We start from the raw sequence: 144,179 nt of genomic DNA, 5'->3' as shown, positions 1-144,179 counted from the left end.
AGAGCGGCCTGGAATAAATCCAGTTTGGTCGGAGTGAATAATCTTAGAGACAACGTTATTCACCCTACGGGCCAAAACCTTTGCCATAATTTTGACGTCAGCATTGATCAGGGATATAGGCCTATAAGACTCGCAGTACATCGGGTCCTTACCTGGCTTGGGTATCAACACTATCAGGGCCTCCCGAAGGGACGATGGTAGCTTCCCAGTCTCAAAAGCTTCAGCATAAACCTTGGATAGTCGGGGGACTAGAGTCCCCGAGTAGGCTCTGTACCACTCAATTGGAAACCCGTCCATCCCCGGTGTCTTATTAGCCGCAAAAGAGGAAATCGCAGCCGCGATCTCCTCAGCAGTAATAGGGCCCTCAAGCGACGCACTATCCTCCACCTCAAGCGTCTCCATCGGGATGTCCCGTAGGTAGGAGTCCAGTTCCTCCTGAGAGTAGGAGGCTCTTGAGGAGTACAAAGACTTAAAAAAATCCAGAAAGGCTCCCACTATCTCCGTGCCCTCCGTGCACCGCCGATGCTGGGCATCGTAAACACTGGCAATAGCCGTGACCGGGTGCTCAGAACGAGAGAGATACGCCAGAATCTTACTATTCTTATCGCCATATTCAAACACCCGCTGCTTTTGATAGAGTAATTTTTTCTGAGTCTTTTCCACTAAAATGAGATCCAGCTGCCGAGCACTGTCCCGCCACACAGAATAGTTCACAGATGAAGGGTTCTTAATATATTCCAATTCAGCCTCAGTCGCCTCCGACTGGAGAGACTCCACCCTCCAGGCCCTATCCTCCCTGAGTTGCTTAATCACCCCGGACACTGAGCCCCGCATGGTAGCCTTGAAGGCATCCCACACCATAGCGCCAGAGGCCGTCTCCTGATTGACCAGCCAGAAATGAGCCATCTCCTTCTCAGTAATCCAGGTACTTAGTCTGCTTGTCTTCAGCAAACTGACTGGGTGAGCACTGGACAGGCTGACCGCCCACCCCTTCAACCTCTGCAGCAATGCTGGCAGCACTCATACATCTATTTCCCAAAGACAATGTCTGGATATGACTCTGAACATGTGCACTCAACTTCTTTGGTCGACCATGGCGAGGCCTTTTCTGAGTGGAACCTGTCCTGTTAAACCGCTGTATGGTCTTGGCCACCATGCTGCAGCTCAGTTTCAGGGTCTTGGCAATCTTCTTATAGCCTAGGCCATCTTCATGTAGAGCAACATTTCTTTTTTTCAGATCTTTAGAGCGTTCTTTGCCATGAGGTGCTATGTTGAACTTCCAGTGACCAGTATAAGCCCCAGTTCACACTTATGCGAGTGCGGGGGTTCGCATGTAATGTCGGAGCGCACTGCTCCTTCATTACATGCGATCGGCTGTGCGGTGCGAGTTCAGCCATACACTTTGTATGGCTAAATTCGCACCGCAGCCGCAGCAAACACGCACAGGACCCTTTTTGGAAGCCGCATCAGGATCGGATCGCACAGCGGTTCACACTTGTGCGATCCGATCCTGTGCGAACTGCACTATCGCACTGCGATATGCGATCAAACTGGGGGTGTCGTTAAGATTACATTGACACCCCCAGCGTATCGCATATGGCAGTGTGAACTGCCGGGGGTGCGTGTGCGATGCGGGAACAGGCTGCGGATTCGCAGCCTTCCCGCATCGCATAAGTGTGAACCGGACCTAAAGGTTGAGAGTGATAACACCAAATTTAACACACCTGCTCCCCATTCACACCTGAGACCTTGTAACACTAACTATTCACATGACACCGGGGAGGGAAAATGGCTAATTGGGCCCAATTTGGGCATTTTCACTTAAGGGTGTACTCACTTTTGTTGCCAGCATTTTAGATAATAATGGCTGTGTGTTGAGTTATTTTGAGGGGACAGCAAATTTACACTGTTATACAAGCTGTACACTCACTACTTTACAATGTAGGAAAAGTGTAATTTCTTCAGTGTCGTCACATGAAAAGATATAATAAAATATTTACAAAAATTTGAGGGGTGTACTCACTTTTGTGAGATACTGTATGTATGTATATATATATGTATATATATATATATATATATATATAATCTGCAGGATCAGGGATGCAAGTGGTTAATGCAAGGAATGCATTCAAGTGTTTGTTACCCCAACATTTCATATTCCTGGTATGTGCCTGCTATACAATGTACTTGAAAACATTAAAACGTATCCTTTTCTCTTTGTATTTCTTCCTTTTTGTGAAATCCCTGGTGTTCCTACCGGTTCCTCTGCTTTCCTACTAAAAATTGAACACACCAAGCAGGAGAACACACTGTGGACAGTTCTCTAGCTGTGCTGGGAACTCAATCTGCTCTTCTCCAATCAGTGCTGTATCTTGGCCTAGGCCAACAAGGCCCAGGCCTAGGGCGGCACTTTTCAGGGGGGGAGCAAAAAAGCTAAACCCCGCAGGAAAAAAAAACAGCCTCCTCCCGGCTCCCGCATGAAAAGGGTCCCCGCCGGCTTGCACTACACTTTTAGTGTAGTGCCAGTCTTATGGGGCGAATTGGGCCAGAGGGCAGGGTTCAGGTGGCAAATCAGTCTGGCACCCCCATAAAGCGGTCACACTGCTACCTGCTTGTATGATAATACCGGTCAGGACATTCAGACAGACCGCAGGCCGCCGACCACACTTAATACAACTGACCCGATGGCCGCCAATGCTAATAAGTGTGGCACTGCAGCCTAATGTTCCACCTACCCTCCTCCGCCCCCAGGTATGGCAGGCATCATGTCAATAATATAATTTCATTTCTTTAAACATCCTTGTCCTTAAATGAGCATACTGAATTGCATCATATACAATTAGGACTTTTAATTGTATACAATTTCAATAATATTTTGGACTTGCTCACCTCATATGTGCTATCGCTATATGTCAATAGGTTTGTAAGATTACTCCAATCTTATAAGATATTTGGACTTGTGTTTGCTGCCACTGATTATTTCACGTATAATGTATAATTGTATAATTGTATAATGACTATGGACTTCCTAGTGACATAATCCTATAATTACAATCAGTGGCAGCAAACACAAGTCCAAATATCTTGAAAGAAAGAAGTAATCTTACTAATCCAGTGACATAAGGCTGCACTGATGGGCACTGATATGCTGCACTGATGGGCGCTAATAGGCTGCACTGATGGGCACTAATATGCTCCTCTGATGGGCACTGATGAGGCGGCAATGGTGGGTACTGATAAACTGCACTGATGGGTACTAATGAGGCTGCGCTGATAAAGCAGCACTGATATGCTGCACTGATGGGAACTCATGAGGCTGCACTGATGGGCACTGATGGACTGTGGTTGTGGTCTGTGGTTTACAGATGACAGGGCGGGTCATAAACCGGAAGGGGTGTGGCCTTTACAGGAAGGGGTTGGTCATATTTAAATTAGGGGGTACACAAGTTTAGTCAGGCCTAGGGCAGCAAAAAACCTAAATACAACACTGCCTCCAACGATTAGACTTGTCCTGACACGAGCACAGCCAATCACTGGGAAACTCAGTGGAGTGTTGCTTCTCCTCCCCCCAGCTCTTTTGCAGCTGAGAACAGAGGAAATAGAGGGAATGTGATTTCTAATTGTATTTTATATCTGCAGTATACTCAAATGTTTTGCCTTTCATTTCCATTTTAAACTGAATTTTAGGTGATCGTTTAGAGTCACTTTAAAGGTAAAAAAAATGTTGAGTCTTTAAAACCACTCTAACTCTAATTTCTATTGGACTGCACAGTTATACTTGGACATCCTGCACAACTGCTGTAACAGGAAAAAGGAGGTAGGACTATAAAAATGTGTTTATTAGTACAATGTGTGTGATACTGCAAATTATTAATATTCAGTTATTATTATTCTTCCTATTTAATATTTTAATGTAATAATTGTTGACATTGTTAATTATAAATAATTATAATACTATACAGGATTTCATGCTGCTGACAGTTTATGCAGTGCTTTACAAAATAGGGGTTACAGTACATTTACAGGGTAGGAGGGCTCATAAGAGCTTACAATCTAAAAGGGAGGGCAAGTGATACAAAAAGTAATAACTGTGAGGGATGAAGTGATGGCAAAGTAAAAGCACAATTTTTGGGTGGGATAGGTGTCCTTGAAGAGATGAGTTTTCAGGGATCACCTTAGGGCAAACAAAGTAGGAGATAGCTGGGGCAGACTGGGGTAGGAACTTCTGAAGGATAGGAGAAACTTTGGCAAAATCTTGGAGTCACACATAGGAGTAGGTGACGAGGGAAAGTAGAGAACAGGAGATAGGATGAGCAAAGTTGGTTGTTGTAAGATATTTTGAGATGAGTCTGGTGATGTAGCTCGGGGCCGAGTTGTGGTAGACTTTGTATGTTGTTAGTATTTTGAATTTTGTTTTTGTGTCTTCAGCTGGGCTTTAAGCCTGTTTTATTCCCCAAGGTGTGCAATATGTAAGAGTTTAAAATCGGATGCAGCTCTGCACAGAAGCTTTCAGGATTTTTTTTTTGTCAAAGCTCAACTGAACAAGCTGAAGTTAGAAGCTGATTGGCTACCATGCACAGCTGTACCTAATTTTGCACTCTCCAGTTTTAATAAATCAACACTATTTTGTTATTTTACAGCCTTATTCCAAAGTGGATTAAATTCTTTTGTGGATTAAAAACCTTTGGCACCAATTACAGCCTCAAGTCTATTTGAGTATGATGCTACAAGCTTGGTACACCTATTTTTGTACAGTTTCTCCCATTCTTCTTTGCAGGACCTCTCAAGCTCCATCAGGTCGGATGGGGAGCATAGGTGCACAGCCAATTTCAGATCTCTCCATAGATGTTCAATTGCTTTCAAGTCTGGGCTTTGGCTGGGCCACTTAAGGACATTCACAGAGTTGTCCTGTAGCCACTGCTTTGTTATCTTGGCTGTGTGCTTAGGGTCGTTGTCCTGTTTGAAGATTAACCTTTGCCCCACTCTGAGGTCTCCAGAGCGCTCTGGAGCAAGTTTTTATCAAGGAGGTCTCTGTACATTGTTGCATTCATCTTTCCCTCCACCCAGACTAGTCTCCCATTTCCTGCCGCTAAAAAACATCTCTACAGCATGATGCTGCCACCACCATGCTTCACTGTAGGGATGATATTGGCCAGGTGATGAGCGGTGCCTGGTTTCCTCCAGACGTGATGCTTGCCATTCAGACCAAAAGGTTCAATCTTTGTTTCATCAGACCAGATAATTTTATTTCTCATGGTCTGGGAGCCCTTCCAGTGCCTTTTTGGCAAACTCCAAGCAGGCTGTCATGTGTCTTTTACTGAGAAGTGGCTTCCATCTGGCCCATCTACCACTCAGGCCTGATTGGTGGAGTGCTGCAGAGATGGTTGTTCTTCTGGAAGATTCTCCTCTCTCCACAGAGACACTCTGGAGCTCTGTCAGAGTGACCATTGGGTTCTTGGTCCCCTCCCTGACTAAGGCCCTTCTCTCCCGATCACTCAGTTTGGCTGGGCGGCCCGCTCTAAGAAGAGTCCTGGTGGTTCCAAACTTTTTCCATTTACGAATGATGAAGGTCACTGTGATAATTAGTACCTTCAATGCTGCAGACATTTTTCTGTACCCTTCCCCAGATCTGTGCCTTGATACAATCCTGTGTCAGAGGTCTACAGACAATTCCTTGAACTTTATGGCCTGGTTTGTGCTCTGACATGCACTGTTAAGTGTGGGACCTTATATAGGCAGCTGTGTGTCTTTCCAAATCATGTCCAATCAACTAAATGTACCACAGGTGGACTCCAAACAAGTTGTAGAAACATCTCAAGGATGATCAGTAGAAACAGGATGCACCTGAGCTCAATTTTGAGTGTCATGGCAAAGGCTGTGAATAATTATGTACATGTGTTTTTTTTTTTTTTTTTTTATAAATTTGCAAAGATTTCAAACAAACTTCGTTCACATTGTCATTATGGGGTATTATTTGTAGAATATTTAGAAAAATAATGAACTTAATCCATGTTGGAATAAGACTGTAACATAACAAAATGTAAAAAAGGGAAGCACTGTGAATACTTTCCAGATGCACTGTATATATATATATATATATATATATATATATATATATATAAACCAAAAAAGAGAGCTGCACTCATGGGTCATGAAAGGTGAACTCACGATAACGATTTTTATCCAACGTTTCGACGAGGCACAATCTCGTCTTCCTCAGGATAACAAACAGGTGAAGCAACAAGACATACTGTATATATATATATACCCTAAAACCCTCCCATCATTATCACCCACATGTGATGACATCAACAAGTGCAAATGTCAAAGTTCAAGCTAAAAACAATCATGGGAAAATGTCCAAATTCGGGGGAACCCGACTCGTTTTGATGCGTTTTGATGCGTTTTGTCACTTCCTGTGAAGTCCTCAAAACTCTGAAGACGTCCCAGGAAGTGACGAAATGCGTCAGTTTGGAACGCATAGCGACATTACGTCAGTCAGTTGGAATGCAAGCCGGAAGCACCGCTTGCCACTCTGCAGAGAGGACGCGCAGCCTGCACCAGCCGACCACTGACCACCACTGCTGAATTTATGCATTCCTTTACTATTTAACCCATTATTATTGGGTAATAAACTTATTTGCTGATACTGCACTATCTGGAGCTTCTTTTTCCTTTTATAATTGGCCAAATACCATGGTGTGAGGAGGAGCCAGGTACCTATCTAGACCCGCCCAGAGGAAAAAAGGGGGAACCCACCCCGGCCCAGGGGGCACTAAAGCGCGAAAGGTCCTAGTGCTGTAAAGCACATAGGACCCACTGGTTCTGGTAAGTGATTTCATCTACCCACAAATCATGGCAAAACGGATTGATGTCACAGAATTATATGGACACTCATGCTTGAGCACTTGCACCTTTGAAAACGTTGAACCATGCGGTCACTAAGGACTTTTTGATTATTCTGAGCACTAAAGTCACTTTATACCTATTGGACTTTCTATATATATGACCAGTCACGTTTTATTATTTATTTACCATTTGTTTGCCATTATGATTGAATTATTTATTTAATTATGTGCTATTTATTATTCATACAGTCACTAATATAATCATTGCGGTATATATTTGATATCATTAATCTTTATTCAGCAAGCGCTGTAGTTAGCTTTTTGTCCCAAGAGCTAATCCCTTTCAGAATAGCTTAATGCTTGATGTAAAATTACATATGTAGTGCAGCGCAATAAAAATCAATAAAGGTATAGTCCATAGTTGAAACCAGGGAGTCCCAAAAAGTCCATCGAGTGCAGGAAATGGGAGCTGACAAGCCCCTCCACCTGAAAAGCGATTTCCCTTACAGGGGATATCTCCTTTGTCGATCCGGACCTTATCCCTGCTCATCGGTCATTCGTTGTATGTCATATGAATAAAAAACACATGTAAGTGCTCCCTGTTTAAAGCATTTATTAATCATCATTAAAAATTACACTCACATAGATTGTTTGATCAAAAAAGCCTGAAACACCTCCTCCACGGCTGGGGTACAGACCGCAGCTTCCGGCAATCGGACAGCAGCGGGTGAGAAACGGCTCCACCTCCCGTACGCATTACGTCCAACGGGACTTCGTCAGGGGCGTTAATAATTGATGTACCGCCTCAATGCTGTCTTCATGTGGGATAACTGTGTACAAGCTTTTGACATCCTAGGTGGCGAGTACACAGTCTGGGGGGATCGGCCCCAGTTATTGGAAAGTTAAAGTAAACCCTAATTCAATTTTTTTTCGCATGTAAAGCAGCCTAGAGTAACTTACATATTAATGTCTTTCATAATGCTCTAATGTGCACCCTTTAGAAGAAATTGTCAATGTTTACTTCAATGATGTCACCGGCGCATGCACATTTTTGCCTTCATTTGCAGCATGCTTGTCAGTCTATTCCTTTTGTGCCATGCTTGCATCATCAACAGGTAATCTCCCGAGATTACAGACCCATTGAGATTTTCTGGATACACCCCATGTGACTAGTTACGTCACAGGGGGTGTAACATCGGCACTCAGCATCAATGGAGCGAGCAGGTCCACTACACATGCTATGACACAGAGAAAGGGCGGAAGTTTGCGGAGGGCAGGAAGCAGACAGAAACTAAAATGGTGCAGGCTTCAGCTGGGATACAAAGTAACTAAACTACACTGGAAAAGAATCAATGGGCATGGTAGGTGAATAAATTGGATTGCAATGTGTTTTTAAAAGTATAAATTGGTGGCCTCATAGTTATGAATGATTTATGCACTGGAGTTTACTTCTGCTTTAAAGAGTCAATAACCATTGAGGAGTCCCACAGGTATGAAGGCATCTTTTGTACTAGTGGTTGTAGAAAAAAGTCAGCAAAATCTGCCAGAGGTTGTAACACTGACCCACTAGCAGAAATAATAGGATGTCCAGGTGGATGAGCTGGATCTTTATGTATTTTGGTAGAGTGTAAATAATGGGGCACCGAGGAAAAATGGTGGTGAGAAGCCCCCAATTCATTCTTAGTGATCCAGCTATGAAGAAAGGCTTGACGGAGATTGTCATCAAGTATACATTTGAAATGCCCAGTGGGATTATTTGGAAGTACAGAGTAGATATGTTTGACCTGGAGTTGTGTGAGTAATTCCTGTTGATAGCTGGATACATTTTGGATGACAATAGCACCCACCTTGGGCCAACTCAATATTGAACCCTACAGACTAATGCCTCGTACACACGCATCGATTATTGGCCGGGAATTTTCGGCCACGTCCGATCGGCCGATTTTCGGCTTGTTAGTATGATGCTTCCGACAACCGAATCCGACTTTTCGGCCGAAAAAAATCTGGTGTGCAGGCTATAAAGTTTTTGTTGGCCGTCAACACAACGGCCGATTTTCCGTCAGTCAGTACAGATTTCGGAAGACAAAAATCTGATGAGCAAGACTGGGTATGCTCAGAGAAGAAAAAACACACGGAAAGTAAACCAGCACATGACATCACTTCTGAAGTTGATTTTTGTTGGCCGAGAAAATTCGTGTGCAGTCTAGGCACATTCCAACTAACAAAACACAACTCTGGACAAAAATCAGACGATCGGTCGGCCGATAATCGTTGCGTGTGTACGAGGCATAAGACTGGGATGCCATTAAAGTTCATGTGCATGTAAAGGCATTTATTTATTTATTTATTTTGAGCTCCAACTTCTTTTTTTAAAATTGGGTTTACAGCTGTTAAATAATTGAAATATTATGAGCACTGTCAACAGTCCTTGAGCCCTGCTGCCCATCAGCAAAGTGGAACCCTTCTTTCCTTGTAGTGTCATAGTATGCTCATAATGTTCAGGCCTACCACTGGAGGAAAACAACCAGTAGTATCTTAATGTGTCTACTTTTGTAGACATTGGTGTCTTTTAATAACTGTATCTAATCAAAGTGGTTTGGGCAATTCAAACCGCCCAGTTTTGCATAACATTTCATTTGCCAATGTTTTGACATGGGAAGTCATCCCTGTATGTGAAGTTATCTTCTATCTTTTATTTATTCCTATACCCAGTCTGAATCATTCTGGCTGGTGACAGGTTTACGGTAAGCAAGTCAAACTTAATGCATCCTTAAGTACTCTACAGTGTCACATTACAATGAATTGGCTGTTTTCATAAGTTGACATAATAGAACTTTTTTTTTTTTTCCGTCCATGCAATAATTTAAAACGCCTGTGAAGATCTCAGGCTAGGATCAGCAGGTAGGTTGGTCTTTAAGTTCAGATCATATTCAGTGGTTGCACTTGCTGTTATTCTCAAAGCTTTAATCAGGAGTGTCAATTGAAAATGGAGTCATGACCTTTGAAATAAAGCGTGGCAGGATTGGAGCGAAGCTGTGAATACTTTAAGCACTACTGGAAAGTTTTCCTGGCTGCACTGTAACAAAAGACCTTGATAATTCAATGAGTGGCAGCTGCAGTTTGTGAGCATCATTTGGAAAATCTATATTAGAACTTGTTTGAGCTGCATTGTGCTGACAAAAGTTAGAGATGAAATGCCAGCCCCGCTGTTCTGGCATTAAACACTCTCACACACAATGAGAAGTCTGGAATCCCACCGATACAGACTTTGCCTTCTGAAGTCTACTGTATGGCACTTTTACGGAATATTTATTTGATAATTAAACCAGAAAAAGACCCATATTGACTAATCTCAATTGATCTTTGAAAGCCATAAACAGATAACTGGTGTTTGACAAACAGCTAGACACTTTCCATTGGGTAGATCAAACTTAAAATAGTACTTAAATGTGATTTTTATTGTTAACCTTAATGCATTCTCTGCATTAAGGTAAAAAATACACCACTACCTGTCTTACCCCCTTAATGTACCTAAACACCGACCTGGGTCCATTTCACAACTCCAATGCTGTCTCTGGCTCCAGCACAGCTCTCCTCACTCCCTGCCTTTACATGGGACACTTAGAGCAGTGGGAGCCATGGGCTCCTGCTGCCATCAGTCAAACTCCTGTGAGGAAGGAGTGGGGGTGTTGTTTACTGGTGTTGTGTTTGGCTATGGACGAACACAGCCAGGCTCAGGAGTGTGCACACACAGGTGCTTCCTTACCCCCCGGCTTGCTACAGGAGGCACCGAAGACAGGAGGACTGACCCCCCTCCCCTCCTGTGCTTTTGGGGACCTACAAGCATGTTTGCATTTGCGTGTGAGCATTTCTTGTTATTGAACTTTATTGCTAGTAATTGCTTTGAGAAGTGGCAGATACTCTTTATGGCGGCATCAGGGGTCTATTGACCCCTGGTACCCCCTCTACCCTCCAACGCAGCCAATGAAACAGAGATCTGTTTGGCTACTTCCCTGGCTGTAGTGGCCAGGAAAACGCAGCACGGAAACCTGGAAGGCCCCTTCCACACTGACAGACCATTCAGGTCCACTTGCCAGTTTTTCAGGCACACCCGATTGGACTATACATTGGCCTCTATGGAGCTAATGATAGGTCAACTTAAAGTATAACTAAAAGCAAAACTTTTGTTTTTGGTTTGGATAGAGTGGAGAGGGATTAAAACATCTGTCAAGTTTTCATTGTTGTCTGTGTGTCCCCCCCCCCCCCCCAGTTAGGGAAATTCAACCTCTCTATTTGTCCTGATAACTGAAATCCCAAAGTTGGGTTGTCTTCACAACAGGAAGAGAGGGGACATCTTCCAATTGGGGACACTAGTTCTAATGACAACCAGGGATTCCCTTACTTTGAAGGGGTTTCCTCTCACTTCCTGTATAGGCTATAGGAAAGGAAATTAAGGGAAACCTCCCCAATGGGACACATGTGGAAGAAAAAACCTAACGGGGGATACAACTCTTCCTCCACTCAAAAAAGTTCTGCCTTCAGTTGTAGTTTAAATGAAGAATAAGCACTTAGTTAGGAAGTCCAGCTGGAAGTGAATGTCACTATTGCACATGAACATGGTAGGAATGGAGACTACAATAGGTAAAGGAGTTTTGACGAGATTTGAAAAACAAATTGGTGAGTCAACTAAATACAAGGTTAAAAAATACCTAAATCCAGTTTTGTATAAATCCATGCACATGTAACATTCTGGTCTTCTATTTTTCTCACTGCAGAGTGGGAGAGTTCTTTTTCAAGTACCCATGATGTTGACTGGGTGACATGGACACTTCCTTTTGACTGTCCAGTGATGAAATCCTCTCAAGCTTCAGACGATTGCAGCAGCATGATGATGTCACCTCAAAAGAACGGGTCAGAAGAGGACACAGATTTAAGCACATGATCACCAGTCCCCTATCTTGGAACTGGCGCTTGCGGGGGATGTCGGAGTGAAAAATTGCACAAGAGGGTTTATGCTTTTATTCTTTCTTTAATGCAATTGGAAGGGTGGGGGGTAGCACAGTATTTGCTCTGAGACTTTAATGTACTGTATGTTAATCAGGGAAAAAGTAAAGCATTTTAAGACCGTTTTATATATATATATATATATATATATATATATATATATATATATATATATATAGTATCTCACAAAAGTTAGTACACCCCTCACATCTTTGTACATTTTTTATTATATATTTTTATGTGACAACACTGAAGAAATTACACTTTGCAACGATGTAAAGTAGTGAGTGTACAGCTTGTATAACAGTGTAAATTTGCTGTCTCCTCAAAACAACTCAACACAGCCATTAATGTCTAAACCACTGACAATAAAAGTGAGTACACCCCCACAAGTGAAAATGAACAAATTGGGCCCAATTAGCCATTTTCCCTCCCCGTTGTCATGTGACTCATTAGTGGTACAAGGTCTCAGGTGTGGGGAGCAGGTGTGTTAAATTTGGTGTTATCACTCTCACTCTCTCATACTGGTCAATGGAAGTTCAACATGGCACCTCATGGCAAAGAACTCTCTGAGGATCTGAAAAAAAGAATTGTTGCTCCACATAAAGATGGCCTAGGCTAAAGGAAGATTGCCAAGACCCTGAAACTGAGCTGCAGCATGGTGGCCAAGACCATACAGTAGTTTAACAGGACAAGTTCCACTTAGAACAGGCCTCGCCATGGTCGACCAAAGAAGTCGCGTGCATGTGCTAAGCATCATATCCAGAGGTTATCTTTTGAAATAGATGTATGAGTGCTGCCAGCATTGCTGCAGAGATTGAAGGGCAGGGGGGTCAGCCTGTCAGTGCTCAGACCATACACCGCACACTGCATCAAATTGATCTGCATGGCTGCCGTTCCAGAAGGAAACCTCTTCTAAAAATGATGCATAAGTAAGCCCGCAAACAGTTTGCTAAAGACAAACACACTAAGCACATGGATTAGTGGAACCATGTCCTGTGGTCTGATGAGACCAAGATAAACTTATTTAGTTCAGATGGTGTCAAGCGTGTGTGGCCGCAACCAGGTGAGAAGTACCAGGACAAGTGTGTCTTGCCTACAGTCAAGCATGGTGGTGGGAGTGTCATGGTCTTGGGCTGCATGAGTGCCGCCAACACTGGGGAGCTACAGTTCATTGAGGGAACCATGAATGTCAACATGTACTGTAACATACTGTAGCAGAGTATGATCCCCTCCCTTCGGAGACTGGGCCGCAGGACAGTATTCCAACATAACGACCCCAAACACACCTCCAAGATGACCATTGCCTTGCTAAAGAAGCTTTTTTTTTTTAATTGTTTAAAAGAGACTTCCTATGGGGACATTTGTGCTGGCTTTCTCCTGAGCTACCCTGTTTACATCTGTAAACCCAGACAGCTTAGCTGAACACCCCCCCCCCCCCATTCTCTCCTGACAAGCTGTGGTTGACAGCAGCGGAAACCAATGGCTCACACTTTGATTGATAATGGGTTCAGGAAAGTATAGGGGGGAGATGGGCTGGGGAGGGGGGATCCTCTGGCACAGAAGATTTCTTACCTTATTGCATTAAGATAAAAAAAAACCTTAAGACTTCCTAACCACTTTAGTACAAAATAGTTTTATGTAATGGTATCCTTTCTTTTCTCAATGTTCTGTGATTTGATGAGATAATAGGGGAGAATGGTTATGAGAAGGGATCAGGCCCGGATTGCCAATAGGGCACACCGGATAGCTGCATATCGTCTCTCTCTCTGTGCCGGCAGGGTAAATTTGTCTCTCCCTCTGGGGGGGGGGGGGAATTATAGTGGGCACAGCATAACCTGGGGGGGGGGGGGGAATTATAGTGGGCACAGAATAACCTGGGCGGTGGTATTGTAATGGGCACAGAATAACCTGGGGGTTGAGGAGTTATAGTGGGCACAAAGTAACCTGGGGGGAGAGGGGGATCTATAGTGGGCACAAAATCATATGTAATGGCAGTGTTTCATTTTTTTTAAATTGTTGAGCTTTATACATGTCTGTGAGATTCTTAATTGCGGTGCATCTATCTAAGCAAATTTTTGGGTGCAAAAAGGTTTTTGTTTTATTTAGGCACATCCTGTTAAGCCCCTCCCAATGGTAACACACTTTGACTATGACTACTATTCGCCACATTAGGGGTTGTAAAGTCAGGAGGTTTTTTTTATCTTAATGCCTTCTGTACACTAAGATAAAAAACCTTCTGCGTGCAACAGCCCCCCTCAGCTCCCCCACTAATTACCTGAGCCCCATCTCGGTCCAGCATTGTTAAACGAGAGCCGTGACTGTCTGGGACTCTCCCTTCTCATTGGCTGAGACAGCAGCGGGCGTGATTGGCTCCTGTTGCTGTCAATCAAAGTCAGTGAGCTAATGAAGAGAGAGAGGAGGGCTGAGCCAGGACTTTGTCAGCTCGGGGTGCCCCCATAGCAGTCTGCTTTTTGTGGGGGGGCACTTGGCAGGAGGCAGTGGCCAGAGCGCCCTCAAGGGACCCAAGAAGAGGGGGATCTAGGTTGCTCTGTGCAAAACCACTACACAGAGCAGGTAAGTATAAGATGTTAAACAAGACTTTAATATAACTTTAAGTGCCGGTTCACACTAGTACGACTTGCCAGGCGACTTGTCAGCCTGGCAAGTCGCGGACCGTCGCGGTCCATCGTGTAGTACAGGAACGGTTCTAATAGGAGCGACACAAGTCGCTCCGACTTAGAAAAAGGGTCCTGTACTACTTCGGGGCGACCTGGAGCGACTTGCATAGACATTCATTTTATGAAGTCCGTGCAAGTCGCGCCGAAGTAGCGGTGCACGCGACTTCACAATTCGCCCCCGAAGTCGTGCCGCTGCAGTGTGAACCGACACTAAGAGCTTGGGCTTTTTGTAGCATATTGGGAGAGGAGGAGCCAAAGAATATCTTTTGAGTGTTGTGGAGCACTTTATACATGATTGACAACATTGGTAGAATTGATTTTTTTATTAATCTAAGAGGGAATTGGGGCACTGGACACTTAATTTCATGCTTGCTGAAGTTTATATGGTTTTTATGATTATGGAAGAACTTTTTACATCACTTATAAAATAGTTTGAACTGATAAAAGTTTATCATATGTGTGAATGAATACATGTCTACTTCCAGCAGGATATTGCACCATGTCACAAAGCTCAAATCATCTCAAAACTGGTTTCTTGAACATAACAATGAGGTCACTGTACTCCAATTGCCTCCACAATCACAAGTTAGAATAATGTTTTATGTCAACATAGAGTGGTGCTGTGGACATAACTAAATACAACAGTGCCTTGTCCTAGATTAAATAGTGTTGATTGGTATAGAAAAACATGGACTTTAATTTCACAAGACTCAAATTTTGTAAAAAATATGAAAATGTTATTAAACGTACATAGATAGGTTAAAAATGATTTCTCATTGTTATCCTAAACATATAACAATTTCATTTACTGGAAAAATACCATCCACCCTAGTGGAACATAAAACCCACAGCGTGACTCAAACCACGGGTTAGTTGGGGACCATATTCCTATTGTATTACTACCCATGGGAAACCAGTAGTGGGGTGCTGAAGTCCAGTTCGGGGGCTTAGCTCACCATGTTTTATGAACTGAACATCATTACCCCACCATTGGTCTCCCATGGGTAGTAATACAATAGTTATATGGTCCCCAACTAACCTGTGGTTTGAGTCATGCTGTGGGTTCTATGTTCCACTAGGGTGGAAGGTGTTTTTCCAGTAAATGAAATTGTTATATGTGTAGGATAACAATGAGAAATAATTTTCATATTATTTACAAAATTTAAGTCTTGTTGTGCCATTAAAGTATTTTTTTTTTTTCCTATACCAATTTACAGTCACCAATTCTCAATTCAATAGAGAACCTTTGGGATGTGGTGGAATGAGAGATTCACATCATGGGTGTGCATGGAACTGCGTGATAGTATCATGTCAAATTGGACCAAAATCTCTGAGGAATGTTTCCAACACCTTGTTAAATCTATGCCACAAAGAATTAAGGCAGTTCTGAAGGCAAAAGGGGGTCCAACCTGGTACTAGCAAGGTGTACCTAATAAAATGGCCGGTGAGTGTATATTAACACTATTATTTAATTTATTTCCTTTGAGAAGTACATTTTTTTTTGTACATTTTCAGTATGTGCATTTATTGCCTTCTACAAGTGTTGTGTTGTTGTTGTTTTCAAGGATACAGGATCTCTCTATTGAAAAGCACAGCAAGGTGAACATGAAGTGCATTAATGTGTGCTTCTGTTTGCATACTTGCCAACATTTAAAAATTATTTATTTGGTCCTGAGGAGACTAAGCTATTAGGCCACTATTATAAAACCTACCAGGACCATGACCTGCATTTACAGTAAAACCAACATGGTATGTTTAGTAAATTGGTTTCTGTAAAACTTTTTTAATTTCTTTACATGACCTTGAAGGCTGAACTCCATGGTTGCAGGAAATAAAATTGTATCATCTATGGTCTGCCTAAGAAGGGGCGTCTTTACTGAATTAAAGATATAAAAAGGTATACATAGTGTTTAATAGAGTAACATGTACAAATTAAAATAGTGAATCTAGCTCATACATACACAAGCAGTCGGTCAAAACTATCTACTCCTTGCTAACAAAAGTAGGTACAGTATGTAAAGCTGAATTCTGGCAAAAAAACCAAAATTATAGAAATATATTTCTCCTTAGATACATAGCATATAAATCCACCAAATGCATGTACACATTTAGATATTACGTATTCTGCACACTTTGTAGAGTGATTACACCACACAGAGAAAGCAGACTGACTCCAAGGAATGATCTCTTTCCCCCCAGCCACTGACACCCTTTCCCTTAATTGGGGAATTAAGATCTCCAAAGAACAGAACTGAGGTGCTATACTACAGTGTAAATAATAAGAGTTTGGGCACAGAGCTCCTGGTGTAGAAACCTATAAGCTAGTAATAAGTAGTGTTTAGCAATCGGTTGGATGTTCACCCGCCGAGCGCCCTACAGTGCACTGCACTCTGCACAGTGCATTCTAAGTCCTGATTGGGCAAAGCTTTGCCCTATCAGAGAATAGTGAATAGTTGGTTGTTAAGGAGCAGGCCTGGAAGCTGGCTGCTGCGTCCTTAACAGCGAATGAGTCATCAGCTGTCAACGGGCTTCCCAGCTGGCAGCTGAATGAAAAAAGAAAACAGAAAAAAACGGTGTGGGGGTCCGTCCCCAATCTATACCAGGCCTTTGGGTCTGGTATTGAACATAAAGGGAACCCCGCATCAAAAACAGGCCCCCCCCCCCAAATCTATACCAGACCCTTATCTGAGCATGCAGCCTGGCAGGTCAGGAAAGGGGAGGGACAAGCGAATGCCCCCCGAACCATACCAGGCTATTAAAAAAAAAAGTAAAAAAAAATGTTAAAGCACAAATTAACCTATAGCCATCTAGCCTTTCATACTAAGTGTGTGTTCACATCTCAGCGAGGTCCATAGGGATACTGAAGATTACCTTGTTCCCCTATAAAACCACTTACTTGTTTATTTTGGAAATAGGTAGTTTCACCCCACTGTAGAAGTTGAGTTATTCCAGGACTGCCATACTTAATCAAATTTTTTATTATAACCCTGGGAAATATAGGTTGCCCTATTAAAGGGTATCATGGAGTTTACCAGTCCCTTCTAAAAGGAAATTGGAAGGGCAAACTGTTTTTTCCAGTGAAGAAGTATTGCTTTTTTTACTATAAAATAGGAGGATTATTAGGAGCATTCTATGGGCAAGGGAGGGCACAATTTCATCTACCAGGCCCAGGAGACAAAACCTAACTGACATAGGGATGGGGACTTCAAGAACCTCTGAAATACAAGAGGTGACTTCATATTGTCTCTCCAGTATGTATATCCATAGTGGACTCCGCGGTGTCTCCTACTACGTACCTGTGGCACTTAAACACCCACATTCTACAATCTGCCCACTATGCGGACTCTCTCAGTACTCAACTCGAGAACTTTTTTATAACCAACGCAAACTCAGTGAAAGATCCCTCCACACTATGGGCCGCACATAAAGCTTTTATGCGAGGTCTCTTCATTAAATTTGGGGCTAGGGACAAGAAGCTAAAGAAGCAGCGCCTAGACTCTCCCCTCCCCAAAATTCAGTCCACAGATTCTCTAAACAAATTTTCGCCTACCGATGACCTAAAATCTAAATTGGTTAAATTACGCCTTGAACTAAGATCTCTCCTCCTAGAAAACTTCGACCAACAACAGAAGCGACTTAAAATGCGCTTTTATGTCCACGGGAATAAACCGGGGAAACGCCTAGCCCACCAAATCCAAGGCTTTTGCAACAAAACCCCTATACCTTTTTTTATACCATCCCATAACTAAATCCAAAGTAATATATCCTCAAGCCATAGCGGATGCATTCAGTGCATACTACAGCTCCCTATACAATATAATGGATAACAACGATATGAGCCATCCTGACAGTACCCACATTCAGACCTTCCTGAAATCAGTCCATCTCCCATGCCTAACCCCAGATCAACTGGAAAAACGTAACGCCCCATTCTCCAGTTCTGAAGTAAAAATCACAATAGATTCCCTCCCAAAAAGCAAAGCTCCCAGTCCAGATGGCTTTGTAGGGGAGTACTATCAAAAATGTAAATCTATTCTCTGAGATCACATCACTGAAGTCTTCAATACGGCTGCTTCCTCGGCTTCTTACTCGTAAGAAATGTTGAAAGCTTTTATCATTACCATACCGAAGCCAGGGAAGGAGCCTACCAATCCCCAAAACTACAGACCTATATCACTACTCAATCATGACACTAAACTTTATGCCAAAGTTTTAGCCAATAGACTAATTGATATCTTACGCACACTTATCCATCCTGACCAATCCGGATTTACTAAAGGATACCAAGCTTCAGATGCCGCGTGTCGAATGATCAACATCATTCACCACATTGAGAGATTGGGAATGCCTTCTCTACATCTCTCCCTAGACGCAGAGAAGGCTTTCGACAGATCAAACATTACGCAAATGTGGCTTCCAAGGCTATATTCTCTCAGCTATAATGGCCTTATACTCATGCCCCTCCGCCCAAGTATACTGCTCCGCAATGCTTTCTAAGCCCTTTTCCATCTCCAATGGCACAAGACAGGGATGCCCCCTATCTCCACTCATATTTAATTGACAAACCCTTCTCATTCCCTGGCTTCGGTACAACAAAGATTAGTTGAATTTAGCTCAGTATCCTACTACAAGGTAAATGCAACTAAGTCCCGCATCTTATCACTAGGGATCCCACCAAACCTACAGACCACCCCAGTAAACACCTACCCTTACACCTGGGCAGCAAAATCTATACCGTATCTAGGAATAAACTAACCAAATCCATATCTTCCCTGTTTAAAACCAACTACATTCCCTTTCTAAACACTCTACCTAAAGAAATAGAAAATATCTCTAAACTTTAGCAAAAAGAAAATTAGCAGCTTTTAAAATGATACATCTACCACAACTTCTTTATCGATTTCCAACCTTACCCATTTTTATCCCACAATCATATTTTAACTCCCTACTTGGGCGCTTAGTATGGAACAAAAAAACCTAGAATACCTCAAAATCTTCTAACTAAACACAGATCAATAGGCAGGATAAGCTATATTTGTTTTAACCTCCCTGGCGGTATTCCCGAGTGTGGCTCGGGGTTAACTTTCAGTACCAAAAGCGGTAACTCCGAGCCACACTCAGGATTACCCCAGAATGTTACTCACCTTCCCTGCGATCCCCTGCCGTCCTCCCCGGTGTCCTCACACTCTCTCCCTGTTCTGTGCACGGGCGATTGCCGACACTTTCCTTCCAGTTCCCTTCCCTGCGAGGGTTGCGACGCAGGGGGGGGGGGTGTAACCGGCGTCAAATTCAAAAGTGTAAATACACAGGTGACATGATACAAAGTTGTGATCCTAACGAATTACACTGTAGTTACACGGATTACACGACAGCAACGATTCTGATGTCTCTTTCTGGCACATAGCTCAGTTGGAAATTCTGAAGAATCATTTGATATACTTCCCAAATTCCACAAGCTATGTGCCAGAAAGAGACATCAGAATCGTACAGGCAGGGCACTGGAAAACACAGGCAGGGCACTGGAAAAGTCACCAGGTGCAATCCTGTGCTGAAATGGCATGATACAGTGTAATGCGTTAGGATCACAGCTTTGTATCATGTAATTTGTGTATTTACACTTTTGAATTTGCCGCCGGTTCCACCCCCCTGCGTCGCAACGCTCGCAGTGAAGGGAACTGGAAGGCAAGTGCCGGCAATCGGGGAGAGAGTATGAGGACACTGGGGAGGACGGCGGGTGATCGCATGGGAAGGTGAGTTTGAAAATGTAAAACAACAGATTTCCATGCAAAAGAATATACCGCTTTTAGCACAGAAATCTGGACATAATCAGCCGCCAGGGAGGTTAAAGACTACTGCATAGCATCATAATGGCTCAGCTAAAAGCATGGTTCACACAAATCCATTTTGTATATGGAGCAATATTGAATCCTTACAATCTCCAACACCTATCTTTCACCCACAATTCTTGCCTCTAAAAAAGCATTTGAATATTATATCGCTAATGCATCCACAGGAAATAATCCCCGTAAATTCTCCATAAACTGTCACAACTTATAACTGACATCTCCACAAAACCATGGGAGGACAAATGTTTACGGCTTATATCTGATCTTCATCCTTCTCATTCCATTTGCTTCTCTACAAAATTCGTACTCCCTTCCCAACAAAGACTACTTCAAATGCAGTACATGCAAATAACCCACCGCTTGCTCTGAAACCCTCACCTTCACAAAACAGTGCACAACAAGGTATATTAATACCTCACAGCAAACTCCCCATCTACTAAAGGTATTACCCTCTTTTATATCCCCTTCACAACAAAAAAACCTTCAAAAAAACTACCCCCTATGATTAAGTGGGAAAAGGACATTGGTCGATCCTTTAACGATGCACAATGGGAAACAGCTATTTCCTCAATTCTACAACTAACAAAATCCTCTAACTTATGGGATCTTACATTCAAATATATATATATCCTTAAATGGTACATCACCCCCACACAGATCCACACCTTTGATCCTACCACGTCTCCTATGTGTTGAAGGAAGTGTGGACAGACAGGACACCTTTACCATATAATGTGGACTTGAGGTGACAAAATCACCTAATTTTGAAAGGCTACTTTCCAACTGATTTCTGAGATCACCAACATCCTCATACTTCCTTCCCCAGAATTGGCACTACTGAACATAGGCATTGACAACTATCATCCTACTTCTCGAACCTTGATCACACACATTTTCTTAGCGGCCAAACAGACATTAGTACGTTACTGGAAATCCCCAGATTGTATTCCTATAAGTGAGGTGATCCAGAAGACTCACATACACAGGACATATGAACGAATGTATGCCGTATCTCAAGGCCATATGCAATCAGCAAATAAGCAATGGTCACTTTGGACAGAATGGTACGCTATTAGAAATCAAAACTCCTCCCAAACCCCTTATTATGTAAATGATCCTCACAGAAACCGGGCCGCTAAAATGACATACATCAACATATATGGCAATCGCTATGTATACTCATTACGAATTTTGACCATTAATAAATACAACCTCTGACTCTCGCTAAAAATCTATAATAAGTAAACAGAAAAATGGCAGTGTTGCCCCTACTTCATGGAACAGTTTGCTCCCATACGGGGTGTCTGAAGGAGAGGTCAACACCCCCACCACTTGAACAATTCTAGCAACTTACTTACTGTTTAGGCATGACTTTTACTACATCAATGTAACCAGTTGATTAACCCTTTTGTTACATGTTATGATACGCAACACATAATTACATTGTTTTAATACTCCTCTGTTTTTCTTTGTATATTGTTTCATTGTGAAAATACCAATAAAAACCATTGAAAGAAAAAAAAAAAACATATAATACATTTAGGGTGATATAAAAATGCTCAAACATGATAAACAGGTCAGCTTCCCACACTAAAGATGGCCAAACTCCGCTTGCGCAGTAGCGTGTGTATGTGGCTCCACCCAACGTGTTTCGTCAGTGGTAAGCCTTCAGTGTGAATTGAATGTTGGTGTCCCTGTTGGATCTCTTTTTTGAGCACAGATTTCTTTTTGGGCTTTTTTCTTTTTGGAGTCTTTTTTCTATGGACTTTATTTTATCTCACTAGTTTAATTTTTATATTTATTTGTTTTTGGATATGCACTGTATATGTATATATATATATATATATATATATATATATATATATATATATATATATATATATATATATATATATATATATATACACAGCGCTGCACTTTTTTTTAATACATTATACTAGTAAGCTGTATCTGTACTAAAAAAACAAAAGATGTACAGTTTCAAAGGGGTATAGAAAAAATATTTGCATAGCTACACCTACTATTATAAAATAAAGACAAATATTGTAATAAATAAAAAGCAAAACTATTCCTTTCAAAACAATTCCAGAAAACAAAACAAAGACCGAGTATCAGCAAATAGACACAATGATGTACATGATGTAAATTGGAATCAATGTATGACGCTCACCTTGGCAACTGACCAAGAAAAGACCAATTGGTGTCCCTGCTGACACCAAATAGTTATTTCAGTCCTGTTTTTTTAAAAGATAAGTCCACCCTAAAACGAATATTCCTGCATCTATAGATCTCTATGATCTAACACTATCTAGCCCTGTAAAGAAGAAATTAGTATACGTACCTTTTTTTAAGCCGATCCGACCCGGACTTATTCTTTAATTGAAAAGTCAGCAGCTACAGATACTTTAAAGTGCTAGTAAACACAGTTTTTTTTTAACTTATACCTTACAGGTAAGCCCATAATAAGGCTTACCTGTAGGTACAGTGAATATCTCCTAAAGTTGAGGTGTTTAGGAGAACTTCACGCTCGAAGCAGCAGGTGGTATAACCTATATATGTATAATTATGTGGCACATCGAGTAAACTGGCTCAGACAGATTTTGCAAAAGTGTCTTGAGTGCATTCTAAAAGTTGCACAGCATAAACCAAATTCAAGTACAAGTTCTAGACCGGTACATGAATTTGGTGCATTTTTCATCACTTTTAGAATGAACGAGCGACACTTTTGCAAAATCTGTCTGTGCCAGTCTTTATGAATTCCAGGGACTGTACTTTCTGACTGGTCCTGCAGCCCCCAGGAAAGTATGACATGTGCAGGTGGGAGCTGGCCAAACTACGGAATCACCATTTAGGTAGATTAAATAGCAGAAATCTGCAATAAATTCCCAAGAGATCTCCAAATTGATCTTGAGAATTTATTGTGGATTGCGGTTATTAAGGGCTCTTTCACACGGGCGATCCGATCAGATCCGCCTGTCAGTTTTTTAGGCGGATCTGATCGGATCCTCCATGCAGCTCTATGGGGCAGCGGATGTCAGCGGAGACATCTCCGCTGACACCCGCTGCCATCCGCATCCGATCCTGTGCGTGAAATCTGGATGGATGGAAACCGTATTTTTCCATCCGTTCAGTAATCGGAGCGGATCGGATCTGATGAGAGCGGACAAGCGGTCCACTCTCATCCGATCCCCCATAGAGGGCAGCGGGGGCTGAGACACCTCCCTCTCCGCTCTGCAAGCGGAGATGGAGCTGTCATCCGCCGGCTCAGCGGGGATTGCGGATCGAGCCCCGCTGAGCAACACGGATCCGCCTACGGAGGCGGACCGTGTGAAAGAGCTAACACCTGTCATCTGGGATACAAGTTGGTGTTTATTCAAAGCCACTTGCTGGAGTGAGCTGCATACATAAATTTCAGTTCAACTATTCATCTTCTGATACTCTTAGATGCGCTCCTCTTATGTTTTGTTTTTCAGTATACTGTATATTTCCTTGTGAAGACTTTTTTGCTGGATCACCAAGATTTCCGGTATTATGGTGGAGTATTTGTCTTTGCCTGGGCTTTTAATATAATTCAACACCATGTATGTTTGCTATAGAGAAATGAAAAAAGTGAAGAAAGTAAAGCACCATGACAAACTGACAAAAAAAAAAAAAAAAACACAAATGAGTACAAATGAATACTCATTTTGTTTAAAAAAACTCCCTCACATGATAAACGAACTGAACAAGTACAAAGGTACAGCATGCATTTATTGTGACATATGCAGCTATTTGGTATGATAAAGCAAGGTTAGATGCCACCCTACTGACACAAATAGAGCTACATTTAGTTGTGCAATATGCAGCGTAACAAAACAGCTCCTTGTTCTTAAGTTCCCCTGTAGGGGGTTTTCTCGGAACATGCAATTTTACCTTAAAATAGAAAATTCTGATATTTCAGCAAATATATAATTTGTGCACAATGAGGAGAAAATTACTTTGCTTCTATTATTTATGGGGATACTAATTACACTTTTTGATACATCTGTAACAAAGCTAGACACAGCTGGGATGCAGCTCTTGAATTTCCGCTATAAATAAAGTTATTGAAGTAAAGCTCTTCATAGTGCCTAGGGTGATATTAGGAGTGCTGTGATGTAAACATGTCCCTTTCATTTATAGCAGGCTTCAAAATCATGGAGGAAAAGACTGGCTGTGGAATACAGTAAGAGCTAGGTTTTTTTTTTCAAGACATTCTATTTTTTTTGGCTGGGGTTAACCCCTTCACATCTTCTTCTAGTGGCCCTTTAAGTGGGTTTTAATGCCTAGGAGGCAGTTCTCTATCGTGATTGCTGTGATTGGGTCTCACAGTGGTCAAATGATCAGAAGCAGCTGGCTCCTGATCAGAAGCCGTGATTATGAGACGCCCATGACAGCTTGGTCAGTGTGCAGGGAGCATGCTCTCAGCAACCAAACCTCTGGCTGCTGTGGACACATATGTGTCTATGGGCATTAAAGCCCACTATTCCTACCACTGTATATATGGGTTATGTGGACAGTTATAGGTTAAAATAGAAGTCAATCTGAATCATATATAACCTTTGGTCTGGTAAATACACAATTGAATGCATATTGTTATATCTGTTTGATAAGTGCAAAAAATATCTAATCATCCTTTCAAAAATTCAGAGCTTTCCTTTGTCTTGTGCATATTTCCTGTGTTATCTCAGAAAGGGTATTTAGCCCTTATAGGTATTATCCTATGACTACAGAATGATTAGTATTTTAACGTAGGGAATTAACCACTTAAGGACCAGGCCTTTTTCTGACACTTGTTTACAAGTTAAAATCATTATTTCTCTAACGTCCTCTGACAGTCGTCAGCGCTCTCAATTCATTATGATTGGGTAATGGCTGTGCACTCTAGGAGTAAGCTAGGCAGTTATTAATCAGTTAATAACAACAGGTTTTTTAACCAGACACACCTCTAGGGGGCTGTCCTACAGACATTATCCCTCAGCTACTTCCTGTATCTAATCAGTTTTCTGCTGCCTAGCTCAGGAGTAGGCTTGGTTTCCCTGGCTGAGACTTAGGTCTCAGATTTTTTCTTCTTTTTATGTTTTCTCTCTGAAAAAGTGTTTTTTCTTTTAAAAGATAGCTTTTTATTTTCTCCTTTGCTTAGTTAGTCAGACTTTAGAAGACTACAGCGTTTGCAGAGCTGGGCCTCTCACTGGTTGTTCAAGAACCTTACGGACTCCCAGCCTGCCATCGAGCGTTAGCAGGTTATTGGTACGCCCAGGCCTCGCAAACGACAGTGTCCCTGCCGTCAGGGATGAGCCTGCGAAGTTGCTATCTTCGCTGGGATGTCTCAACTGCGGTACGCCCACGTGTTGCTAGCGTCACTCAGGGTGGGAGGTTTCCTGTCGCAGAGCGGTGCCCGCGTTCGCTGGACCGGTGAGTTTTATGACTACCCCTCTGTCTCTGAACGATGTTTGTTGGGGTGTGTATGTGGGCCCTCTGTTTGGGGATGACAGTTCAGGTAAGGGTTCTGTGATATCCTCCTCATGGCTGTAGGTGCAGCCCCTGTGTGTCCCTTCCCTGTCCCTGCGGGGGCGCTGTCGTTTGATCGCGGTGTGGGGGGATGTGGGGGTCTCCTATGTCCCAGGGGTGCTTGTGGTGCTCTGTGGGGGCCAGTGCATGGTGTTTTGGGGCCACAATTAGTGCTAATTCACGAGGCCGCCATTTTGTTCGGCCTCATAGTGGGGGCAGCAGCCAATTTCTGTCATCCTTTTGGCACCGATCGGGCGCCATCTTTAGTGTGGGCATGATGTCCTTTGTGGGCAGCAGCCATTTTACCAGGGCTTTTCTCCCATAGACTTCTATTGGCAACCATTTTCTTGTGGCTCAGGGCTGGCTTTGCCTCTAGGGGCGTGAGGTCACTTCCTCTTTCTTCCCTTCAGATCCTCAGCAGCACGCAAGTATAACACACTGTGGGGGCGTTTTACTGGTTTCTCTGGCCTGGATTCCTGCTAGCACTCATTTTTACAACTCCTGTAGCAAGGGACAAGGTCTCCATTTGCGGTGCAGGTTTGCGCTAGGGCCTCGCCGCTTTAAAGGGCCAGCGTCACTTAAATTGTGTATTGCTATTATGGAGTCCCAGGATAGCAAATTCCCCACAGACCTGGTAGGTGGTTCAGGTACTCCTGAATCCACTTCCATAAGTCTCCCTATCTGTTGCACTTGCGACTTTAGTGTCAAAAGTGGATTTGCTGATGTCTGACCGGGTTTCTAAAAAATGGCTTATGCCCTCTCAGTCTTCTGATTCAGAGCCAGTTTTGGTTGCCACGGACAACGTCCCCCCTGAGGGGTCCCTGTCCTCTCAGTCGGATGTGGAGGAGGAGGATTCGTCCTCTGGGTCAGCGCGGGACCACGCTACGGTGGACGCTCTTATCAGCTCTGTTGAGGAAACATTAAATTTGGATGATGAGCCCCCCCATCGGGTAAGCGTGTTTCCTTCGGGACCCGCAAAGCCCACAAATCGGGTCAGATTTTTACTTGTCCCGAGGAGTTTCACGAAACAGTGAATGACCAATGGCGCCGTATCAAACAGATGTTTGTGGTGCCCAAGAGATTTCAGTACCGTTATCCTTTTTCAGATCCGGTGGATTCTCGCTGGACTGTTGCTCCTGAGGTGGACCACACTGTTTTCCAGGTTAAATAAAGTCACTTTAATGCCCGTGGGAGATTCACTGGTGTTTAAGGACCCGGCGGATAGGTGGGTGGAGACAAGGCCCCCTTAGTCGCACGGCGGTCGCGGTTGCAATCCGCCGCATTACTTGGTTGAATAGCTCGTCGGACCAGTCTTCCAAAAAAAAAAAAAAGACAGTGACTGACATCCCTTATTTGGGGAGTCGTCTTTTTGGGGACTCTCTGGATGAAGTGATCACAGGGCTCGCTGGGGGTAAGATCACTCCTTTGCCCCAGGTGGCTAGGGGAAAATCGCCCCGTGACAAGCGGGGTCCCTCTTTTAACCCAAACCAGGGGTCCTTTCGTAAGCCCGAGACCAGTTCACTTGGTTCGGCATCACAATCCACCTCTTCTTGAAGGGACACCCTCACCCGTACCAGGGGTGAGGGGACGTCTGAGTGGTTCCAAGAACCTCGGTTGTACTAGATTCAGGATAGGTGGGTTCACGAGCTGTTTCGCTCGGGATGCAAGATCGAGTTTTTGATCATTCCCTGCTGACAGGTTCTTTCTATCAAACCTCAGGTTGTCGTCAGACCGCCTCGAAGGTCTCCGAGGGGCGGTGCAAGTCATGCTCGCCCAGGGGGTCCTTATACAAGTACCTGTGCAGGACAGGTTTTGGGTTTTTACTCCAACCTATTCACTGTCCCCAGAAGAAGAGGGGCAAGTGCGACCTATTCTGGATCTGATGTCCTTACACCGCTAGGTGTGGGTGCAGAAGTTCAGAATGGAATCTATTAGATCCGTGGTGGCGTCATGGAGTCCAGGGGACTTTCTAGTCTCCATCGACTTGCAGGATGCGTATCTCCACATCCCTATTTTCAAGGGTCACCAGGGATATCTCCGCTTCATAGTAGCGGGGGGAGCATTCTCAGTTTGTGGCGTTGCCCTTCGGCCACGCTTCGGCTCCCAGAGTCTTCACCAAAGCTTTGGCCCCTGTATTAGCTTTAATGCGTTTAAAGAGGATTGCCGTCCTTGGTTATCTGGACGACCTCCGGTTAGGGTCCTGCTCAGTTGCAACCCTGTCGCAGGATCTGTCAATGACATTCCAAATGCTTCAGGAGTTTTGGGTGGACCATGAATTTCCAACAATCGACTCTGACACCGTCAGTGCGTATTCAGTATCTAGGCATGATCCAGGACTCTGCCCGGGCTCGGGTGTTTCTACCGGAGGACTAACTTCTGGTTCTACAGGAAGAGATCAAGTCCCTCAGAGACAGGGATCTCTCCTCCCTGCGGACCCGTATGCGGTCGCTGGGTCTGATGGTGTCGGCCTTCAAAGCCGTTCCATTTGCTCAATTTCACACCAGATCTCTACAAGCAGAGATCTTGGCCAGATGGGACAGGACTCCTCAGTCCTTGGACATGTGAATTTTTTTTCTCTCAGTCATCAAGTGAGACTAGATCTCTTGTGGTGGCTCCAATCGCCAGCCTTGACTCAGGGCCAGTCATTCGGGCCTCTGTTATGGACAGTGGTAACCACGGATGCCAGCCTTTTTGGGCTGGGGTGGAGTACTGGGCAGGTTTGTCTGCCCAGGGTTGATGGTCCATGGGGAGGCCTCACTCCCACTGACCGTGTTGGAACTTCGAGCGACAAAGCTTTGCTTGTTCCCGACTTCAGGGCTGTCCAGTCCGAGTACAGATGGATAACGCCACGGCAGTGGCTTACATCAATCACCAAGGGGGCGCCAGAAGTGCCCGGGCGCCCTTAGAGGTGCTAGAGATTCAAAATTGGGCCGAAACGCATGTCCCAGCAATTTCTGCCGTTCACATTCCAGGTGTGGGGAATTGGCAGGCGGACTGCCTGAGCCGCCAGGCCCTGGACCGGGGAGAATGGTCCCTACATCCAGAAGTATTCTGGCTCCTGTGTATCTGGTGGACTCTGGACGTGGATCTGTTTACGTCCCGTCCGAACAACAAACTGACAAGGTTTGTGTCCAGAACACGCGATCCTCTGGCGGACACCACGGACGCGTTGGTGATTCCTTGGCATCAGTATCGACCGATGTATGCCTTCCCTCCAATTCAACTGGTATCCAGGTTCCTTCGCCAAGTGGCGTCGGAACAAATCTCGGTGGTTCTGGTGGCCCCAGACTGGCCACGTTGGTCGTGGTGCTCAGACATCATACGAATGGCCGGCGAGCCTCCTTGGCGGCTACCATTGTGAGACGATCTTCTGTCTCAAGGGCGGATCTTCCATCCTTTTTTACAGTCGCTGGCTTTACCGGCGTGGCTGTTGAAAGCCACATCCTGAGGGATGGGGGTCTTCCGACTGTGGTCATCCCTGCATTGCTGAAGGCTCGGAATGCGGTTTCCGGGACGATTTATCATCGCACCTGAAAAGCCTATTTTGCTTGGTGTGATTTGCGGGGTTTTCACCCGCGTGCCATCTCAGTTGCGAAGGTCTTGGCCTTCCTGCGGGAAGAGGTAGATCAGCGTTTACGCTAGCCAAGATTGCGGGCCAGTTGTCGGCTTTGGCCGTCCTTTTCCAGCGCCCCCTGGCGACCAATCCGTTGCTTCGCACTTTCATTCAGGGGGTGCGTCATTTGGCTCCCCCAAGGAAGGCTCCGGTGCCTCCTTGGGACTGGCATTTGGTGTTGTCAGCTTTGCAACGACCTCCTTTTGAGGACATCAGAGATATTTCTCTGCCTGTTTTATTCCAGAAGGTTGCCTTCTTAGTCGTTATCACATCTGCTCACAGAGTGTACGGGATGGCAGCCTTGTCTTGCCGTTCACCTTACCTGGTGCTACATAGGGTCAAGGTAGTCTTGCGACTAATCTAGTCGTTTTTTGCCCAAGGTGGTCTCTTCCTTCCACCTTAATGCAGATATTGTTCTGCCTTTGCTCTGTGCAAAGCCTGAGCATCCTAAAGAAGTGGCCTTACATTCTTTAGATGTGGTACGGGCTATTAGGTTTTACCTATCTGTCACGGAGTCTATCAGTAAATCTGATTCCTTGTTTGTTCTTCCTGAGGGACCTCGGAAGGGCTTAGCTGCGTCCGCAGTGACCATTTCATAAGGGATAAGACAGTTTGTGGATTCAGGCCTGTTCCGTTAAGGGTCAGGTTCCTCCTTTCCCTGTACAGGCTCGTTCCACTCAGGCCATCGGTGCCTCTTGGGCTTTTCGCCGTCAGGCTTCTGTGGCTCCGGTGTGTAAGGGGGCGACTTGGTCGTCTGTGCACACCTTTGCAAAGTTTTACAAACTTGATGTTTTGGCATCCTTGGATGCTTCTTTTGGCCACAAAGGTTTTAAGTGCGGCAGTTGTTTGAAGAGTTTTTAGCTCTTCTTTGGTTTCTTGTGGTCCTGTTTTTTTTCCAGTTCCTTTAAGGGCAATGTTTTTTCCTGGGGTGGCCTTCGTTACCTCTTGATGGTTGCGTTTTTTTCCCCACCCCTCACACCTTGGTACTGCTTTGGGACATCCCAATCGTAATGAATTAAGAGCAGCGACGACTGTCAGAGGACGTAAGAGAAAATAGAACTTTTGTAAAATCTTACCGTAAAATGATTTTCTCTGAGTCCTCTGACAGTCGTCGCCCCCGCCCCTCTGGTGTCTATTTTTATAGATATGGGGTTGTGTTTGCCTTGCGGTACTGCTTGCTACGAAACTGATTAGATACAGGAAGTAGCTGAGGGATAATGTCTGTAGGACAGTCCCCTAGAGGTGTGTCTGGTTAAAAAACCTATTGTTATTAACTGTTTAATAACTGCCTAGCTTACTCCTAGAGTGTATAGCCATTACCCAATCGTAATGAATTAAGAGCGGCGACGACTGTCAGTGGACTCAGAGAAAAGAATTTTACGTTAAGATTTTACAAAAATTCTATTTTTTGCTAGAAAATGACTTAGAACCTCCAAACATTATACAATTGTGCTCATAAGTTTACATACCCTGGCAGAATTTATGATTTCTTGGCCATTTTTCTGAGATTATGAATGATAACACAAAAAATTTTCTTTCACTCATGGTTAGTGTTTGGCTGAAGCCATTTATTATCAATCAACTGTGTTTAATCTTTTTAAATCATAATGACAACTACCCAAATGACCCTGATCAAAATTTTACATACCCCAGTTCTTAACAACTTACCGGCTGTTATTTTGCATCGGTCCTTTGACGCTAAATACCAGGGTTATGGCAGAAGATAGTTGCCATAACCCCGATTTTTTTGAAAAACGGCAGGCGATCGGCTTTCAGGTAAGCCGATCGCGGGAGGGGGGCACCACTTTCACTGCGGGATCACCCCTACGGTGCGGCGAAAGAGGTGCCCCCCTCCTGCCACATCCTGGTAATTTTCCCCGCTTACTGGACCTGCCGGCAGCAAGGGAAATGATCTGGCCCCGGATCCTCTTAGACAGGAATTTGAGTGAGGGCAAGATGGCCCTCACTTGACTCCATGGTTTTGGAGGACCAGAGCAACGTCAAACGTTGTTGCCTAGCAACCGTTTTAAAGAGTCGATTTTTTTTTTAAACATTTTTTTTTTCTTTTTTAGTGTACTTGTGAGGTCTGAGGTCTTTTTGATCCCAGATCTCATAATAAAGAGGTCCTGTCATGCCTATTTCTATTACAAGGAATGTTTACATTCCTTGTAATAGGAATAAAAATGATCAAATTTTTTTATTTATTTTTTTTAAACTGTGTAAAAATAAATAATAATAAAAAGGAAAAATAAATAAGTTAAAGCGCCCTGTCCCCGTTAGCTTGCAAGCAGAAGCGAACGCATATGTAAACGATGTTCAAACCACACATGTGAGGTATCGCCGCTATCGTTAAAGCGAGAGCAATAAATTTGAGCCCTAGACCTCCTCTGTAACTCTAAGCTGGTAACCTGTAGAAATTTTGAAATTGTCGCCTTTGGGGATTTTTAAGTACCAAAGTTTGTCACCATTCCACGAGCGTGCGCAATTTTGATGCATTACATGTTGGGTATCTATTTACTCGGCGTAACATTATCTTTCACATTGTGGACAAAAATTGGGATAACTTTACTGTTTCTTATTTTTAATTCAAAAAAGTTAATTTTTTCCAAAAAAATTGCGTTTGGGAGACCGCTGGGCAAATACGGTGTGATAAAAAATATTGCAACAATCTCCATTTTATTCTCTGCTAAAAAAATAAATATATAATGTTTGGGGGTTCTAAGTAGTTTTCTAGCAAAAAAAAAAAAATGATTTTAGATTGTAAACGCCCCGTATCAAAAATAGCCCTGGTCTTAATGTGGTTAATACTGTGTATTACCCCCTTTAACATCAATGACAGCTTGTAGTCTTTTGAGGTATTTGTGGATGAGGCTCTTATGAGTTCCTGTAAATTATTGGAATGTCTTGCATGAACTGCATGTTTGAGATCTCCCTAGAGTGGCTCAATGATATTGAGGTCAGGAGACTGAGATGGCCACTCCAGACCTTTCACTTTATTCTGCTGTAGCCAATGACAGGTCGGCTTGGCCTTGTGTTTAGGATCATTGTCATGTTGGAATGTCCAAGTACGTTCCATGTGCATCTTCCGGGCTGATGAATGCAAATTTTCCTCCAGAATTTACATAGTTACATAGTTAGTGAGGTTGAAAAAAGACAACAGTCCATCCAGTTCGACCTATGATGTGTGTGTGTGTGTTTGCTGCTAACCGTACATTGTATACCCCTGTATGTTGTGGTCTTTAACCACTTGCCGACCAGTCACTGGGACTGTACTGTGGCAAAGTGGCTCGATTCCGTCCAGCGACGTAGACATACGTCGCTGGACTCCTCCCCTTGTTGGCCGCGCTCGCGCTGTTTTCAGTCACAGCGGGAGTCGGGCCAGGGTAGGAGCGACGGTGATCACCGCCGCTCTTCCCCGATCGTCGGGGAATCGAGTCTGGAGATCCGCCCGCTTGTGTAAACAAAGCGGGCAGATCTTCTAAGTGACAAACAGTGACAGATTGCAGGGTTCAGCATAGCTGAACATGCGATCTGTCCCTGTGTCACTCAGTCACCTCCCCCCACACACGTTAGTAAGCACAAGGCATACATTAACCCCTCCCTCTCCAATAAAATTAACCCCTTCCCTGCCAGTATCATTTTTACAGTAACAGTGACAGAAATCTTTCCCTTAGTTAGTAAACGCAATAACTTTTGCGCAAACCAATCAAAATACGCTTATTGTGATTTTTTTTACCAAACAAAAAAAAAATTGGCCAAAAATTTTAAAAAATTTTGATTTTTACATTTTTTTGGGGGGAATTTCATATAAAAAAATTTGAAAAATATTGTTATTTTTTCAAAATTTACGCTATTTTTTTGTTTATAGCGCAAAAAGTAAAAATCCCACAGGTGATCAAATACCACCAAAAGAAAGCTCTGTTTGTGGGAAAAAAAGGATGTAAATTTCATTTGGGTACAGCGTCGCACAATTGTCAGTTAAAGTTGCACAGTGCCGAATCGCAAAAAGTGGCCTGGACGTAAGACAGCAAAATCCTTCGGTGGTAAAGTGGTTAAGGTGCCCATCTAATAGTTTTTTGAAACTATCAATGCTCCCTGCTGATACCACTGCTTGTGGAAGAGAATTCCACATCCTTACTGCTCTTACAGTGAAGAACCCCCTGCGTATTTTAAGGTTAAACCGCCTTTCCTCTAGTCTTAGTGAGTGGCCACGTGTCTTATTGTATTTCCTTTCTCTGAATAGGTTTTTCCATATGCTAGGGTTGCTAGTACAATATTTGTACATTGATATCATATCCCCCCTCAATCGTCTCTTCTCCAGAGAGAATAGGTTCAGTGCTTGTAGTCTTTCCTCATAGCTGTTGTCCTCCCTAATTACTTTTGTTGCCCTTCTCTGGACTTTCTCCAGTTCCAGCACATCCTTCCTGAGGACCGGTGCCCAGAACTGGACGGAATACTCCAGATGTGGCCGGACCAGAGTCTTGTAGAGTGGTAGAATAATCTCTTTATTTCTGGAGTGAATCCCCTTTTTTATACATCCCAGTATTCTGTTGGCTTTGCTTGCAGCGGCTTGGCATTGCATGCCACTGCCAAGCCTGTTGTCTACCAGTACCCCCAGGTCCTTTTCCATCCTAGACTCACCAAGAGGTTCCCCCCCTAGTGAGTAGCTTGCTTTCTGGTTTCTGGCACCCAGGTGCATTACTTTACATTTTTCAACATTAAACCTCATCTGCCATGTAGTTGCCCACCCCATTATTTTGTTCAGGTCCGCTTGTAAGGTTTCCACATCCTGCCCAGAAGATATCGGCATGCTTAGTTTAGTATCATCCGCAAATACTGAGATTTTACTCGATATCCCCTCCTCTAGATCATTTATAAATAAATTAAACAGGATTGGCCCCAGGACAGAACCCTGGGGGACCCCGCTTTCCACACCCGCCCAATCTGAGTACTCCCCATTAATCACCACCCTTTGCAACCTGGAGCCAGTTCTCTATCCAGGTACTCACCTTATGGTCCATACCTACCTTCCTTAGTTTGAACAGTAAGCGTTTGTGGGGAACGGTGTCAAAGGCCTTTGCGAAGTCCAGGTACACCACATCCACAGGCTTACCTTTATCTAGGTGGCAGCTCACTTCATCATAGAAGGTTAATAGATTGGTTTGGCAAGAACAATTTTTCATGAATCCATTCTGATTACTACTAATACCATTTTCATTACTAAAGTCTTGTATGTGGTCCCTTAACATCCCCTCCAAAATCTTGCAGACTACTGATGTTAGGCTGACCGGCCTATAGTTACCCGGGATATATCTCTGCCCATTTTTAAATATTGGTACCACGTTGGCTTTTTTCCAATCAGCTGGCACCATACCCGTCTGTAAACTATCCTTAAAGATCAAGAATAATGGTCTGGCAATCACCTGGCTGAGCTCTTTAAGAACCCTCGGGTGCAAGCCATCCGGTCCCAGTGATTTATTTATGTTTAGTTTCTCTAGTTTAGTTCTAAGTCTATCTTCTGTTAGCCATGGTGGTATTTCCTGAGGTGTGTTGTTTAGTTTGGCCTTACAAGCTGGGTTAGTGTAGCCCCCTGATTCTTTTGTGAAGACTGAAGAGAAGACATTTTTTTAACACTACCGCCTTTTGATAACATACTGCATTTTTTGATAACATACTGCATTCATCTTGCCATCAATTCTGACCACATTTCCTGTGTCTTTGTAGCTCACACATCCCCAAAACATCAACAATCCACCTCTGTGTTTCACAGTAGGAATGGTGTACCTTTCATCATAGGCCTTGTTGACTCCTCTCCAAATGTAGCGTTTATGGTTGTGGCCAAAAAGCTAAATTTTGGTGTCACTCCAAATGACTTTGTGCCAGAAGTTTTGAGGCTTGTCTCTGTGCTGTTTGGCGTATTGTAAGCGGGATACTTTGTGGCATTTGCGTAGTAATGGCTTTCTTCTGGTGGCTTGACCGTGCAGTCCATCTTTCTTCAAGTGCCTCCTTATTGTGCATCTTGAAACAGCCAAACCACATGTTCTCAGAGAGTCCTGCATTTCATTTGTGGGTTTTTCTTTGCATCCCAAACAATTTTCCTGGCAGTTGTGGCTGAAATTTTAGTTGGTCTACCTGACCGTGGTTTGGTTTCAACAGCACCCCTCATTTTCCACTTCTTGATTAGAGTTTGAACACTGCTGGTTGGCATTCTCAATTCCTTGGATATCTTTTTATATCCCTTTCCTGTTTTATACAGTTTAACTACCTTTTCCAGCAGATCCTTTGACAATCTTTTTGCTTTCCCCATGACTCAGAATCCAGAAACGTCAGTGCAGCACTGGATGAAAGATGCAAGGGTCTGTCAGGAGTCCAGAAACTCATTGACCTTTTATACACACACACTAATTACAAGCAAACAGATCACAGATGAGGATGGTTACTTTTAACCACTTAAGCCCCGGAGGATTTTCCTGCTAAACGACCAGGGGGTATTTTGCGATTCGGCACTGCGTCACTTTAACGGACAATTGCACGGTCGTGCAACGCTGTACCTAAACGAATTTGACGTCCTTTTTTTCCCACAAACAGAGCTTTCTTTTGGTGGTATTTGATCACCTGTGCGATTTTTACTTTTTGCGCTATAAACAAAAAAAGAGCGTAAATTTTGCAAAAATAACAATATTTTTCACATTTTTTATATGAAATTCCCCCCAAAAAAAATGTAAAAATCAAAATTTTTTAACATTTTCGGCCAATTTGTTTTATCCTACCTATGTTTGGTAAAAAAAATTGCAAAAAGCGTATTTTTATTGGTTTGCGCAAAAGTTATCGCGTTTACTAACAAAGGGAAAGATTTTTGTCATTTTTGTTGTTTTTTTTTTTTAACGCGTAATGGCGGCGATCTGCGATTTTTTTGTGGTACTGCGACATTGCGGCGGACAGATCGGACCCTTGACTGAAATTTTTGACACTTTTGGGGTTACCAGTGACATTTCTACAATAATCAGTGCTATATATATGCACTGTTACTGTAAAAATACACTGGTAGTGAAGGGGTTAACTTTATTTGGGAGGGAGGGGCTGTGTGTGTCCCTAGGGGCGTGCTTTCTACTGTGATTGGCTGTGGCTTGAGGTGAAAGGACACTGATCAACAGATCTACATAGTAGATCTGTCTGATCAGTGTTTTAACACCGAGGAGAATGACAGGCAGCTTGTTTACACTAGCTGCCTGACTTTCTCCCTCTCCCCCGACGATCGCCGAGTGAGCGCGTGGGAGCGGGAGCGCGCCTCCGGCGGCGCACGCTCGCTCCCCAGACCCTCCCAGGCTAGTGACGTTAATTAACGTCACTCTGCCTGGCAGGGGCTGACCGCCGCAGTAAATTTACTTGCGGCGGTCGGCAAGCGGTTAACAGCCATTCAAACCCCTTTGTGTCAACTTGTGTGCATGTTATCAGGCCAAAATCATCAGGGTATGTAAACTTTTGATCAGGGTCATTTGGGTAATTTCTGATGTCATTATGATTTAAAAAGTGTAAACACAGTTGCTTGATAATAAATGGCTTCAGCCAAACACTAACCATGAGTGAAATAAAAGTTTTTGTGTAATCATTCATATTCTCGGAAAAATTGCCAAAAAACCATAAATTCTTCCAGGGTATGTAAACTTATGTAAACTTATGAGCACAACTATGTGTGCATATATATGTGTATATATATATATATATATTTAGCAAAAACGCAATTTTTGGGGAAAAATAAAATTTCACTGCATTTAAAAAAAACTAAACAGTAAAGATAGTCCAATTTTTTTCTATAATGTGAAGGATAATGTTATGCTGAGTAAATAGATACCCAACATGTCATACTTCAAAATTGTGCACGCTCATGGAATGGCTACAAACCTTGGTACCTAAAAATCTCCATAGGCGACGCTTTAATAATTTCTACAGGTTACCAGTTTAGAGTTACAGAGGAGGTCTAGGGCCAGAATTACTGTTCTCGCTCTAACGATCGCGGCAATACTGCACATGTGTGGTTTGAACACCATGTACATATGTGGGCACGATTTCCGTATGCTTTCGCTTCTGCGTGCGAGCTCAGAGGGACGGGGCGCTTAAAATTTTTCTTTTTTTTTCTTTTTTGTTCACTTTTTTTCCTATTACAAGGAATGTAAACATCCCTTGTAAAATAAATAAGCAGAACAGGTCCTCTTTAATGTTAGATCTGGGGTCAAAAAGACCTCACATCTATACTAAAAAGCAAAACAAAAAAAATCATTTTTTTTATCATGAAAAAAAATGGGCCCTTTTTAGACTGTTGGGAGGAAGCGACGTATGACGTCGCTCTGGTCCTCCAGAGTCATAAAGTCAAGTTGGGGCCAGCTTGCTTTCATTCGACTTCCTGCCCAGAAGGGGAGAGGATTGGATAGTTTTTCCCACTACCGACGGCTCCAGTAAGCAGGGAAAATGACCGGGAAGTGGCTGGAGCACCTCTCCCGCCGCCCATAAAAGTGATCCTGCGGCGATTGTGCCACTAGGACCAATTTTATGAGAAAGAGGACTGCCCGCCCAGTAAAAAAATCCTGGGGTGATGGCAGCTATATCCCCAATATTTAACATCAAAGTAGCGACATATAACTGCGGCGGGAGGTCCGTAAGTGTTTAAAGAGTGTATGATTTAAGTAGTTTAACAAAAGACATCTTCAATGTTTTCTGCCCTTAGGATTGGTAAGTCCTCATTAGAGAACTGGAATTTCAAAGGTTTGAAGAGTTTTGGAAGGGAAGAACCTCCAAACCCTGATTACCAGGACTTTGGTCCTAAAAGGGTTAACCCGGGTGCATCAGAGTCCAGAAAAGGAAGAATAAACTGTGAGACACACCTGAGTGAGCAGAGTGCAATAGTCTGAGACTGAGCCACGACTGCTTAACTGTGAAAACCACCTATTTTGGGACCCCCGAAAAAGATGGGAAATCCTACACCCCATTGTGGGACCAGTATAGTGGCGATGATACATTATACCAGAGTTATGGACTACTTATGTGTTCGTTTGCTGAAGAATAAGCTGCTTTGTCTTCTGGATTGTTTCAAGTTCAATTAAGACTTTTTTTTTTTTTTTTTTTTTTACAAGCAGCTGGTGGTAAACCTGAGCCCTTATATATGCATATATATATATATATATATATTGTGTACACACACACATATGTATACAGTATCTCACAAAAGTGAGTACACCCCTCACATTTTTGTAAATATTTTATTATACCTTTTCATGTGACAACACTGAAGAAATGACACTTTGCTACAACGTAATGAGTGTACAGCTTGTATTACAGTGTAAATTTGCTGCCCCCTCGAAATAACTCAACACACTGCCATTAATGTCTAAACCACTGGCAACAAAAGGGAGCACACCCCTAAGTTAAAGTGTCCAAACTGGGCCCAAAGTGTCAATATTTTGTGTGGCCACCAATATTTTCCAGCACTGCCTTTACCCTCTTGAGCATGGAGTTCACCAGAGCTTCACAGGTTGCCACTGGAGTCCTCTTCCAATCCTCCATGATGACATCACAGAGCTGGCTGATGTTAGAGACCTTGCGCTCCTCCACCTTCCGTTAGAAGATGCCCCACAGAGGCTCAATAGGGTTTAGGTCTGGAGACATGCTTAGGCTAGTCCATCACCTTTACCCTCAGCTTCTTTAGCAAGGCAGTGGTCGTCCTGGAGGTGTGTTTGGGGTCGTTATCATGTTGGAATATTGCCCTGTGGCCCAGTCTCCAAAGAGAGGGGATAATGCTCTGCTTCAGTATGTCACAGTACATGTTGGCATTCATGGTTCCCTCAATGAACTGTAGCTCCCCAGTGCCAGCAGCACTCATGCAGCCCCAGACTATGACACTCCCACCCCATGCTTGACTGTAGGCAAGACACACTTGTCTTTGTACTGCTCACCGGGTTGCCGCCACACACTCTTGACACCATCCGAACCAAATACGTTTATCTTGGTCTCTTTAGACCACAGGACATGGTTCCAGTAATCCATGTCCTTAGTCTGCTTGTCTTCAGCAAACTGTTTTCGGGCTTTCTTGTACATCATATTTACAAGAGGCTTCCTTCTGGGACGACAGCCATGCAGACCAATTTGATGCAGTTTGCAGCGTATGGTCTGAGCACTGACAGGCTGACCGCCTACCCCTTCAACCTCTGAAGCAATGCTGGCAGCACTCATACATCTATTTCCCAAAGACAACCTCTGGAGGACGCTGAGCACGTGCACTCAAAGTTTTTGGTTGACAATGGGAAGGCCTGTTCTGAGTGGAGCCGGTCCTGTTAAACCACTGTATTCCTTGGCCACTGTGCTGCAGCTCAGTTTCAGGGTCTTGGCCATCTTCTTATAGCCTAGGCCATCTTTAAGTAGAGCATCAATTTTTTATTTCAGATCCTCAGAGAGCTCTTTGCCATGAGGTGCCTTGTTGAACTTTAAGTGACCAGTATAAGAGAGTGAGAGCGATAACACCAAATTTAACACACTCATTAACAATGCTCCTCATTCACACCTGAGACCTTGTAACACTAACAAGTCACATGACCCCGGGGAGGGAAAACGGCTAATTGGACCCAATTCTGACATTTCCACTTAGGGGTGTACTCACTTTTGTTGCCAGTGGTTTAGACATTCATGGCTGTGTGTTGAGTTAATTTGAGGGGACAGCAAATTTACACTGTTATACAAGCTGTACACTCACTACTTTACATTGTAGCAAAGTGTCATTTCTTCAGTGTTGTCACATGAAAAGATATAATAAAATATTTACAAAAATGTGAGGGGTGCACTCAATTTCATGAGATACTGTATATATAATATTACCAAAAGTATTGGGACACCTGCCTTTACACGCGCATGAACTTTAGGCCTCATGCACACAGGGCCTTAGAAAAAACAAGCTGCAAAGCCACTACCAACACCAGGAAAAAGCAGCTTTAAAAAACTGCTTTTAGTAGCTTTTTCCATTGGCGTTATTGCGCATTTAGCCACGTTAGCTTTTAGCAGCATTTCTCTGCCTCTATTCAAAATCAATGGTTACCTATGAGAGCCATCTTTGATCTGACTTTCAGCCCATTGACTTGAATAGAAGTCACTTACAAGTCGGATCATGATGATCCGACTTATGGTGTGACTTGTGCTCTGAGGATTTTGAAGGGAAACTTCACGCCAAAATGAAAAAAAAAAATTGGCGTGAAGTCCCCCCCAAGATTGGGGGGGACCCCAAAATGGATTTTGAGGGGAACCCCCACGCCAAAAAAAAAAAAAATAGACCGGAGGCAGAAGACCGGAGGGAGAAGACCTGAGGGAGAAGAGCGGAGAAAGATTTTTAATAAAGGACTAATATAACAAAAAAACACAGCGCTAAAGACAGTGCATAATCTCACAACATGTAACCAAAAATGAACTTAATCCAGTGAGTTCCAAACACTGTGCCTTACTTCTCGTGAATAAGTGCAATAAAACCCACTGTGGGCAATGGTGAATAAATTATTATACAATCCCAGTGCTGATAAATGGGTGAATAAGAATATATACTTCACTATCATTAATAAAACCCCAGTGACAGAAAATATACAGTATAACATTTAAATGGGTATAAATAGGTATTCCAGTAAATCAAAAATAGATACAGCTGCAAGAAAAAGTATGTGAACCCTTTGGAATGATATGGATTTCTGCACAAATTGGTCATAAAATGTGATCTGATAATCATCAAAGTCACAACAATAGACAATCACAGTCTGCTTAAACTAATAACACACAAAGAATGAAATGTTGCCATGTTTTTTATTGAACACACCATGTAAACATTCACAGTGCAGGTGGAAAAAGTATGTGAACCCTTGGATTTATTAACTGGTTGAACCTCCTTTGGCAGCAATAACTTCAACCAAACGTTTCCTGTAGTTGCAGATCAGACGTGCACAACGGTCAGGAGTAATTCTTGACCATTCCTCTTTACAGAACTAATTCAGTTCAGCAATATTCTTGGGATGTCTGGTGTGAATCGCTTTCTTGAGATCATGCCACAGCATCTCAATCGGGTTGAGGTCAGGACTCTGACTGGGCCACTTCAGAAGGCGTATTTTCTTCTGTTTTAGTCATTCTGTTGTTGATTTACTTCTATGCTTTGAGTCATTGTCCTGTTGCAACACCCATCTTCTGTTGAGCTTCAGCTGGTAGACAGATGGCCTTAAGTTCTCATGCAAAATGTCTTGATAAACTTGGGAATTCATTTTTCCTTCGATGATAGCAATTCGTCCAGGCCCTGGCGCAGCAAAGCAGCCCCAAACCATGATGCCCCCACCACCATACTTCACAGTTGGGATGAGGTTTTGATGTTGGTGTGCTGTGCCTCTTTTTCGCCACACATAGTGTTGTGTGTTTCTTCCAAACAACTCAACTTTGGATTCATCTGTCCACAGAATTTTTTGCCAGAACTGCTGTGGAACAACCAGGTGCTCTTGTGCAAACTGTACATGTGCAGTAATATTTTGTTTGGACAGCAGTGGCTTCCTCTGTGGTATCCTCCCATGAAATCCATTCTTGTTTAGTGTTTTACGTATTGTAGATTCGCTAACAGGGATATTAGCATTTGCCAGTGACTTCTGTAAGTCTTTAGCTGACACTCTAGGATTCTTCTTCGCCTCATTGAGCAGTCTGCGCTGTGCTCTTGCAGTCATCTTTACAGGTCGGCCACTCCTAGGGAGAGTAGCAGCAGTGCTGAACTTTCTCCATTTATAGACAATTTGTCTTACCGTGGACTGATGAACAGCAAGGCTTTTGGAGATACTTTTATAACCCTTTCCAGCTTTATGCAAGTCAACGATTCTTAATCGTAGGTCTTCTGAGAGCTCTTTTTTGCGAGGCATCATTCACATCAGACAATGCTTCTTGTGAAAAGAAAACCCAGAACCGCTGTGTGTTTTTTATAGGGCAGTTGTAACCAACACCTCCAATCTCATATCATTGATTGGACTCCAGTTGGCTGACATCTCACTCCAATTAGCTCTTGGAGATGTCATTAGTCTAGGGGTTCACATACTTTTTCCACCTGCACTGTAAATGTTTACATGGTGTGTTCAATAAAAACATGGCAACATTTCATTATTTGTGTGTTATTAGTTTAAGCAGACTGTGATTGTCTATTGTTGTGACTTAGATGATGATCAGATCCCATTTTATGACCAATTTGTGCAGAAATCCATATCATTCCAAAGGGTTCACATACTTTTTCTTGCAGCTGTATATATAAGTGTCCAGTGATCATCCAGTGATTAAACGTGGCTGGTGCTCATAAAATGGGAACATCCAAGTGATTTCTTGTAGATCGTGGATCCTGTGTTTACTCCTCCCCCAACAGTGAATCCACTTACCAGAAGGCGTGGACCCCTAGGCCGTACAGCCTAGGGGTCTAAAGGGCTTGGTACTGGTAAGCAATTGTAGGTAGGGACCCCCTTTAAGTATGCTCTCCTCGATATGGGAAGACAGATAAAAAAAACTCCAAATAGTGTAATATGTTCCAATACGGTTTTATTGATAAAAACAGGCAGATGTACACTTACAATGTTATCAATAGTCATAGACTCATCATATATATCATGGCTAACCTCCAAGGTGTCAATGAAGTGGTCACAGCATACTGCTCTTGCGGTCTGTGCAGTGACAAGCAGCGTACGTTCCACCGCACTTCTGCTTGCGTTCCACCTTACTGGAAATGACGTTTGACATTTCTGACAAGACCAGTATTACGTTGATGCGTTTCGCCCCACACAGTGGGCGTTTTCAAAGACATTTCATAGAACAAAAACGGAAGCGCGGTGGAACGCATGCTGGTTTTTTTTGGCATGGGTGTTCCCCTCAAAATCCATACCAAACTAAAGGGTCCAGTATAGTTTTGGGAGGGACCCCACGCCATTTTTTTTTCAATTTTGGCGTGGAGTTCTCTTTTAAGATCCATACCATACTCAAAGGGCCTGGTATGGAATGGAAATTGGGGGGTACCACATGCCGTTTTTTTTTCCCAGTTTGGCGTGGAGTTCCCCTTCAAGATCCTCAGAGCACAAGTCCCACCATAAGTCGTATCACCATGATCTGACTTTAATGCGACTCTCCATTCAAATCATAGGGAAACCACTGATTTTGACATGTAAAAAAAAAATGCTTGACGTGGCATAACGCTATATTGGGCGTTAAGCCAAATTTAGCAGCCTTTAACAGCGTCAGACATTTTTCCAGCTGTAACGCCAGTCCTCAGAATGCACTGGCCCTGGGTTTTTTTTGCAGCTTGCAAACGCCTATGCCACTTACAGCTTCAAAATGTCTGTGTGTACATGAGGCCTTAATGGCATCCCAGTCTTAGTTTGTAGGGTTTAATATTGAGTTGGCCTACCCTTTGCAGTTATAACAGCTTAAACTCTTCTGGGAAGGTTGCCCACAGGGTTTAGGAGTGTGTCTATGGGAATGTTTGACCATTCTTTCAGAAGCGCATTTGTGAGGTCAGGCACTGATGTTGGACTAGAGGGCCTGGCAAGCAGTCTCTGCTCTAATTCATCCCAAAGGTGTTCTATCAAGTTGAGGTCAACACAGTGCAGACCAGTCAAGTTCCTCCACCCCAAACTCGCACATCCATGTCTTTATGGACCTTGCTTTGTGCACTGATGCGCAGTCATGTTGAAACAGAAAGGGGCCATCCCCAAACTTTTTCCACAATGAAGCATGAAATTGTCCAAAATGTCTTGATATGCTGACGCCTTAAGAGTTACCTGTACTGGAACTAAGGGGCCAAGCCCAACCCCTGAAAAACAATCCCACACCATAATCCCCCCCTCTGCCAAATGATTTGGAGCAGTGCACAAAGCAAGGTCCATAAAGACATGGAGGAGCGAGTTTGGGGTGGAGAAACTGACTGGCCTGCAGTGTCCTGACCTCAACCCAATAGAACACCTTTGGGATGAATTATAGCAGAGACTACGAGCCAGGCCTTCTCATACAACATCAATATTCAACCATACGGACTACGACTGGGATGCCATTGAAGTTCATTTGTGTGTAAAAGCAGGTGTCCCAATACTTTTGACAACACAGTATATATATATATATATATATATATATATATATATATATATATATATATATATATATATATATATTATTTATTTTTATTTTGTTTACAGCAGCAGCAGCATAGCAGCAAGGAAGGCATCAAAGTGTACCTTCAAAAAGGTACTACAGTAAGAAAAGAGGACATTGCTAGAAGGTAGAGCTTTTTGGCAGAAGAGACATCTTGCAGTGAATGTGCAGTGCAAAGTACACTCCTGCTTCATTCCTGCCATTTGTAAGGTACCAAGGGTGGAGCTGAGAGCAGGGTGATGTAACCTCTATCAGCATGTTCAAGAGATACATCATCAGTAACCACCTAATAGGGATGAGGCATGACCAAAGGAAGACACCAGACTCAAAAGAATTGCTGAGGAAGAATGCAACAGGGAGCTTGGACATGCCAGCGCTGGAGGCATACATTCTAGTATGTGGGGGATGCATAGGTTAGGACAGGGAGTGTGCGGTCATGCCCTTGCAGGCTGTCTGAGGCATATGCCTAAACACGGATATGGCATTAAGGCCCTAGTTATATTCTTAGATTCAGTGACAGTTCTTTTAACTTTTAAGTACTGTACGCTATGGATAACAGTTCCTTTGACACTTCTCTCTTTTTGCAGCATTTCTGAGCCGGTGCCGCTTGATGTGCATCGAACTCCACCAGCCCAGTTACCTGTCACCTCATCCCAGAGACACTGATCTATTTGTTTACCTTTCTACTCCACATGTAATTAAACTTGAACCCCAGGAAGCTCAACTCTGTACATAACCTGTTCTTCCTATGCCTCCAAGGCCTCTCTGCTTCTGTGACATATAGGTTGGGTCCCTAGAACACTCCGTATTGCATGTCGGATCCAGACTGGGGTACCAATCGCTGAGAAACGTACACAAATTCCTTTACTACAGGTGCCTTCCGTCACCTATGACAAGTCACCTCAGCTTCCCGACCATGTGGCTGCTATATGCACATAGTACTATAGTCCTTAGCAATGGTAATATAGCCTTTTCTAATCAGGTTGACCGTTAATCAGACACTGGTATGTGTCTTGCCCCCTGGTGTGACCACGTGTGTTATGCCTTGCATGCACCCCTTTTTGTATGTTCTCAAATAACGTCAGACCAGGCAGAACTTAGGGTAACAAATAAGTATTTTTACTGAAGTTGATCAAGTATCAGAAATATTATAGCTCACTTGTGCAACAGACATTCGTTCCCTATTAAAAAGTGGTTTCTCAAAGCTTCCTGGTGCCCCCTGCCCATTGAGGTAGTCAAACCTTTAAACCATGGAAAGAGTTCTTAAGGGTCATGCTCAAGTCCATAAGTTGATTTCTTGGAACCCCCACTGGGTATGTGCCAAGGGGTGAATGCAAAAGCATCGTATGACTTACATGATATAGCAATGTCCTGCTCTTTTCCCACACATGGAACAACAGGATCTGGAGGTGGTTCCTTTCTTTTATCTAATTTCCCCCAGCAGAGGGCGGTACCACCAAAAATCCTGGGAAAACCTAACCATCATGGATAACCTTTGACTTTCAGGAGGCACCAACTCAGCATGGTAAAATAACTAAATATTGCAACAGTTATCACAGTCAAAACATAATAGAAAAAACTAAGAACATGTTACATAACAGCTTCTTAGTAAGCGCCTGCTTACAAGTAGTTATGTCTTTCATCGTGTGCAAGTACTGTTCTCTGTAGTATTGAAAACACTGCTGAGAACATTGGGAGAAAAAGACATCACATGACTGACCAGAAGACTGCTGGGGACTTGATCCACATGTTGTGGCGATACCCCAAGCTATAATGAAACTGCCATACATACTCTCAACCAGTCATTTCAAACAACCCTTACTTCTGATCCTATACAATGTGTGCTGGGTATACTAGATGATGTAGTGCCTGATACTTTCATTAAAGACGCAGTATCTAGAGCATTGTTCCAGGCACGGATGGTTATTTTGATGCACTGGCAAAACTCTTTCCCTCCTTTTCCTCTGGAGTGGGTTACTCATAAAGACACTGCTCTTGGGTATGAAAAGGTTGTATATTAAAACAGAGGCTGCTCTGCCAAATTTGACAGACTCTTGAATGGCTAGTTGGCTGTACCAGGTTTGGCACTGATGGACTATTATAAATAGATTTATGGGATGATCGCAGTGGACATTCCTTCTATGCTACCTGTGTCAAAACTTGCCCAGTAGGTACTTGTAAGGTACTTGTAACTATAGTTCCATATATTGTTATGCGGGTACATTACTGTTGAATGAACTCTAGTCCCATTAACCCAGGATTGGGTTTTCTTGTTCTTGTCTTATGTAATAATGCAATTTTTTTTTCTTTTTTACATTCATTTCAATAAACTTTATTTATTGATTAAAACAATTTAGGGTATGCCTAAAGGGAATATAAAGAAATGAAATCCAGGTATGGGTATTTTATACATAGTACTGATGGGGAAACTGTATATTTTATATTTCCTTATTATTAAAGTGGCTCACTAATGCATTCTAGGCCTCCAAATCCAGGTCAAGAAGCCATATAAGAAAGTAAGCATAGTTCTACTGTATACCAAAGGAATGTTATTGTTAACTGGTCAAGTCCTTGAGGGGCAATATAGCAAAGGGAGTTGGCTTGGGGGTTGCCTTTTTCTTACATTCAAGACCTATATACCAAAGCATACTTAGCTGGCTTATTTGAGATGCATTTAGGTCATCAGATGCAGGCCGATTTTTATTTTGGTCCCCACGACTGGACACCGTCTTGCGATTTTGTTTGATAATTGGCTGATTATACAAATGGAACTGTTGTATCTTCAGGAAGCCTCAATGTGTGATAGTAATAGCATTGGTCTCTGGATTGTTTTTGAGTTAACCCTCCTCTTATGTTAGCTTTCTGTTACTATCCATGATGTTAACGGGTCGGTTTTGAACCGTGTCTTAAATCAGCCATAAAATACCCTCTGAACACTTATTTATCATCCAATTTGTTTCTTACCTCTTGGTTACCTTGTTAGGCTTCTTTATCCTTGAAAAGATTGGTTTTAATATTTTTGGTGTGACCCCTTAGACCTTTCTTTTGATAGCATACCTCTAATTTTCAAATTTAAAAAATGGTAAAGTAAACCAGCAACTCTGACATGTATTGGTCCCATGTTTCATTACTTTATTTAGAGAAGCAGACAAGCAGGCAAAGATATAGGCCCCTCCCTAACTACAGCTCACAGGGTTGAGAGGTGATTGGCTGTCAGTGTTACTAAGCAGATAGAGTGTTTATGATTTCAGTTTTGGCACTTATTAGTGTCCTATAATCCTATATTATAACTGGGTCAGAATTGACCCTAACACCATAAACGTCTTCATTTTCACCACAGAATTTTATAATTTAGTGAAAAGGATTCTTTTTCTATTACATTGTTTAAATAGAGGTTCCTGACAAAGTAAAAAAATCTTGATGCAATAAACAAATTTATGTGATACTTATAGACATTCAAAACCTGAAAAAGGGTTGATTCTGACCCTAATACAAGAGGAGGGTTAAGAGCATAAAACAGCTATAACTAGTGTTCTATGTTCTAGTAAAATTTGTATGTTTCTCTCTAGCTGCTGGAATTCTGACTTCCATTAACCCTTATGGTATACTGATATCCACTTTCACAGGCACTTATCTAGTAAAATCCTAATTGTCCTTCATCTGGTCCTAATATCCAAGGGATAACCTTTGAAAATTTTGTGAGGTGTATGGATTAAATGGGGTGCTATGTTCCTTGGACCCGTAATTTTAAGCACATTTGTGTGTCATGTGACATAATACATGTCAGATATTTTTCTGTATTATAGATACATTGTGATTAATTCGTTGAAATTATGTGATGAGTAATTATGTATATTATTTACAAAGTATATCTAGCTAATGTGAACAAAATCCAGACTAATCTCCTGAAGAAGCTATGATTATCTAGATATGATTATCTAGCGAAACATGTCGAGGGAAGTTTGGGATACTGTCATATGCAAGTGACAACTGTTTTTTATTAAATTAATTTTAATATGTTTAATACAATTTTTAAATTGTAAATATTGTTTGAGATATTTTGTAAGAATGGCACCTTAAAAAAAAACCTTGATCTTGGAAATTGTTTTTTTGTTAAAACTCCAGGGTGTGGTGCAATTAATTAGTTGGTACATTAATCTGTTCAATAATATACTATGTTAAATGTATTGCCAAGCTAAGATAACAGTATAAGATAGGACAATAAAGAATGATCACTGGAGATAAAATATATATATATATCTACTTTTTATTGTCCTTATTGATGATTAAATTAAAGTGTGATACTGTAGAATACAATACTAATTTTTGTTTTTTTAGGTTATTTGTTAATACAGAAGGAACCAGATCTGTTCCTAAAAGTTTCCAAGATCTGTTTGGAATTGAACAGCAGGTTGAAATAGAAAAATCAATATGGATTTGGTGATGTATAATCTTTGTGCACAATGTGATGAACACACTATAAATGTTATCGTGAATGTAATTTTACCCATGGTGAAGTATTGACAACTTTTGATGGACGACTTTTAATGAAAATCCACGTGGTAATAATTACTTAAATAATATGTGCTTATTTAATATAGATAGAAAAGAGTGCACTCTCATTAAACAACATGGCCATATGTGTTTTGTGCTAACCATTTTTTTATTTCTAGGAGGGAAATGTAATGATAACCCATTAAGACCTTTTATTTTGTTTAGCTTCTAGATAGAACTAAACAGTATCAATCTACCTTTCTGATATGGTTTGATGTCCAAGAACTAAAGACAAAGATTACAGTCTACATTGACAACTTACGTCATCTTATTGTTTGTTTATATGAATGTAATGACAGTTTTCGGTAGAACCAATTGTAAACAGAGCAGCTAATAATTTTGATGCTTCGTGATGTAGGGTTGCCACTTCAACCTCTTTAAACCAGGACACACATTAATTACACAGGTTATATGGCAGATTAGGTGGTAATTAAACTCACTTAGTGCCTTATATGCATTATATTAGCCTCAGGACCTGTGTAATTCATATGTGTCCTGGTTTAAAGGGATGAGGTGGCAACCCTAGCGTGATGGGCAAGGGCATTCAAGTTTTTTTTCTCTGATTAAGTTGAATCTGAAATATCAGGGAAAAATACTAGTGTTTGATCAATTGTAATATTGTATTAAATTTGGAATGGTTTACTTATTTTTAATGATTTGGAAGGTGTAAGAATACCCAAACATTTACACTAAAAATGTATTTGTATATCTTTTTCTGTATTGTCCCTTCCTGTGTGTGTGTATTTAGCTTGATTATATCAGCATCTACTTTGGTATATTCTGCCATAATCATTGTAGTGGCCTGTAAGGCAGAACCACTTTTGGAGTTTGCAAACGTTTTGAAAACTGAATCCACAGGATGTGCACAGTACAGGAAGAGAAAAGGTTACACTAGTTTAAAGGTTTAAACTTAGGTTTTTACTTGAATGATGAACTTGAATGAACTTGTTTTTACTTGAATGAATTCAAGCCAGTCATATAGTTCATTATGGAAAAGGTAGTTTTTATAATTGTTGGTTTAGTCATGATTACTGCAATGGTTGCAAATTTTAAAGCAAGTCTTTTAAAATAAGGGTGCTGTAAATATTGATATATACATTGCTATAGCTGACACTCAGCAATCCTTTGGCCACGTTTGATACACTTGATTCAATTTTCTTGGTAAACTATTATAAAATGAGATAGGTTCCCACTTATGGTTAAACTCAATCTTTCCCGATTGCTTGGGTTTGGGACTGGCACATAGAATATGGTGACACATATATGTATGGGTAATAAGTACGCACACACTGGGGTCAGTGCAGACAAAAGTGAATTTTCCTGCCAGAATGTCTTTAGAGTGTGGGAAGAGACCGCAGTACACAGAGGAAATTCACACATTAAGTAATTTGAAGTTGGGCCTATAGTTGAACACAACTAAGTTTAGATATAGAGTAGTGGTTGATGTTCCTGTACCAACATTTCACCCTGAACGAATAAAGCTGAATTTTTCTTTCAGTGTTAGGCTAGGTCGCTATGGATCATGGATTTAAGTGTTCAGAAATCTATGAGGGGCTATATGGGCATTGTTGTTAGTTATGGAATGTTGGACTGAAAGTCTTGGTAACACATCTGCCTTGACTTCAACCACAAGCATATTGGAGAAAGTAGACAAACTCTTTTGATAGCAGCAACTGTCTATAAAGACTTTGCCACTGATCAGCAGCTGAACTGTTGGTGCAAGTTCCACCCACTCTGGTGGTCATTTGTTTGAACTGATCCATCCGTTATCATTGTCAAGTACCTGATTTTTTCTATCTGTTCTGATGATGAAGCACCTGAACTGTTTTATCTGCTCTGATGGTCAATTGCCTGAACTGTCTGTAAAGTTCCAGCTACCATGGGGTTATGTGCCTGCACGTCTATGACTTTTGAGCTGCAATAGTCCAGAGGATAAGGACTTTGTATTCTACAATTCTAAAGTGTTGCAATTGTTGTGCTGCAGCTATGATCTCATCACCGGATGTCTAAGACTCTGCTATCCATCACCAGGTATGGAGGACTTTGACAAGTTTCTACGCTTTGAAACGCTTGAAAAATAAAATTTGATGTTCATATCTGCTCGCTCCTGTGCTTTCAAAAGGAAAAGTTTAGTGTTCTTCTGTTTGTCCAACATATAGTTTTTTATATTTTTTGAACTTTGGATATTTTTAAATTGTTCAGCCCTAACATAGGCAAATGAGATTGCAGGTAAATCACAGGAAAGGGAAGGAAAGTAGGTATTTACACTTTAGATAGATACACTTTAGATACACTATATTGCACATTTGTGCAGAGACTGTTCATTCACTCATTCACTTAATGTGCACAGAGCATTCATTAGGTCAATTGGCAACATGATTGGGTATAAAAAGAGCCTCTCAGAGTGGCAGTGTCTCTCAGAAGTCAAGATGGGCAGAGGATCACCAATTCCCCCAATTCTGCAGCGAAAAATAGTGGAGCAATATCAGAAAGGAGTTTCTCAGAGAAAAATTGCAAAGAGTTTGAAGTTATCATCATCTACAGTGCATAATATCATCAACAGTTTCAGAGAATTTGGAACAATCTCTGTGTGTAATTGTCAAGGCCAGAAAATCATACTTGATGCCCGTGATCTTCGGGCCGTTAGATGGCACTGCATCACATACAGAAATGCTACTGTAATGGAAATCACAACATGGGCTCAGGAATACTTCCAGAAAACATTGTCAGTGAACACAATCCACCGTGCCATTCGCATTTGCCGGTTAAAACTCTATAGGCCAAAAAAGAAGCCATATCTAAACATGATCCAGAAGTGTAGGCATTTTCTCTGGGCCAAGGCTCATTTAAAATGGACTGTGGCGAAGTGGAAAACTGTTCTGTGGTCAGACAAATCAAAATTTGAAGTTCTTTTTGGAAAACTGGGACGCCATGTCATCCGGACTAAAGAGGACAAGGACAACCCAAGCGCTCAGTTCATAAAAGCCTGCGTCTCTGATGGTATGGGGTTGCATGAGTGCTTGTGGCATGGGCAGCTTACACATCTGGAAAGGCACCATCAATGCTGAAAGGTATATCCAAGTTCTAGAAAAACATATGGTCCCATCCAGGCGTCGTCTCTTTCAGGGAAGACCTTGCATTTTCCAACATGACAATGCCAGACCACATACTGCATCAATTACAACATCATGGCTGCGTAGAAGAAGGATCTGGGTACTGAAATGGCCAGCCTGCAGTCCAGATCTTTCACCCATAGAAAACATTTGGCTCATAAAGTGGAAGATGTGACAAAGAAGACCTAAGACATTTGAGCAACTAGAAGCCTGTATTAGACAAGAATGGGACAACATTCCTATTCCTAGATTTTAGCAACTTGTCTCCTCAGTCCCCAGATGTTTGCAGACTGTTATAAAAAGAAGAGGGGATGCCACAAAGTGGTAAACATGTCCTTGTCCCCACTTTTTTGAGATGTGTTGATGCCATGAAATTTAAAACCAACTTATTTTTCCCTTAAAATGATACATTTTCTCAGTTTTGAGAACTATTGAATATTGAAATTTGAAACTTCCCCATTTGCATTCTGTTTTTATTCACAGTTTGTACAGTGTCCCAAATTTTTTGGAATTGGCTTGTACTTTAAAGTATTTGTATGATCTCTCTTTGCACATATTGAACACAAATCCAAAAACGTGACAAAACAAGTACACAGTACCAATATAACTATGCATATACTATAGAGGCATGATGGACTTTGATGGTACCATAAACACTGGACATAAACGAGGAATATCAATTTTGTATAAAATATAAATTGATTCAATCACCACAAAATCATTTGTGAAAAACAAAGAGCACATAGACAAATCATATATAAACAAATATACATCACATCAGGAGAAGCTCTATAATACTGATACCACAGATGAGACAAAATAGACAGTAACTGACCCTGTGTACTTCTTGGGTTATTACAAGTTGAAAATGTGTTAGGCAGCCCTCAGAAAACCTTACTTCCACAGTGAAATAGCAAACACACAATGGGAATCAAACAAATGTGCCATGTAGTAGATGTACAGAAAGCAAGTACAGATGTACAAAGAGATTTGCAGGATGGCTTCTTTTCCTAAACTAGACAAAGCTAACTTCAAGTATATAACGCAGGACACAGAGGATATCCTATTCTGACACCTTCTTTGTTGAAAATTCTAGGTCCTTCTGTAGTAACTATGGAATGGGGGACTATGGTAGAAAGACAAAGCCTGCAACATTGTCAGAAAGGACCTTCGGATAAACCCAGAACCGAAAGCATTAGATAGACTGTTAATAAATAGTAGAACATTTTATAAAATGTTCCTAGACTAAGACAGTGTCTTTAAAAAGCCTCCATTATTTTCTTCTAAAAAAGAATGTCTACTGCAGATGCTGTCATAATAGCAGACATACTACAAAAGAAAAGCCTTCCTATGTTATAATAAGAATTAAACATGTCCATGTCTTCATTGTGGCAGCTGCAATGGCAGTACTAAAGGGGAAATGTTTTCACAGCCTTCAAAAGGTACTGTTAACTGTTTTCATACCTGCATCTCACAATATATGTAATATATATATGCTGAAGAGCCCTTGTAGGCTTGGATACATAGATCAAATAAGCAGGGAAATTAAAGTGGAATTCCAGGGTAGAAGTATCTAAGCCTAAAGGGATTGTAAAGGCAGAAAGTTTTTTTTTTCATTTTATGCGTTAAGATAAAAAAATCTATCTATCTGCAGCAGCCCCCATCAGCCCCCCTAATAATTACCCAAGCCCATCTTTAACCAGTGATGTTGCAGGAGTGTCTCAGCTGCCTGGGACTCTCCTCCTCATTGGCTTAGACAGCAGCGTGGCGCGATTGGCTCCCACTGCTGTCAATCAAAGCCAGTCAGCCAATCAGGAGAGAGAAGGGATGGGGCCAGGTTTGGGGCTCCGTGTCTAAATGGACACAGGGAGCTGTGACTCAGCTCGGGTGCCCCCATAATAAGCTGCTTGTTGTGGGGGCACTCAACAGGAGGGAGGGGCCAGGAGCACAGAACAGGGATTGAGAAGAGGAGGATCCGGGCTGCTCTGTGCAAAACTCACTGCACAAAGCAGGTTAGTATAATATGTTTGTTATTTAAAAAAAAAAAACAAGATGTTAGAGTTACTTTAAAACTGCTCCCACACCCTTTATTTTATACTGTAGCAATTTTTATTTATTTATTTATTTATTTATTTTAGGATTTTCAAACGTATCAGCTTTAAGTGAAAAATCATATCAATGGATGTAAAAATCTCAGTAAATCCCCCCCCCCCCCAAAAAAAAAAAGCTAATCATATTTCATAACATCTCTGTGCCCCTTGTTTATGCAGATGTTCCTTATAGGTAAATTACCTGTTAATCATGCCAGTCACTTATCCTTGGTATAAGTGGCAATGGTCCATGGGTTTATAAAGCCTCTACATTACCACCATAGTGTGCATGCTCTGTTTCTTTATACTCAGTGAGCCATATCTAGTTTAGGCTTACTGAGTAATCCATCTACGTCAGAGCAGTCCAGGTTGGGGACTGGGCTAAGCTGCTGCAGGTCAATTCAGCTTAGCCCAGTCTCTGACTGTTCACAGGTGAAACAAATTCTTGTGACCTATACATGAAAGCTTTAAATAATAATTGATGTTGTATTAAATAATTTTATTTTATTTATTTATTTTGAAAGCTTTCCTTTGAAACACTTTCCTTTGATACTTTCCAACAGAGCTCAGAGTGTATTGGATTTTCATACAGCCCCTAGTTTTTGTTGTTTAAGGCAAGATTAAGGGTGAGAAGCTAGGAAGATATTAGGGTGTTTGGGACAGGGGCATGGGGTGGCTGTGGAGGCTTCGGGGCCAGATGACAGTATCGATTTTAAAAAGTATGTTGGTAAAGAAAAACAGGTTTTCTTATAAAACTCTTCATGATGGTATAGGGAGGAAATCCTACTCATTTCTGAAACTTTGGACTGCCAAAGTGAGACTGTGGGGGGAGTTACCTGTTTCCAGTACAGTTCAGTCGTGAACTGAATTAACTAGGTGGGGAGCATTTATACAATGTCTGGCTTGACAAATGGTTACAATGTAACAGAAATTCCGCAGGGTCATCTCCCAGGTCTTTTTTGGCGAGGTCTCTAAAAATTGACTATGTCCTAGAAGATATGGAAGAGCATGCCCTGTATTTTGTTGCACCTCCAGAAAAGTGGGGACAATACAAAAAAGAGCTTGTGTAGGAACGTGTGAGTCCTAAATTTTACAAGCTATAGAAGCCTTGTGAACAGTGGCGGCTGGTGCTCGATAATTTTTTTTGGGGGGGGAGGGGAACCAACAAAAATAACCCCCCCCGCAGGGGAGGGATGGCCTCCATACCTTAGAAGGCAGATGTCCTGCTTGTGATTTCAAAGGGCGAGAAAGTAGCTTGAGAGAAATTTGTGGTAAGAAAATGATGAAGTTGTAGGGCTTTCCAGAAATTCAGGTCAGGGTTTAAAGTGGAAGTAAACCCTCCTATTATTTTCAGTGAAGGAAGCTGCCATCTTTGCCTCTGTTTAATCTTCAACTGCTATGATGGTGCCCATGTAATCAGTTTGGACACCAGCCATTGAATGGTTTGATAGGTTAGTTGAGAGCACAACCAATGTGACAGTTATATTCCCGACACATGCCAGAAATGTACCTGTTTTTTTAAACTGTTAAATCAATGGGTTTACTTCTGTTTTATATGCATTGGATTTCAGATATTTGTTTAACCTGACCCTGTGAAATGAAGTACTTCAGTCTGAATTTATGTTGTTGTATAAATGACTGAAAGGAGTTATCAAAGAGGCCAGGGGGAAAATCAGGATGACTTGTGACTGGGAGCCTTCCTGACTCCATGGGGTCGGATAGGAGTGTGGTACGTACAGCCTCCAACTAAAGGATGAGCGTAGGAGTAGGCTAGCTCTCCTGGCCGGGACCTAGCGCCTAGGTTTTTTTCTAAAAATATGTATTTTTCTTCTGAAAATAGGTTTTTATTTCTCTCACTATCACTAGTTAGTCAGGGACTTTTTCCTGGAGAACTACAAGTGACTGCAGAGCTGGGCCTCGCACTGGGTAATATAGATAGTGCCCCTTGGAATGGGGATGAGCCTGTGGAGCCCGCATCTTCACTAAGGGTGTCTCAACTCCGGAACATCGTCGTGTTGCTAGCATCCCTCCTTGGCTGACGGCAACCCCACTTAGGGTGGGAGGTCTCCCATATCAGAGCGGTACCCGCTTTCCTGGACTGGTGAGCAGTGAGCACTTGTCCCTGGGGCCTTTTTTTAGGTGGGTTTGTGGGCCTACTCTTAGGGAATGGCAGGGCTGGTGGTCTCTGTGGGATCCCCCTTCTGGCCGGCTTGTTGTTATTTCCCTCCCTCCCTGGCCCTGCTATGGGCGCTGTGTGTGGGTACTTGTGGTACCTGGGGGGTGTGGGGGGGCTCCATAGGGGTGACGGGTCTCCCTGGGGTCCCCTGTGGTGGCCAGACCGTGTGTGTACGTTTATTTTGGTGCTGTTTTAGCACGGCCACCATTTTAGGTGAGGGCAGGTGACTGGGCTCTGTGTGTGGGCAGAAGCCATTTTATGTATACTGTCCTGATGCCGATCGGGTGCCATCTTGGGTAAGGGCAGATGCCTATTTAGGGCAAACGCCCATCTTGCCTGTGACTTTTTACATAGAGTTTCATTAGGCACCTTTTTGTTGTGGCTCAAGGGCTAGGCCTCTAGGGGCGTGAGGTCACTTCCTCTCTTTCCTTCCATTTTTTCACTGAGCAGAATGTGACAGTTTCTGACACTGTGGGGGGATTTTTACTTATGCCAAGGGCATTTTTTTTGTGGATTTTGAATTATCTGAAGGGGCTCCTTTAAATAGTGCAGGCTGCGGTGGGGAACCGCCGATTTAAAGGGCCAGTGTCCCATTTATTTTATATTGGCTTTCTGAACTTTCAGACTAACAGTTCCCCCGCAGGCCTGGTGGGGGCTTCAGGTATTCCTGAAACCTCTTCAATGGTCTCCATCATCTGCTGCTCTTGCGCTTTTTTTGCGTCCACAGTGGATCTTCCAAAACAAAAAAAACAGCCTATGCCCTCCCAGTCCTCGGATTCTGAGTCTTAATTGGTTGCCATGAACGATGTCCCTCCTGAGGGGTCCCGGTCCTCCACTTCTGAGGGGGAGGAGGAGGTGGAATCTTCCTCCTCGGTAGCGTGGGAACACGCTGCAATAGCTGCCCTCATTAGCGCCATTAGGGAAACTCTCAATCTTGACGATGAGCCCTCTCAGTCAAGTAAACGGGCTGCTTTCGGGTTCCGAACGGCCCAGAAGTCAGGTCAGGTTTTTCCCTGCCCTGTGGAGTGTCACAAAATTGTGAATGACCTGTGGAGTCGCATTAAACATATGCTGGTGGTGCCTAAGCATTTTTTCCCACCGCTATCCCTTTTTAGGAGGCCGTGATCAAACGTTTGACGGTGTCTCCTAGAGTGGACCACACTGTCTCTGGATTGAATAAATCCACCTTGATGTCAGTGAAGGACTCCCCGGTGTTAAAAGATCTGGCTGATAGGTGTGCTGAGGCGCTTTCCTGCCACATTTACCTGGTAGTGAGTTCCCTGCTTAAACCTGTGTTTGCCTCGGTGATGACCTCTCAGGCTCTCACGGCATGGTCCAAGGTGCTTCGGAGCACCCTGGTGGCGGAGTCCGTCTCTCCGACTGCCCTTGACATAGTGGATCAGATTAGCAGACTGGGATGTTCCCGTGTGACGCGGCCTTAGACGAGGCTCCGTTAGTCGCTCGGTTATCTGCAGTTGGAGGATGCTTGGCTAACAAGCTGGCTGGCTGACCGCGCTTCCGAAAAGACGGCATCTGATGTTTCCTTATGTGGGGAGTTGTCTTTTTGGGGTCATCCCGGATGAGTTGATTACCGGCCTCATAGGGGGTACGAGTAATCTGTTGCCCCAGGTTACTACGGGTAGGTCCTCCTGCGCTAGGCGGGGGCCTTCCTTCCAGAAACAGGACAAGGGAAAATCCTTCATGCCTTCTGGTGGGTACAGGGAGCCCTGGTTGGGTAAGCCAAAGGCCGGTCAGTTTGGCGGCCCAGTCCACCTCTTCCTGAAGGGAAGCCCTCACCCGTCTTCGGGATGGGGGGACATCTGCATTGCTTTCTGGATCCCTGATTGTCCAGCATTCCGGACAGGTGGCTTCACATGCTGATTCGCTCAGGGTACAAGGTCGAGTTTCGATCTTGCCCTGCAGTTCTTTCTGTCCAACCTCCAGCTGACTCCCAATCGTCTCAGAGATCTCATGGGGGCGGTGCTAGATCTGCTCACCCAAGGAGTCATTGTGCCCGTGCGTTCATGGGACGGGTTTCGTGATTTTATTCCAACCAGTTCACGGTGTCCAGTCGAGAGGGTGAAGTGCGTCCGATTCTGGACCTACAATCTCTGACCAACTTTGTGAGGGTACAGACGTTCCGGATTGAATCCATCCAGTCGGTAGTGGCGTCGTTGAGTCCGGGGACTTCCTGGCCTCCATCGCCTTGAAGGATTCGTATCTGCCCATCCCTATCCATGAGGGATATCTCCACTTCGGGGTGGCTGGGAGCACTACCAGTGGGTGGCGTTACCCTTTGGTCTCACTTCGGCTCCCAGGGTTTTCACCACGGTTTTGGCTCCGGTTTTGGCTCCGGTGCGGGCTTTACTGTGTTTCAAGGGGCATGTGGTCCTTGGTTGCCTAGACGACCTCTTCTTAAGGTCGAGCTCATGTGCAACTTTGAGCCCGGAAGTGGTCGACGCGTTTCGCCCACCTATTATGGGCGTTATCAAAGACCTTTAATAGGCGGGCGAAACGTGTCGACTCACTTCCGGGCAGAGGAACATCACACGATGTCACTTCCTGAAACCACCGTGGAATGCACGCCGGCAGCGTACGCGGAAGTGGGATGACTTGCTGTGACTGCTTATTCCAATGCTGATTACAATTACACTTTTGTGAGTAGTATTTTTATATTTTATGAAATAAAACACCTACGGGCTTCACTATGTCTGGCTCCTTCCCCTTCTTTTAAATATATGGCTGTGAAGAAAGCGGAGAGGAGCTAATACAGAGATGTTTTGGAAGCTGTGCTGGATCCATCCATCCATCCAGGGGATATTGTCTTAGTTTAAGGCTTGTCTTTATCCTAGATCTGGTGAGTGCATCCCCATAGGGGGTTTCTTTCTTGAGAAGCACTTTGGCACCTATGTGGATTACTTTGAGCACCTTTCCAGCACCTTTGTTCTAGTCAAGGGAACCATTCATTATGGACTGCACTTTAATTTTAAACAATATATCTTTTTGCACTGTTGCATTTGTTTGCACTATGGATATTATATGATTGCACTTTATTATATGCACTTTATTACATATGAATTTTGTATTTATTGATCATACTATGCACTTTATTATGTATGAATTTTGTATTTATTGATCATACTATGCACGGATTTATTTAATAACATTCACTAATATATATTTTTTTTATATATTTTTTATAACTGTTAGCGCTACTTTTTGATTGATTTTATTCTGAGTTCGGTGTTGTCTGTGTTACCATGACCTCTCTTTGTGACTTTTAGAGATATTCCTCTGCCTGTGTTTATTCCCAAGGTAGTATCTTTGTTCCACCTCAATGAGGATATCGTGTTGCCTTCGCTTTGTGTGAAGCCCAAGCATATCAAGGAGGTGGCTCCTTGGATGTGGTCCGGGTGGTCAGTGTTTACCTTTCTGCCACAGAATCTTTTTGGCAGTCTGATTCCCTGTTTGTTCTTCCTAAGGGACCTTGGAAGAGCTTGGCCACGGCTGCGGCAACCTTTTCTAAGTAGATCAGACAGACGATTTTTTCGAGCCTATTCCGTCGACGGTCAGGTTCCTCCTTTCCCTGTAAAGGCCCTTTTCTACTAGAGCCGTCAGTGCCTCTTGGGTTTTTCGCCATCAGGCTTCTGTGGCTTAGGTGTGCAATGCAGCAACCTGGTCATCTGTGAACTCTTTCACAAAATTCTACCGAATTAATGTATTGGCATCCTCGGATGCTTCCTTTGGCAACACAGTTTTGAGTGCAGCCGTTGTTTGCAGAGACATATTTTTTTCTGTCTCTTCCTTGGGGTGTTTTTTCGTTACCTTTTCAGTTGGTTGCGTCTTCCCACCCCTCACGCCTGCACTGCTTTAGGACATCCCAATAGTGAAGGCTAATATGGATGGGCGGCGACTGTCAGAGGACGTGAGAGAAATTAGAATTTTTGTAAGAACTTACCGTAAAATTCTTTTCTCTGAGTCCTCTGACAGTCGCCGCCCCCGCCCCTCTGGTTTTTTGGATCTGGGGGTTATTGCCTTCCGGTACTGCTTGCTACAAACTGAGGACCAGTGGTAACTGGATCAGGATAATGGCTGGGGACGGCCCCCTAGAGGTTTGTCTAAGTATAGAAAAGTTTTTTATTAACATTTCTAACTGCCTAGCTTACTCCTGCAGAGGGCGCCATTACCCAATAGTGAAGGCTAATATGGATGGGCGGCGACTGTCAGAGGACTCAGAGAAAATCATTTTACGGTAAGTTCTCACACAAATTCTATTTTCCCTTTATGGAGGATCCCTCCTGCGTGTGGAACAAAGTCCAAAAATTAGACGGAGCTTTTTCACAGTGACCTAATTCAACAGATCTCACGTTTGAGGACATGGGGGTCCATAGGGAACCCATGGACAAAATAATGGAGGTGTTATTGAAATGATCTTGGGAAGTAGTCATGGCTAACTTAAAGCCAGCAATGGCTGAAACAGTGGTAGCTTGCAATGTGGAGGTCTGGTTACACCAGCTACAGGCCCATTTAAAGGGGGTGGGGGGAATTTGTGGAAAGAAATGGATTCACTACCTATGTTACAGAAAGCCACGGGTTAAATGGCAGACATCTCAGCAGAATCTGTCAAGCTTTTGGCTAAAGTGGCAGCCCTGGTAAATTCTTCTCGCCGGGCTCTATGGTTGAAATCCTACTCAGGGGACCCAGCCTCAAAAATAAGACTTTGTGGTGTTCCTTTCGAGGGGGACCTATTATTCCAGTGGGACCCGGAGAAAGACTTGGACCGAACTGTGGATAGGAGCCTTTCTGATCAAAAGACCCCAGAAAGGCATTTTTTTTTCACCGCCAAAGGTTGTAGGGGCAGGCCTCTAAAGTACCAGCCACTATGAAGCAGCGGGGGAGGGGAAAACAGAAAAGTCGTATCCTCTTTTCTTCTCCTAAAAAAAATTCAAAATCCCAATGACTTGGTCCCAGTGGGAGGAAGATTGGGGCGGTTCCTCCCACAGTGGGAAAAGGTTACCCCAAATGGGTTCATACTGAGGATAATCATGGAGGGCTATTGAATTCAGTTTAAGGGCACACCGCCTGCAAGTAGACTCGTAACCTCCCCTCCCAGGGATCCTCAGAAGGTGACAGCCCTTCTATTTCAGATTGGTGACCTTTGAGACCAGCAGGTCCTCGTTCCAGTGCCGCAACAAGAGACAAACCAGGATTTCTATTCACAATTTGTCAGGATCAGTGTCATTACGTGGGTCACTTGCTGATGGCACTGCTTTTCCTGGAATTGAAGGGTGTAATTCCAGGGCCCACCAGCAGGTGTCTCCAAGCAGCTGGACTGTACTTTTAATTAGGCTACACCTGAGGAGAACTGCTAAGCGAATATAAGCCTGCCCTTCACTGAGGTTCAGTGCTTCAGTATTTTCTCTGTTAGCCGTGTCCCTGTATAAGCCTGATCCTGAAACCTGTATCCTGATCCTGAGTCCTGTTCCCTGTACCTTGCTTTCTGTACCTGGCTCCCTGCTTTCCTTCTCTCCTGTCCCTGTCCTGTTTTGCTATTGTTTGCTCCATCCTTTCGTATATAGTTAGTTAGGTTACTATTGGGATTTTGCACTGTTACATTTATATTTTGTTTACTTGTTTATGGTCTACTGTTGTTGGTATTGGAGTGTTTCATTTAGCTTAATAAACGTATTTACACCTTTTCCGTCTGAGTCCCTATTCCCTAGTGCAGCCATCTAATCTGATCACCCTTGCTGGATGCCTGCATGTGGTATCCCTGACACACATTTTCGTTGTTCGGAAACCATCAGGAAAATTCTGCCTGATTTTGAACTTGAAGTCTTTGAACAATTGGTTGGTCTGCAAGAATTTTCGGATGGAAACAATCTTTATGGCAAAATCTATTCTCCCCCAAATTGCTTTATGGCTTTCCCTGATTTGCGGGATGCTTATTTGCACGTGCCGATCCATGAGGAATCGCACACATTTTTGAGAGTGGCAATCAAGTGGGGAAAGAAAGTCTGCCATCCCCAGTTCAAGGCTCTGGCGTTCAGCCTGTCCTCATCCCCCAGAATTTTTATGAAAGTCCTAGACCCCCTGAGACTAAAAGGGATCTCGGTCATCCCATATTTAGACAACCTTTTATTTTTTGCCCCCTTCTCGCCCCAATTGCAAGAGGGCCTGCGGGAGGGAATTCCTTTTCTGGAAGATCTGGGGTGGTTGATAAACAGGGAAAAATGTAACTTGACGCCGGCACAGGACCTGTGCTACCTAGGGTACAGGGTAAACTCGGTAACGCAGAAAGTCTATCTCCCAGAGGAGAAGGTAGAAAAGGTAAAGGCTACAGCGGCTTCCTTCAAAGCAATCTGGCGGTGACCGTCCGAACAGCCATGTTGGGTCTAGGTCTATTGGCAGCAGCAATCCCAGTGGTTCCATGGGCAAAGTTGTCTCCAGGCCAATGTACTGGGAAACTGGGACGGGAGACAGCAATCACTGGACAAGACCTTTCAGTTATCCCCAAAGACCAAGTGGTCTCTGTGGTGGTAGAGGAATGAAGAAAACCTCTTGCAGGGTCTTCAGTGGTCCTTTCCAGCGTCCGTCCGTATCACCACGGATGCCAGTGCTTGGGGATGGGGAGCCCTCTGGGGATCAAAAGGGGCCCTTGTCCAGAGCAAAGTCCCAAAGATCAGCACATGGAGGGAGTTGCAGGAGATTTGGGAGGCTCTGAGGCCATTCACCAAAGAGTTGAGGGATCACCACATGCAAGTCCTCTCGGACAGGGTGGTGGTGGTCTCATATATCAACAAGCAACAAGCAAGGGGGGGCATGGTGCTCTTCCTTGATCCGGCTGGTGGGTGTCATTTTTACAATTTCCGCAGTCCACCTCAGGGGAGTTAACAATGATCTGGCGGATTTTCTAAGTCACCACCAGGTGCACGAATCAGAATGGTTACTGAACAGGGACATCTTCCAGCTAGTGGTAGAGAAGTGGGGCCTTACATAGGTGGATCTGTTTGCCAACAAGACAAATGTCAAGATTCCAAAGTATTTTTCATTTGAAAGAGATGTGGGGGCCAGGGGGATAGGTGCCCAGGCGCAGAAGTGGGCGTTTCGCCTGTGCTATGCCTTTCCCCTGTTCAAACTTATTTCCCTGGTCCTGAAGAAGTTCAGACAAGAACACACCACAATGATTCTAGCGGTTCCATACTGGCCAAAGAGGCCTTGGTTTTCCATGCTGTTGCATCTGGTGGCAGAGTCTCTCCTTATGCTACCCGAGAGGGTAGATCCACTGTCTCAGGGACTGGTCCTGTGGCTGAAAATACAGAGCCAGAAAGTGTCTGAGGAAAGGCTCCTGAAGTCTAAGGGGCTCTCAGACAGGGGCTCTCAGACAGGGTTGTGAATACGATCCTATCTAGCAGAAAAAAGGTGACCCAAGCAATTTATTTTATGTTTTGGAAAATCTGTTCATGGTTGACACCAGGAAGGTGTCCACAGGTATCCCAGCCTTCTTGGAGTTTTTAGAGCAGACCAAGGGCTGGCCATTAGTACATTAAAAGCTCAAAGTGACAGGCTTGTCTGTTTTTTTGGAGCAGCCCCTGGCGTTAGAACCTCTAGTCAGGAGGCGCATGCGCGGCAGCTCCAGAGATGGACGTTTAATCTGGGAGCTCCGCACCAATCCGGCTGCCTCGAGGCTCTGACACCAGCATTAGTGAGCAGCCCTGGCACAAATTAGCTGCCCAGATCCCGAAACACCCAGTTAGCAAAGCCTGCATGTCGGCACCAGGAGAGAGGTATCCAGCCGATTAGGATTTGAAAGCCTCCCTCAGCCCTTTACTAAGATGGCCGCTGCACCTCAGCCACGAGGAGACACAGCGACCGAGGCAGAGGAGGAGACCATAACCCACATTCAAACTTTGGATTTGGGGCCCTGCATTCTCCCAGCCACCCCTGTGAGCACTCATCCTCCTCCCTATTCTTCCCCAACCTCTACAGAATCCTTATTAAGTAGAACAATGGAACATTTACAGGCGACCCCGCTGATGAATAGCCCTATGGATCAAACACTATTTCAGCAGGACTCCCCCACTACCCCTGGACAGTTTCGAGACCTTTCACTTATTATGGCAACATTTTCATAAATGCCAGAAAACAGCCTAGCACACACAGCTGCACAAATAACAAACACCATTGCAAAATTTGGGTGCCCGCATTTAGACAATCGAGATGACTGTGGATCAAACTGTAGCGAGGAGTAACCAAAATACAGCTTGTATGCAATCACTCCAAGACCAACTTGGAAAATAGGAGCTAAAGGCAAAATTTTTGCCTAAGGGGGCTCCCTGGATCAATATTGGATATACCGGATACAGTCAAAGCTTTTATTAGGGAACTCATCCCAGATATACCTGACCATAGACTGGAACTCGATTGGGCCCACAGAGCTCTACAACCCCTCTGCCAAGATGCTCTCCGAAGAGACATAGTGGTGAAACCTCACTTCTATACGATAAAAGAGGAAATTGTGGAAAGAGCCAGGGGAGCCGACAATCTAACCATCCAGGGTCATAAAGCACAGACCTTTACTGACTTGTCACCAACCGCTATTCAATGCCGCAGAGCGCTTAAACCACTACTGCTGGCTCTGGCAAACAAATCCCTAAAGTACTGGTGGTCATTTCCCTTCCGCGTGAACTTTCTCTACAAGAATAAGAACTTTGGTTTCACCAACTTCCAAGAAGGGGAAAGAATTCTCCTCCAGCTGGGCATCATCTCCCAAGAACCACTCTCCTCTTCCTCCTCAACCCGGATGAACACACCCAAACGCCCACCACCAATCAGTCCTATAACCACTATCTGGAACAAGCAGAAATCAAAACGCCATCGGGACACTAACCCTCCTTGAGGCCCATTTGATGCTAATCTTTTTTCACTTAATTCCCTTAAGGCTGGGGGAACACTTTACACTTTAATCACCTTAATTTCCAGGCACACCGCATGTGATTTTTCTTTCTATTATTGTGCTGAAATGCTTCAGAAAGTTATACACGTTACAGTTTACATGTTAACCATGTTTATTGCTAAAGATTTTCATGGCCCTTACCAGGGGTCTTATGGAGGGAATTAACATGGGGCTCATTTCCTTCTTTCATAATACTGGGTCAGGGCCTCCTGGCTGAAGCAGCCCTAGTGCGCCTCCTCCTGTCGTGATTCAGGGATTTTTTTTTTTGATCTCTGACACTATCAGGAACGCGCCCTGTATGTTACAGGACACACTTACTTGGTTCGTTAGGGCAGTCTCATTTTCTTGTTGATATCTCTTTTTCTCCTATGTTTAACTCTCTCTCCCCCTTCTTTTCCTAGATCTCTGCAAGCAGGTTCAGCTAACTATTCAAGATCCTAATCTACTCAATTTAGCGATAGGATTCCCAGGTGAACTTTTGGCTGGCTCTCCAGATTTGAAACATATCTTATTCAGCGACTCTTTCTTCTCATCCCCATGGCTAACACAGTAAGTAATGATATCTTTCTATAGGTGGCATCTCATAATACACAAGGCCTCAACTCCCCAATTAAAAGACGCAAAGTGTTTCAACACTATCACTCTCAGGGAGCTGACGTTATCCTGTTACAGGAGACTCATTTCCCTGACTCCTATAGACTCTGGTTTGTCCACCATAAATATCCTACTTTTTATCTGGCCAACGCACCCTCTAAACAAAAGGGGGGTCAAAAATGTTTTCGCTAAAAATCTCTAATTTTCACACTCCCTTATCATAGCAGACCCTCAAGGGCGCTACATCCTAGTTAAAGGACATATAGATGGAAACCTCTACATTTTCATTTATTATTATTTTCCTATTCTCCCATTTTGATGGTAGAATAATTATGGGTAGTGACTCTAATATAACCTTTGATAATTCTTTGGGTCCAACCAATCCCATCTAATTAGGCCCACAAAACAAAGCCTGCGTATAGCCCGTATGATCCACATTCTGGGACTGGTTGATATCTGGAGGGAACTGAACCCATCAACCAGAGATTTCACACATTACTCCGCTCCCCACAAATCATTTGCACGGATTGACCATATCCTTCTCCCTACTTCAGATATCCCCCTGGTTGCAAAATCTGCGATTCGCGACGTTTCCTGGTCAGATCACTCCCTTGTATACATTAAAATTTGTAGGACTTCTTCTCAAACAAAACCTTTTCCCTGGCGTCTAAATGAATCTCTCTTAAATGACCCAACTAGGCTTAGCGTTATTGAGAAATCAATTCAGGAATTTTTCCTCTTAAATGATACTGAGCATATATCCTCGATAACTCTATGGGGGGCTCACAAAGCAGTCACTCGTGGACAACTTATCCAAATGGCCTCCAGGCTTAAACGCGAAAAACGAGTAGCCATTATGAAGCTTGAGCAGGAATTTAAAAGGCTTAGTAAAGCCCATAAAAATAACCCAACACCTGCATCTCTTGTAAAGAGAGCTGAGCACAGCAACCATGTAAGCCACCATGTCTAGCTGAGGAGTCGCCATGGTGAAGGAGTAGTGATTGGTCTAGATTCCACCAGCAGACTCCGGTATGCACATACTGTATATCAAAAGCAAGGAAGAGAACTCATAGCGCTATACTGTAGCACACTGCATATCTGTCTTGGCAAATAGTGCTTCTCCTAGTCCTCAGATTCCTTTCAAACCTGTTGGCTTCTGAACTCACTTCAACTTTCTTTTATTGATGAATGTTTTTAATTCTGAAAATATGAATGGATATTTAGTTTTATTTTATTCATACATTCATGGAATTTTTTTGCACCTGGCACTATCACTTTGTTTATGGACATTTGTAAAAAGTAAAAGATCACCTTAGCGGGCAGGCATGTGTGAATGGGCCCAAAACCTTTTTTGAAAAATTTTGCTGTCCATATGTATTGCATCATTTCAGAATTTTAATTACGTAGACTTGTAAAGTTGCTAAGAGGTCCACTTTGAGAGAAGTGTAATTAGCTCATTGCTTCTGTTTTTTTACTATGATGGCTAGTTAGAAACTGGGCAACAGTGTGTACTATCAACATGAGTTTGAGTACAGGGCCAGACTGGCCAACAGGATACCAGGAAATTTCCTGGTAGGCCGGCAACTCCCCCTGCCCTGGGGATGGCTGGAAGTCAATTGCACCTGTTAAAAAAAAAATAGCTCATGTACCATGCCCGTAGCCCCTGCATCTCCTGTACCATGCCCGCAGCCTCTGCATCTCCTGTACCATGCCCACAGCCCCTGCATCCCCTGTACCATGCCCGCAGCCCCTGCATCTCCTGTACTCTGCCCGCAGACTCTGTATCTCCTGTATCATGCCTGCAGCCTCTGACATGTACTCCTGTACCATGTCTGTAGCCTCTGGCATCTCCTTTACCATGTCCACACCCTCTGACATCTCCTGTACTATGCCCACACAGCCTATGACCACCTCCTGTACCACGTCTGCACTTTTACCACTTTGAACCGGAATTTGCTCTTATATATATATATATATATATATATATATATATATATATATATATATATATTGTGGGAGATTAGCTCGGTGGCGGGTATGGATGAACCCTTTGGGGGGGTTAGTTACACAGGTAGATAGCCGAGAAGTGGTTGCAAACAACAGTTTGGTTTATTCTTGCAATTTACTTCACACTAGTGCAAGCCTCAAAAACATCAAAATAAAAATAAAACACAAAATAAATCCTTGCCACTGTGGGCGGCTACCTTCTCACATACAGGAACCTACCTACGGAGTCTGTCTCCAACCTACTGTTGGGCAAACTTTGCTGATCCTACAGCAGACACTCAATAGTCCAAGTTTTTTCTTCACACAACAAATGTCCATTGAACACTGAACCTGTTCTCTCTGGAGAAGAGAAGATTGAGGGGGGATATGATATCAATGTACAAATACTGTACTGGTGACCCTAGCATAAGGAACAAACTATTCAGAGTAAGGGAATACAATAAGACACGTGGCCACTCACTAAAACTAGAGGAAGGGCGGTTTAACCTTAAAATTCTTAAGGGGTTCTTCACTGTGAGAGCGGTAAGGATGTGGAATTCTCTTCCACAAGCAGTCGTATCAGCAGGGAGCATTGATAGTTTAAAAAAACTGTTAGATGGACACCTTAGAGACCACAACATACAGGGGTATACAATGTACGGTTAAAAGCAAACACACACACACATCATAGGTTGATCTGGATGGACTGTTGTCTTTTTTCAACCTCACTAACTATGTAACTATGTAACTATGTAACATGTCCCTTTTCCTCTTCACATTGAACATGTCCCTTTGCTTGTCTCTTCACATAGCAAACAGTTCATTTATTTCTTCCACATAGAAATAGTTCCTTTTCTCACCTTGAGTAGTCTTCACACTTGTTACCCTCCTCAGCGCACATCGCTTTAGGAGGTCTTCCCCATGCTCACACAGCTTTCAGGGGGCACACATCTGACTGTCCTCCTCTCCCCATGCCCACACAGCGTCAGGAGGCAGCAATCCATAGACTTCCTCTGGATTAATTATAGAGGCCTTAACTTCCTCATTCCGAACAGCTGAAGGCCTTTCAACTTCCTTAAGCAGTTCTGGCTACCTTTGCAGCCGACACCCTATAGTAATTGGTGAATTCTCTAAACCAGGTGGAAATGTATCTCCTGTCTGTGACATCCACAGATTTACCTGACTTCCTGTCACAATATATATATATATATATATATAAAGCCCTATGTGCTTTCATATCTGTCTTATCTATATATAATACACTCTTTAAATGTGCTTTAAAATGCATAGTTTTCCCTTTTAAGAAGATAATGACGTTATGCTGTTGGGCTGATATAATAATGCTATGGGGCTGGTATGAAAATATTTCCAGGGCTGAATTTTATTCCCAGTCCGGCCCTGTTTGAGTAGCTGACAATACAGCAACTGTCAGACCTCAGGGGGCCTCTTATCTCCTAAGGTCCTTCCCAGGCAAAAAAAAAGTAAATATAACTATTTCATCGGTAATCCTGCAGAATACCAAACATTTAAAAACAACTAATGGCAATTTTTTAGTTTTGGATAGAATGGAGAGGGGTTAAAACACCTGTATGTTTTTTTATAGCTGTCTCTGTCCTTGTTAGGGAGATTTGCTCTCTTACTTTGTCCTTTTTTCTACGCAATCGGATGAAAATGAGAAAGAAAAGCAGAGTTTATAACCCTTCTGTAATATCACAGGGTGACACAAGTCCCGAGCAACACAAAATCTCTTTACTTGTCACGATTAAAAAGTTGCATCTTTAGTCCCAATGCTAATGTTTTTTTGCCCTATGTGGGCTTTAATCATAGCATATAATGCTGCTACGGTTAAGGCCCACATTGGGCAGAAATGCCTTTAAGCGGAGTTCTGGGCACAGAAGTCATTTTTTAACAAACATACCCCCGGGACAGTCAGGGCTAGCACATTCCACAATGGCTAGCCTCTGATCTGTCCCGGTTCGCACTTACCTTTTAGAAGAAATACTTACTTATAAAATTTCTTCCACAGCGTTTCCATCTCTCTTGTGGGCAGCTGAAGCCGGCGCGGTCCTCTTCTGCGTCTTCTTCCGCGTCTTCTCCCAGAATGCGCCTGCACCGGCCCCTCTCGTCACTTCCGGTGCGGCACCGCATTCCTAAACAGCTTCTGGGCATGCCCAGAAGCTGTTTAGCAGGGGAATGCGGCGTCGCCCGGAAGTGACGAGCGGGGCTGGTGCCGTCGCATTGATTCCTGGGAGCGATGACGTTCAGCTCCCAGGAATCATCGCGAGACAGGAAGTGACAGCAGAGATGCGGCGCTGAGGGAGGAAGTACCCTGAGGTGAGTATTTACGATCTTCAATTACAAGGTGAGTTTTTTAAAAAAAAAAACCTAACTATCCAATTCCTTTTCAGGTGATGCAGAACTAGCGGACGGGCACAAAAAAAATATCGATTTTGTGCCCGGAACTCCGCTTTAAGTGTTAGGACTAAAGATGTAACTTTTAAATCGTGACGAATCATGACCCTCTGTGTGCCGCTCTGTGATGTTACATATTGGTGGGGGAACAAGGAGCTCTGTCTATTTGCACAAAAGGGTGAGGATACTGGGGGTTAAGCAGCAGAGAGTTTATCATTTTTTTTACATGCAGAGGTTGGCCTAAAGAAAGAAAATGATAAACAATTTTTGCATCTGCTCAAGCTGTTCAGATCAGCAGCTAAGCATTTTAGTAATTTCAAGCACTTAGTATCAGATTAAAAAGGGGCTTTTTGCAAGAACAGATTAATAACAGGCTCACTAAAACAAAATGAAAAACCTGCTACAGAAAGAAACATTTTGGATTATTGCTTCAAATACCGTGAAATGGCATGTATTACATGAGGAATGCCACTTCACCTGCTTCTATATCCCCTTCTACCCAGAATGTTGCCTTTTGTAATGTCTGATATAGCTTATGTGCCAGCATGTTCATGTTTTATGTTTCCTTCTCACCTGGAACAAATTAGGACTTTTGTTAAATTTAATCTGATAAATGAATATTTGCAGAATTGCAGTCTAAATTGGAGAGTGAGCAGAATATTATATGTAGTGTTTGTTTAAATGTGCTTCATGCATTTTGCATGTTGCTACCTTAGTATCTATAGGCTGATTGCCAGCTCTATTGCTTCCCTAGTTGCTTCAGTTTTGCTCTTTGTTACAGTGTGAAGTTTTATTCCCGGATTCAGAGTTTTTTTTTTTTTGTTGGCTGGAGCTTATTGCTTCTGTTTTATCTCTAGACAGCAGATGAATTACTCGTTCTGTTTCACTTATATTTAATCCTTCTTGGTTATATTGAACCGTATCAGTTTGTCTTTGTTTGATGTATGCTGACATCTTGGACTAGTTTTGGGACATTATAATGTGTTTACTTATGTGATTTGGTATCTCCCTTTGTCATCCCCTCCTGTTTAGCGCAGGTTAGTTTACTCTTAAGGCCCGTACACACGTACCGATCGTCGGCATACAAACGTCGGTGGACGAAGGATCTGCCGATTGTACGCGTGTTAGTATGGTGCCTCCGACAGATGTCTGCGCACAATCCGCGGACAAAAGTCTTTCGTGCAAACATGAAAATATTTGTATGCCGACACCAGAACGGACGATTGTTCGCCTGTCAGTACACAATTCGGCCGACAGACCGCAGATTTGCAAGACTGGGCATGCTCAGAAAATAGAAAACACAGGGAAAGTTAACCATTACATGACATCACTTCTGCAGTCGGCGGACAAAATTCTTGTGCTGTCCTTGTGCTGTCTTTGCACTTTTCAGCAGACACCGACATCCCGGGGAGAAAAGAGGAACATTTGTAAGCCGACCATCGGTACGTGTGTACGGGGCTTTAGATAGACCCTCTATGTTTCTTTCATGTTCCTTCAGTCAGTGTTAGTACTTCACAGAGATCGAGCTTAGGAAAGTCATTGTTGTCTTACACCTAAATGAACTGGAAAAATGTAATCTGTAATGCACTTGTAAGAAGTAAAATTGCTTCAGATTCAACATCCGTGTCTTATTGAATAGTTAAGGTACCTGAGGATGGTGCCAAGTCAGTAGGTGACCATACTGTCTATTCAGACAGGGTCTAAGGAGGTGTCTTTGCATAAAGCAACATTTGAAACAGAACACTCGGAAAGATCTTTTTCCAAATCTTCCAAAAACATAAACAACTGGATCACCTACATCCAACGGTAAAAATATTTTGCCAAATGAGGAGGTTGGGGGGGAGTAAAGTGACCCACCCAGTGGGGGCTTAGCTTGGTAGAAAATGATCAGTTGAGAAAACCAAGACCAAGTTCATTGATTCATCTTCAAAACCAGTCTTGTAGTACGTTGCAGAGTGGTCATTATTTTATGAATACTTTCAGATTCTACTATAAGTAGCTTGACCAGGCAAGGTATTATAACTCTATACATACCTTAAAGTGGTTGTACAATTTTTTTTATTTTTTTTTATAACAAACATGTCTATACTAACCTGCTCTGTGCAATAGAACTGCACATAGCGGCCCGATCCTTCTCTTCTCAGGGCCCCCGCCAGGACTCTTGGCTCCTTCTCTCTTGCTGGTGCCCGCAATAGGGAGCCGATTCCCATGAAGGCACTCATGCAGGCTCACTCCCGAGCTCCACTGCCACTCACTTGTCACTGGGTTTGATTGACAATGAGGAGGGAGGGAGGAGGGACAAAGCTAGGAGAGCCGCAGCTCTCATGCACAGCGCTGCATCATGATGGGGTTCAGGTAAGTATAAGGGGGGTGAGGGGGTGAGTCTGTGACATAGAAGGTTTATTACCTTAATGCATAGACTGCATTAAGGTAAAAAAAAAAACCTTGAGGCTTTATAACCACTTTAAAGAAGAACTTTCCATGCTTTAATTTTTTTTCCGATCCATCTTATCTTTTATTCTTGCTGAGTTGTACATAATATATGTACTTATATGTCCATTAATTCCAGCATTGATCTTTTGGTATCTGCTGCACTGCTGATGCACCCCAGAACCTGAGTCACAATCTTCCTCTCCACTGTCATTGGGAGCTGGCTGTTTTTTCAAAGTTCTTGCAATTACCCCCCGATGATGGGCCACCAGGTCTTTCTTTAGCCTGTTTCTCCAGCCTCCTTGGCACCCACTCATCCCTGTTTCTCTGTCACTGTTTATGATTGGGAAATTATGAGGGGTGCTCCCGCTCATGTGACAGTCAATCACAGTGATCACATGATCAGGAAGCCCTTATTCACCTCTTTTTTTTCTAAATCCTAAAGGGTTGGCAGGAGCCAGTGCCAGGGGGCTGAGGAGATACTGGAAAGTAAAAAGTCTTTTTGCGCTCCTATGGAGTCTTGATTCCAGTGGGGTGGATCAGGATGAGATACTTCAATCAGCAGCTTTGGTAGAAGTCAAGACAGGATATGTGACAAGAAAGGATGTGAGTGGGGATGGATGGATGGATGATGGCTCAGATTGTGGTGCAGCACCGCTCATCAAGTCTGGGAATTCTTAGTGACATATGGAAAACAAAGGGGGCTACAGCGCTAACATCAATGGGAGCATGTATCATTTATTAAATGCATAAAAGCATGCTTACATGTGGGTAAACAAAGGGCAGCATAACTGTGAAGATGGTGAAGAGCAGCCGAGTCAGCCGGCACAAGTAGCTGTCATGCACATATTCCAGAGGGGGTAGGCTGTGTCTACGGACTTAATGGATCAAGGCAGCAACAATCAAGGGTAAAAAGGGGTCATGAATAGGGTTGAGCGGACACCTAGATGTCCGTGTTCGACGGGTTCGGCCGAACTTTAAAAAAAAGTCCGGGTCCGTGTCCCGGACTTTTACCGAACTTTTCCCGGACACCGAACCCCATTGAAGTCAATGGGGACCCGAACTTTAAGGCACTAAAATGGCTCTAAAACACCAAAGGAAAGGGCTAGAGTGCTGCAAATGGCAGCAAAACGTAATTAAGAGCATGGCAAGTGCTCTGCAAACAAATGTGGATAGGGAAATAACTTAAAACAACAAAAAAAAACAGAAAAATAAAACAATGTTCTTCTTCATCTCTGAAGGACGAGGCCCATATGGAGTAGGAGGGAGGTTGAGGTGGTGGTGGATGTGGCGGTGACATAGGCGTGCGCACAGGGTGTGCTGGGTGTGCCTGGGCACACCCTAATCACCTAGGGCACATAGCATTGCCAGTGAGGAGATGGGAAAGATCTCCCTGGGACCTGCTCTGCTCTATTTCTCCTTGCCTACAGGTACATGGCCCCGATACATTACTCTCCCTGCTGGCAAACACATGCATGTGTATTTCAACTTTGGGGTGCACACCTTAATGCAATAGGCTGCGCACACCTATGGGCGGTGTAGGTGGAAGCGGCGGTGGAGGAGGACCAGGGCCGGATTAACAGCATCATGGGCTTGGTGCTGAGGATTTTGAAGGGCCTTAGGGCCGTGCCTTGCCATGCACCCAGAGGAGGAAGGGTGCAGCCATGCATGCCTAATTCAACATGGGATGCTGTCTCTGAAGCCCATAAACACATCCATGCATCGCCAACTGTCCCTCCTTGTCCGGCCTTCACGCTGTGTGGGGAGGTTCTGAGGGTGCTGCCTGGGGAAGCGAGCATAGAAGCCAGACTTCTGTGTTTACAAGTGACAGAAGAGCGGTAACAGTGAATATGGCCAACCCGGGGCCTATATAAAAGGTAGGGGCCTGGAGCTGCAGCTCCAATAGACCCTACATTAATCTGGCCCTGAGGAGGAGGACGAGGTAGCCAACACTGCTTCTTTTCACAAATTTTAAATGAGGGTACACCCCAAAAGAGTGAGAAAGAGCAAAAATGGAACAATGGGTGGGTAAGGTCGGTATCCATTGCTATTCTGCATAAGGTACGGAAAAGTCCCGTGGGATCCATGCCTGGTTCATTTTAATGAACGTGAGCTTGTCCACATTGTCTCTGGACAGGCGGCTGCGCTTGTCTGTTATAACGCCCCCAGCCGTGCTAAATACCCGTTCAGATAATACACTGGCTGCAGGGCACGCCAGCACCTCCAAGGCGTAAAGGGCAAGCTCAGGCCATGTGCCCAATTTGGAGACCCAGAAGTTGAAGGGGGCAGACCCGTCATTCACTACATGTAGGCGTGTGCACACATACTGCTCCACCATGTTGGTAAAATGCTGCCTCCTGCTAAGACGTTCCATCTGAGCTGCTGGTGCTGCTGTTTGTTGTGGCGTGCTGACAAAGCTTTTCCACATTTCGGCCATGCTAACCCTGCCTTCTGAGGTGCTGGCGGTGCCCTGGTTGCGTTGGCGACCTCCTCCTCCTCCTCCTCTGCCTTGTGCTTCCACTGTGGCCCCGCTGTCAGATGGGAATGCCAGCAGCATGGCGTCTACCAGCGTGCGCTTGTACTCGCGCATCTTGCGATCGCGCTCCAGTGAGTGAATTAAGGACGGTACGTTGTCCTTGTAACGGGGATCCAGCAGCGTGGCCACCCAGTAATCAGCACAAGTTAGAATGTGGGCAACTCGGCGGTCGTTGTGGAGACACTGCAGCATGTAATCGCTCATGTGTGCCAGGCTGCCCAGAGGCGACGAAAGGCTGTCCTCTGTGGGAGGTGTATGGTCCGTGTCCTCTGTATCCCCCCAGCCACGCACCAGTGATGGCCATGAGCTGGCCTGGGTGCCACCCTGCTGTGAACATGGTTCCATCTCCTCCTCCAGCTCCTCCTCCTCCTCATCCTCCTCATCCTCCAGAACTGTGCCCCTGCTGGACAATTGCGTCCCTGGCGTTTGCGTGTGCAGGAACCCACCCTCGGAGCCCCTTGCGAATGACTGCCCTGAAAGCCTTGGAAATGTTACCTCTTCATCCTCCTCCTCCTCCTCATCCTGTGCCACATCCTCTTCCATCATCGCCCGAATTGTTTTTTCAAGGAGGCATAGAAGTGGGATAGTTAAGCTGAGAACGGCGTCATTGCCACTGGCCATGTTGGTGGAGTACTCAAAACAGCGCAACAAGGCACACAGGTCTCGCATGGAGGCCCAGTTATTGGTGGTGAAGTGGTGCTGTTCCGCAGAGCGACTCACGCGTGCGTGCTGCAGCTGAAACTCCACTATGGCCTGCTGCTGCTCGCACAGTCTTTCCAGCATGTGCAAGGTGGAGTTCCACCTTGTGGGCACGTCACATATGAGGCGGTGAGCGGGAAGGCCGAAGTTACGCTGCAGCGCTGCCAGGCGAGCAGCAGCAGGGTGAGAACGCCGAAAGTGCGCACAAACGGCCCGCACTTTCTGCAGCAGCTCTGACATATCGGGGTAGTTTTTAAGGAACCTCTGCACCACCAAATTCAGCACATGCGCCAGGCAAGGGATGTGCGTCAAACCGGCTAGGCCCAGAGCTGCTATGAGATTTCGCCCGTTATCGCACACCACCAGGCCGGGCTTGAGGCTCGCTGGCAGCAACCACTCATTTGTCTGCTGTTCCATGCTCCTCCACAACTCCTGCGCGGTGTGTGGTTTGTCCCCCAAACAGGCAAGTTGTAAAACTGCCTGCTGTCGTTTACCCCTGGCCGTGCTGAAGTTGGTGGTGAAGGTGTTACGCTGTCCGGATGAGGAGGCGGTAGAGGATGAGGAAGCGGAGTAGGAGGAGTTAGGAACAGGAGGCAAACTGAAGCGCCCTGCAATCCTCGGTGGTGGAAGGACATGCGCCAAATTGCTATCCGCCTCAGGCCCATCCGCCACTGCATTTACCCAGTGTGCCGTTAGGGAGATATAACGCCCCTGACCGTGCTTACTGGTCCACGTATCCGTAGTTAGGTGGACCTTGGCACAGATGGCGTTGCGCAGTGCACACCTGATTTTTTCCCCCACTTGGTTGTGCAGGGAAGGGATGGCTTGCCTGGAAAAGTAGTGGCGGCTGGGCACGACGTACTGTGGGACAGCCACCGACATAAGGTTTTTAAAACTGTGCGTCTCCACCAGACGGAATGACAGCATTTCAAAGGCCAATAATTTTGAAATGCTGGCATTCAGGGCCAGGGATCGCGGGTGGGTAGGGGGGTACTTCCTCTTCCTCTCAAGTGTTTGGGAGATGGAAAGCTGAACGCTTCCACGGGACATTGTGGAGATGGTTGTTGGTGACCCAGGTGGTGGTGTTGCTGACAGATCGTCTGTTTGCGGGGTGGCAGGTGCCGGTATCACTACAGATGTGGCTGGAGCGGCCGAGACTGCAGCAGAAGAGGAAGCAGGATGAGCCAGAGACGTTTCTTGGTTTTGAAGGTGTGTACTCCACTGCAGCTCGTGCTTTGCACTTAGATGCCTGATCATGCAGGTTGTGCTCAGGTTGAGAAGGTTCATGCCTCGCTTCAAGCTCTGATTGCACAGGGTGCAAACCACTCGTGTCCTGTCATCAGCACATTTTCTAAAGAACTTCCACGCTAGAGAACTCCTTTGAGCTGACTTTGGTGCGCTCGTTCCCTTGCTGCGTTGGGCAGTAGCGGGCGTAGTGTCTAGGGCACGGCCGCTCCGCTTCTGCACCCTGCTCCCTCTTCTGCTGTGCTGGTGGCTCTGTGCGACCACCGCCTCTTCCTCCAAACTACTCAGTTCACCTGCATGACGTTCATTCCATGTGGGGTCGAGGACCTCATCGTCCTCCACATCATCTTCCACCCAGTCTTCACCCCTGCCCTCCTTGTCGGTCTCCACAATGCTGAACGCCGCAGCAGTTGGCACCTGCGTTTCGTCATCATCGGAGACGTGCTGCGATGATCCTTGCATGTACTCATCTTGAGGAATAAGTGGTTGGGCATCGCTGCACTCAATCTCTTCCACTTCTGGGGCAGGGCTAGGTGGATGGCCCTGGGAAACCCTGCTGACAGAGTCCTCAAAAAGAATAAGAGACTGCTGTATGGCTTGGGGCTCAGACTGCTGGCCTGATTTGCAAGGGGGTGAGGTGAAAGACGGTTGGACATTGGCTGCAGGTGCCAACTCTGACCTTTCTGCAGTAGACTGGGTGGGAGACAATGTGAAGGAACTGGAGGCACTGTCAGCAGCAAACCAATCTACTATCGCCTCAACTTGTTCTGGCCTCATCACTTCTAGGGGCGTTTGATGCCCTACCAAATACTGATGCAGGTTCTGTCGCCTACTCACACTTGAGGAAGGTGTTTCACTTGTGCGTGTAGCTGGCACAGATCGACCATGTCCTCTCCTTGCAACAGGAGCTCTACCAGCAGCACCACGACCCAGGCCACGGCCCTTATTTGACGGTCTCCTCATATTTCTGTAATTTAAGATCTTGCCCTAGAAAGGTTTTTATTGAATAGCGGAATAGAAAATATGATCCAAAAAAAGTGTATGTATATCACACGTACACAACCACACTAGGCCCCAATTACTATTGTTTGTACCCCTAAAAGGCTAGATGAGGAGTAGGGGGAGTATGGAACAGGCAGCACCCTCAAACCTTCAGAAGTATGAGATGAACCCCAACAACTTGGAAAGGTGGATCTCTCTCACACGTACCGACACAGACTATCCCGCAATTCAATTGATCCTCAAAGGTTTTTATTGAATAGCGGAATAGGAAATATGATCAAAAAAAGTGTATGTATCTCGCACGTACACAACCACACTAGGCCCCAATTACTATTGTTTGTACCCCTAAAAGGCTAGATGAGGAGTAGGGGGGGTATGGAACAGGCAGCACCCTCAAACCTTCAGAAGTATGAGATGAACCCCAACAACTTGGAAAGGTGGATCTCTCTCACACGTACCGACACAGACTATCCCGCAATTCAATTGATCCCCAAAGGTTTTTATTGAATAGCGGAATAGGAAATATGATCAAAAAAAGTGTATGTATCTCACACGTACAGAAACACACTAGGCCCCAATTACTATTGTTTGTACACCTAAAAGGATGGATGAGGAGGAGGAGGAGTATGGAACAGGCAGCACCCTCAAAGCTTCAGAAGTATGAGATGAACCCCAAAAACTTGGAAAGGTGGATCTCACACGTACCGACACAGACTATCCCGCAATTTAATTGATCCCCAAAGGTTTTTATTGAATAGCGGAATAGGAAATATGATCAAAAAAAGTGTATGTATCTCGCACGTACAGAAACACACTAGGCCCCAATTACTATTGTTTGTACACCTAAAAGGATGGATGAGGAGGAGGAGGAGTATGGAACAGGCAGCACCCTCAAAGCTTCAGAAGTATGAGATGAACCCCAAAAACTTGGAAAGGTGGATCTCACACGTACCGACACAGACTATTCCGCAATTTAATTGATCCCCAAAGGTTTTTATTGAATAGCGGAATAGGAAATATGATCAAAAAATGTGTATGTATCTCACACGTACAGAAGCACACTAGGCCCCAATTACTATTGTTTGTACACCTAAAAGGATGGATGAGGAGGAGGAGGAGTATGGAACAGGCAGCACCCTCAAAGCTTCAGAAGTATGAGATGAACCCCAAAAACTTGGAAAGGTGGATCTCACACGTACCGACACAGACTATTCCGCAATTTAATTGATCCCCAAAGGTTTTTATTGAATAGCGGAATAGGAAATATGATCAAAAAATGTGTATGTATCTCACACGTACAGAAGCACACTAGGCCCCAATTACTATTGTTTGTACACCTAAAAGGATGGATGAGGAGGAGGAGGAGTATGGAACAGGCAGCACCCTCAAAGCTTCAGAAGTATGAGATGAACCCCAAAAACTTGGAAAGGTGGATCTCACACGTACCGACACAGACTATCCCGCAATTTAATTGATCCCCAAAGGTTTTTATTGAATAGCGGAATAGGAAATATGATCAAAAAAAGTGTATGTATCTCGCACGTACACAACCACACTAGGCCCCAATTACTATTGTTTGTACCCCTAAAAGGCTAGATGAGGAGTAGGGGGGGTATGGAACAGGCAGCACCCTCAAACCTTCAGAAGTATGAGATGAACCCCAACAACTTGGAAAGGTGGATCTCTCTCACACGTACCGACACAGACTATCCCGCAATTCAATTGATCCTCAAAGGTTTTTATTGAATAGCGGAATAGGAAATATGATCAAAAAAAGTGTATGTATCTCGCACGTACACAACCACACTAGGCCCCAATTACTATTGTTTGTACCCCTAAAAGGCTAGATGAGGAGTAGGGGGGGTATGGAACAGGCAGCACCCTCAAACCTTCAGAAGTATGAGATGAACCCCAACAACTTGGAAAGGTGGATCTCTCTCACACGTACCAACACAGACTATCCCCCAATTTAACTGATCCCCAAAGGTTTTTGATTAAATAGCGGAATAGAAAATATGATCCCAAAAAAGTGTATGTATATCACACGTACACAACCACACTAGGCCCCAATTACTATTGTTTGTACCCCTAAAAGGCTAGGAGTAGGGGGGAGTATGGAACAGGCAGCACCCTCAAACCTTCAGAAGTATGAGATGAACCCCAACAACTTGGAAAGGTGGATCTCTCTCACACGTACCAACACAGACTATCCCCCAATTTAACTGATCCCCAGAGGTTTTTGATTAAATAGCGGAATAGAAAATATGATCCCAAAAAAGTGTATGTATATCACACGTACACAACCACACTAGGCCCCAATTACTATTGTTTGTACCCCTAAAAGGCTAGGAGTAGGGGGAGTATGGAACAGGCAGCACCCTCAAACCTTCAGAAGTATGAGATGAACCCCAACAACTTGGAAAGGTGGATCTCTCTCACACGTACCAACACAGACTATCCCCCAATTTAACTGATCCCCAAAGGTTTTTGATTAAATAGCGGAATAGAAAATATGATCCCAAAAAAGTGTATGTATATCACACGTACACAACCACACTAGGCCCCAATTACTATTGTTTGTACCCCTAAAAGGCTAGGAGTAGGGGGAGTATGGAACAGGCAGCACCCTCAAACCTTCAGAAGTATGAGATGAACCCCAACAACTTGGAAAGGTGGATCTCTCTCACACGTACCAACACAGACTATCCCCCAATTTAACTGATCCCCAAAGGTTTTTGATTAAATAGCGGAATAGAAAATATGATCCCAAAAAAGTGTATGTATATCACACGTACACAACCACACTAGGCCCCAATTACTATTGTTTGTACCCCTAAAAGGCTAGGAGTAGGGGGGAGTATGGAACAGGCAGCACCCTCAAACCTTCAGAAGTATGAGATGAACCCCAACAACTTGGAAAGGTGGATCTCTCTCACACGTACCAACACAGACTATCCCCCAATTTAACTGATCCCCAGAGGTTTTTGATTAAATAGCGGAATAGAAAATATGATCCCAAAAAAGTGTATGTATATCACACGTACACAACCACACTAGGCCCCAATTACTATTGTTTGTACCCCTAAAAGGCTAGGAGTAGGGGGAGTATGGAACAGGCAGCACCCTCAAACCTTCAGAAGTATGAGATGAACCCCAACAACTTGGAAAGGTGGATCTCTCTCACACGTACCAACACAGACTATCCCCCAATTTAACTGATCCCCAAAGGTTTTTGATTAAATAGCGGAATAGAAAATATGATCCCAAAAAAGTGTATGTATATCACACGTACACAACCACACTAGGCCCCAATTACTATTGTTTGTACCCCTAAAAGGCTAGGAGTAGGGGGAGTATGGAACAGGCAGCACCCTCAAACCTTCAGAAGTATGAGATGAACCCCAACAACTTGGAAAGGTGGATCTCTCTCACACGTACCAACACAGACTATCCCCCAATTTAACTGATCCCCAAAGGTTTTTGATTAAATAGCGGAATAGAAAATATGATCCCAAAAAAGTGTATGTATATCACACGTACACAACCACACTAGGCCCCAATTACTATTGTTTGTACCCCTAAAAGGCTAGGAGTAGGGGGGAGTATGGAACAGGCAGCACCCTCAAACCTTCAGAAGTATGAGATGAACCCCAACAACTTGGAAAGGTGGATCTCTCTCACACGTACCAACACAGACTATCCCCCAATTTAACTGATCCCCAGAGGTTTTTGATTAAATAGCGGAATAGAAAATATGATCCCAAAAAAGTGTATGTATATCACACGTACACAACCACACTAGGCCCCAATTACTATTGTTTGTACCCCTAAAAGGCTAGGAGTAGGGGGAGTATGGAACAGGCAGCACCCTCAAACCTTCAGAAGTATGAGATGAACCCCAACAACTTGGAAAGGTGGATCTCTCTCACACGTACCAACACAGACTATCCCCCAATTTAACTGATCCCCAAAGGTTTTTGATTAAATAGCGGAATAGAAAATATGATCCCAAAAAAGTGTATGTATATCACACGTACACAACCACACTAGGCCCCAATTACTATTGTTTGTACCCCTAAAAGGCTAGGAGTAGGGGGGAGTATGGAACAGGCAGCACCCTCAAACCTTCAGAAGTATGAGATGAACCCCAACAACTTGGAAAGGTGGATCTCTCTCACACGTACCAACACAGACTATCCCCCAATTTAACTGATCCCCAGAGGTTTTTGATTAAATAGCGGAATAGAAAATATGATCCCAAAAAAGTGTATGTATATCACACGTACACAACCACACTAGGCCCCAATTACTATTGTTTGTACCCCTAAAAGGCTAGGAGTAGGGGGAGTATGGAACAGGCAGCACCCTCAAACCTTCAGAAGTATGAGATGAACCCCAACAACTTGGAAAGGTGGATCTCTCTCACACGTACCAACACAGACTATCCCCCAATTTAACTGATCCCCAAAGGTTTTTGATTAAATAGCGGAATAGAAAATATGATCCCAAAAAAGTGTATGTATATCACACGTACACAACCACACTAGGCCCCAATTACTATTGTTTGTACCCCTAAAAGGCTAGGAGTAGGGGGAGTATGGAACAGGCAGCACCCTCAAACCTTCAGAAGTATGAGATGAACCCCAACAACTTGGAAAGGTGGATCTCTCTCACACGTACCAACACAGACTATCCCCCAATTTAACTGATCCCCAGAGGTTTTTGATTAAATAGCGGAATAGAAAATATGATCCCAAAAAAGTGTATGTATATCACACGTACACAACCACACTAGGCCCCAATTACTATTGTTTGTACCCCTAAAAGGCTAGGAGTAGGGGGGAGTATGGAACAGGCAGCACCCTCAAACCTTCAGAAGTATGAGATGAACCCCAACAACTTGGAAAGGTGGATCTCTCTCACACGTACCAACACAGACTATCCCCCAATTTAACTGATCCCCAAAGGTTTTTGATTAAATAGCGGAATAGAAAATATGATCCCAAAAAAGTGTATGTATATCACACGTACACAACCACACTAGGCCCCAATTACTATTGTTTGTACCCCTAAAAGGCTAGATGAGGAGTAGGGGGAGTATGGAACAGGCAGCACCCTCAAACCTTCAGTATGAGATTGTGTTCACTGTACCCCACAAAGATTGAGTTCACTGCACCCCACAATGATTGTGTTCACTGCACCCCACAAAGATTGTGTTCACTGCACCTCACAAAGATTGTGTTCACTGTACCCCCCAAAGATTTTGTTCACTGCACCCCACAAAGATTCTGTTCACTGTACCCCACAAAGATTGTGTTCACTGCACCCCAAAAAGATTGTGTTCACTGCACCCCAAAAAGGATGTTGTTCACTGCACCCCAAAAAGGATGTTGTTCACTCCACCCCAAAAAGATTGTGTTCACTGCACCCCACAAAGATTGTGTTCACTGCACCCCAAAAAGATTGTGTTCACTGCACCCCAAAAATGATTTTGTTCACTGCACCCCAAAAAGGATTTTGTTCACTGCACCCCAAAAAGGATGTTGTTCACTCCACCCCAAAAAGATTGTGTTCACTGCACCCCAAAAAGATTGTGTTCACTGCACCCCACAAAGGATTTTGTTCACTGCACCCCAAAAAGATTGTGTTCACTGCACCCCAAAAAGGATGTTGTTCACTGCACCCCAAAAAGGATTTTGTTCACTGCACCCCAAAAAGATTGTGTTCACTGCACCCCACAAAGGATTTTGTTCACTGCACCCCACAAAGATTGTGTTCACTGCACACCAAAAAGGATTGTGTTCACTGCACCCCAAAAAGATTTTGTTCACTGCACCCCAAAAAGATTGTGTTCACTGCAGCCCAAAAAGATTGTGTTCACTGCAGCCCAAAAAGATTGTGTTCACTGCAGCCCAAAAAGATTGTGTTCACTGCAGCCCAAAAAGATTGTGTTCACTGCAGCCCAAAAAGATTGTGTTCACTGCAGCTCACACACAGAAAAATGGATGTGGATCACTGACACCTGCCTATCTCCAATCCCACACCACACAGCAATATCGATTGTAGTTTGTAGAACACAGTTTCCCTAAAATTCAGCAGACTCTGTCCCTAACAGGATTGAGAAGAGATCGTAGATCAGGATTGAGTGCAGATTCACCCCACCCCCCACACAGCAATATCGATTGTAGTTTGTAGAACACAGTTTCCCTAAAATTCAGCAGACTCTGTCCCTAACAGGATTGAGAAGAGATCGTAGATCAGGATTGAGTGCAGATTCACCCCACCCCCCACACAGCAATATCGATTGTAGTTTGTAGAACACAGTTTCCCTAAAATTCAGCAGACTCTGTCCCTAACAGGATTGAGAAGAGATCGTAGATCAGGATTGAGTGCAGATTCACCCCACCCCCCACACAGCAATATCGATTGTAGTTTGTAGAAGACACTGACCCTATATAATTCAGCAGACTCTATCCCTAAAATGCCTACAACTCGCCCTGCCTAAACACTCCGACCTGTCCCTCAATTCTATCCGGACACAAATGGTTTTTTCCTGCCTATCTTTCCCTAATCAGCAGCCAGCACGTTGATGTGTGCTCTCTGTCCCTGAATCTAAGCAGCATAATGACGCCGCTGCGGCTGCCTCGAACTTATAAAGACTTGGTCACATGCTTCAGACGGCCAATCACAGCTACTGAGACATTTGCAGGCATGGCTGGGATGGCTTAAGGCACACCAGTTAAACGATTGTTGATTGGCTGTTGAAAGCCCGCCATGAAAAGAGCGCCAAAGCATGCAAAACCCGGAAATAAAACGACCGAACACGGATTTTTACCCGAACATACAGTAAAGTGTCCGTGTCCGTGTTCGGGTACAAAAAATCCAATTATTCGGTACGAACACGAATAATACAGTCCGTGTTCGCTCAACACTAGTCATGAACAATGTGCTTTAGAGACCCTGCCTCCAGGTTTTTTACTTAAGCCGGCCATTGATGGTTTAAATCTTGACTGGTTCAGCAGGGAGTGGCTGAGATTCAAACTATTTATGGGCAGCCAGATTGTATACATTGCAATAGCTGCAATCCCAGCTAGGAGAACACATATCCTCCATCAACGCTGACTGTGGTGATAGGGGAATTGGGAGATTTTCTTTCCTGCGACCCATGGTTGCAGGAAAGAAAATTGCAAATGATTGCAGGAAAGAAAATTGCATAATCTATGACCTGTAGGTGTTCATTGTTCTGTAGGGGCTTGTTTTTCAAATACGTGCATTTGCTGGGCAGCATGCTGTACTTTTTTTAACATAGACACAAAAGCACTGCAATTGTGTAATCATGAATCATTGAACTACATTCATATTCCTTGCATACTAATATTGCTTTTAAAAATGCGTTTGACTGCATCTGGTGTAAATGGCAGTCCCATGCATTTTTTATGAACACCACACTGACTTTTAAAATACCTTAAAAACCACTGTAAGGGTACATTATCTTCTTAGTAATTCAACACTGCAAAGAGATACAACAAATTTCAAGATTTTACAAAAACATCTTTTTCAGGTGTTTCATTATAGAACAATGTTGGTTAAGTACTTCATGTGTCTGATTGCAATTTGCAATAATGACTAATTAATTGTAATGAATTAAAAATGGATAATCGGAGCTGGAATTCTTCACTTTCTAAAGATTCAAGCCACTGGAAAGGTATAATCACCAATATGGCTGTAATTCACTTTGAATATGAATGAATTGCCTTAAATGGAAAATCCCTGGAGACAATCATCTTAATGTGAAATATATATTCATAATAATATCTCAGCTCTAAGTACGCTACTTAACAAAGCACTTCATAGGACAAGAGAAAATGTGCACCATGTGAATTTCTTCTTGTGCCCCCTTACAAATCCTTGAAACTGGATATCTAAAATGGTTCTTTGTTTCATCTTTTTGTTTTAAAAGTTTATGAATTGATAATATATTTAAACATGTATATATCAAGAAAATGAGGATGCAATTTCCACATATTGCAATATCTTTACTTGAAAATTCAATCTCATCTCATATAAAACCCAAAAAACCAAGAGACTGTACAGTTTCAAGCTGTATGTGAACATCAACTAGCATCTGACCGTTTTTCTCTAACAATCTTCTAACTTTGTTTGGCCAGCATAAAGCTGGGTACACATTATAGGAAAATTGGTCGAATGATCCGTCAGTTTTCCTCAATGTGTCACAGGAAGTCGGAGCCGAGTGTACAGTAGAAATAATGTATGAAAAATTCTCATACGACAAAGGCTTTTTTTTTTGTTTATTGTTTTTGATCATGCGCAGTGTTTCATATTTAAAATTTCTTGTATGAAAATGGTACACATTAAAACAAAAATTGTTTGTTCTGTACCCATAAGAGAAAAATTTTGAAGTTTGTTTCTTTGGAAATTTTCATTTGGAAGATCAGAATCGGCTGTCAAAAGTTGTGTACACACTTTGAGAAAATTGTACGATCGTTTCTCAGAGTAAAATATTTGCTTGATTTTCTTATAGTGTGTATGAGCCATTAGTCTGCTATATATACAGTACACACACAAGATACTGTTACACAGTTGTGTGCCTTAATTAGATAATAGATCTCCTGCTCGAAAGCATAACTAATTTTTATTATTATCATCAACTAAGTTTGAAAGAAGAGTGAAAATATCCACTTATGGGCCACACCACATACATTTACTACGGCAGGGTGGCTACTGTGCGCTGGATCACGTATCTTATATGTAATCAACACGAGTTCCTTGTATATGCTTTATCTTCTTACATGCTTGCGGAAGCTGACCCAACAAGTGTGAAGGCTACACAGGAGAAGTTCTGGTCCTTAAAGATCCTGGGCAATGTGCAATAATCTTGAGGGTCTTAATTTATCTGCAATCTGGTGAGTGGGGAACCTTGAGGGGCACCTTGTCACTTTGCAAGCACCTGAATTATTTTTTGGCACCTTGGCACCTTAATTGGATCACTTTAAGGACTTTTTGTTTCAAGCATTGAACATTCTTTTGGAGTATATCTAACCACTTATGTGTATACATACACTTTATAATTTATTGGATATTGCATATTTTTTTAGCACTTAGCACTTTGTGTATATGATCCTTTTATGCACTTTATAAATTATTGAATATTGTTTATATATCACAGCACTTATCACTTTATTGAAGCTAGCGCTGCATAAATTTGTTTTTATCACACTTCCATGTAAAGGGTGTGTGCTTGCGCCCGTTGCCCCAGCTGTGCTGCGATTTGTTACAACACAAGTAGATCAGTGAGTCCTGGCCAGTGATTGATTGCTGGGAGCTGCCGACCCGCTCCATCATTCACAGAAGAGAGCTCTGAGTTGTAAACACAAAGCTCCACACAATGACAGGCAATGTTGCTGTTTTTTTTTTTGTTTTAATCCCTATAAAGCAGGGAAAAAAAACAAGATTGCTTATTAAAACCAGCACACATTACACATTGTCAGGCACACAGTTAACCCCTTGATCACCCCTAGATATTTACCCCTTCCCGGCCAGTGTTTTTAGTACAGGGATAGTGTATAGTATTATCACTGATCACTGTATTAGTGTCACTATTGATGTCATTGTCAGTTAGTCTCTTAGTGTACCCCGCAGCCAACATCATTTAGTGTTAGATTGCCCGCCACACTATCACAATCCCACTATATGTCGCTGATCACCGCCATTCCTAGTATAAAAATAAATAAACAGTTTGTAGATGCTATAACTTTCATGCAAACCAAATAATATACACTTACTTTTTTTTTTTTTTCTTTTTACCAAAGATGTGTAGCAGAATGTGCCAGTTGTGATCAAATACCATGAAAAGAAAGCTCCAATTGTGTGAAAAGAATTATATAAATTTCATGTGCATACAGCCTTGCCTGACCAAGCAATTGGCAGGAAAAGTAGCGCACTGCTGAATAGAAAAAAATGGCCTGGTCATAAAGAGGGTAAAACCTTCCAGAGGGTAAGTGGATAAACAATAGATATAAGAAAAAACATTGGAAAAAATATATAGTTTTACCCTTATCTAATACTAAACTTCAATGGGAAGTGACATCCCCCATAGACTTACTATGGGACTTTCATTGTCAAGTGCCTCTCCTGCACCCGGCTACACGCTAAGAATGCCGCTGACAGATCATAATTACATAGTTAGTCAGGTTGAAAAAGGCACAAATCCATCTGGATCTGCGTGGGACCAGACCGGTGTAGAAAAGGTAAGTACAGTGATTTTTTGCTTTACAGGGTTAGATAAAAAAGTCTTAGAATGTGGCAAAGAACAGGTTTAGCGTTAGTTAGTTTTTGGCTGGACTTATCCTTTAAGACCATATGGATGTAAGGTATTCAATTGGTTAATCCAACATACCTCTCTCTGTTTTTATTTTAGCATTCTGTCACCTCCCCTCCTGTCTCTAGATTTCTCCTTTAGTAACAAAAATTCAGTATCTGTATCTCTCTGGTCACAATCCATAAAACTTTCCACTATTAATAATATTATTATACAGGATTTTTATAGTGGCAACAGTTTGTGCAGTGATTTACAATATAAAGGGAGACAAAACAGCAACAGTACAATTCAATACAAGAGGGTTAGGAGGGCCCTGCTCCTGCAACTTTACAGTCTAATAGGGAGGGGCTGGTGGAACAAAAGGTAATTACTGTGAGGGATGAACTGATGGGAGAAAAAGAAGATTTGGTTATCAGTCTACCTCCAACCTATTTGCCCCTGATGCCTCATGACCTTTTTTATTTTTATTTTTAATTTCCAATATACTGTACACACCTTTGTTTCTGCACTCAAGTAGCTACCAGCTGTAAAGAGTTTTGTTTTAGTTTTCTTTTTTTGTTATTAGGGTTGGTGTTGGTTGAGTGCCAGGATGTTAAAGTTCTCCAGTAGGCCAATGGGAAGAGCATCTCAAACTAACTGATTCAGCTGCTTTTAATTTATTTCTAACTGGATCCTGAAGACAAGAGGAAGTCTTCAAGATCTTCAGCAGTGTGCAGTGTTTCAGGGGGACTTTAATAAAACCCATATACATTGAACTGAATCTTTCCATTCTCTGAGTCAACCTCATTACCTGTTTTATTTTCTCATCCTAATTTTTACAAGTAGTCTCTGATATATTTACTGTATTTAACACTCTTATTTCATGTATGCTGTGTGAGAGTTAGGATGGCAGCTCCCAAAATGGATCTTGGAGGACAGACTTGAGCAGAGGTCTTGCTCACTGGCTATGTGCTCATGAACTGTTTATAAGCTAAATAGTTCATGTTAGGCAGCAGTCTCTCTAAACTTTTGGGTTCCTTTAAGTGTTAGGCCTGCAAGACAATATATTTTCTGCAATACTGGGCATGTGTAAATGTCCTGTTGCTCAATGAAGCTGTATATAGAGATGTAAGGCTGAGCTTTATCCTACTTACTTACACAACAATGTCCTCAGCATGGAGCTATGGAGCTACCAATCTTTCTTCAGAGCTGTGCGAATGATCTAAGTAAAAACTGCAAGTGCTTGAATTCTCTAAACAAATCTTTTGTCATTTCACGACTGTTTTCAAGAATAAAACTTTTATCCGACTAAAAATCAGAAAACAAATTTTAAAGCTATCAGCTTCAGCTAGGGAAAAAACATTAAAGTCAGCAGCTAAAAATACTGTAGCTGCTGACTTTTAATATATAGACACTTACCCACGATGTCAGCTTCCCAGCCGATTTTCGGATCGGCTGCTGGGTGCTGCCGCAGCCATTCGTTCTGAGGGAAACCGGCAGTGAAGCTTTTCGGCTTCACAGGTGGTTCCCTACTACGCATGCACGAAGCGTGCTGCACATTCTAATTGGCTCGGTGGCAGGGGGAAAGAGGAGGGGGCCAAATTTTTGAGGAGCTGCACCATGCTGTCCTCCAGAAGTGGGGAAGGGTACTTGTCAAAAACAGGTACCCCTTCCCCTTCCGTCCCCCCCCCCCCGAAAGGTGTCAAATGTGGCACCAGAGGGGGGGGGGGAGGAAGCAGATAAACAGAAGTTCCACTTTTGGGTGGAACTCCGCTTTGAATGCATCTACTCATTCCCCTTTACACAAGCCTTTTAAAGGATAAGTTCACTTTTTGAAAAAAAAAAAATATAATAAATGCACATTTTGTTGCAGGTAAAAAAAATGTGCATTTATTATTTTTTGTTGCAGGAGCCTGGAAAGCATTGCACCAGCCATCAGCAGATTACTGATGCCATGCAGGTCTCCTGCACACTGTTAGTGTATCGACTTACCCGTACGGGTAAGCTGATATTCCCTGACAGGAAGACTCAATGTACTACCACAGCGCCGTGGTAGTTCATTGAGAACTACAAGCCCTCAGCCGCTAAGGATGTTGGGGCTTGTAGTTCATTCAGACACACAGGGCTGTGTGTCTGAATAATGTGGTCATGTGGGCATAGCCCTGTGCGGCCGCACTGTTTTTTAAACAATGGCAGCTAGTGAGGGTAACTTCTCCACATACTGCTGCCACAGGGAGGGGGGCAGTAGCTGCAGCACTGGGAACATGTAACATAATCCCATTATTGTTTTTTTGTTAGGAGCCTGTAAAGCACTTCAATACACATGAGTAGCTGATTGTAAATGTGATGCCACATTCCTGCAGACTGTCTGTATAGCTGTCTGCAGACAGTTTTACTCTCACAGGAAGATTCAATGAACTGCTAGAGCATTCAACGGCACCCTGGTAGTTCATTGAGAACTACAAACCAATAGACACGAAGGCTGTTGGTATTTATAGTTTTCACATTCATAGAACAGTGTGAATGACTGATGCAGCTGGGCGGGTGGATCCACGCACATCCGCATTTTTTTAGATTGTGACAGCGAGCGGGGGAGGGGGGATCCCTGGCTTGCTATCAAAGTGGGGGATGCGGGGGCCCATGCTCTGAACATGGGTGTACAACGTAACATGTTACAAAAGGTGAACTCATCCTTTAAAACTATAAAGTTCTTGCAGAGACCATCAATGCTAATCTACTTCTGGTTTATTGGAGTTATGTTATATGACATATATATATATGTATTTAGAAGTGAAGGATAAGACATTTTAGATATTTATGCGCTTCCAACTTTGTGGCAATTTGGGGAAGGCCCTTTTCTGTTTCAGCATGATTGTATCCTGTGAAAGAATCCAGGTCCTTATGGACATGGTTTGATGAGTTTTGTGTAGAGAATCTCAAGTTACCTTGACAGATTCTTGAACTCAACCCTATTGAACACCTTTGGGATTAACTGGAATGCCGAAGGTGAACCAGTTCTTCTCATCCAACATCAGTACCTGACATCACTAATGTTCTATTGGTTAAATTGTCACAAATTTCCAAAGATGCAAAAAAATCCTTTGAAGAGACTTCCCATAGGAGAGGAGGTTCATAAAGCCAAAGAGGAGGACAAAAGTCATATTACTGCCCATGGTTTTGGAATGACACCAAGCTCATATTGGTGTAATGGTCAGGTGACTAAAAGCTTTTGGACATATAAGTTAGCGTCATGATTGTCAAAGTACTTGATCAGCTATACAATGGGAATGAAGGCATAAGAGGCACTGCTCTACTGAGCTACCCAACTAAAAGCATGTGGGACAATTGTAGATATGAGATGGTATCTCAGTGAGTGATAGCACACACAGCTATATCCTGCTTCACACAAAACTTTTCTCTTGTAATTATAAAGAGGTACAAGAAGGGATTAGATAAATGTACAGGTAAAGTCAAAAACCTTTTAAAGTCATCTTAGCTTCTAATACCTTGTTATAGCAAAGTTTTTTTTTCAGCTGGATTCAGAAAAGACGGCTTGAGCTCTTTAAAGAATACCTTCCATATTTTGAGTGACAGGCAAAATAACAAAGACAGCACTATACACTCAGTACAATAGATATGTTTCCGAAACTGCATTGACGCTTAAATATTTGGAGATTGTGACAGGGTTTACTTTCAATAAAAAAATATCTCCTCATCTTTTCTCCTCACCTGTCATATGCTAACTGTTGACCTGGCTTCATGAGCCCTACCGGCTGGTTTTCCAGTGCAATTTTACTAGCATGTCTATTTTGATGTTTCCGTGTGTCCCTGTGGACTTGCACAAGTCAGGAAAAAGAATCTCTCCCTCATGTCTAAATGATAGCATACCTGCTGTAAGGTGTTATTTACCCCTCAGGTGGTGATGTGAAGAGGCATGCGATGTGTCAATGTACTCGGAAGCATACTGTGTTTTTACTGTATCTGGCAAAAGCAAATGCAATTTAAAGGGCAAGTCCAGCCAAGCAGGTAAATACACAGTTGAAGTTTATACAGAGGAGTTGTTTTACCTGCCAAAGGATTTGGAATGAAAGAAACATGTCTTTGCTGTTCCCCAATCACTTCTATGTTATTTTGATGTATAAAATAAGAAGGCTGGAATCTTTTACAAACTGCATTTTAGCCCATTCCATGTCATCAGACTACTAGTCACCATTGCCATATTGGTGATGCCCCTTCTGTAAGGACACCTATTTCCACTCTACCATTTCTTGTCTGTCTGCTTACAGGACACTTGCATCAAATACATGTAAAATGCATACAGTGAACCTTGCATCAAATACATATAAAATCCATGCATTCTAAACAATATGTAGGCAGGGGTAAATATGGTGTGCCCCTTTCTTTACTTCCCTGTTTGGTCATATCCTCTGGGCTCGCCCTGACTTGTGCCTATGGTTTGGGAGGAGTCTCCCCAGGGGCTTTTTGGGAATGTCGGCAGTCTTAGGAGATAAAATATTTTTCCTCACTGCAGAATGACACCACTTGTGCCTTGAAGAAAGCCTCGTGGAACCAGTAAAGGTCTATGGCCTATTGGGAAATACGTATAAGAAGCACCACAGGACCCCTCCACTGACCATTGTCCAGTTAGGGGTCAATTCACTAAGAGTTAAATGTTTTATTTTGCATTATTTAAAGGATAAATTCACCTCTGGAAACATGTTACAGGTTATACCCATTTTTAGGGTGGAACATGTAACATGTTCCCATTCCTGCATATTCCCCCTTATTTCCTCCCCCCCTTCCTGTGATAGCCTGTGAGGTTTCCAGAACTAGACATGGTATTCTAAATGAGATCTCACTACAGACCTATATATTCACTTAGCCACCAAAGGGTTACGTCCTAGCTTGTACAACTTTTGTATTTGATCACTAGGTGGAACTGTATCAAATGCCTTGCTGAAATCAAGATTTGCAGTGTCCACAGCACCCCCCTGGTCCAAAACATTGATAATATACTCAAAAAATAATTAAAGTTAGTCTGACATGATCTTCCCTCAGTAAAGCTATGCTGTTTTTGGGTCCAGCAAGTTGTGTATTTTTAAGTGATCAATGATCCTTCTTTTCAGGAGTGATTCCAATAACTTGACTACAACTGATGTTAAACTCACTGGTCTGTAATTGCCAGCTTATACATTGTTGTCCTTCTTGTGGATAGGTACAAAATTAGCTGTCTGCAAGTCATGGGGAACCTCTCCTGTTAGAAGAGATTGATTAAAAAGATCTGCTAATGGTCCATGAGTTATTGATATAGTAATTTTTAGCAGGTGTTCACTGGGACCAGAACATTATTTTAAGGGTTTCTCTATGTTGAAAAGATGAAAATGCATTTTCAGTAGAGATGGGAAGGTTAGAACCTGGAACAGGTTTATAGAACTACCACCTCCTGTTAGTCATACTCCTAAACTTCTAAGACATGGCTCCAAGTCTCAAAGGTCTCTGAAAATCTCCAATCTTCAATGAGCAAAAGTAAAGGCTGGAGCCAGTAAGGGAGGGAAGGAGGAGTTTGTGACGTCACCCGCAGTCAGCAGTCCGGTCGGAGGATGGAGCCGTGCTCGCTTTCAGCCGTGCTGCAATCACCTGCACTCATTATCCAGAAAGATTACCGATTGTTTTATGCTCCTGGTCTGCTGACATCAAGTAAGAGTCTTTTTACCTGTTATAAATAAAGTTTTGAGACTTTATTACGCTATGGTGCTGCCTTCTTTTTACTTTATATGGTGGATCATATACTGCTGAGTATCGAGGGGATAAGGAATCCATCCATTGCTTAGTGGAATCTTGGTGGCTGTACCTGGTCCGAGTGCATGTCTCCAGATGCCAGTGTGTGGTTACAATCTATGCTGTTTTTATTGTAGCTTTCAGGTGAGAGGCTAGCAATACCGGTGGAGGATTTTCACATTGTGTGAGCACTCTTTTGGATTAGGACATTGCACCGTGCACTTTCTATGGGCTGTTTTTACATGAATGAACTTATCAACTCTTACATATTGGGACTTTCTGTGCATATTTTATCTCATTTCCATGGATTTTTTTAATAGTTCTATTGATTGTATTCAATTTTAATTTATTTATTGTTGATCCTTATTGCATATCTAGCGCTGCACCATATTCTCTATTGGAGCCAGTAAAAACCCAACATGTATCGGCCCTCAGGCCCTAGTCATGGCTAAGGCTGAAATGCGTTCAATTTTTATAGCTGTTTGTCACTATTATTAATAAAAGACTATATGTTTTAGCTGATTTTCACTGGCTCCAGTTTTTACTTTTGCTCATTGAAGATTAGATCCTATTACAATTTGCCTTCCTGTCCCAGTGACAACCCCACTCCCCATTTCTTGTATGGGCATCACATGGACAGGAAGGAGGGAAAGTCTCCCCAGTGGAAGCACACATACACACACAAGTAAATACTTGACAGAAATTCAATAATTTATACTCTATTAAAAAATAAATAAATATGGAATTAGACACAGTGAAAGTGGTTGTTTTTTTAAGTATAGGATAGTGAACACAGGATTATTAGTAATGCTTATCTTTGGTGTAGATACCAACGTATAGATACTTTATGTGTGCTCATTCGTTTTAGTCAGATACATGTATTTTATAGATGATTTCTTAGTCATATGATATACTTTTATGGTTCTCTATTTGTAATACTCTCTCATTCTGACTCTATTTAGATGGGACTCAAGATATAATAACCGTATTTAGACTTTCCATGCCCCATGAGCTCAGACACCTTTTCAGCTGTATTTTGTATATTTGGCTCTAATATTCAGATTAAGTGGAAAATGGCATTTTTAGAAAATGCAACAAGAATAAGTCGAAGACCTGTACTCTCTCAACTGTGCCCAAAAAGGCAAGCAGAGGGCTGATTAGGAAATCACAACAATATCTGTTCTTGATGAGTGTTAGAAGATTTTTTATACATTATAAGAGTTACATAGTAATAGTAATAAGGATTAAATAAAATAAAGAGATTAAATAAAATAAAGAGATTAGCATGGACGTAGAGGTTTGGCATAATTGATTGTGCCAAAACCTAGCATCTTGGAAACATCTTGGAAAGGTTTTATGACAGTTGCCACATAAGACCTCCTTCAGACTTCAAATCATAGTTACATAGTTAGTAAGATTGAATAAAGACTAAGTCCATCCAGTTAAAACTGTGTGTGTGTTTGTCAATAGCATTTCCCACATCCCTGTAAATTGCTTTCACTAAGATGCCCATTATAAAATGTGCTCTGTGTGGGGTGTCTTGATTCTAATGAAGGATGACTAAACCTTAAAATAAGGATTGGGTTTATTTAAAAATCGGCATATACATACATGGCAATTATAGATATGATATGGGGTAACATAATAGGAAAAGAGGAAAAGGGGCAGATCTCTACTCTCAATGAAATGTTCACACACAACATGGATTCTTGTCCATTCTTGACCCACCCTTTAAAGGGGGCCCAGCAAATGATGTCCTGGATCCTCTGTGGAAGATATCTTGAATCAAAGGTCACAAAAGTTAATTTATTTCCCAGGCTCAGCATTGTTTTCTTTTGAGCAGATGATCACACAGACTGTCCATCCAATCCCTCACCCTTTAGGAACTATGCTGGCCATGAGTGGGGGAGTTGAATAGCCTCAGGAGTCCTACTGGTCAGATGATACTGACCTCATGCTTTTGTCTAGTCCACTTTAATATAGAGTGCTTGTGCAGATATATTTAAACCTTAATTCAAAAATTAATAATACATGATAGGTGACAATCTAAAAAATAAATCAATCAATCTGTGCTCAATATTGTAAAGTGCAAACAGTCCATATGCAGCATCAAACAGTCCACATCTCTTTGGTGTCACACAAATTAGCAGAGACTTGATGTTAGTGCAGATTATCCTTCACCTCCACACTTCACCCAGTGATCTAGTAAGGTACTCCTTACCGGAAATATATGACCCCTTAATTATAGGGGGTCACATAGGCAATATCTCCACTCAGTACACACGATCCTCAGCTCCTCTGTTACACAGTGGGTAATCCAGCATCAAGCCCTTATAGTGTAGCTCGGATCAGGTGGCAAACATGGGTGGGACAAAAAGGAGACTCTCATGGTGCAGTACATCTAAACATATCGCTTTATTTAAAAAGTATTGCACTTACTCGAATCACCATAAAACAATCGCCTTTCTCATAAAAACATCCAGCGAGGGTTGTGAGCACTGCCGATCGCACAGCGCTCCTCTAACCCGGAAATGGCTACGGTCTCACGTTTCCCTTCCCGACGTACGTTTCGTCAGTACGACCTGACGTCATCAGGGGATCAAGGGGTCATATATTTCCGGTAAGGAGTACCTTACTAGATCACTGGGTGAAGTGTGGAGGTGAAGGATAATCTGCACTAACATCAAGTCTCTGCTAATTTGTGTGACACCAAAGAGATGTGGACTGTTTGATGCTGCATATGGACTGTTTGCACTTTACAATATTGAGCACAGATTGATTGATTTATTTTTTAGATTGTCACCTATCATGTATTTTTAATTTTTGAATTAAGGTTTAAATATATCTGCACAAGCACTTTATGTTTGAGCGCGACACTACCCATTCTTTTAAACAATTGTTCAGCACCTTGCTTTTTTTGTTGCCGCTCACTACAAGGAAGCAATTCCTGTAAATAATTAATATTAATATTAATTATTAATATTTATATTCACATAGAATTTGTATTTATTGATAATATATTTACATAATTATACATATATACACGGTTGAACCACTTGCGCGGTTTTTGGTTTACACCAAACCCCCCTTTTTTTCTGATTTCCCACTTTAATATAGAGCAGTGTTCAATTTTGGGGAAGCCATATTGTGCTCATGGCCAAGCTGCATTGATACCAATGTTATCAAATATTACACCCACCTGAGAGTTTTTTTAGACTATCAGAATTTCCCACTGACACCAAAAATTGTGGAAGGGAGTCCCACATCCTTACCACTCTAACTTTAAATTATATATAACTAAAATCACCCATTTATGGACCACTGCCTTGGCGTGGTGAAGGGGCTTGCGTAATTCAATGAAACTACGAGCTTTGCCATGTAGCCAAGATGGACAGGTCACAGCAGAGAATTCTGACAAAACGTGATCCACAGGAGAAGAAAATGGCAACCTACTCCAGTATCCTTGTCAAGAAAACCTCATGAACAGAAACAAAAGGCTAACAGATATGACATCAGAAGTGGAGTAACCAGAAAGTGTCCAATGTGCTACTGGGGAAGAGCAGAGTGAAGTAACTCCAGAACTAATGAAATGGCTGGGCCAAAACCACAAGGGCTCCCAGATATGGATAGTAGAAGTGAAAGGAAAGTCCAATGCTGTAATGAAAAATACTGCATAGGAATCTGGAATATAAGATCAATGAATCAGGGTAAGCTAGATGTGGTCAAACAGGAGATGGCAAGACTGAACATCGATATCTTGAGAATTAGTGAACTAAAATGGACTGGAATGGTTGAATTCAAATCAGAGGACTACTTTATCTACTACTGTAAACAAGAATCTCTCAGAAGAAATGATGTAGCCCTCATAGTCAACAAAAGAGTGAGGAAAACAGTACTGGGGTATAATTTCAAAAACGCCCTAGGCAAACCATTTAACATCACAATAATCCAAGGTTATGCTCCAAGTTGACGTTGACCGCTTTTATGAAGATCTACAACAAATTTTAGAACTAACTACAAAAAAAGATATCCTTCTTATAATGGGAGATTGGAATGCTAAAGTAGGAATTCAAAGCATATCCGGAATAACATGTAAATATGGCCTTGGGGTACAAAATGAAGCAGGACAAAGGCTAATAGAGTTTTGTCAAGAGAACACACTGGTAACAACAAACACTCTTTTCCAACAACCAAAGAGGCGACACTACACATGGACATCACCGGATGGTCAATACAGTGTCAGAATTATAATTAATAATATCTCGCTGTGCCTCCATTATGTCAGAATGTTTATACTGCTCTGAATATAACAGTGTCTATTTATGGTTAATAATAAGCAAAGATCTGTGCGAAAGGAGAATCTCAACTTATTCCATAAATCAATATGTACCGAATTCTTTTTATTGATTAATTTCTTTTTAAAAGCATATACCAATCTTAGTGAAAACAGTCTACAGTATGGAATATATAAAAGTTTTATTCACGAGACATGTAATCACGATAAATGATCAAACATGAGATGACACAAAAAAAAATAACTTCACAAAAATACAAACTTCAAACAATAAATGCAATGTGATGTGTAACTCAATAATGAAAGTGAAACTGAAACAAAGTTAAAGTGAAACGAAAGCAAGATTACATTTTCCCCAGATGTAGTAGAAACCATATTTAAGTATACTATACAATCAGACCACAGTTGTCTGCGCAATGCACAACTTGATAGTCACTTCACTGCAGATGAAGTGAGAATAGGCTATGCAAAACGTGAAATTGATACGCCAATATGCGCTAAATCTGATATTAATAAAAATGTTATAAAAACAAAAATCATCTCTTTAGAGAAAAATCTACATATGGTTTATACGGCTGGGATTGTACTTTCGTTACCCTTGAATATGAAATGTAAAACATTTAAGGAAGTACATAAACAATATTGAATAATAATCAAATAAACAGCAAGGCATAATTACCATATTTAAAATGGCCGCTAGCTTAGAATGGTTGTTACCAGGTTCCTTAAGATGGCTGCTTTTCCAAGATGGTGGCCAATTAGGGAGGAGTTTCGTTTGGCTTCCCTCAAAGGTTCAGATACATGGCGGATCGAAATGGAGTCTGTGTAGATGAGTCTATGCATAGCTGTAGTAGTGTGTATGTTGTATGTGTGATGTATATTGGGCAAAATGCGATGTGTCTCTCTCATCTGGGCTTTTATATGGTATAGAACAAAGGACTATTAAAATTACCATAAGTTAAACCCAGAGGGAGTAGCATGATCGCCATTGGTTGGAACATCTTATTCATTAACTGGTGATGTCATAGGGTGACACCATTTGGTCAACCAGTATATTAAAATTAAACGATTGACCCGTCAATGTTGGATCGGTGTGTGTCTTTTCTATGACGTTGGTCGGAGGGTTGACCCCAAGCCTGCAGGTATAAGACTGAGGAGGGCTAGGTAATCAGTGAGGTTGTTACCACACCAGATGCAACTAATTGAGACTTAATTGAACACCTATAATATCACATGCAAGATGGAGGCACACCTTCATTATTATCACTAACCACCATTCTTTCATTGCAGAGGTACACTTTACTTAGTTACTTTTTTTTTTTTTCCATCACTTTTTCTTTTGTTTAATTTCACCTTCTTGTCTTTTTATTTCCAACACTGGATTCCTTTGGTTTCTGTCTACTTATGGTCCCCCTTTGGACCCCTGTGTTTCATGCTATTCACCCAGCATTTGCAGTCACTTTTTTCATCTCATAGTGCATCATTTAAATTTTAGACATACATTTCATATAACTTTATATATCCTTAGATAAACGTGGATGATAATAGTTTCTCCATATCATTACTTGGGAAATGGTTTCCCGCAGACCTGGCCTGTCCTTGGCTTATTTCTCTGTGGCTGGGGCTGGTCTCTCCCACCTCAGCCCCAGGTGAAACATATGCTTGACACCCCCATTGTTCTCCCTGGAGCTGGTTGCTTTTTTGAGCTGACCTGTAGGTAAATATTTTATCTTATATATTTTTTTGTTTTTCTTTTTTCCCCCTCTTACCTAATTTTTAGGGAGCTATCGTCATCCCCTGAGGCATAGGGAATTTTTTCTATTATATCTTTAGATATCTCTATTGTATCCTACTCCTGACGAAGTGAGCACAGAACCACAAAATGCATTGAGTTATATGGATGCCAAGATATCATGCTTTTAATGCCATATCAGATGCTAACAACACTATGTACCATCAAATATATATTTTGTTCGATGCAGGAATGAATTCCCTCACATGTCAGCTCTCTTCAACATACCTACCTGTTTTAATTGTAATTTGACCTATGTAAATTATGTTGTATTCCTTGAAATGTATAATCATTATTTTCTATTTTTTTGTATATTTACCTTTTCTACTGGTGTATAATCTACAGTTTCAGAAGAATGTCTACTTCTGCTTTGTTGACTACAGTAAAGCCTTCAATTGTGTGGATCACAACATGATGTGGCAAATACTGAAAGAAATGGGGGTACCAGATCACCTCACCTGTCTGCTGAAAAACCTGTATGCAAGTCAAGAAGCAACAGTTAGAACAGGACATGGAACAACAGACTGGTTCAAAATAGAGAAAGGCGTGCATCAAGGATGTATATTGTCACCCTACTTATTAACCTTTTGTACAGAGTACATCATGGGAAATGCCAGGATCGATGAATCACAAGCTGGAATTAAGATCGCATGGAGAAATATCAACTGTCTGACGATACCATAATAATGGCAGAAAGTGAAGAAGAACTAAAGAGTCTTTTAATGAAGGTAAAAGAGGAGATCACAAAAGACGGCCTGAAATTGAACCATAATTGCCAGAATCATGGCAACCGGTCCCATCACTTCTTGGCAAATAGAAGAAATGGAAACAGTGGCAGATTTTATGTTCCTAGGCTCAAGATCACGGCAGATGGTGACTTTAGCCATGAAATTAAGAGACGCTTGCTTCTTCGGAGGAAAGCAATGGATAACCTAGACAATCACCCTACCGACAAACTGTCGTATAGTCAAAGCTATGGTATTCCCAGTAGTAACCTATGGCTGTGAAAGGTGGACTATAAGGAGGATTGAACGACAAAGAATTAATGTTTTTGAACTATGGGGTTGAAGAAGACTCTTGAAAGTCCCTTGGATGGCAGGAAGATCAAACCAGCCAATCCTGAAGGAAATCAAGCCTGAATATTCACTAGAAGGACAGATCCTGAAGCTGAAACTCAAATACTTTTGCCACCGGAGAGAGGAGAGAGGACTCATTGCAAAAGACCCTGATGCTGGGAAACATGGAAAGAAAAAGGAGAAGAGGACGATAGTAAACAAGATGGATAGATAGCATAATCGAAACAATGAACTTGAAGTTAAACAAGCTCCTGGAGGCAGTGGAGGACACAAAAGCCTGGCGCGCTATGGTCCATGAGGTCACAAAGAGCCGGACATGACTAAACGACAGAACAACTAAAGGCAAAACTCTTTTTTTCATTTTGGACAGAGAGAAGAAAAATAAAAATCCTGGTCAGGCTGTTTTTGCTGTCTGTCCCCCTGATAGAAACATTCACCACCTTTGTCATGTTATCACTGAAAGTGAAGAAAAATCACACATTTTGGGTTGTCTGCAAAACAGGAATAGAGGGGAAATCTTTCAGTGGGGACAATAGTTCCAATGACCCAGATGACACCCTAGGATTACCTTACTTAGGAGGGATTTCCTCTTACTTTTTGTTGTGGCTATAGGACAGGAAAAAAAAAAAAAAAACTGATAGTTGTTATAACCCTTCCTTATTCTATCTAAGATTAAAAAAAATGACTTTTGGTTCAACTTTGCATTTTCACAAGCCACACGCATAACATTTTTAGGAATTACAAAAGATTTTAATGTTCTGTTGATATGGAACACCTTATCAGCTTAGCGGCAAGATCCTTGCACTGTAGGACATTAGGTACAGCTTTCCTTCCTGAAAGAATTACAGTGAGCAGAACAGTAATGACATCACCAAATCTCATGCCAAATCTGGTGAGACTAGCAGTCACCGACAGCATTATCTTGAATGATCCCACACTGCAGATATACAGCTATGATGCTTTGGAAATGGAGTGCTTTGGCATAGCCATGTCAGGAAAAATAGAAAACAAAATTACTTGTGCACAATTAACACTTCTAGATAGCAAATCTTTACTTTTTGAGTTCAGTTCCCCTTTAAACTCCACCCACATAGCATTAAGGTTGGGGAAAAAAATCACAAATGCAGAAACAGAAATATAAAACTGTAAGAGCCAAATCAATAAGGTGAGATTTGCAGGTCCTATAAAAAACTCCACAGATCTTAAAAATACTTTAGTCTCAAGAAGCATCTGTTTGCCTTAACTTTACTGTAACCAGTCATTTCAAAGGACCTTAAGAGAATTGTAGAGATTCATGAAGCTGGAAACTGCTATAAAAGCACTTATAAAGGCCTGGATTTTCGATTTACGGGGAGACAAATTGTCTAAAAACGGAAATACAGTAGCTCTGCTTCAGCTCTATCTAGGAGTGGGCATTCTGCGAAGATCACAATGATCGCACAGCATGGAACACTTAAGGTGAAAAACAATTCTATTCTATTGCAGAAATCTCCTAAGCTTGATAAACCTCAAATTGTGTGTCCAGTAAAAGAAAAACACTGAACAAAAGGAAAGAGGTGTTCTGGATAAACATTTAAGAAGAAATCATTCCTCTTAAAAGTAATTTTAAATATTACTGCAAATCTCAAATTTATGAAAGAACTTCTAGGCCTGCCATTCTTAACCAACGTTCCATGGAACCCAATGGGTTTCTGCAAAGGTTTCTATAGGTTTCTTGAGCTGTGGCTGATAGACCTCCCATTTGAAGGTGCCTGCATAGTTCCAAGGTCAACACCACTTGGTGGATCTAGCTGCATAACACTAATGATCTTTTTAGCTGTCTGTAAGGGTGACATTCTGACCCCCGCTGTAACAGGGGCATTGTTCCCACCAACCACCAATGTAAGGGACATTCTTCCCACTGACCACCAATGGAAGAGGTATTTTTTTCACTGACCACTAAAGAAATGCTTTTAGTAAACGTTCCCTGAAATCTAAATAATATTTCAGGAGTTCCTCTGCGGTTAAAAATGTGAGAAAGTCTAAACTAGACTTCGCAAAATGTTTCAGGAATGATATTCTGATGCTGGATGAGGGAAAAAAAATTACCTTTTGAGCAGAAAAATGCAATGCATTATAATAGAGTGCTGAGAAGCAATACAATTGTGAGTGGGGTTTTCCATGCCTAATTAATGAACCCGGAGCGAGCTCTCGCTAGTACCCCCGAAGGCGGACTGAAGCTGCAGTCACTTGACATCAGCATTAAGGCAACACTTTAAAAGCGAGACCCCCCTTAAGAATACTGTTAACTCTGTATAAACCATGGTCAACTCAGGTAACACTTCACGTTCATTACGGATGTAGTTCCTCATTACATTTTAGAAGGTTTCTCTCACTTAAGTTCGTGCAGCATTTCTGAGCCGGTACCGTTGAGCTTGTACCGATCACTAGAGAAGAAGCCAAGCATCTAACTCCCTCACTACCAGAGTCTCCATCACCCTTGCCATGTCACTCACTTCCAAACTGGTTGGCTGTTTAAGCACACAACACATGTACTGTAGTCATTATAGTGGAGCTCCAGTCTCTTAAGTGAAAATTTTAAGTTAGCAGCTACAAAAACTCTAACTGCTGACTTTTAATAAACAAACACTCACCTGTCCCATGATTCAGCGGTGTGCCCACCCCAGCCAATTTCTCCCTATGTCCTTCCTCTCCGGCGCTGGCATCTTTACTATGGGCACCAAGCTGTTACAGCTTGCGGCTTCACAGCCAGGGGCCTACTGCGCATTTGCAAGTGGCGCTGCGCTTTGTGACTGATCCCGCAGTCTTCTGGGACCTGTCATGTGTCCCAGAAGACTTCGGGAGGGAGGGGGGAAGGAGAGCTTCTACTTCTGATCGCCTAGACAGTGTTAACTCTTGCTTATCAGGATTCACCAGCCCAGCAAACCAACCAGAAACAACAATACAATAAACTCACATTAGAATACACAGTTTCACAGTTTTCACAAGACAAGCAAACAGAGTAACCAAAATCCACAAGAGTAAAACATGTAGGGAAGCATTTATCACAGAGAACTTTCTGCAAGCATCTGCTTACATATACCAACACAAAAAGCATCTCTTATTCAGGAATCAGGGTGGGAAGAACATGGTTCTTTTAGTTGCTTACCTGTCTCAGGACCGCGAGAGCTTGCAAAAAGAGGGGTGCAATATATTTAAATTTGTATTAAGAATTCACACAGAAGATCAGACTAGCAGTATGTCACTTGGAGCTTAATAGAGGTTTGCCCATGCAACAAATCACTGACTTGAAACTGAAAAATACATCAACAACAGAATGTTTCATGGCAGATCTAAATCCTAACTGGATGACATTTAGTTTTCTAAAACACCATCTATTACAAACAACTGCCCTGTTTTCTTCACAAAAATAGATTCCCAACTTTTTCCCATCACCGTGCTGCTGATCGTCTTCAACCACCTTCAGTCTACTTGCACTTGCTTCATCATCAGCTGCACATCATTGCTCTAGACCGATTTATTAATAATAATAACAATGCACAATGTGCGTGGCATGGCCGTTTGTAGTCTCCATCAAGGGGGCATGTAACAGGGTGACAGCAGAAGAGTACAACTGGAAGATAGTGGAAGGAAGTGCCTAATCAAGGTCCTTTATGGCATGATCACTATATATTCCTTTAATAAAAACAACTATTGAAATTACATTAAAATGTTAATGCTTACATGCGATTTTAGTGACTGTAAAGTAAATATACTTAAACCTCTAAAACCACAAAGTGTGAATAATCATATAAATATGAATATCATTGGACTTCTGGTTCTGCCGCCTCATGTGAGCAGTGGCTCGGAATGGCAGCTCCGGCATCATCGGCTTACAAGACCGAATCCACGGCCCATGTGATCCATCCGGACGAGCGGAGGCTCCACCTGACCACCAGGAACTGGTAGATATGGACAGATTTGTTTTGCACGGGGATCCCTATATACAGGCCACACATGAGGCAGCAATGGCCGATGTTGCTCCGCCTCCCGACTTCGCGCACCGTACAGAGCCAGGTATACCAATGCCCGCAGTGCCTGATGCTCAAGTCGCCTATCTGGCATAGGCAGTAGCGGCCCTACTCTCTGCTGCCATAATGGAGGCTGTGGACAAAGCAATCACAGAAAGAAATGGGGGAGCAGTCAAAGTAGATGTCTGAATTAGAACATTGCTTATCTGACCTGGAGGATGAAGTGCAGAATTCCTTCTCCTCAGATCAACAAGCCAGACAAACACAGCAATATATCCTGGAAAAGCTAGATGATCTGGAAAATCGTTCCAGGAGAAATAATCTAAGGATCATAGGCCTTCCTGAAACATTCAGTACAGATTCTTTATATGAGATGTGCATGACACAGATTCCCTCTGCCCTTGAAATTGCAATCCCATGTACAGTGGAAAAGGCCCATCAGTTGGGTGCCCCCTCGAAAGATAGACACTCCTCTCATCCAGTTATTATCCGCTATCTCAATTACATCCTAAAATTGTTCCGGAATTCCAAATCCTTTCAACGCGACGGCCACAAGCTTTTACTTTTTGCAGATTACTCACAAGAGGTCCCCCGCCGCAGAAAATCGTTTCAACCAATTTGCCAAGCCCTCCTTCAGAAGGGGATCAAATTCACTTTAGCTTATCCAGCTAACCTCCGTCTCACAGACCCCTCGGGAGATCAAAAATAATTTTTTCATCCGGACGAGGCCAGACACTTTCTGCAATCCTATCTCCATATCCCTATGGATACCATGGATGGATCATAACCTCACCGTACTTTGGGTCCACGGGACCAGAGGTGCCCTAGAAAGGACCCGGCCAAAAAGCTGCGATTGTCAACTCCCTCTGGTCGGTCTAAACCACACTGAACATTTCCCCAGATGCCTTGGAAGCAATAATGGAGATTTTATATTCCCCCACGATTTTGATCGTGATGCTTGCAAAACCACTTACTGTTGTCTTTCCTAGCCATACAATATTGCTTATAGGGCAACGCTACTTAGTTGTTATGCATTGTTTATTGTTACCATCAGGTACTTTTGCCTTCTAATGTGATATTCTCTACTTTCAGCTTCCCAGGGGGCCTGTGCCCCTCAGGTATACATCCTTGCTGTGAGTCGGATGTCTGGTGGCGCTACTAGACTCTCCAGGTTGCAGCAGATGTTTCCGCTCGGACCACACTAACTCTACCACCCAGTTACGGGTGACAGCCATCGACCCTCGGTAATGCTGTTCCTTAGAGTGTGGAAAAAAGCGAAGTCCAGGCTTCTTTTGGTATGTACCCTCTTATTTCTTTCCTTGGATCCCTGTTGGGTCATTTTCAACTTTTATACCTCCTCGCTAAGACACAGATCGCACCAACAAATTTTGGCATTTGTAAGCTACCTTACATCCATGAGCCGTTTGTACTTACTAGCAGCACAAATACTGTTGATACACTAGCTTAATAAGACTCCCCCTACTGCTATTCTTTAGATGAAAATACTTACCTGGAACGTCAAGAGCCTCTGATCACCCCACAAACGCATGGCGGTGCTCCGACACCTCAAGCGCTTGAAGGCTGATGTCGTTATATTGCAGAAGACACATCTGACTGAGTTGGATTTTGCCCGTGTGCGCAAACTCTGGGTGGTTCAAGTGTACGGCTCTCTAGCTGTGAAAGGCAAGGCAGGCGTCCTTATCTTAATGCACAAACACCTTCCTTGCGAATTGCTCACTTTGAAGACAGATGAAGAGGGGCGAATTTTGGTAGCAACTTTCAAACCTCTGACACAAGAATGGGCTTTTCGGGCATCTATGCCCCAAACACCCTCCAAAAACTTTTTCCAAGTCCTCACCTCCTTCCTAGCCCCAGTTCTGCATCTTCCTCTTCTGGTGGGGGGGAGACTTCAACTAAATCATGCAGGACTAGGAAGACAGATCGGGCAGGCGACTCCCACTAATCTTCCCTGACAGCCACCCCAATCGTTGTTAGCTAATTTTGTTGAGGGACTACACTTAACAGATATATGGAGGCTGTCTCACCAAGAGGGGAGGTAATATACCTATTTTCTCACCACCCCACCATACCATGTCACAAATAGACTATATCTTCCCTAATGATAAACTCTTTGACTATACCCAAAACCCCCTCATACATGACATAGCTATCTCGGATCACGCCCCAGTTTCAGTAGAAATCTCGTAATTCTCTCTACTGAAAATAAGCAAGACTTGGCGTTTCCCCTCCTATCTAGCCAAAGATCCCACGCTCCAAAAAATTATTTAACCACTTGCCGACCGCCGCCCGACTATATACGGCGCCGGTCAGCCCCTCACAGGCAAAGTGACGTACCAGTACGTCACTAGCCTGTGAGCCAATAGGGGGCGAGCGCACGCCGCCGGGGGCGAGCTCCTGCCCCCGCTCATTCCCTAAGCAGCCCACGCGTGTGACCGGCGGTCCCGATGTCCGCCGGTCACTCGCGATCGTCGGGTGGAGAGGGAGAAAGGCAGGCGGCTAATGTAAACACAGCCGCCTGTCATTCTCCCCTGTGTAAAAGCACAGATCATACGGTCCTACTATGTAGGACCGTTGATCTCTGCTGTTACACATATAGCCACATCCAATCACAGTTAGAAGCACGCCCCTAGGGACACACTTAACCCCTCCCTCTCCGATAAAGTTAACCCCTTCCCTCCCAGTGTCATTTTTATAGTTATAGTGCATATGTATAGCACTGATTACTGTAGTAATGTCACTGGTACCCCCAAAAGTGTCAAAAATGTCAGTCAAGGGTCCAATCTGTCCGCCGCAAAAAAAATCGCCGTCATTACTCGTTAAAAAAAAAAACAAAAATGACAAAAATCTTTCCCTTAGTTAGTAAACACAATAACTTTTGCGCAAACCAAAAATCAAAATACACTTTTTGCAATTTTTTTTACCGAACATGTAGCAGAAAACAAATTGGCCTAAAATGTTAAAAAATTTTGATTTTTACATTTTTTTTTTTGCGGAATTTCATATAAAAAAATTTGAAAAATATTGTTATTTTTGCAAAATTGTCCCTCTTTTTTTGTTTATAGCGCATGATCAAAAAATCGCACAGGTGATCAAATACCACCAAAAGAAAGCTCTGTTTGTGGGAAAAAAAAGGACGTCAATTTAATTTGGGTACAGCATCGCACGACCACACAATTGTCCGTTAAAGTCACACAGTGCCGAATCGCAAAATAAGCCCTGGTCAGGAAGGGTGTAAAATCTTCCGGGGCTTAAGTGCTTAAGATACCTGATCAGATTTTCTAACCTCAAACTCTGCCCATGAGAATAACCCTTCATTACTGTGTGAAACAGGCAAAGCTGTCCTCAGGGGCGAATAATCTCCTATGCCTCGGCCTACAAGAAGAGGATATCAAAAGAGTTCAGAGAGGCAAGTGCAGCCTTACGAGACACCCAAACACTTCTATCACAAAACATCTCTCATCAAATAAGGAGGCTTGGCGATCAGCCAAAACTGATTTCGACATGTGGGCGGAGGCACAGGAGAAATGACATAACTCATTCCAAGACTGAAGATATCATAAATATGGTAACAAGGCGGGCAGATTACTGGCTAATGTGTGTAAGGGACCTTATACCCCCACCGACATTGCATCCCTAAGAGATGGCCAGGGTACCATTGTCGACTCGCCTCGCGATATCAACCATGTTCTTGAACAATACTACACATCCCTTTATGGCCCTTATCCCATTTTATGAGCAGGAGGCACAGTCCTTTCTGACCACGACCATTTTGCCTACAGTAGCGGAGGATCAACTGGCCCGACTCAACGCGAAAATCTCTCTGAAAGAGGTTACCTCAGCGATTAAATCCCTCACAATAGGTAAAGCCCTAGGCCCAGATGGCTATACCCCAGAATTTTACAAAACTCTTAATAGATGCCATATTGCCCACCTAAATATCTCTGTACCAACACATATATGATCTTCCGCCATAGGCTGAGGGTTCGCCCTTGCCGGTGGCCAAATCATTTATAACTTACCTGGGGGTAAAGATAGGCAAATCCCCCTCCTCACTACATCATTTAAACTTCACTCTGGTCTTGGATAAAATAATTGCAGAGCTAGGAATTTGGCAGAAGCTACCATTGTAGTTCTTTGGACGATGCAACCTTTTTAGAAATGGCGAGCTTTCCTAGGCTTCTGTACCCCCTACAAACGATTTCCTTACTACTGAAACATCTAGATCATCAGAGACATACTAAAGCACTCAGCAACTATTTATGGCAGGGCTGCCATGCCCGGATAGCGATATATCTTCCCAAACACGAGGGAGGGGTGGGACTCCCAAATATAAGACTTTACAACCTATCCTGTCTCTTATGAGGAGGTTTATTATGGTTGATGCCCATAATCTTGCAGCCATGTTGCACTGTGGATTTAGGACCTTACCTCCTTCTCTGAAACAGAATATTTTGATAGGAGGGAGATGAAGAAGAAATTGGGGGTCCCCCACTTGATTTCCCGTCACCTGACCATACATCATTCTCTGTTTTCACAGGCGCAGCAACATGCGGCATATAACTCGTGGGCCTCACAGGGACTAACCAAATTCTCTCAATTATTAGATACCGAAACAGATATATCCCTTACAGCAACCCAAATCTCTCAATCATATCAAATACCCATTCATCACCATATCTATTTTCAACAAGCTGTCAGTTTTGTTAGTAAATTGTGTCCGTCTAGGGAACTGCGTTTTAAGCACTCTATTATTGACTCTTTGGTGGCTCTAGACAAACACAATATCTCCCACCTTTACAAACCTTTGAACTCGGAGGAGTTCACAAAAAACACTTTATCTATGATAGCGACGGCCTGGAACAATGACTTGCAATATCCTGAAGTGCACCAAACTATTCTGCAAGGTTATAACACTACATGCACTTTTGTACACAATGAGTTCTGGTAAGAGCAACAGTTCAAAATTCTACACCGTGGCCATATCCCACATTTAAAGTGGTCGACATCCCCTGACCATCATCTTTGCACTCTCTGTAAGGACTCCAACCCATCCTTGCTACACAAATTATGGTCATGCCCGATTATTTCTCGTTTCTGGGACCAAGTGGTGACATTGGTGACTCAAATAACGGGTCTTGCACCACACAAAGATCTCTACATTGCTCTTCGGAAACTTTGACATGCATCACTTCTCTACAGAAAGTGCAAAAACAAATCCTGTTGCACAACAAACCGTGGCTTGCTACGTGTTATATGACAGCTAGGAGACCTAATCTCAGGCAAAGGACAGCGGCCTCTCCTCCATCTATTAAAGAAGTAAAGCTCGACTTGCAGTCACTAATGCGGAGAGAGAGGATAGATCTAGCCTTAAATCACACTTGCCAGTTTACTGCCTTTCATCGAAAATGGGACTATTAAATAGCAAAGTCTACCTAACATCATCACCCATGGCAGAGGATCCTTGACTAATACAAGGATCAGGTATGACCAGCATTATGGTGTATGTGAATGTAACTGTCAGTTGTGAGCTGCCACCAACCTACCCCTGGGTGTCCAGGGATCCAAGAAATGAAAATAAGAACCAGTGTTGGTATATGGCGCTACCCGCTCAAGGGAAATAGGGGTAAAGTGCCAAATAGTGCAGTATGTACAAGAGTGTGGGCTAGATTATAAATCCAACATAATTCCAAATAATCAAAGGTGATTTCATCAATCAACACTCATAATACCATACAGTAAAAGTTTAAAAATAAATAATAAAATAATTTTATCAAAGTGCACCGTGCCAGGTGAGATGCTTGTTGGGCATGTACCAGTGCCCTTACCAAGTGCTGAGTGCTAGTGCAAGTGCATCTAGACAGCTGATAACGAAATAAATAAATAATAGTGTCCAAAGGTGTGATATTGAGACTTTATTAGCTGATAAAGTGCTTACTGTGGTGTAGATATATTCAGTGATGCCCCTACCCAGGGGGTGTAGGTAACAGTGTAAGAAGTGCTAATCAAATAATGTTCTCATAGGGTATTTAAATTAAAGGTAATAACAAAAAAGAGAGATGAAATGGAATAATGGGGAGATCACTCCTAGTGCTGTGTATCAAGCAGTGCAATCTGATTGCTTCCGGTGATGTTTAACCAGTTACAGATATGCTCAAAGAGAACACAAAACTAGCTACAACAAAGGACACACTATCCATTACAAAAAAAAAACAACAAGTAAATAAAGAGAGAGCAACGCCACAGGTTTAGATACCCACATAGGGCAAAGTGCATACACAACAAGCACAAAAATGATTATATTAGGAGCAATAATAGAACCCACACAGGCAGGGAGAAAGGGAGAAGAAAAAAGGGGGGGGCGGTGGGAAGGGAGGGGATAGGGAGGCAAACAGAGAGGTCCACTGGCAATTTAAACAAAGCTAGGATACCCAGTATTATATTTTAAGGGGATTCAGTAACAGGTGGAGAAGTAGTAAGCTCAGAATCAACCCAAAGGGACCAGGTTTTGTGAAACTTTTTAGGACAGCCTCTAGCTTCATAAGTAATTTTATAGAAAGGGAGCACTTGGTGAATAAGTGAGATCCAAAATGGAACGTCAGGGGGAGTAGCAGATTTCCAACGTAGCACTATAGCCTTCCTGGCATAAAAGAAGGTCAGGCGCAATAATAATTTAGTGCGTTTAGGAGCATCCTCCTCATCCACATAACCTAACAGACAGCGGAGAGGGCTGTGGCGCAGCTGCAAGTAACGATAATGCAGGGCAGGGCAAAAGAAGGACTGCATGTCAGCGAAAGAGTGAAAAAAACCATTCGAGTACAGATGTGAGATAGACTTCACCCCATGTCTGGCCCAGAAAAGGCCGTCATCCCGACGAAAAAATTCCTTTAGTCTCAGATTATGCCAAAGGGGGGCACTAGGGGAGTGGACTACAGAGGACAGGGACCTATCTAGGCCAGAGGCCTCAAAGACTCTCAAAGTCACGGACAATATAGCAGTGTTTGGCCTACCCATAGTAGAGTGACGATGTAGCAAATTTTGCAGCAATTCAAAAGAAGTGAGAAGGGCCGCTTCCAGAGCAGACGCGGAATTATTCGCCTCAGGGTGGAACCAATTGGGATGTGATGTAGTAAATCCGGAGATTGGGTGTCGCAAACCACCCTGCTGGAATCGGTAGCTGTAAGGCCTCCCTAGCGATCCTGGTGGCCCGGCCCCCCCATATAAAGGAGGTCAAAAGCGAGTCTATCACCTGGAAACGTCGTTTGGGGACATATACCGGGGAATTTCCTAACACATAAAAAACGCGGCAGAAAAATCATTTTTAAGATATATATTCTACCCAATACCGTAAAGGAAAGAGTAGACCAAAGTTTCAGAGTGGCCTTAAGGCGACCAATAAGGGGATCCATATTATTTACAAAGAACCGGGATAGGGGGAGTTGAATTTCAATCCCCAGATACCGGAACCTGTCCACCACCTGAAGAGGGCAGGAGGCAAGAGGGGGGGCAGGGCCGGTTGATCAATGGGAAACAGAGTGGACTTACTCCAGTTCACCCGGAAACCCGAAAAATGACCAAATAGTTGAATAACATCTAGCAATACGGCAAGAGACCCATGGGGGTCAGCAAGGTATATCAGCATATCGTCAGCATAAAGGGAAACTTTCTCTTCCAGGCCATTGATCACAAAGCCGGAGATGCCAGAATGAAAGCGGCTAGGGGCTCAATGGAACTGTATAATGCTTTGACGTCTTTTATTGCAGCATCTGCAAACAACACTAATTCTCTGATTATACAGCATTAGAGACCTCTCACTCCTTAAATAAGAAAAATAAAAAATTGAACACTAACTAATAAAGGGCGTACGTCATCACTCATGTGCACCAATCGGTGGCCATCTTGGATGTCAGCATTATTTAGATTGTATACAGCGCTGTTTTTACTCTTTGAAGCCTGTAAGGGCAATTTTAATTAATAAATCATTTTATACATTGATACTACACTATGGAAAGCAGGCTTATTCTTTACATGTACAGTATACTCTGGATGTTTAAACGGCTGTAAGTCCCGGGTTGTGGAGGAGGATTGTGGACGTTGATAAAGTTGAAGACCTGGGTGCTACTTACTGTGGGGTGCTTGCATATCCTAAAGGAATTGCAACTGGGGAAAACCTTCACACAAAGCTGTTATGACTAGAGTTGAGCGGACACCTGGATGTCCGTGTTCGGCGGGTTCGGCCGAACTTTAAAAAAAAGTCCGGGTCCGTGTCCCGGACTTTTGCCGAACTTTTCCCGGACACCGAACCCCATTGAAGTCAATGGGGACCCGAACTTTCAGGCACTAAAATGGCTCTAAAACACCAAAGGAAAGGGCTAGAGTGCTGCAAATGGCAGCAAAACGTAGTTAAGAGCATGGCAAGTGCTCTGCAAACAAATGTGGATAGGGAAATAACTTAAAACAACAAAAAAAACCAGAAAAATAAAACAATGTTCTTCATCTCTGAAGGACGAGGCCCATATGGAGTAGGAGGGAGGTTGAGGTGGTGGTGGATGTGGCGGTGTCATAGGCGTGCGCACAGGGTGTGCCGGATGTGCCTGGGCACACCCTAATCACCTAGGGCACATAGCATTATCGCTCTGTTTGCCAGTGAGGAGATGGGAAAGATCTCCCTCGGACCTGCTCTGCTCTATTTCACTTTGCCAGCAGGGAGAGTATTGTATCGGGGCCATGTACATGTAGGCAAACACATGCACCAGTGATGGCCATGAGCTGGCCTGGGTGCCACCCTGCTGTGAACATGCTTCCATCTCCTCCTCCAGCTCCTCCTCCTCATCCTCCTCATCCTCCAGAACTGTGCCCCTGCTGGACAATTGTGTCCCTGGCGTTTGTGTGTGCAGGAACCCACCCTCGGAGCCCCTTGTGAATGACTGCCCTGAAAGCCTTGGAAATGTTACCTCTTCATCCTCCTCCTCCTCCTTCTCGTCCTGTGCCACATCCTCTTCCATCATCGCCCGAATTGTTTTTTCAAGGAGGCATAGAAGTGGGATAGTTAAGCTGAGAACGGCGTCATCGGCACTGGCCATGTTGGTGGAGTACTCAAAACAGCGCAACAAGGCACACAGGTCTCGCATGGAGGCCCAGTTATTGGTTGTGAAGTGGTGCTGTTCCACAGAGCGACTCACGCGTGCGTGCTGCAGCTGAAACTCCACTATGGCCTGCTGCTGCTCGCACAGTCTTTGCAGCATGTGCAAGGTGGAGTTCCACCTTGTGGGCATGTCACATATGAGGCGGTGAGCGGGAAGGCCGAAGTTACGCTGCAGCGCTGACAGGCGAGCAGCAGCAGGGTGAGAACGCCGAAAGTGCGCACAGACGGCCCGCACTTTCTGCAGCAGCTCTGACATATCGGGGTAGTTTTTAAGGAACCTCTGCACCACCAAATTCAGCACATGCGCCAGGCAAGGGATGTGCGTCAAACCGGCTAGGCCCAGAGCTGCTATGAGATTTCACCCATTATCGCACACCACCAGGCCGGGCTTGAGGCTCGCTGGCAGCAACCACTCATTTGTCTGCTGTTCCATGCTCCTCCACAACTCCTGCGCGGTGTGTGGTTTGTCCCCCAAACAGGCAAGTTTTAAAACTGCCTGCTGTCGTTTACCCCTGGCTGTGCTGAAGTTGGTGGTGAAGGTGTTACGCTGTCCGGATGAGGATGCGGTAGAGGATGAGGAAGCGGAGTAGGAGGAGTTAGGAACAGGAGGCAAACTGAAGCGCCCTGCAATCCTCGGTGGTGGAAGGACATGCGCCAAATTGCTATCCGCCTCAGGCCCATCCGCCACTGCATTTACCCAGTGTGCTGTTAAGGAGATATTACGCCCCTGACCGTGCTTACTGGTCCACGTATCGGTAGTTAGGTGGACCTTGCCAGAGATGGCGTTGTGCAGTGCACACCTGATTTTTTCCCCCACTTGGTTGTGCAGGGAAGGGATTGCTTGCCTGGAAAAGTAGTGGCGGCTGGGCACGACGTACTGTGGGACAGCCACCGACATAAGGTTTTTAAAACTGTGCGTCTCCACCAGACGGAATGACAGCATTTCAAAGGCCAAGAATTTTGAAATGCTGGCATTCAGGGCCAGGGATCGCGGGTGGGTAGGGGGGTACTTCCTCTTCCTCTCAAGTGTTTGGGAGATGGAAAGCTGAACGCTTCCACGGGACATTGTGGAGATGGTTGGTGACCCAGGTGGGGGTGTTGCTGACAGATCCTCTGTTTGCGGGGTGGCAGGTGCCGGTATCACTACAGATGTGGCTGGAGCGGCCGAGACTGCAGCAGAAGAGGAAGCAGGATGAGCCAGAGACGTTTCTTGGTTTTGAAGGTGTGTACTCCACTGCAGCTCGTGCTTTGCACTTAGTTGCCTGATCATGCAGGTTGTGCTCAGGTTGAGAAGGTTTATGCCTCGCTTCAGGCTCTGATTGCACAGGGTGCAAACCACTCGTATCCTGTCATCAGCACATTTTCTAAAGAACTTCCACGCTAGAGAACTCCTTTGAGCTGACTTTGGTGCGCTCGTTCCCTTGCTGCGTTGGGCAGTAGCGGGCGTAGTGTCTAGGGCACGGCCGCTCCGCTTCTGCACCCTGCTCCCTCTTCTGCTGTGCTGGTGGCTCTGTGCGACCACCGCCTCTTCCTCCAAACTACTCAGGTCACCTGCATGATGTTCATTCCATGTGGGGTCGAGGACCTCATCGTCCTCCACATCATCTTCCACCCAGTCTTCACCCCTGCCCTCCTTGTCGGTCTCCACAATGCTGAACGCCGCAGCAGTTGGCACCTGCGTTTCGTCATCATCGGAGACGTGCTGCGATGGTCCTTGCATGTACTCATCTTGAGAAATAAGTGGTTGGGCATCGCTGCACTCAATCTCTTCAACTTCTGGGGCAGGGCTAGGTGGATGGCCCTGGGAAACCCTGCTGACAGAGTCCTCAAAAAGAACAAGAGACTGCTGTATGGATTGGGGCTCAGACTGCTTGCCTGATTTCCAAGGGGGTGAGGTGAAAGACGGTTGGACATTGGCTGCAGGTGCGAACTCTGACCTTTCTGCAGTAGACTGGGTGGGAGACAATGTGAAGGAACTGGAGGCACTGTCAGCAACCCAATCTACTATCCCCTATACTTCTTCAGGCCTCATCACGTCTAGAGGCGCATTATGCCCTACCAAATATTGATGCAGGTTCTGTCGCCTACTCACACTTGTGGAAGGTGTTTCACTTGTGCGTGTAGCTGGCACAGATCGACCACGTCCTCTCCTTGCAACAGGAGCTCTACCAGCAGCACCACGACCAGGCCACGGCCCCTATTTGACGGTCTCCTCATATTTCTGTAATTTATGATCTTGCCCTAGAAAGGTGTTTATTGAATAGCAGAACAAAACAACAACAGTATCGCACGGGTGTATCTGACAGTCAAATATGCAAACTATGCCGCAATTTAATGTTTTTTACCCCAAAAGGGTGTATATTGAATAGCGGAATAGGAAAAAGGATAAAAATACGGTGTATCTCACACGTACAAACACAGACTAGGCCCCGATTAAAATTTTTTGTACCCTAAAGGGAGGATGAGGAAGAGGAGTAGGAGGAGTTGGGAACAGGAGGCAAACTGAAGCGCCCTGCAATCCTTGGCGGTGGAAGGAGATGCGCCAAACAAATTTAAAAGGTGTATCTCACACGTACCGATACAGACTATGCCGTAATTTAATTTTCTTACACTCCAAAAGGGTGTATATTGAATAGCGGAATAGGAAAAATGTTATAATACGGTGTATCTCACACGTACAAACACAGACTAGGCCCCCGATTACAATTTTTTGTACCCTAAAGGCAGGATGAGGAAGAGGAGTAGGAGGAGTTGGGAACAGGAGGCAAACTGAAGCGCCCTGCAATCCTCGGCGGTAGAAGGAGATGCGCCAAACAAATTTAAAAAGGTGTATCTCACATGTACCGATACAGACTATCCTGCAATTTAATTTTTTACACTCAAACAGGGTGTATATTGAATAGCGGAATAGGACAAATTTTACAAAACGGTGTATCTCACACGTACAAACACCAACTAGGCCCCGATTACAATTTTTTGTACCCTAAAGGCAGGATGAGGAAGAGGAGTAGGAGGAGTTGGGAAAAGGAGGCAAACTGAAGCGCCCTGCAATCCTCGGCTGTAGAAGGAGATGCGCCAAACAAATTTAAGAAGGTGTATCTCACATGTACCGATACAGACTATCCCGCAATTTAATTTTTTACACGCAAACAGGGTGTTTATTGAATAGCGGAATAGGACAAATTTTACAAAACAGTGTATTTCACACGTACAAACACCAACTAGGCCCCGATTACAATTTTTTGTACCCTAAAGGCAGGATGAGGAAGAGGAGTAGGAGGAGTTGGGAACAGGAGCCAAACTGAAGCACCCTGCAATCCTCGGCGGTAGAAGGAGATGCGCCAAACAAATTTAAAAAGGTGTATCTCACATGCACCGATACAGACTATCCCGCAATTTAATTTTTTACACTCAAACAGGGTGTATATTGAATAGCGGAATAGGACAAATTTTACAAAACGGTGTATCTCACACGTACAAACACAATCTAGGCCCCGATTACAATTTTTTGTACCCTAAAGGCAGGATGAGGAGTAGGAGGAGTTCGGAACAGGCAGGAGGCAGACTGAAGCACCCTCAAATCCTCGGCAGTATGAGATGCGCCCCAAAAATTGGAAAGGTGTATCTCACACGTACCGACACAGACTATCCCGCAATTTAATTGTTTATACCCAAAGGTTTTGATTAAATAGCGGAATAGAAAATATGATCAAAAAAAGTGTATGTATCTCACACGTACAGAAGCACACTAGGCCCCAATTACTATTGTTTGTACCCCTAAAGGCAGGATGAGGAGTAGGAGGAGTTTGGAACAGGCAGCACCCTCAAATCTTCAGAAGTATGAGATGAACCCCAAAAACTTGGAAAGGTGGATCTCACACGTACCAACACAAACTATCCCGCAATTTAATTGATCCCCAAAGGTTTTTATTGAATAGCGGAATAGGAAATATGATCAAAAAAAGTGTATGTATCTCACACGTACAGAAGCACACTAGGCCCCAATTACTATTGTTTGTACCCCTAAAAGGCTGAATGAGGAGTAGGAGGAGTATGGAACAGGCAGCACCCTCAAATCTTCAGAAGTATGAGATGAACCCCAAAAACCCCAAATATCATTCAGCTCTGCTGCAGGCCACAATTTAATTTTTTTAACCCAAGGCTGTATATTGAATAGTGGAATAGAAAAAAAGTGTATGATTTCTGAAACCACTCAATATTAGCACATGTGAACTGAACACAGCAGTGTATGATCAGTCACTCAGCACAGCACAGCTGAAGGAAAAATGCTGCACACAGTGCCTGATAGAAAAATACTTTTCTCCCTCCTCCTCAGTGGGCAAAAAAGATTGTGTTCACTGCACCCCAAAAAGATTGTGTTCACTGCACCCCAAAAAGATTGTGTTCATTGTACCCCAAAAAGATTGTGTTCACTGCACCCCAAAAAGATTGTGTTCACTGCAGCCCACACACAGCAAAATGGATGTGGACCACTGACACCTGCCTATCTCCTCTCCCACACCACACAGCAATATCGATTGGAGTTTGTAGAACACACTGTCTGACCCTAAAAATGAGCAGACTCTGTCCCTAAAAGGATTGATAAGATCGTAGATCGGGTGACTGCAAACCCCCCCCCCCCCCACACATTTTACAAAACGGTGTATCTCACACGTACAAACACAATCTAGGCCCCGATTACAATTTTTTGTACCCTAAAGGCAGGATGAGGAGTAGGAGGAGTTCGGAACAGGCAGGAGGCAGACTGAAGCACCCTCAAATCCTCGGCAGTATGAGATGCGCCCCAAAAATTGGAAAGGTGTATCTCACACGTACCGACACAGACTATCCCGCAATTTAATTGTTTATACCCAAAGGTTTTGATTAAATAGCGGAATAGAAAATATGATCAAAAAAAGTGTATGTATCTCACACGTACAGAAGCACACTAGGCCCCAATTACTATTGTTTGTACCCCTAAAGGCAGGATGAGGAGTAGGAGGAGTTTGGAACAGGCAGCACCCTCAAATCTTCAGAAGTATGAGATGAACCCCAAAAACTTGGAAAGGTGGATCTCACACGTACCAACACAAACTATCCCGCAATTTAATTGATCCCCAAAGGTTTTTATTGAATAGCGGAATAGGAAATATGATCAAAAAAAGTGTATGTATCTCACACGTACAGAAGCACACTAGGCCCCAATTACTATTGTTTGTACCCCTAAAAGGCTGAATGAGGAGTAGGAGGAGTATGGAACAGGCAGCACCCTCAAATCTTCAGAAGTATGAGATGAACCCCAAAAACCCCAAATATCATTCAGCTCTGCTGCAGGCCACAATTTAATTTTTTTAACCCAAGGCTGTATATTGAATAGTGGAATAGAAAAAAAGTGTATGATTTCTGAAACCACTCAATATTAGCACATGTGAACTGAACACAGCAGTGTATGATCAGTCACTCAGCACAGCACAGCTGAAGGAAAAATGCTGCACACAGTGCCTGATAGAAAAATACTTTTCTCCCTCCTCCTCAGTGGGCAAAAAAGATTGTGTTCACTGCACCCCAAAAAGATTGTGTTCACTGCACCCCAAAAAGATTGTGTTCATTGTACCCCAAAAAGATTGTGTTCACTGCACCCCAAAAAGATTGTGTTCACTGCAGCCCACACACAGCAAAATGGATGTGGACCACTGACACCTGCCTATCTCCTCTCCCACACCACACAGCAATATCGATTGGAGTTTGTAGAACACACTGTCTGACCCTAAAAATGAGCAGACTCTGTCCCTAAAAGGATTGATAAGATCGTAGATCGGGTGACTGCAAACCCCCCCCCCCCCCACACATTTTACAAAACGGTGTATCTCACACGTACAAACACAATCTAGGCCCCGATTACAATTTTTTGTACCCTAAAGGCAGGATGAGGAGTAGGAGGAGTTCGGAACAGGCAGGAGGCAGACTGAAGCACCCTCAAATCCTCGGCAGTATGAGATGCGCCCCAAAAATTGGAAAGGTGTATCTCACACGTACCGACACAGACTATCCCGCAATTTAATTGTTTATACCCAAAGGTTTTGATTAAATAGCGGAATAGAAAATATGATCAAAAAAAGTGTATGTATCTCACACGTACAGAAGCACACTAGGCCCCAATTACTATTGTTTGTACCCCTAAAGGCAGGATGAGGAGTAGGAGGAGTTTGGAACAGGCAGCACCCTCAAATCTTCAGAAGTATGAGATGAACCCCAAAAACTTGGAAAGGTGGATCTCACACGTACCAACACAAACTATCCCGCAATTTAATTGATCCCCAAAGGTTTTTATTGAATAGCGGAATAGGAAATATGATCAAAAAAAGTGTATGTATCTCACACGTACAGAAGCACACTAGGCCCCAATTACTATTGTTTGTACCCCTAAAAGGCTGAATGAGGAGTAGGAGGAGTATGGAACAGGCAGCACCCTCAAATCTTCAGAAGTATGAGATGAACCCCAAAAACCCCAAATATCATTCAGCTCTGCTGCAGGCCACAATTTAATTTTTTTAACCCAAGGCTGTATATTGAATAGTGGAATAGAAAAAAAGTGTATGATTTCTGAAACCACTCAATATTAGCACATGTGAACTGAACACAGCAGTGTATGATCAGTCACTCAGCACAGCACAGCTGAAGGAAAAATGCTGCACACAGTGCCTGATAGAAAAATACTTTTCTCCCTCCTCCTCAGTGGGCAAAAAAGATTGTGTTCACTGCACCCCAAAAAGATTGTGTTCACTGCACCCCAAAAAGATTGTGTTCATTGTACCCCAAAAAGATTGTGTTCACTGCACCCCAAAAAGATTGTGTTCACTGCAGCCCACACACAGCAAAATGGATGTGGACCACTGACACCTGCCTATCTCCTCTCCCACACCACACAGCAATATCGATTGGAGTTTGTAGAACACACTGTCTGACCCTAAAAATGAGCAGACTCTGTCCCTAAAAGGATTGATAAGATCGTAGATCGGGTGACTGCAAACCCCCCCCCCCCACACATTTTACAAAACGGTGTATCTCACACGTACAAACACAATCTAGGCCCCGATTACAATTTTTTGTACCCTAAAGGCAGGATGAGGAGTAGGAGGAGTTCGGAACAGGCAGGAGGCAGACTGAAGCACCCTCAAATCCTCGGCAGTATGAGATGCGCCCCAAAAATTGGAAAGGTGTATCTCACACGTACCGACACAGACTATCCCGCAATTTAATTGTTTATACCCAAAGGTTTTGATTAAATAGCGGAATAGGAAATATGATCAAAAAAAGTGTATGTATCTCACACGTACAGAAGCACACTAGGCCCCAATTACTATTGTTTGTACCCCTAAAAGGCTGAATGAGGAGTAGGAGGAGTATGGAACAGGCAGCACCCTCAAATCTTCAGAAGTATGAGATGAACCCCAAAAACCCCAAATATCATTCAGCTCTGCTGCAGGCCACAATTTAATTTTTTTAACCCAAGGCTGTATATTGAATAGTGGAATAGAAAAAAAGTGTATGATTTCTGAAACCACTCAATATTAGCACATGTGAACTGAACACAGCAGTGTATGATCAGTCACTCAGCACAGCACAGCTGAAGGAAAAATGCTGCACACAGTGCCTGATAGAAAAATACTTTTCTCCCTCCTCCTCAGTGGGCAAAAAAGATTGTGTTCACTGCACCCCAAAAAGATTGTGTTCACTGCACCTCAAAAAGATTGTGTTCACTGTACCCCAAAAAGATTGTGTTCACTGCACCCCAAAAAGATTGTGTTCACTGCAGCCCACACACAGCAAAATGGATGTGGACCACTGACACCTGCCTATCTCCTCTCCCACACCACACAGCAATATCGATTGGAGTTTGTAGAACACACTGTCTGACCCTAAAAATGAGCAGACTCTGTCCCTAAAAGGATTGATAAGATCGTAGATCGGGTGACTGCAAACCCCCCCCCCACACATTTTACAAAACGGTGTATCTCACACGTACAAACACAATCTAGGCCCCGATTACAATTTTTTGTACCCTAAAGGCAGGATGAGGAGTAGGAGGAGTTCGGAACAGGCAGGAGGCAGACTGAAGCACCCTCAAATCCTCGGCAGTATGAGATGCGCCCCAAAAATTGGAAAGGTGTATCTCACACGTACCGACACAGACTATCCCGCAATTTAATTGTTTATACCCAAAGGTTTTGATTAAATAGCGGAATAGAAAATATGATCAAAAAAAGTGTATGTATCTCACACGTACAGAAGCACACTAGGCCCCAATTACTATTGTTTGTACCCCTAAAGGCAGGATGAGGAGTAGGAGGAGTTTGGAACAGGCAGCACCCTCAAATCTTCAGAAGTATGAGATGAACCCCAAAAACTTGGAAAGGTGGATCTCACACGTACCAACACAAACTATCCCGCAATTTAATTGATCCCCAAAGGTTTTTATTGAATAGCGGAATAGGAAATATGATCAAAAAAAGTGTATGTATCTCACACGTTCAGAAGCACACTAGGCCCCAATTACTATTGTTTGTACCCCTAAAAGGCTGAATGAGGAGTAGGAGGAGTATGGAACAGGCAGCACCCTCAAATCTTCAGAAGTATGAGATGAACCCCAAAAACTTGGAAAGGTGGATCTCACACGTACCAACACAAACTATCCCGCAATTTAATTGATCCCCAAAGGTTTTTATTGAATAGCGGAATAGGAAATATGATCAAAAAAAGTGTATGTATCTCACACGTACAAAACCACACTAGGCCCCAATTACTATTGTTTGTACCCCTAAAAGGCTGAATGAGGAGTAGGAGGAGTATGGAACAGGCAGCACCCTCAAATCTTCAGAAGTATGAGATGAACCCCAAAAACTTGGAAAGGTGGATCTCACACGTACCAACACAAACTATCCCGCAATTTAATTGATCCCCAAAGGTTTTTATTGAATAGCGGAATAGGAAATATGATCAAAAAAAGTGTATGTATCTCACACGTACAGAAGCACACTAGGCCACAATTACTATTGTTTGTACCCCTAAAAGGCTGAATGAAGAGTAGGAGGAGTATGGAACAGGCAGCACCCTCAAATCTTCAGAAGTATGAGATGAACCCCAAAAACTTGGAAAGGTGGATCTCACACGTACCAACACAAACTATCCCGCAATTTAATTGATCCCCAAAGGTTTTTATTGAATAGCGGAATAGGAAATATGATCAAAAAAAGTGTATGTATCTCACACGTACAAAACCACACTAGGCCCCAATTACTATTGTTTGTACCCCTAAAAGGCTGAATGAGGAGTAGGAGGAGTATGGAACAGGCAGCACCCTCAAATCTTCAGAAGTATGAGATGAACCCCAAAAACCCCAAATATCATTCAGCTCTGCTGCAGGCCACAATTTAATTTTTTTTAACCCAAGGCTGTATATTGAATAGTGGAATAGAAAAAAAGTGTATGATTTCTGAAACCACTCAATATTAGCACACGTGAACTGAACACAGCAGTGTATGATCAGTCACTCAGCATAGCACAGCTGAAGGAAAAATGCTGCACACAGTGCCTGATAGAAAAATACTTTTCTCCCTCCTCCTCAGTGGGCAAAAAAGATTGTGTTCACTGCACCCCAAAAAGATTGTGTTCACTGCACCCCAAAAAGATTGTGTTTACTGCACCCCAAAAAGATTGTGTTCACTGTACCCCAAAAAGATTGTGTTCACTGCACCCCAAAAAGATTGTGTTCACTGCAGCCCACACACAGCAAAATGGATGTGGACCACTGACACCTGCCTATCTCCTATCCCACACCACACAGCAATATCGATTGTAGTTTGTAGAACACACTGTCTGACCCTAAAAATCAGCAGACTCTGTCCCTAAAAGGATTGATAAGATCGTAGATTGGGTGACTGCAAACCCCCCCCCCCCCCACACAGCAATATCGATTGTAGTTTGTAGAACGCACTGTCTGACCCTAAAAATCAGCAGACTCTGTCCCTAAAAGGATTGATAAGATCGTAGATCGGTCACTGCAAACCCCACCCCACACAGCAATATTGATTGTAGTTTGTAGAACACACTGACCCTAAAAATCAGCAGACTCTCTCCCTAAAATGCCTACAACTCGCCCTGCCTAACACACTCCGACCTGTCCCTCAATTCTATCCGGACACAAATGTTTTTTTTTTTTTCCTGTCTGTCCCTAATCAGCAGCCAGCACCCCAAAAAGATTGTGTTCACTGTACCCCAAAAAGATTGTGTTCATTGCACCCCAAAAAGATTGTGTTTACTGCAGCCCAAAAAGATTGTGTTCACTGCAGCCCACACACAGCAAAATGGATGTCGACCACTGACACCTGCCTATCTCCTATCCCACCCCACACAGCAATATCGATTGTAGTTTGTATAACACACTGACCCTAAAAATCAGCAGACTCTCTCCCTAAAAGGATTGATAAGATCGTAGATCGGTCACTGCAAACCCCACCCCACACAGCAATATCGATTGTAGTTTGTAGAACACACTGACCCTAAAACTCAGCAGACTCTGTCCCTAAAAGGATTGCTAAGATCGTAGATCGGTCACTGCAAACCCCACCCCACACAGCAATATCGATTGTAGTTTGTAGAACACACTGTCTGACCCTAAAAATCAGCAGACTCTGTCCCTAAAAGGATTGCTAAGATCGTAGATCGGTCACTGCAAACCCCACCCCACACAGCAATATCGATTGTAGTTTGTAGAACGCACTGTCTGACCCTAAAAATCAGCAGACTCTGTCCCTAAAAGGATTGCTAAGATCGTAGATCGGTCACTGCAAACCCCACCCCACACAGCAATATCGATTGTAGTTTGTAGAACACACTGACCCTAAAAATCAGCAGACTCTCTCCCTAAAATGCCTACAACTCGCCCTGCCTAACACACTCCGACCTGTCCCTCAATTCTATCCGGACACAAATGTTTTTTTTTCCTGTCTGTCCCTAATCAGCAGCCAGCACGTTGATGTGTGCTCTCTCCCTGAACTAAACAGCAGAATGACGCCGCAGCGGCGCTGCCTCAAACTTATAAAGACTTGGTCACATGCTTCAGACGGCCAATCACAGCTACTGATACATTTGTAGGCATGGCTGGGATGGCTTAGGCACACCAGTTAAACACTTGTTGATTGGCTGTTGAAAGCCCGCCATGAAAAGCGCGCCAAAGCATGCAAAACCCAGAAATAAAACGACCGAACACAGATTTTTACCCGAATATACAGTAAAGTTTTCGGGTCCGTGTTCGGGTAACAAAAATCCAATTATTCGGTACGAACACGAATAATACAGTCCGTGTTCGCTCAACCCTAGTTATGACTGCTCTATAATTTGAGGGTAAAAATCCTCCAGTAAGCCTCCTCTCACATAAAGATGGTGTACACTTGCATGGCTCAAGCTGTCACCTTTTGGATTCATGTCACAATATTGAGAAGATTAGAATTTTTATTCTATATGACCTATTTGGAATTGGGACTTTCTTCACATTAACTTTTTTTCACATCTTATTTCCTTTTATATATGTTAATTTCAATTACACAGGATCACTTTTGTTATTTGATGATATTCTTTCCTATATGATTATTCACTCGGTAATGTTTTATACGTTGAAGTATCTTTACTGGGTAATATCTGGTATTGCAGACATACATATATGTGGATATTGATATATTTCACAACTGAATGTCACTTTATATACGCTACCCTTAGTTATACATTGTCCCATTAGAATGCCCTCTTACGTGAAATGTCCTCATCAGAGTCCCCCTTACATCAATTGCCCCCATCAGAGTGCCTCATAGATCAGTGGATGCACTTAGAGAACTGGGGAGCACACAACTAAAGTCTGGGTGGGAACAGCCCACCCAAGCACCCCCCTAGATCCAGGCCTGGTATGTCCCTATGTTGTGCATGGTTACCACTACACCTTACAGTAAAATCTTACAATGTAAAGAGATGGAGGGACTGCAGCTTTTATAGTACAATACTGAATGTCCACCTTGAATCCTGAGAACATGCACCGTAGCTTACAATAAAGGGTAACTCCACTTGGGGAAAAAAATAGAAAAAACAAAAAAACATTTTCAATGTGCAGCTATGTAATTTAATGGAAAATGCAATACAATATGGCTACCTGGAAGTGTTCTGTACACAGAATGTGTACTGACCACACCCAAAAAACATAATTTCCTGCTTTTGTAAATTTCCCAGAAGTCTGCACTAACATACATGTCAGATTTTTTTCATCCCCTGCAATAAAAATGTAATTTTTTGGTAAGATGCTCCCAATAGAAAATATCGTCTGAAGGAATGCAGGCCCTGAACATTTCCTCATTAGAGCCCTGATTCTGCACCAGCTGGTTGATAAATATGAAAGCACTCCTATTAGACTCACTTAGGGAAACACACAGGGATTTCTTCAGAGTAACAAAAGGTAGGAATCTGCAACAAAATGTGTTCTAATCCTTGCAATATACAGAGATCACCCAGAGGGGAATGTTTTTTTCTCAACAAAGTGGAGTTACGCTTTAAAGTAAGAGTATACAGTATATAAGTAAGTAAGTTCAGTTGTTTCCGTCTATTGATGATTCTATGAACCAGCTCTCTGGCAACGTGTATATTATGATTGAAAGCGGTTTTTCACTGAGTTTTTTTTAGCCCTTTTTTTTTTTTTTACTAGGCAGGTCACCAGGCCTTCTATCTACCCTTGAGACTGGTATAATGCGGTAACAGATGTGCATAGCCAATTTGTACACATACACTAGGGCCAATTTAGACAGGAGCCAATTAACCTACGGGTATGTATTTGGAGTGTTGGCGGAAACCAGGGTACCCAGGGGAAACCCACAGGGAGAACATGCAAACACAATGCACATTTATTCAGTTAAAAAAAATGCTATAATGTTTTCTAAGAAAAACCTTAGTAATGTATTTAGTTGTCATAAAGGGGCTAACTTTTTTTTTTTTACTAGAGTTTCTCTTTAATTGAAGAAAGCAACCACAGCTTCTGGTCTTCTGTTAATTTTATCATTAGTCAATTTTTTTTTTTCTATTCTTTCCAAAATATTTATGCAGTTGACTGTTGAACCGCTTTAAAACTCACAGTTTTGTTATCCATTCATCACAATAATAAAATATTGATTTTTCCACCTGTGATCATATATATTTACAATGCTCTAAAATTATTTGTATGTTCAATTATATTTGGTTCTCCCTTTCTATTAGCCCCGTGTCTGTTGATGAGTGATTTATGGGGAGATATCAGGAAGATTGATTTGCGCATGTCGAGGTATGCCTGTATTTCCTGTCCTACATAGACAGCTTTTTATAGGAAAGATTAGGCTTCAGCAGCAGATGCCTCTTTATGAACCCATTTGTAATATATGACAGGACCAGGTGGCTTGCCCAGTCAGACATTTCCTGCTCACTCCAGCTTAACACTCTCTATTAATTTATTAAAAAAATAAAATAAAAACAATAAATATATATATATATATATATATATATATATATATACACAGTATCTCACAAAAGTGAGTACACCCCTTTCGTTTATGTAAATATTTTATTATATCTTTTTATGTGACAACACTGAAGAAATGACACTTTACTACAATGTAAAGTAGTGAGTGTACAGCTTTCTATAACAGTGTAAATTTGCTGTCCCCTCAAAATAACTCAACACACAGCCATTAATGTCTAAACCATTTGCAACAAAAGTGAGTACACCCCTAAGTGAAAATGTCCAAATTGAGCCCAATTAGTCAATTTCCCTTCCCGGTGTCATGTGACTCGTTAGTGTTACAAGGTCTCAGGTGTGAATGGGGAGCAGGTGTGTTGAATTTGGTTTTATCGCTCTCACTCTCTAATACTGGTCACTGAAAGTTCAACATGGCACCCCGTGGCAAAGAACTCTCTGAGTATCTGAAAAAAAATTATTTTCGCTCTACATAAAGCTGGCCTAGGCTATAGGAAGATTGCTAAGACCCTGAAACTGAGCTGCAGCGCGGTGGCCAAGACCATACAACAGTTTACCAGGACATTAACTGTACTAAAGAATAAGCCTGCTTTCCATAGTGTAGTACCAATGTATAAAATGATTTATTAATTAGAATTGCCCTTACAGGCTTCAAAGAGTAAAAACAGCGCTGTATACAATCCAAATAATGCTGACATCCAAGATGGCCACCGATTGGTGCACATGAGTGATGACGTACGCCCTTTATTAGTTAGTGTTCAATTTTTTATTTTTCTTATTCAAGGAGTGAGAGGTCTCTAATGCTGTATAATCAGAGAATTAGTGTTGTTTGCAGATGCTGCAATAAAAGACATCAAAGCATGAAAAAAAAAACATTTTGCTCTACATAAAGCTGGCCTAGGCTATAGGTAGATTGCTAAGACCCTGAAACTGAGCTGCAGCACGGTGGCCAAGACCATACAGCGGTTTACCAGGACAGGTTCCACCCAGAACAGGCCTCATCATGGTTGACCAAAGAAGTTGAGTGCACATGATCAGCGCCATATCCAGAGGTTGTTTTTGGGAAATAGACATATGAGTGCTGTCAGCATTGCTGCAGAGATTGAAGGGGAGGGGGTTAACATGTCAGTGCTCAGACCATACACCGCACACTGCATCAAATTGGTCTGCATGGCTGTCGTCCCAGAAGGAAGCCTCTTCTAAAGATGATGCACAAGAAAGCCAGCAAACAGTTTGCTAAAGACAAGCAGACTAAGGGCATGGATTACCGGAACCATATCCTGTGGTCTAATGAGACCAAGATAAACTTATTTGGTTCAGATGCTGTCAAGCGTGTGTGGCGGCAACCAGGTGAGGAGTACAAGACAACTGTGTCTTGCCTACAGTCAAGCATGGTGGTGGGAGTGTCATGGTCTGGGGCTGCATGAATGCTGTCGGCACTGGGGAGCTATAGTTCATTGAGGGAACCATGAATGCCAAAATGTACTTTGACATACTGTAGCAGAGCATGATCGCATCCCTTCGGAGACTGGGCCGCAGGACAGTATTCTAACATGATAACGACCCCAAACACATCTCCAAGATGACCACTGCCTTGCTAAAGAAGCTTAGGGTAAAGGTGATGGACTGGCCAAGCATGTCTCCAGACCTAAACCCTATTGAGCATCTGTGGGGCATCCTGAAATGGAAGGTGGAGGAGCGCAACGTCTCTAACATCCACTAGCTCGTCATGGAGGAGTGGAAGAGGACTCCAGTGGCAACCTGTGAAGCTTGGGTCAACTCCATTCCCAAGAGGGATAGGGCAGTGCTGGAAAATAATGGTGGCCACACAAAATATTGACACTTTGGGCCCAATTTTTACATTTTTACTTAGGGGTGTACTCACTTTTGTTGCCAGTGGTTTAGACATTAATGGCTATGTGTTGCGTTATTTTGAGGGGACACCAAATTTACACTGTTATACAAGCTGTACACTCACTACTTTACATTGTAGCAAAGTGTAATTTCTTCAGTGTTGTCACATGAAAAGGTATACACATATACTGTATACATAAAAATAGTATAAATACATATATATATATATATACTGCTCAAAAAAGTAAAGGAACACTTTTTATTTAGAGTATATCATCAAGTCAGTTAAACGCCTGGTATATTGATCTGGTCAGTTAAGTAACAAATGGAGTTGTTAATCAGTTTCAGCTGCTTTGATGTTAATTAAATTAACAACAGGTGCACTAGATGGGCAACAATAAGATGATCTTCAAAACAGGAGTGGTTTTACAGATGAAGGCCAAATACTTTTTTTTCCCTACTCATCTTTTCAGACTGTTTTTCTCTATTTTTGCATTTGGCTAAGGTCAGTGTGACTACTGGAAGCATGAGGTGATACCTGGACCCTATTGGGGTTGCGCAGGCAGTCTAACTCCTCCAGAATGGCACATCAATACATGCCATTGCCAGACAGTTTGCTGTGACTCCCAGCACAGTCTCAAGAGCATGGAGGAGGTTCCAGGAGACACGCAGTAATTCTAGGAGAGCTGGACAGGGCCGTAGAAGGTCCTTAACCCATCAGCAGGACCGGTATCTGCTCCTTTGTTCAAGGAGGAACAGGATGAGCACTACCAGAGCCCTAGAAATGACATCCAGCAGGCCAATGGTGTGAATGTTTCTAACCAAACAATCAGAAACAGACTTCATGAGGGTGGCCTGACTTCTGACCTCCTCTAGTGGGCCCTGTGCTCACTGCCTGGTACTGTGTAGCTTAATGGGCATTTGCCTTTTAACACCAGAATTGGCAGGTGTGCCACTGGTGCCCTGTGCTTTTCACAGATGAGAGCAGGTTCACCTTGAGTACATGTGACAGAAGTGAAAAGGTCTGGAGAAGCAGTGAAGAACGTTATGCTGCCTGTAACATCATTCAGAATGACCGGTTTGGTGGTGGGTGAGTGAGTGATGACCTGGGGAGGCATATCCATAGAGGGACACACAGACCTCTACAGGCTAGGCAATGGCACCCTGACTGCCAGTAGGTAATGGGATGAAATCCTGGGACCCATTGTCAGACCCTGTGCTGGTGCAGTGGGTCCCAGGTTCTTCCTTGTGAATGACAATGCCTGGCCTCGTGTAGTGAGAGTTAGAAATGTATAGAACTGTTCGCCGGCGAACAGTTCCCGGCGAACTTAGCATGTTCGCGTTCGCCGCTGCCGGCGAACATATGCGATGTTCGGTCCGCCCCCCATAAGACATCATTGAGGCAAACTTTGACCCTGAACTTTACAGTCAGCAGACACATTTCCAGCCAATCAGCATACCTCCCTCCCACACCCTCCCACCTCCTATAAATAAGCAAGGGCAGCATCCATCTTAGATCATTCTGAAGCAGTGTGTGTAGTGAGAGTAGGGAGAGAGCTGCTGCTGCTGCTGCTGCTGCTGTTAAGCTAGGGACAGTTAGTCAGTGTTCCTGGTCTTGCAGTGTTCTTGGTCCACTACTGCTGTAATATCAGCACCCCAAAAAGCCCTTCTAAGGGCTGGTATTTGTGTTTTTTTTTTATATATATATATATATATATATATACCTAGCGTCCCCAAAAGCCCTTTTAAGGGCTGGTAATTGAGTTGTTTCTTCTTATATATATATATCTATATCTATCTAGTGTCCCCAAAAGCCCTTTTAAGGGCTGGTAATTGAGGATTTTTTTTATTTATATATATACATATATATATATATATATATAGTGTCCCCAAAAGCCCTTTTAAGGGCTGGTAAGGTAATAGAGTTTTTTCTTTATATATATATCTATATATATCTATTGTACACTGCAGTTGCCTGCCCGCTGTGTGTGAGAGGCCACAGACCTACCACAGACTGTACTGTGTGCACACCACACTCATTTCGGGTGGCACAGGCACAGTACCTTGCATTTTAAAAAATATTTTTTTTTTCCTCTGTCATAATTGCAGTGAGTGCTGTGTCAGGTCCACAGAGTGCACTGTACCCACTGCAGTGCACTGCCCACCACTGATATATATACGGTGGCACAGCATCTTGTTGCAATAAATTGAAAAAAAAAAATATTTTTTATTATTGCAGTTGCCTGGGCTGCCAGTTACTGTCAGGTCCACAGAGTGTACTGTGCCCACTGCAGTGCCACTGTGTGCCCACCCACCACTGATATATAAGGTGGCACAGCAGCTTGCAAAGTAAAAAAAAATATATATATTTTTTAATTGCAGTTGCCTGGGTGCCAGTGACTGCTGTCAGGTCCACAGAGAGTGTACTGTGCCACTGCCCACCCACCACTGATATATAAGGTGGCACAGCAGCTTGCAAAGTAAAATAAAATATATTTTTTTAAAATTGCAGTTGCCTGGGTGCCAGTGACTGCTGTCAGGTCCACAGAGAGTGTACTGTGCCACTGCCCACCCACCACTGATATATAAGGTGGCACAGCAGCTTGCAAAGTAAAATAAAATATATATTTTTTAAAATTGCAGTTGCCTGGGTGCCAGTGACTGCTGTCAGGTACACAGAGAGTGTACTGTGCCACTGCCCACCCACCACTGATATATAAGGTGGCACAGCAGCTTGCAAAGTAAAATAAAATATATATTTTTTAAAATTGCAGTTGCCTGGGTGCCAGTGACTGCTGTCAGGTCCACAGAGAGTGTACTGTGCCACTGCCCACCCACCACTGATATATAAGGTGGCACAGCAGCTTGCAAAGTAAAATAAAATATATATTTTTTAAAATTGCAGTTGCCTGGGTGCCAGTGACTGCTGTCAGGTCCACAGAGAGTGTACTGTGCCACTGCCCACCCACCACTGATATATAAGGTGGCACAGCAGCTTGCCAAGTAAAAAAAAAATATATATTTTTTAATTGCAGTTGCCTGAGTGCCAGTGACTGTCAGGTCCACAGAGTGTACTGTACCCACTGCCCAACACTCCTATAGGGTGGCACAGCACCTTGCACTCATAGTACACAACACATTAAAAAAGAAAATGACAGGCAGAGGCAGGCCACCCCGCAAGGGCCGTCGTGGTCGTGGTGCTGTGATTTCCTTAGGCCCTAGAATAATGCCCAGTGTTCAGAGGCCACCACAGACCCTGAACTCAAAAAATTCTGAGGCCATAGTTGACTGGCTTACACAAGACACCCAATCGTCTACAGCTTCCGCTCGGAACCCTAATGCACCATCCTCCTCCAGCTCAGCTTCGGGCACCTCTCAATTTACCACTCGCCAGCCCGCCGGCACCACCACCAACACTAGCACCACAGCCGCTTCACTTGATCCGTCAGAGGAGTTATTTTCACATCAGTTGGAAGAAATAAGTGATGCACAACTATTAGTGCCAGAGGATGTAGATAATGGGGATATGTCTCAGTCAGGCAGCATTATACACATGGACGTACATTGTGATGATGATGATGTTGTACCTGCTGCTGCTGCCTTTGCTGAGTTGTCAAGTGAAGCGGCTGATGATGACGATGTGTCTGTGGATGTCACCTGGGTGCCTGCTCGAAGAGCAGAAGAAGAGGGGGAAAGTTCAGATGGGGAGACAGAGAGGAGGAGGAGACGAGTTGGAAGCAGGGGGAGGAGGTCATCGCAAGGAGCTAGTGGCGCAGTCAGACAGCATGTAGATTCGGCACCCGGGGTCAGCCAGACAGCACGCCAATCAACGCAAGCTGTTGCCACCACCAGAATGCCGTCCTTGCAAAGCTCAGCAGTGTGGCATTTTTTTTGTGTGTCTGCCTCTGATATCAGCGATGCCATTTGTAACCTGTGCCAAAAGAAACTGAGTCGTGGGAAGTCCAACACCCACCTAGGTACAACTGCTTTGCGAAGGCACATGATCTCACATCACAAACGCCTATGGGATCAACACATGAGTAAAAGCAGCACACAAACTGAAAGCCACCATCCTCCTCCTGGTCCAGCATCTTCAGCCACGTCAACCACTGCTGTCCTCCATGCCCCCTATCAACAACCCGCCCCTCCGCCTCTCACCTTCAGCAGTTCCTGCTCGTCACCTGCCCACAGTCAGGTGTCTGTCAAGGAAATGTTTGAGCGTAAAAAGCCAATCTCGCAGAGTCACCCCCTTGCCCGGCTTGTCGGAACTCTTAGCCCGCCAGCTTTTACCATACAAGCTGGTGGAGTCTGAGGCCTTCAAAAAATTTGTCGCTATTGGGACACCGCAGTGGAAGGTACCCGGCCGAAATTATTTTTCACAAAAGGCAATCCCCAACCTGTACTCTATTGTGGAAAAGGAAATCATGTCACGTCTGGCACACAGTGTTGGGGCAAGGGTCCATCTGACCACTGATAGCTGGTCTGCAAAGCACGGTCAGGGCAGGTATATAACGTACACTGCGCATTGGGTAAACCTGCTGGCGGCTGCCAAGCATGGAATGCGTGGTTCTGCTGCAGAGGAGTTGGTGACACCGCCACGACTTGCAGGCAGGCCTGCTGCTACCTCCTCTACTCCTCCTACTCCATCCTCTTTGCTAACCTCCTCGGCTGAGTCCTCTTCTGCTGTTGCGTCTTGCTCCACACCAACTGCACCCCCCCAGCTCCCCAGGGGCTATTCCACATGCCGGATACGACAGTGTCACGCTGTCTTGGGGTTGACTTGCCTGAAAGCAGAGAGTCACACCGGACCAGCACTACTGTCCGCCCTGAACGCACAGGTGGATCAGTGGCTGACCCCGCACCAACTGGAGATCGGCAAAGTGGTGTGTGACAACGGGAGCAATTTGTTGGCGGCATTGAATTTGGGCAAGTTGACACATGTGCCGTGCATGGCACATGTGTTGAATCTGATTGTGCAACGTTTTGTGCAGAAGTACCCAGGCTTACAGGACGTCCTCAAGCAGGCCAGGAAGGTGTGTGGCCATTTCAGGCGTTCCTACACGGCCATGGCGCACTTTGCAGATATTCAGCGGCGAAACAACATGCCAGTGAGGCGCTTGATTTGCGACAGCCCGACACGTTGGAATTCAACACTGCTAATGTTCGACCGCCTGCTCCAACAAGAAAAAGCGGTCAACGAGTATTTGTATGACCGGGGTGCTAGGACAGCCTCTGCGGAGCTGGGTATTTTTTTGCCACGTTACTGGACGCTCATGCGCAATGCCTGTAGGCTCATGCGTCCTTTTGAGGAGGTGACAAACCTAGTGAGTCGCACTGAAGGCACCATCAGCGACATCATCCCATATGTTTTTTTCCTGGAGCGTGCCCTGCGAAGAGTGCTGGATCAGGCCGTAGATGAGCGTGAAGAGGAAGAGGAAGAGTTGTGGTCACCATCACCACCACCAGAAACAGCCTTACCATCGATTGCTGGACCTGCGGCAACACTGGAAGAGGAGTGTGAGGAAGAGGAGTCAGAGGAGGAATGTGGCTTTGAGGAGGAGGAACACCAACCACAGCAGGCATCCCAGGGTGCTCGTTGTCACCTATCTGGTACCCGTGGTGTTGTACGTGGCTGGGGGGAAGAACACACCTTCAATGACATCAGTGAGGACGAGGAACTGGACATGAGTAGCTCGGCATCCAACCTTGTGCAAATGGGGTCTTTCATGCTGTCATGCCTGTTGAGAGACCCTCGTATAAAAAGGCTGAAGGAGAACGACCTGTACTGGGTGGCCACGCTACTAGACCCCCGGTATAAGCAGAAAGTCTGTGATATGTTACCCAATTACCGGCAGTCGCAAAGGATGCAGCAGCTACAAAATAAGTTAAAAACTATGCTTTACACAGCGTATAAGGGTGATGTCACAGCACAACGGGAATCCAACAGGGGAAGAGGTGAAAGTAATCCTCCTCCTACCACCACAACCACGCCGGCAAGGACAGGACGCTTTACAGACGTCTTGTTGATAGAGGACATGCGGAGCTTTTTTAGTCCTATGCATCGCCACAGCCCTTCGGGGTCCACCCTCAGAGAACGACTCGACCGACAGGTAGCAGACTACCTTGCCTTAACTGCAGATATCGACACTCTGAGGAGCGATGAACCCCTTGACTACTGGGTGTGCAGGCTTGACCTGTGGCCTGAGCTATCCCAATTTGCCATTGAACTTCTGGCCTGCCCCGCTTCAAGTGTGCTGTCAGAAAGGACCTTCAGCGCAGCAGGAGGTATTGTCACTGAGAAGAGAAGTCGCCTAGGTCAAAAAAGTCTTGATTACCTCACGTTTATTAAGATGAATGAGGCATGGATCCCGAAGGGACTGACAGTGGGGGATGCATTTGACTAAAAAAGGCCTGGTGATGACTGAGATGCCTTGGCCTAAAAATGGTCCACACGCTGCTGTATTTAATCATTCTCTGCATGCCGGATGACTTACGTGACGTCTCCGCCACCAACTACGGTTCAAGCCGCAATGTTTTAGTGCACTTTCTGCCTTAAAACCTCAATTTTTCAGGCCGCTGCTACAGCAGCGGCTGCAACAATACCTACTTTTTCATGCATGTGTACATGCCTAATTTTTCTGGCCTCTGGTGCTACACTGTGGCTGCAAAAAAACAAAAAAAAAGGCACATACATGTGTCAATTCCCCTTCGTGATCGTTACCTTGTCGTGGTGAAGGGGCTTGCGTATCACAATGAAGCGATCACCTCTAGGATTGTGTTGGCACACCCCAGATGATAAGGTCGTTGCTTCATTGTGTACAGACCAAAAGCGATCCGCAGGATAATTTTTCATAAAAAAAAACATTCATTTTCTTTCATTCTTTCTGCGGAGCTGGGTATTTTTTGGCCGCGTTACTGAATGCTCATGAACAATGGCTGTAGGCTCATGCGTCCTTTTGCGGAGATGACAACCCTGGTGGTCAGTCGAACCCAAGGCAACATCATCTACCTCATCCCATATGCGTTTTTTCTGGAGCGTGCCCTGCGAAGAGTACTGGATCAGGCTGTAGATGAGCATGAAGAGGAAGAGTTGTGGTCCTCATCACCACCAGAAGCAGCCTTGTCGTTGTCAATTGCTGGACCTGTGGCAACGCAGAGAGAGGAGTCTGAAGAAGAGAAGTCAGAGGAGGAAGGTGGCTTTGAGGAGGTGGAATACCAGCCACAGCAGGCGTCCCAGGGGGCTTGTTCTCACCTTTCGGGGACCCTTGGTGTTGTATGTGGCTGGGTGGAGGAAGAGACCTTCAATGATGTCAGTGAGGACAAGGAACGGGACATGGCTAGCTTGGTATCCAACCTTGTGCAAATGGGGAGTTTGCGGTTGTGCAAATGGACTGACTGACTGTTAAACGGGGAGTTTGGTCTGTCAGAGTTTGGTCTGTCACTGTGAAGCGGGCGACGGGCGTAACCCTTACACTACTTGACCGATAAAACATCATACCTGATCGTATTCACACACTGGATGTTTTAGTGCTGGTTTACACTGCCACTACCACTAAAGTAGCGTCGCTTCCAGTGCGACTTTGGCGCGACTTAGCGCGACTTTGGCGCGACCTCATCGCGAGGCGACTTTTTATTTGGCCAATCACAAAATCATGTTTTGTGACCGTCACCTAATTTCCTTTTCCTGTTTTTTGTTTTACATATTTCCCCATGTGTGCAGTGTTGTCTGTGTCATAGCTCAACTGATAGGCATGTTTGCCTTGGCATATCATATTTCAGCTTGCCAGAAAGAAAAAAAGACAGCTGGAAAGACACTGCATTAGTTTTCTACTAAAAATCATAAGAAAAATGCTGTTTTTTTTGGGTTGTGGACATACTACAGAGCTGAAACTTGACAGGTACACTTTTTAGACCCCCCCAGACACTAAATAAAAAAAATGACATGCCTGCCTAAAAAAATGCCCGCTAAATGCCTGCAAGGAAAAAAGCCAGCCGCAGAGAAGCCATATTCCTGAAAATATAAGAAAAATGCTGTTTTTTAGGGGTTCTGGACATGCTACAGAGCTGAAACTTGACAGGTACACTTTTTAGACCCCCCAGACACTAAATACAAAAAATGACATGCCTGCCTAAAAAAATGCTCGCTAAATGCCTGCAAGAGAAAAAGCCAGCCGCAGAGAAGCCGTATTCCTGAAAATATAAGAAAAATGCTGTTTTTTAGGGGTTCTGGACATGCTACAGAGCTGAAACTTGACAGGCACACTTTTTAGACCCCCCAGACACTAAATACAAAAAATGACATGCCTGCCTAAAAAAATGCCCGATAAATGCCTGCAAGAGAAAAAGCCAGCCGCAGAGAAGCCGTATTCCTGAAAATATAATAAAAATGCTGTTTTTTAGGGGTTCTGGACATGCTACAGAGCTGAAACTTGACAGGTACACTTTTTAGACCCCCCAGACACTAAATACAAAAAATGACATGCCTGCCTAAAAAAATGCCCGCTAAATGCCTGCAAGAGAAAAAGCCAGCCGCAGAGAAGCCGTATTCCTGAAAATATAAGAAAAATGCTGTTTTTTAGGGGTTCTGGACATGCTACAGAGCTGAAACTTGACAGGTACACTTTTTAGACCCCCCAGACACTAAATACAAAAAATGACATGCCTGCCTAAAAAAATGCCCGATAAATGCCTGCAAGAGAAAAAGCCAGCCGCAGAGAAGCCGTATTACTGAAAATATAATAAAAATGCTGTTTTTTAGGGGTTCTGGACATGCTACAGAGCTGAAACTTGACAGGTACACTTTTTAGACCCCCCAGACACTGAATACAAAAAATGACATGCCTGCCTAAAAAAATGCCCGCTAAATGCCTGCAAGAAAAAAAGCCAGCCGCAGAGAAGCCATATTCCTGAAAATATAAGAAAAATTCTGTTTTTTAGGGGTTCTGGACATGCTACAGAGCTGAAACTTGACAGGTACACTTTTTAGACCCCCCAGACACTAAATACAAAAAATGACATGCCTGCCTAAAAAAATGCCCGATAAATGCCTGCAAGAGAAAAAGCCAGCCGCAGAGAAGCCATATTCCTGAAAATATAAGACAAATGCTGTTTTTAGGGGTTCTGGACATGCTACAGAGCTGAAACTTCACAGGTACACTTTTTAGACCCCCCCAGATGCTAAATCCAAAGAAATTTTTTATTTTTATTTTTTTTTAATTTTTCCAATAATTGGCTCTCTATCAAAAAATTATAATTTTTAAGAACTTTTTTTTGCCTGATCCCTCTCCGGCATGCCACAGTCCAGGTGTTAGTCCCCTTGAAACAACTTTTCCATCACTATTGTGGCCAGAAAGAGTCCCTGTGTGTTTTAAAATTCGCCTGCCTATTGAAGTCTATGGCGGTTCGCCGGTTCGCGAACATTTGCCGATGTTCGCGTTCGCCGTTCGCGAACGGCGAATTTTAGGTTCGCGACATCACTAGTGAGAGTATGCAGCCAGTTCCTGGAGGATGAAAGAATCGATACCATTGAATGGACCCATGCTCACCTGAGCTAAATCCAATAGAACACCTCTGGGACAATATGTTTAAGTCCATCCGATGCTGGCAAGTGGGCCCTCAGTCTTTTCAGGATGCCCTGGTCCATATCTGGGAGGAAATACTCCAGGACACCATTTGTCATCTCATTAGGATCATGCCCCGATGTTTTCAGGCATGCATACAAGCACCATATTTTGAGTATGCTGGGAGTACCATTTTGAGTTGCTGCAATTCAATTTCAGCAAAATGGACTAGCCTGCTGCATAATTTTTTCACTTTGATTTCTTGGGTATCTTTGCTGCAGGGTGATAATTTTATTTTTCCATCAAAGGATGCGGCATCCTTTCATTCCTAACACTTTACCCAGTCCATATCCGTATAGATATCCATCATGATATTTTTCCCCATTGAGATCTGATGTGTTTCAAAGTCATAGGCGTGCGCACAGGGTGTGCCGGGTGTGCCTGGGCACACCCTAATCACCTAGGGCACATTAGCATTATCGCTCTGTTTGCCAGTGAGGAGATGGGAAAGATCTCCTTCGGACCTGCTCTGCCATAAGAGAAGTGCCACACACTTCTATTTCACTTTGCCAGCAGGGAGAGTAATGTACCGGGGCCATATACATGTAGGCAAACACATGCATGTGTATTTAAACTTTGGGGTGCACACCCTAATGCAATAGGCTGCGCACACCTATGTTCAAAGTGTTCCTTTAATTTTTTTTTTTTTAAACAGTGTATATATAGGCAAAGCATTAGCTCAAATCCATTTGGAACTAGCAAAAAAAGAGAAAGATGCAAATGGGCAGGGCAAAAATTAGAAAGCAATACATAAGGGATCCCCAACGCACTTTTAAGCTAGCTTAAAAGTGAAACTGTCTCAACTAAAAAGGTTAAACACAGAGGTTTTGTTTGCACCTCTGTAGAGGGGGGTCTCTAACTCAAAACTATCTAAAACACCAAATGGAGCTTGTATTAGCAGTGCACAGACTAAGGTCAAGCTTTTATGTGACTGGCTGCCAATGGGGTGCCCAAGGGCGTGCCACCAATGAGACAAAGTTAGGCGACCACCTCAGGCAGGACTTAGTGAGAGGACGCACTGAGATTCTGAACCAAAGCAAACACTCTGTCCTTGCTGGAGCTCATTATGTTGTATACACAGGTCAGCAACACTAAACTGGTTGCTAGGGTTCTGGCGGCTTAGCCACACAGATTAATTGGTTGTTATGGTGCAGGTGTCGGCCTGCACCATAGCAACCAATGTTTCTGTATCTCTCAGCTTCCTGAATCCTAGAAACCAAAGATGCTGCATGGCCCAACTGCCCTGCCAGCATCCTACAAATGGCATCATAGGTTGCTAGGATGCTGGGCCACAGCCAGCATCCTAATAACCAAAGGGGGAGAGGCAGAAATGAGGGGAATGTTTCTTGGGGGGAAAGGGGAGGGTTAGGCAGAAAACAGCTGCCTCAGGAATCAATTAACACGGATACATTCCTGTGGGTGCCATTACACATAAAAAATGAACTTCAAGCAAACACTAACACTAAACAAACAAATGCACAAATTAAATACTCTACATTTGAGAGCTGTTTTAACTGGCATAACTGCATAAATTATTATTTTTTTATCTGATTGGATTGCAGCTTTAGATAAGTCTTGATTGGGTACACTAGCCAGCTGACAGTCAATTGGGTAAATGCACAAGCGCCTAAGATATCCCGATGCTGGCTTTATACCTGTACAGTTCCGTTTTCATATACTTATCAATACATGCCTTCATCTGTTTACATGCATTTTCCTTGAGCGCTTTTTAAAATGATGTGCTCAGTATCTTGGAAGGTGTGAGAGGAGCCCACCAGTTTCCAAATGTAACAAGGCCAATAGCACATGGCCTTGTGGATTGGGTCTCTGTGACCATGCATTTGAAGCGCATTAAACGCATTTATCTTTTGTCTTTGTGTGCTCAAGTTAACTTCTGAGGGCCACATCTATGCACATAGTTACTTCGTCAGGTTGAAAAAAGACCTCTTGTTCAACCAACAGAAAAAAAAGAGAAACAGGGCACAGGCAGTCCAACTCCTCCAGAAAAAAGAAAAAAAAAACCTCCTTATACAGAACCCTTTATCCACAATTTATCCATAGGAAAACTGAAAAAAAAAAACCCTATAAAGCATGGAGTGTATATATTTCAAACTATTATTATATAGTATATAAAAATAAATGAGTGCACTTTGAAATAGTTTAAAACTTTCTTTCACTTTACTCTGTGAAAATCAATAAGAGGCACGACTAGCATTCATTTATTCTGTTAGAAGCTGCATTGTTTGATGGCTCGAGGTTTTTTTTGGGAAGTAAATTTATTCATACATTAGAAATATATATAAATATATATTAAGAAGAGAAAATATAATATGTCTAGACTTGAGGCCTTCAAAACTGCTCATTGTACAGGTATACTGTGCATTCCATTTGGAAAACACAGCAGTAATTGTATTGAACACCGTATGTGTGGGAAGACTGAGGCAAGTTTGAGGCACCATTGACAACTGCTATGGTGAATAATATAAACAGCTGCTGGTGACTGTTGGTAAATATGAAATATTAACAATGTATAAAATCCTTTATATTTACAGGTGTAAAAAAATAAAAAATATATTTTTTATTATAAATAATTAGGAATAATTATATGCTTAGCCTATTACTATAGAATCCCCAAAGCATTATATTTGAAATAATCATAACAGAATTAAAAGTTAAATAAACAATTTACCAAACACATTGTCAGGATGCGGACTTGAACCTAGGACCTCCACTGCATCTGGCAATGACTCCTCTGCTTACTGAGCCACCTGGAATATTGGACAGCTCCCTGGACAATTCCTTGAATGATCCTGCTGTGAATCTTAATTGCCTTGAACCCTGACATAAACTAATATAAACTGAAGTGCCTATATATATATATATATATATATATATATATATATATATATATATATACACACACACACACACATATAAATAACTTTGATCTCAACAAACTAAAAAGCAAAAATCGCTCTCGCTGCTAGCAATGCATCAATGCATTATAAGATATAATATTCCACTTATAAATCACTTGTTGGCCAAGGGATTCGATCTCACAACCATTACAACTGCAGAGCTGGTATTCTACCAGTTACGTCACCATCAAGTACAGTTAAATTGAATACACTTTCCCTACCTAACTAATTAACTCCTATCTCAAAAAAAAGATAAAAGTTAGGGAGAGTGTATTCAGCTTAAGCAGGCTTGGTGGTGTAGGTCGTAGAATACCAATCTTGTAATGACAAGAGCTGTGAGCTCAATTCCCCCTGCCAGCCAGTGATTTATTTATTGGAATTCAGAAGTCAGAGAGTCCATGATAATGCGGGAACTCGAAGTTCCCGCGAAGAAGCCCATTTGTTCGTCATTCGACGAACAAGCAAACAGCCAATGTTCGAGTCGAACTCGAAGCTCATCCCTATTATTCATTATAAGAGCTCCAACTGCCGGCGAAGATTATAGCAAGGCCTTGCATGGGAGGGACATTATTGTAAAGTTTCTCTTAAAGGGGACACGACTTGGATGCTTAGACTACTATATCTCTCATTAGGATACAGGTGGTATAGGCCCGTCAGGGTTTTCCTTTGGTTTGAGTGCTTCTGGGTGCATATAATTGACAGTATTACTGGTATGTTGTAAACAATTGTCTTTATTGATATTCTTTGGTGTTATAACAAGTTGTTTATTCTTATTTTCTTAATATCAGTCCTGCTGAACTCTGGTAATTTTTTTTACACCTTAATTTCTTGAGTGAAGTTAAAGTTAATTTATATACTGTGTCAGTGTATTACTTAAAGGTACATGCATTATGTCTGAGCCTAGAGTGTCAGGAGGGCTGGGCAGGTCACCAGGTCAAAGCAGTGCATAAGAACATACACTAAGCAGCAACCCTCAAAGAGGCAGTGCTACACAACATAAAAACATTGAATGCAAGAAAAGCATCAATGCTCCTATAAAAAGGAGAAATCCTTTACACTACCACCAAACATTAAAACTATGCTTATCACAATAGGGTGCATTGTGAAGTGTTTGTGTGCTCTGACTGTGTGCATTCATATGCGTTCTGTGTGTCCCCTAGCTTTGATCACTCTGTCTACGTGTGCTTTACCTGTGTATGCTTTAAGAGTCCATTCACACTGCCGCGACTTGTGAGGCGACTTGTGTGCCTCAAGTCGCCCCAAGTCGCTTGACATAACAAAAGCAATGTTAATCAATGAGTGCCATCTTAATTGTCACTACTGAA

Source organism: Pelophylax lessonae (assembly GCF_965119305.1).
Source record: "Pelophylax lessonae genome assembly, chromosome: 3".
Classification (NCBI taxonomy): Eukaryota; Metazoa; Chordata; class Amphibia; order Anura; family Ranidae; genus Pelophylax; species Pelophylax lessonae.
Note: the sequence above shows the minus strand (reverse complement) of the source record.